Source organism: Bacillus rossius, chromosome 3, assembly GCF_032445375.1.
Source record: "Bacillus rossius redtenbacheri isolate Brsri chromosome 3, Brsri_v3, whole genome shotgun sequence".
Taxonomy (NCBI): Eukaryota; Metazoa; Arthropoda; class Insecta; order Phasmatodea; family Bacillidae; genus Bacillus; species Bacillus rossius.
The window spans coordinates 40,171,856-40,316,034 of NC_086332.1; the positions used below are offsets into that span (position 1 = coordinate 40,171,856).

General features: G+C 41.5%; 2 protein-coding genes across 2 annotated transcripts; one reads left to right on the forward strand and one right to left on the reverse strand.

Moving 5' to 3' along the window:
• Positions 1-537: 537 nt before the first annotated feature.
• On the forward strand, positions 538-110,137 carry LOC134530553 (atrial natriuretic peptide-converting enzyme-like). The gene is made up of 13 exons (XM_063365479.1): positions 538-877; positions 71,208-71,391; positions 73,127-73,340; positions 74,759-74,925; positions 76,890-77,091; positions 78,764-79,005; positions 79,955-80,161; positions 82,787-82,988; positions 92,322-92,467; positions 97,344-97,515; positions 98,826-99,076; positions 102,141-102,259; positions 108,560-110,137. Exons 1-13 carry the CDS (start codon positions 785-787, stop codon positions 108,740-108,742), a joined length of 2,382 nt encoding a protein of 793 aa, XP_063221549.1. The 5' UTR covers positions 538-784; the 3' UTR covers positions 108,743-110,137.
• An 8,126-nt stretch (positions 110,138-118,263) lies between these two features.
• LOC134530552 (uncharacterized) lies at positions 118,264-139,568 on the reverse strand. Its single transcript, XM_063365478.1, has 2 exons — positions 139,144-139,568; positions 118,264-127,599 (listed from the first exon to the last, which is right to left on the reverse strand). Exon 2 carries the CDS (start codon positions 127,373-127,375, stop codon positions 124,268-124,270), a length of 3,108 nt encoding a protein of 1,035 aa, XP_063221548.1. The 5' UTR covers positions 127,376-127,599; positions 139,144-139,568; the 3' UTR covers positions 118,264-124,267.
• Positions 139,569-144,179: the final 4,611 nt, after the last annotated feature.

Genomic DNA, 144,179 nt, shown 5'->3' on the forward strand with positions numbered 1-144,179 from the left:
GTCGCGGTTTGTGTCGCAATTTTTTCTGGCGTGGCCGCCCCCAACCGTCGAGTAAGACGTTCATCAAATTCACGTCAAAAAGTAAAGCAACATCCATTTTTTAAAATTATTTTATTTGTTTAATGCACAACATTCCCGTTCAGTGCGATGGAAATTCATGAAACAAACCCTTGGCGGCTGTAGTCCAAAATTCAGCCTAACCAGAATTGTTTTTATTTAAGTTATTTTATTTTTAAAATGTCTATGTATCCCTCATAATGAAAACTTAATTTTTGAAGTTGGCATTTCTCAATCGCACAGTGTTTTAGTGGCTACATCCCGCCTGCGCAGTTGCGCCCCCTGGCCGGAGTCGCGCGGGAGGCAGGAAGGCAGAGCCGCGGCAGGAACAAGGGCTTCCCGTCGGGCAGGGCGCAAGAGAAAGTGAAGTCGCCGGCGCAGGGCGGGTACCGTTCCCCGGGGGCAGCTGGTTCGGGGGACGGGCGACGGAGTGGGGGGGGGGGGGGGGGGGGCTCCCGGACCCCGCCTGGCGCGGCCCCAGCAGTCGCCTGGTCGCCGCGGAGCACGCCGGTCCTCGCGCGAGTCCACAGTCGTCTCCTCGACCCGGGTATCCACCCTGAGGGTGCGCCGGTACTCGGTTCATTTCCCGGCGAGCCTCCGCGAGGGAGGATGTCGACACCGGCCGTGTCCGGCAGCGCGCTGGGGGTTCCCCTCACGTCGTGAGCGACGGGGCCGAGTGCTAGGACCTGGTGCCTGTCGCTGACAACTGACCACGCACGCGTCCCCGATGGCGAAGGGAGGCAAAGTGAACAAGAAGCCAGAGGCGATCACCGTCTCCATGGACCACAAAGACAAGCGGAACGGGTCGTGGGACTCCAAGGTGAGTCTCTTAACAACGACGTTTTGTCTGTTCAACTCTATCGCGTTGATAAGTCAGCTGTGGTAAGATAATTTCGTCTTCACAGGCGTACTTTTGAGCCAATACCCATCCTTATTGGCACTACACATTATAAGCTGGTACGTATTTATATTTACAAGTTTGAACAATTCTAACATCCGTGCCTTTCCCGGGATTCGAAACAAAGAACCTCTTGCATCGCGCTCCAATCTACCGCACCTCGGTGGTTAGTTACAGTTTTCTTTGCAAAACAAATTTGGTAGACAGTAATTTACTATTCTAAAATTAGTCCTATCTAATTATGGCATAATGTCAAAGCCATCTATTGTCTTTCGGTATGGTATAGGTACTGGCCAGCATACCTGGTTCTTACCCAGAAGACTCAGTTTAGATTCCTCGTACCGGACCAATGACATATAATTTGTTGACGTGACAACGTCTAATAAATCGATGAACGCCGGCTGCACGCACGAAAGTGTCTCGTTACGCACATTGTCCCGTTACGCTTTGTCCCGTTACGCTCATTGTACGCTTGCGCCGCATCTATCTCTCTTCCACTCGATTGGAACAACCATCGATTTGACTTTTTCGAGGCACATTAAACTTGAAACACTCCCATTCGTTTCCTACTTTTCCTATCATCGTCCTATCCTTAACAGAATAACACATATTGGAAGAATTTAAATAGCAAACATGTATAAAAGTTATAGTTAAAATAATCTCTTCGTTAAAGTAATAAACATATTTGAATTAATGAGTGCGAATAAAAGTAAATTTATCATTTAAATTGTAGATTTCATTTCACTCCTTTGTATCCATACAAAATAGTGATAATTCAATAAAAATGATTCAATTTTATTCATAAAAGTATGAAATCATTTCATCAATGTTTTGTTAAGACGTTGTCACGTTAAACTATCGTCCGTAAACCGACTTTACAGACAACCAATTTTTTTACTATTGTACTGTTCTTTGTAAACTTGGTTGTGTTTAAATACAATTAAAAGCCGGGTATTAGATTTACATAGAAGACATCCCAACGATTCGGTTTACGGTAATGCATGTTGTACACATATATGCATACCTATACACATATATACACACATTCCTTTAAAACAAACTACTACGCAACAACAAAAAAACACTAGTATTCCTAATGAGTCGCTAACATCTCAATAATTTCATAGAACTACGTACTGAAATTATATTTCTGGCTTAACTGTATTCATTTCACAAGCCATTATCTCCGGACAAAAGGAAAGAAAACGTAATAATAAAAAAATTAAAAGCCGAAGAAAAAAAGAATCAAATTAAAAAAAAAAGCAGGAGCGTGGCCTCCCCGTGAGTTAAAATTAAAACTTCACAGTTAAATAATCCATTTGGGCAATAAAACATTAATATTTAATTTTCCACTTGAACAATGAAACTATGCCGTAGAGTACACAATAACATGCTATACGTCATCATGTCTAGGAAATGAGCAGCTTGGCGGCTCGAAGAGCGGTGGTCAGCAGCACGAGTGTGTCGGCAGCGTAACGAAAAATGCAGCGCTGTAGCGTCGCTTCAATAAGGCTTGCCCTAGAGTGAGGAGTGGGGCACTCAACATTTAGCCCGCTTAGCGGAGTTAACTAAAAGAACCCTCACAATGACACATACGTACAGAGCCGAAATGACAAATAGTAGGATCTTTATTTATTATTTATTATTTATAAATTACATTTGGGGCCTTTTTAATTTTATTTTTATATTACAAAAGTTTATATCCTCCTAAGTGTCCACCTCGGCGTCTATCCAACCTCAGTATTAGCAGTATCCCGGGCTCCCGCACCATTTCCGTCATCGAGTGCCCCAATCATAAGCTTCGTACTTTTTCTTACAGTGAATTCATGGAATTTACAAAGAACAGAACACCACAAACAATCGGAGGTTTTATCTTAGTTGAAGATGACTAGATCTTCGTATACAAACTAATATTGATTCCGATTTCCGAATTCTGTATTCTGTTTCAAACAGGGTACACTTCAAGATGATTGCTGTGAGTTTGAAATGGAAATACGTAGGGGCATGCATATTTCGCGAAAAGATTTTGAGACTAGCTGAAAGTCAAAACAATGTAGCACCGTCTGTGTTCCGTGATTGGGTGGGTTTTTTTCAGGTACACGTCGATTGTCACAACACCAATCACATGAAGTCAGTGCGGAATTAAACGAGTCCTGAGTGGCTCGGTAAAACAAGGCGACGACTTCTCTCGCAGACGGCCGCCAATTACAAGGAAGAAACCGCTGGTGCTGGAATACCTTGTTGCAGTCTAGTAGACGTTCAGGTTTTTTCGCGAAAAATGCCTGCCCCTAGAAATACGTTACTTCAATATTCCCTTAAATGTGCAAAGATTTTCTTAAATTCACTAAGATCCCTGGATAATTTCCAAATTTAACGTCAACATTTTTAACAGCGTATGGTCTGTTCAGCGGTGTACGACATCCCTATAGAGGAACGTGTCAAATGACTTCGCAGGCCGATGACAATAGTTACTTATTTCGTTAGTGAATGTGTGAGGTCGGTCTGGTAAGACCCGGTGTCGGGCTGGCTGGACGCCTGGAAGGTAGTCCAGTCTTCACACGCCGTCGCTGGCGCCGTCGCCGCCGGAGACGGCGAGGGACTCGCGGCGCGCAGTGACGGATCCTGACAGCTGAAGCAAGGACAAGGGACAGCTCCCCTCCACCCCCTTCTTGTTCCCCGGGTGTTCGCATCGCCGGCACCAGCCACAAGCTGCGGCGCGAATCTGACGGTTCCCAGGGAAGCCCGGGCGACCCGAGAGACATCTCTGGATACGGTGCACGTATGTTGTATTGTATACTGCCCTAATTCTGATCTGTGTGCATGCAATAAGCACACAACAATTTTTAAATATATAGAATGTTTCCTATAAAATATAGTTTTCACATTGTTATGTTTATCACAGTTTGCAAGCGGGCCAGCACCTCCCCCCCCCCTCCCTATCGAGGGTATAGCCCATATGCCTACAATGATACGTAGTACATTGCTCCAACTCGCAAGTACCATACTTATGCAACACAATATTGTATCTGTTACAGATCATCTTAGCTCTTCAAGGCCGTTACAGTATACTTAGTACGTTGTATAGGGACATGTAGATACATTTGGAGAATCATATTCACATGACATGAAATGGATAAACCAAACGCATTCTTTGTTTTCTTTGAAAATCCTCCAGAATAATTTATCTTTGAATACTGGACAAACTAATTACGTTTTCAAGATGAAACCATTTCACTAAAAATCAGTAAGTATAATTTATCACAGCGTAAAGATAAAGAAGTGTATTAATCGTTTTCTTCTACATACGAGAACATACGCTATTATTAGTTATGGCAAGGATTCTATATAAAACCTATCGTCGAGGCATATTTGTTATTTAAGATATAATATTAGATTCGACTACGCCATGACTATTGGGAGTAGGTTTATACGGTCCCCGCTGATTTCTATAACTTTACTTGGGTTGAACGTTTACACTCATGGCTAATTCATTTGTGATTTGATTACTGCCGACGCTTCTATACTGTCAGACCATATAAATAGCTCTTTTTGTAACATATGTGGGGATTTGCCTACTGAGATGCATGTATCGAAGCAGCTCCCAGCTAGACGCCTGCAGTGTTTACAGACGGACAAAGCGTTACATCAAGTTACGTGTTCACGACAGCAGAGGTACAGTTATACGCTAAACCCCGACTCCAGGGAGTGGCGAGGCAAGGCTGGGAAAATGTCAAGGTGAATCCAGTAGTCCTTGCGTCACGAGACAGGTTGTTGCTTTGAGCACGCAGCGGAAAGCGTTTGTCCAGCTACAATACCGACGTTCAGCTGTTCGTTGAAATACGTCACACCAAGGCACTTTTTCTCGTCAAACAAACTGGAAAGTAACGTCAGCTTCATTTGGTTTGTTATTTTCTTTAAAAATAATCATAAAATCATTTTTTTTGTAAGTTTTATATGTTAGTTGGCTCCTTTCTTCGCTCGTGGTACAGATAGACTCGAAATTACGCTTGAAATTTTTAAAACCATAAACATAATTGTAAATACATCTGCACACTTACAAAATATCTTGAAATAGTTAATATATTGGGACTATTTTAACCTATCTGACAAAAGAATTAAAAAAAAATTGAAAGGGAATTTTTGTTCCAGATTCAAATGAGTTTTACACTAAATGAATAAAAAACTTTATTTCTTTTAACTGGAACACTTTTACTGATTCTTCGACCACTAAGTCAAGGAAACACACACACACAAGTCTAGGAACTGAGGATCCATTTCAGAAGTTATCTGCAGAGATTTCAGGAATAACCTGGAAACCAAATTTCAGAATGGTAAACCGGAATTTTAAGGAAATTGTTAACCATTTATAAATTATAGAGGTCTATGCAGTATTTCACATCTGCTCCTGTTGTATCAAAAATAGATCGAATCCGAAACTGAAACAAAGCAATTCCTTCAAATAATTATTTTAAATTGTTTGATTCAAGACGCTACGTTTAACTCAAGTCAAATAAATATTTTACTTTCAAGTCAGTGTTATATTAGTTCGTAAAATACGTGTTGATATTAATTATGTATGCCGTAGACGTAGAAATTAAATATAATTTTCACCTCCTGTATCTGCTCGGATATCTTTTGTGCACAGGAAGAGGCTTAAGGAAATTCCTGTGTCATTACGGTGCTGTTTCTGGTCACAACTGAGTAGCATATATATAGTATACGATAGGTGGTAATTTTTTTTAGCTCTTCTTTATTTTTATTTACAAGCAAAAACTTCTGAGAGATATTTTAATTTTTATACAAAAAAAATGGTTGTCTGTAAAGTCGGTTTACGGACGATAGTTTAACGTGACAACGTCATAACAAAACATTGATGAAATGATTGATCCAGAAGAAAAGGAAATATCATATTCGGCCTTAGACTGAACCGTAATTGGTTTTTGCAACCAAACCATTAAGGCATTTAAAATGTTATATTTTTTGAGGAAGATTTTTTTATTTTAATTTTTTTATCTTTTGTATGATAAAATCTACCTCTGCATATATTTATGAATAAAATCGAATCATTTTTATTGAATTATCACTATTTTGTATGGATACAAAGGAGTGAGATGAAATGTAAAATTTAATTAATAAATTTACTTTTATTTGCATTCATTAATTCAAATATATTTATTACTTTTGAAATGTTGCGTACGTCGTATTTATTTATACAAGAAAAAATAAATAAAATTCACAGCTGCCGGGATATGAACCGAAAACCTTCAGATCAGAAATTAGCCAGGCTAACCACAAGACCACGAGGCCAATTTTGACACTTGCTATTTTCAGATGGCATATACGCGTAATAAAAAATTTGTTCACGGTAGGGGAATAATATTATTTCGTTTTTATAACACGATTTCATAACAAATACGCATCCCAAATACACCAAACTTATTTATAATGTGTTACAATATTTTTTAAAACATTGTGCAAAAGATCCAGGGTGTAATTTGAATTATTATGTGTAACTGTAACACACCATTGTTGGTTCAAAACGTATTTGAATATTCAACATTACTTTTAAATAACCGTACCGATTGTGCTGAAAATCGGTGGACGATCGTTAAATTACGTAATATTAATAATTCAAACGACGAAAATATGATTGAAAAGTCAAATCGATGATTGTTCCAATCGAGTGGAAGAGAGATGCCACGCATGCGTACAATGAGCATGAAGAGAGATGCCACGCATGCATACAATGAGCAAACAGGGCACATCCGTAGTGGGACATCCGTAGTGGGACACTTTCGTGCGTTCAGCCGGCGTTCATCGATTTATTAGACGTTGTCACGTCAAAAAATATATAGTTCTACAATAATTACTGTCGACCGCTAAACACCCATTTTGAAAACTTTTAAATTTATTTTCGTTAGGTTAATGACTTTTTTTAAGCAGTTCAACTCCAGAAAGTCTGAAAGTGTTACGGTACTTTGTTATCGTCCAACATGTTTCAAAGCACATTCTAAATTTTGTGTTGCTTAACTAACAACAATGCAGAGCCTAGACATCAGCTCCAACTAAAATTCACAGAAACGATTTCGAATGAAGTAAACATAATTGAATGATTTAAAAGTTTCTAATTTATTTACATATGAAACTTAAGGTAGGTAACCTAGCTGGATGCAATAAAACCATCCGTATAATTAATTAGAGGTTTTTTTTAAATACCCGTAACAATACTCTTAGGATTGCATTATTATTACCGTTTTAATTTCCACTATTTGAAATGAGGAACATCTTTCAAAAACCGGACCAACCATGATAAAATTAAAAAAATAACGTTGTTTAAAACGTGTTTAAAAATATCTTTTAAGCAGGAGTATCTCAAATTTGTTTATCTGTTGCTTGAGCGACAGCAGTCTGAATTTTCTTTTAAAAAATATTACATGCAAATATTCGTGGGATGGGATTTATATAACATAAATTGTTGTATGGGAAAGTGATCGCCATTAATATATCATCCAGAAACAGATTCAAGTGGACAATTTGTTTATGAACGTCGCGTCGTCATAAAACGTGTTAGGGCCTGCGCGCATAGTGTTAGCCGTACGCTTGTGTTGTTCGCGACAAACGTCGCTTTCCAAGTAAAGCGATGTCAATGTTTGAATACAAATGATACCAGAACATATTCTACTCGAAACTATTTTTAATATTGTATTTTATGGAAGCTTAAGAAAATAGACATAACATTCCAAAGCGCTATACGATTCCAGCGTGACCTCTCTCGTCGGCGCAGTGGTGTACATAGGTACAGCCCCATTGCTGCCACACTCGGCGGGGTTCACTGCGGCACAGTTCCAGCTTGCTGATTCCGGTAAACCATTTTCAGGCGTAGAAGCCAGTAGGGGTCCACCTCCTGGTTTACATTTCAAATGTTATTTAAAAATTAATAATCCCTATATGCAATTGATTTTGTCACATCGGTAGAGACTGGGGAAAAATTCGCTGTTTCGACATCCAGGATAGACTCCACGATCCTCCATGCACTGGGGCAAATTACACTAGCTCATTGACTCGTGACAACTGTTAACTGGGGTGCTTTTAATTCGATACTTCTTTTGTTGAGTGTTTTTAATTGTAGCCCAATCACTGTCGTGGCGAAAAGGTAAACAAACGTATTTGGATTCCAGTCCATCGCAAAGTGAAACCGCGAATTTTTCCTGTGTCTACACATCGGCAATCGCAATCGAAATAAAGCTGATAAAAATTGGTGTTCGCCGTCGTGAGCTTTCCTTCCAATTGCAGAGCTGTGAAGTAAGGAATACGTAGATCCGGAATACAGGCCACGGCAGGGCAATCCCGTGGGCGAGAAGCCAGCTCCAGATGCGTGTAGATACGGTAGTTCGTAGCGCTTTCCGCCGTCAGCTTTCTCTTCGACGCCGTAGTCATATTTCGTAGGCCATAGATGGCATTTTCTCTCGTGAAGGACTTGCGACAGAGCACAACAAGAAAAATAAATCATCGCCAGCTTTCTAAAGTTATTCAGGAACCAGGGCGATAAGAAATGAAAGGCGACCAAGTTGTAAAGACAAGAAGGAAAAAAAAAAAACAGCCCTATACTAGCTCCTCAGTAAAGTTGGACTTGCACCGCTGCGAGCTCTGCCGATGCCACCCAGTTCTCCCGAAAGGGGTGAGGGGGGATGGCACAGCTGGGCGGAAGAGTTTGGTTGAAACTGAAATAATCATGTAAAATCACAGATATTTGTAAATTTGAACATATACAAGAAAACAATTGCAAAGCAAAAAAAAAAAAAAAAAGATTCGCACTAATACTGGGTGTTGTCCCAGCACCTACCTTAGTTTAAGTTATTTGTAAACCGTTCCCTGAATAGTTTTACAGTATTAACTACGCACATTAATAAGCATGATAAAACCAAATAAATTAAAATCATCGATTAAACAATTATATATCCCATAGTCTAAAACATTTACTCTTCTATAAAACAGCAATCAAAATATAAAATTATGCTTCAATTTTCGTAAACGCGACAATAAATATTCAGTACCTATTGTTTCCAAAATCGTATTTCACATTTGCAAAAAATTACCCTAGCAACGTGCTGCACAATTTCAAATATTTTTCGTGTAAATATTCTTGCCAACTGGTTTCCAAAGGAATATTTTGTAAAAGTATAAAAAAAAAGTTGAATGTGTAAAGCGAGGGTTATAAAATTATATCGTGTCTGTCATCTGTCCACTTAGAAAAAGGGGTGGGGAGGAGAGACAATTTTTTTCCACTTATCTTTCAGCTGCTCTCAAAATCACTATATCTATAAATCGATGTTCTGTAAGTGCTGCTGAAGAAATACAAATCAAAGTGAGAGGACTTAGCCACACAGGATTATATAGCCTCTTTGACATGTAATTTTTACATGATAAAAGGAGTATTGAAAACAATGGTTTATTAAAGAAGATACACTTTATTTTATTTATTCTTGGGGACCTCTCGTTTTCCGGAATGATTATTTCTCTTTCTTAGCTCAGTATAAACAGTATTTTTTTGAACTTTTAGAAGTGGCATTCACTAGGTTATCAGTAAAACATAGCACGTATTTTTTGATGAAGTGAATTTGTTTAGTGTTTTATCGGATGATTTTTGTAGAATCTTTCGGTTTAGAAACAGTTCGTTTGCTAGTGATTCATCCCATAAAACTTTATATGCACGGGTTTAAATGCGATTATGTGTATTCCGTGACCAACATAGGTCTCTCTCTCTCTCTTTTTTTTTTTTTTTTTTTTAACGCTTGTATCTGTTGCTGTTCCATTCGTACACTAAAACGTTATGCAAGATATGCCATCCGTTGTTAGCAATATCACGGAAGAAATTTGAAACAAAAAAAAATTGGCCTTTAATTTTTACGAGGACAACCTTCATATTAAATTACATCTAATTCTGAGGTGGTCAAGTAATTTTTTTTGTGTGTTGATTTTATACGGAATGATCCAATTATTTAGCTAGTAATTCGGAAATTATCCCAAAATTCATTAATAAAGTCACTTATTATAATAATGATAGATTAGATCGATATCAGTAAAAACCTATAAGAAATATTTTTTTTTACGAAATACAAAAGGTAAATAATTCCCCTTGTATAAACGCATTTGGCATTGTTTACATCGGCTAATTGGTGCAGTTCTGCTGGCAAATGATGAGCAAATGACGACGCTATGCGCACAAAGCAAACATCTATCTACACGATCGCTAGTCTATGGCCGGCGGCTGCGCGGTGAGCGACGCCTGTACTACGTGTCGGGAGGGCGGCCAGTCGCGCCAAGTGGGTCACTGGGCGAGCCGTTATGCGGCGCTGCGGGCCAGCGGGGCGCGTCGCTACTGCGCATGCGCGCCTCTCCCGGCCCGCCATCGCGCATCCGCCCCACGCCGGGAGGTTAGGTCTCCACCACGGTCATACAGACAAATATTGTATTGTATTTTACACTACACGCCGCTAGGTGCCACTATTCTCACGCACTTAAAACACATTGTAAAAAAAAAACCTAGTTTAACTCCACGCCGCTAGGTTCGCTGACTTCACTTGTCTCGCGTATTTTATACGAGTTTCCTATATTGTCCCTATTACAATATTTGATGTAGATAAAATGGGTGGCCACGAGTGCATTATAACGTGCTTCGTGTGCGAAGTGGTTTTTTCTCTTCAAATCATTGTTGCACCATTTTGACGCCCAAAACATTGGCTTTTGCACCGTGTAAACAGTTTTAAATTATTATTTTTATGAAAGTAAATGTTTTTAACGACGGAGATGGAGATTCTAATTCATACGTACTAACTAACTATCATCTGTCGTTATCAAGCACGTTTTCCGCAATGTTTTGGGCGGGACAATATAATGATGGCGAGGTTAAAAAGTGATTTCAACTACGTCACAGCATGCAGTCTCCTGACAATTCTTAAGTCCATAGGCCTGGCAACTTCCTATGTCTCATCGACTTAAGTGAAGCTCGCGGTGGCTTGCGAACTAACGGCGCTAGTTGTAGTGGAACCCATTATTTACATTTTGTTAAATGGAGTATAGTATAAAAGTCTCTGCTTTCGTGTCATTGTAGAACGGGCATAATGTTCTTGTCTTGTGTTTGGCGTATGACTTGCCAGTAGAACTGTGAAAATAAACTGATCAAATCATGAATATTGGTTCGAGTACAATAAACACAGTAGTACGCCAACAGTTAGACACTTTTGTAGAAATCATTTAATTTAAAGGTGTATTTTGACGCACTTATTAAGTTAATGCACTCATCTCAAACTATCAAATATTTACTGCGTTGTAACTCGGATATGCGATTGCAGAGTGCCATGAGATTTTATAACCTAAACAAAGCGTGAGCTTCATTTGGTAAGGACTTCTCAAATTCGTCCAAAGTTCCCCTCATATCCTGCGAGACAATAGCAGAAGCAGAGTTAATATATAAGTATTTGAACTTCAGCCTATTGACAGCGCTGTCTCGGTTTGAAATAAAATCAAGTCTGTGTGGATTCATAACATGAAGCTCCTTAGCAAAATAATACTTTTAAGCACTGGTCGCGAAATTCACATTTACTGGTTACTAAACCCCAGCGAATTGTTCTGAATTTTAAGCCGGCTTTTACTCGCCTTAACGACCCAGCTCGTTTTCTGCTTGCGACTCGCCCAGCCGCCGTCGAGGAACTCATAGTGGAGTCGTCCCCCTGCTCGTGCAGTCATGTCCGAGGGAACCCGCTGTCTCGGACTGCCGGTGACCGTCGACGGGTCGCTCGCCTTCTCACACTCGCCCCGCGAGTGGCTCGGACGAGCGGCACGGCGTCACTCGCTCCCTGCTCGTTGAACTCGGTGGACAACTCGCTTGGCGAGTAGCTGACGCGCGCGCTGGACGTAACCGTCAGGGTCAGCAGGACACGTCGCCGATGGTCAAACTTGGCTGGCAGACCCGGATCCAACAGCCTTCATTCTTGAAATCCAGACTCGAACCAGCGACCCCCTGTTAGTACCATGCCCGCTAAAACACGTGCTGGCTTGCGTGGAAAACTTTCCGAGGGGCTGACGTCATCGTGCAATGACGTGTTCTACGAATGACAACGAGTAATGGTGACTTCTTCTGCAACCGACTACCGAAAGTCGAAGGTCTGTCGTGGGCAAACTCTAATATACCCGCCCGGCGAGTAACCACAACCTTCTGGAAGCAACTCCACTCTCTGGGAAGCTTCTTTATAATTCTTCCGGCCACGTGGCAAGCCGAATGCCGCCTTCACATGGCCAGACTCAGTGACGTGTCCAATCAGCGTGCAGCGCGTGCTCTCAAGAGTCCATTCATTGACTCGCATTACGGAGCTCGCTCGGCGAGTCCGCGCGCCATGTTTGCGGGCTCAAAATGCCCCCGCGACAGATTGATTGAAATCATTGTTTTGGATACATGCCATTGCGAGTTTTCACTGTATGTCATAGTGAAATATATATGTGATAATCGCATTTAATCATATATAATCATATAATCTATATAAATAATTGTAAATAATATATAATGGAATTACGCCCTTAAACCAAAATAAAAGAATTAAAGAGAAAGTAGTGGTTAAAAATGTTATACAGAACGAAAAAATTTGGAAAAGAAAATTCCTTCTTGCATACCCCTCGGGGTTTATCTCAAGAGGATAAAAGTTAAAATTAACACCTATAAAGAATAGGATTAGTAGTGTATGTCATAGTGAAAACCCGAATAACGGACAAAGAAAGGTGAATACACAAACACCCAGATGTCTCGTCGTTGTCAGCCCTCTCTCTATGTTCGTTTGTTCTGGTGAATGCCTTCCACGGATCTCTCCGTGCTGTCCACAAATTTAACGTTTGACATCGGCTGCTTTTGGCTTTTTTTCTGTGTTTGTGTGTCTTTGTCCGTTCTTCGGTTTTTCTCTGTGAAATACAGAGCAAACCAGCAACGTCGTATGTTCTCGAAATAAAGCGGAGCTACTCGTGCAGCGGTGCCGTGCGCGAGAGGGCGCGTGGCCTTGTGTTCGAGGCGCGAGCAGAGTCGCTTCAGTTCCCAGGGCATTGTTCGCCCCGAACACAGCACAATGCGCAGCCGTGCAGCTCGAACTGCAATCAACACGCAGGAAGTTCCTCGCTACGCGGCGAAGCTTCTGTGCTTCCGCAGAGAGATCCACCCCGCTCGCCTAAAACTTGGGTTGGTATGTGCTACGAAAAGAGACCGGAAGAGTACGCGGATTAATTGGTGCTAGGCTAAAATTGAAGGGAAAAAAAAATTGTTGCGTACACTTATGTACGCGCGTTATAAGTTATACCTAGTTTGCGTAATAAGACACTAACTTTAATTTTGCATGCAAATAATTAATAGAAATATAATAAAATAACTGTTATGATATTATAAATATGGATGGTAAGGTATAAATTTAATCGTATTAAAATTTTGAATAACTACTCAGTATTAAATATTAATATAAACCCGTGTATAAAATTATTTAATTTGCTAAAATAATCGACATCAATTTTAACTAAAAATAAATATCAATAAATGTTATTAATTTTTATTATAATTTTAAAATTTCGAATTATTTATTAAATAAAAATGAAAAATTTATAATGTATAGTGCAAATAAATTATACATACGGGAACATAACCTCACAAACACTTCCATGAAAACGTCCAGAAGACTACCAAACTTTCCATAAACACTCCCTGCCAGTGACAATGGAAGCTTACAAGCAACCTGACATCGTTATACGTACGGAAACATAACCTCACGTAAATACACTTGAAAATACACATTAAAAAGTTTATAAACCCAATTTCTATCACTAATATTCACAATAAATAAATGTTTTTAATCATATGCAATATCAGTAACATATATAATTTAAAAGTACATACATAAATATCTATTTGTATGTAACGTTTTTTTCGTCTTGTGAAAATCTCGTTGTATGGTAGGTACTTTGAGACCCTTAATCAAAGAAGTATCGAATCACAAGTTACCCAGTTTAGACGCCTCACAAGTCAGCAGCCAATGAACAGGCGACGTTAGCCCGAGTATGCAGAGCATTGTGGAGTCTATCCTGGAGGTCATTGACCTCACGAATTTTTCCAGGACCTATGTATGAACTGTTTTAAAATATACACTACTGTACTAGCAATAACATTAATAATTAATTGTGTAGTTTTTAATATATATTTTTTTAGTTCATATGTTTTTCACTGCATAAACGCAATGGCAGGATGTCAAACAGTGGTAGGCTGATCGCTATAGTCTGTGTCCTGTAACTTGTCTCAAATTCAATAGTTCCCAAAAATAATTTCAATGGAATTTCATTGTTGTTCTGTCAACAACATCATGGGTTGTCTGTGGTCGCAAGTTTATTCTTTATATGTAGAGCTTAAACATATTGCACTAATCTGCCATATTAGAATTTAACAAGTAGAGGCAATTCTCTACAAGTATTTTCAGTAGGTGGTAGATTGTGATTAATTCTAATGAACTTGTTATGTGGGATCTGAAAAAATTGTTTGCCGTAGAGATGATAATCTTTCTCAAATAATTATAATGAATTTTATTATGATAAATATTATTGATGTTGCTATTTATTGTTTAATTATTGATATAATTATTGTTGGTATTATCTCTACTAATATTTTTAATGCGAAAGTGTGTTTGTTTTTCTTTCTTTCAAGCAGCAACGGAGCAACGGTTCAATATGATTTTTTTGCAAATATATAGTTTTTGCTGGAAAGTGATATAGACTACATATAATTATGTAATTACATCCCTCAGGGAGTGAAAAAGGGGCGAATTAGTATTATAATAGAAAATCACAGGAGGTAGGTCATATATACACAACAGTGAGTTGTGTCATATCTCTATGTCCGCCACACGGTCATATAGTAAGGTCTGGCAACTTCCTATCCTTCTCCTTGGCGAAACCCATCCGCTTAATGAAGCTCGCGGCTGTTAGCGAACTAAAGACACTAATAGCAGTTTCGTATAGAACTTCGTCAATAGATGGCGTTGTCTTGAATTTGTAACGCGCTATCGATTGGTGCGTCCATCATCTCTTGCCTAGGCGTTAACTGCTTCCCACAAAATCAAGCTGGGTATTGGCGTCCCGGTTTTGCTAATGCGTAGCCTTTGATGCACCGAGATTGTGCAACCAATAGGACTTTAAACACAAAATTTCCCGTTTTCAAGTGTATGTCATACAGACTTATATTATGATGTTTTTAGCCCGGGCAACGTCGGGTACTTCAGCTAGAAGTAATAATAATGCTATTTCAATGTCAAAAATGAGGAAAATTACTGCAATGAAAAATAATTTTAATGACAAGGGGATTCGGGGTGATTATTTAGGGTCGAAGCCACGTTAGAAAATTTTCGATATCATGTAATTGTTCACACGATGCGGTTAGGGAAGCGGGCACTTACTGCTTGTGAGACCCGTCAGGCTGCGGACACGGTGTAAACACGGTTGCGTCACGCGGCTCTGGCGACAACCCCCCCCCCCCCCCCCTGCTACTTCCCCTAGCTGACCCCTCAGCGGCGGGCAAAGGTCGGCGCTCATGGTCCGTGGCTTCCTGGCCGTGCCGGCTCGGCGACAGCCTACGCCTCCAACAATGGCCCGGTGTTACAACACACTTAAATAACGGTTTAGGTGTCGAACATGCTACATCTGTATCCTAAACATGTTCACAGTTCACGATAGGACACGGCCAGTCCCTCATTTTTAGGCAACGGATTTTTGATGTCCTATCTGTTGCCGTCCTGTCGCCGAAATTACGCGCATGCGCAAAGCTCACTTTTTCGCTGATTTCGTTCAGATGGCTGAATCGCATCTGGCGCCATTAACTCGTATATATTCATATTTAAGATCATGGGGGGACCTACCAAGCGTGTTTGTGTGCCAAATGAAACTTTATTTTTGCGAAACTATTCTGGAATTACATTTTGAACACTTTATTAGTCATAACAAGAAATAATCGCAACTTTTAAAGTACTTGAGAAAATTTAAATTACACAATTTAATTCGCACGATTGTGCTGCTATCTGTAAAATATTTGGCGCATCAAAGGTATCGATGTTTGCCAAACGTCTGCTAGAATGAATTGAAATAAGTTTCTAGCCTCGTGGAGGGCACATTTTATTGAAACGATTTCTCTTTCGTTACCTAGCAGAGATTAGGTTTGGACACTTTATGGCCCGCGAGTTAGGTTATAGTTGTATCCCAACAAGACAGTGCTTATTAGCTACCTTACCCGAACGTCTTGGAATACCGCCATAGTGTGATTAGCATCTCATTCCAAATTATTTTTCACCAATTAGTCATTCTAATGGCAACACGCAGTAATACATACTTAAGTCAAAATATTTGATAACTATTTTTGAAGGCAACACGATAGGAGTTTGAATTTATAAATCGTATCTACAATGATATTAAATCGATATTCTTAAAAAATCCAAACCACGATTATGCAAAATTTTCCTTTAATTATTACGGAAATTAGATTCCCTCTTAGTTTAAGTGTACTCAGTAACATGTCACTGTTCATCATTTACAATAAACCTTATGTAAATTATGTAGCTACAATTGAGTGTTTCTCTCGTATTTCATTATCTGAGTTCGTTGTGCATATACCATATCGTTTGATTTTTTCCCCTCCTTTTTTCTCGTGTGTATTTTAAGGAGAAAAAAAAACCTCTACATTGTCATATTAACCACAACACAATTGCCACATAACTCTAAAGAGGATATTACATAGATGAATAATGTTAATATGTACTTCCAGGATATTAAAAAATGGCACAAACCACTTTCTTTTCTCCACTGGTAAAGTTGTGCATCACGCTTCTTCACAAGCCTCTTCACGAATACAAACTGTTCGCTACTTCCAATAGCCAACACTTGAGCTGTGCCTAACAGCACACTGACTTTCTAAGTACACGAAACACTTTTCTTGTTCACGACGTGGTGGGTGGTTCGAGTATGGTCTTGTACTTTTTTTCTTTCCTTTTGGCTATGTCTCACAGCCACAGGAGTATTTGAGCCAGTAACTTTCTGCGAGTAAATTATTAATAGACAACTAGTCTCTTAATGTGTAAATTTGGATGCATGGGTTTTCTGTGTATACATTAAAGAACCAGTTTTATGCCTGAATGTTCATAGGGATGAGCGGCTAGCATATTAAATACAATTAATCTTACTCCTAAAACCATCACACATTTGAATTTGAAAAGGGTAGGGTAGCTACAACATTTCTTATCGTAGATTTATTTTAATCTTATTATTTTCAAAATATATTGACGTCCTTTCCTTATGCCGAAGACCATAGCGGGTATCGACCTACAATCTAACAACTCCTGCAATCACCCTTGGCCTAGTTGGAAGTTAGATACGTTTACTAAACCACCGAGGGAGGCTAGCATATGTCGTAGAGCTCTATGTACCTGAGTTTCAAACTGCTAGGGAAGGGAAGAATTAAGTGCGATGGAAAACGTCACACACGTACACTGTTAAATATTTATCCTTAAATTTACGAAGAACACCGGTTACAATTTATCCAAGGATCTTAGTAAACTCACGGATATCTTCGTAAATTTACAAGTACTGAAGTTACTTACATTAAACATCACTTCACAATAATCATACGTTAGTAGCTTTATCAAAACGCTCAAAATCTCGTGCTCACAAATCAATATTATTCATTTGTGGTTCTTTAAATGATTCATGCAATGGGGAATTTTGGTTTAATACGTTTTTTGGACATACGCCATTGTAGTTTTGCACTGTTTGTCATGAAAAATCATACAACCCACAGAGTACAATCATAAATCAGCTGATGCCGAACAGATGGACCTGTTTAGGTTCATTGGGTTCATCTGTTCGGCATCATTTGGTTTAGGCTTGTTCTCTGTGGGTTTATGTTATCAATTAAATTTCTTATTTTGAATTATTGAGTGTTTTTTCATGACAAACAGTGAAAAACTGCAATGGCGTATGTTCAAAAAAATATTTTTAATTAAATTCATTTTTAGTGCTCGCAACCCTGTTCACTGCAGAACACGGGATTCGGAAGTCAGAATAGTCGTTGTTTCTATAAATACCCAGTTGTTATCTGGAACTACGAAGACGCCTTAGGTTATTTGAAGTGCATTCTTGTAGGAAAAGTCCGTCAATTTACCGTAATTTCTAACAGTGCAGTTTGAAGAGGTTTTTGAGGAGTGGATTAGAGCGGTTCGCAGCGTTGTGAAAGTTGGTCAAAGCTGGGTTGTCGGGAAAGGAAAAAAAAAATATTTTTTTTTCTGCTGCTCACGGGACTGCAACAAGGGACAGCAGTGTCGCTGGTCGGCCAGTGACCATCACGAGTTACGGTTCTCCTGTTCTCCTGTTCTCCTGCCGGCTGCGGCGTGAGGCGGTGACCCGGTTCTCTGCTGCTATTCTCGCGCACAACCCCAGCAGGTAGCGCCGCCTTTCTCTGACAGCTGACTGGCAAGCGCCGCTCGCTCACTGCTACGTCACCGCCGCCGATAAGTCATTGGTAGAGACCGGGAAAATTCGCGGATTCATTTCGAGATATGTTAACGTTCGAAAAATGATACCATTGTGCTGCTTCTGTCATTGGTTCACTTTTAATCTGGAGGACTGTGGACCAATAATAGACCCCTCAATCATAGAAGAATCGAATCACAGGCTACCCAGTCGAGACGACTCGCAACTCCGCAGCCAATGAACAGGTGGCATTTGCCAGAGTAAGTACGGGATTGTGGAGACCATCGTAGAGGTCATGCAATCCCCCAATTTTTCCGGTCTCTAGTCATTGGTCATCCGGGGCATTAAGTTGTGAGCGATTCCAGAAACAGAGGTTCCTATAGCTCGCAATGTGCATTTAATTTCATACTAGCTGCAGTACCCGGCGTCGCCCTGGCTGAACGCAGGGCGATATGTTTATGTCCGCCAGTTGAAGCAAAATTGACAGCGCTATATGACAGTGTAGTGGACATAGAGAGAGAACATACAATTGCTGTTTGTATGACTATGAAATATGATTTTCTGTTTACCCATGGCGATCGCTTGAACGGTTTATAAGTTGATGCGCTGCAGCGCCATCTAGCGGCGAGTTATGGCAAAATGGATATCCTGAAAATATTCTCCGTGTTCAAATATCCATGTATACCAAATTTCATGGCGATCGGTCAAACAGAATCGGATGTTATCAACGTCATTCATACGAACATCCTATTTTATGTATGTATATAGATGCATCCCGCAAATTTGTTCAAATCACTTGGATGAACGGGCAGGGCGCGTGCTTCTGTGGGATAAGTTAGGCACACGGGACTATGTAAGTGCTGCAATTTTGTGTAATGCTAGAATAAAGTTACTTTTTCGTTTCATCGACGGGGGTGGGAAGTTCCCCAACAGTTAAATCGGCTCTAACTGGCGTGATACAGTGCCGTGTTGGTGTGCATCAGAAGCCTGTAGGTGTGCTGAAATTTAATATGCCCTAATTAATCTCGGGTGTGGCGTGTAGTGTAAAGCTATACGAGCCGCTCCAACAAAACCCTCTAGACACATGCATGGGTAGCTAGTCCATATGTGTATGTCGCAGGTAAGTAAGGCATATTATCGCGTGTTGATGTGGAGAGAAATTTACAAGGTACCGAAACTACGGAGTGCTTCGTCACTTTGGCGAACAAGCGCTTTTATTTGCGCATCTCTACTGTCAGTACGTTCTCCACGTGACAATATGCACGTGCGTATTTCCGCCCTAAAGGTGCTCGCTTGCTATCCTAATCGCATATCTGTTTAGCCCGACTTCCTGTTTCGTATGCGATCGTCGGTTAGTTGTATCCGCCTCCCTCTCTGTTCTCCGACCTAGTTAAAGTCAATTAATAATCTATTTCTACTTACAATTTACTTGCAGAAGTTTTAATAATTTCTTATTTAGATTGTGTCATCTTTGCTTCGAATACTATTTAAGAAACGTTAAACACGAGTGTGTGTGTGTGGCAGTTTCTTTATCGCTCACTGCAGCGTATCTTTGTGAGATTAAAAATTGTTTAATTAATATGTAGGATTTCTAAACATAATAATAAATTAGATACATACAAAATAATATAGAGTAAAAGTTTGTGGTTTTTCCAGCACTTTGTGGAAGAAAAAAGTGTTTTTTTTTTTTGCATGGCGGTCTTAGTCAATTTTTAAAATATATAAATATAAATATAAATATAAATATAAATATAAATATTTAAATACTAAGTTTAATCGTGTGGGTTCATGTTCAAAGTAAGTGAACTTTGAACCTGTAAATTTATGAAGATAACTATAAATTTATGAAGTTCCCTGATAATTTGTAACCATCGTTCTTCTTAAGTTTAAGGTGAAAATTCGTAACAGTGTGAAGGAATGTGTGGTCCTTCTCCGCGTCAGCGACATGACTGCGAGCATAGAGTAAGTAAAGGGAGAGGCGCCACTCCCATAGTAATGATCGTTTGCTTAAATTTGTAAACAAAACCCTTGCGATCATACCATTTCTTTGCAACTTGACAACGAAAAAATTACAGCCAGATACAACCTGAGAAAAGTTTAGCGTGTGATAGTTGGCACCTTTGTAGTCGTCATATTTTATATTTTTTTGATAAAGGCTACTGATATTGTAAAATTGCTTTATGTTAGTCCTTATAATGGGACGTTAAACTATTTCCGCAATAGAAAAAAAAAGTTTTGAACTATGGTAGATTCGAACTCTCACTTGTCAGTTTCGAGCTAAGACGCCTTTACCCACAAGACCACCAGTCTATCTTGAAATTAGTTCAACAAGTGTATGTACTTATATTATATTTTTCTGCACTAGTAAAGTCCAAATTAATTATACAGCCAGATTGAAACTGATGATCGTTTAGTAATTAATTTTATTTCTGTTTATTATATTTATTTTCCATTCCATTTTTAATTTTTTTTTTTTTTAATTTTCAACTTCAAAAACTACAGTAGCAGCCCTAGCAGGTAATATGGAGAACGACAGGCCAACGTGCTCTAATTTTCGTTTTCGGCAATATGCCACGCATCATCTATTTTTCAGTGACATTTAAAAAATATATACTTTTACTTTCAAATCCCATTATTCCCACGAGACAATACAAAGATGGCCGTATGTAATTATAATAACTGGATATGTAATAAACTAAAGAGATCAAAACTTGTAATTTTTTTTTTCCGATGTTGGTGAAACATGGTATGATCTCATTTTTAAGGATTCAGTTTGTCCTATCTACTGTCACTGCGAGGTATGGTGTGCGCCAGGCTAGCCCCTGCCACCTCCGCGGACCTGGTGTTAGCACGCCCAGTGCTGCCACCTCGCTGCCACCCGCTCGGGCAGTCGCGGCAGAAAAACCTTTCATTACGGTCGCGCACCCATTGACCTGGATAGCGGGCGAGAGGTGAGCGTGGGCCCTGCCGATTTGGGACACTGGGGCACCCCGTCAAGAGTTGGAGATGCATGACTGCAGCATTGCCGGTATTATAAATACTGTCTGATACACCTGCGCTTCGCCACTGCCGCGAAAATGATGGTGTGGTGCTCTTCTTGCGTGCCATTTCACAGCCGTCTACAAAGCCCTTCAAGATGACTTCGTCATGACATGCCAAAACGACGTGCGTACCATAATTTTCATTAAAGTGGCTTCAACTCAGAGGTGTCGGTATGTGAGGCCACGAAAGCTTAATATCTTAATTAAAGTAAAAAAAAAGGGGGTGGTTGTCTGTAAAGTCGGTTTACGGACGATAATTTAACGTGATAACGTCATAAGAAAACAATGATGAAAAATTACATACTTTTTAATTTTCAAATATTATTTACAGTTTTTGCAGATTTAGTTTAAATAATTTGTTTAAATATAATCACGAACAATTAGTTAAAAAGCCCGCCTTAACCTGTTTGATATTATAGAAGATTTTCTCGCACGGTGGTTGGTCGGTTCTTGCACGCTCGGCTCAGGCGGAACGTGACAATGAGTCATGCTTTTTCGTGCGTGTAGCCGGCGTTCATCGATTTATAAGACGTTATCACGTCAACAATGTCACAGGTAATTGCGATTTTGAAAGAGAATAAGAACATTCAGGCAAATCAGTCATATCTCTCGAAACAAATGAGGCCGCAAAAAAAAAAAAGCTATACAGATTGCAGTAATATTACGAAAGCTATACAGAAAAACAGCTTCTAAGAACCAGTCATTAAAAATTAAAAACAAATTATAATGAAGCAAATGTTAGATAAGTATACGCTGGATATTTGTTTTTGTTCATGGCACGTATGAGCGAATGATTAGTTGCATTATAAACTATAAGCATGCGCTTATCCAAGCATGTTGCGCAAGGCACGATCTAACCAGCAAACGGCAGAGCGTAGAGCGTTCTCGTTTAGACGAACTTGTTCTATGTTGTAAAAATATTTAGACACTTATTAAAAGAAAAGAGTACCAAAGGACTGGACAGACAGTAATCATAGACAGCCGTGTGCAGCTATGCAAAGCAACAGCGCGGATATATTATTTTTATATGTTTATGCCTGGTTTATATATTAACTAGCTGCAGTACTTGGCGTTGTCTGGCCATTTATTGATGAAGTTCAAAACGGAACTAGCCGCCGCGAGTTCCACTAAGCGATCGTGTCTTGTCAAGGAGAAGGATAGGATGTTGCCAAACCTTACTATCATACCGTGGGGCGGACATAGAGTAATGACACACACTCACTGTTATTATATCTATGATCTATGAATATCTGTTATGAAAATTAATGTACCCACGGCGATCGGTTGAACGATATGGAAGTTGATGCGCTGCAGCTCCATCTAGTGGAGAGTTACAAAATAATGGATGATATAAAAACCTTCTCCATGAACAAACACTTCGATGTGCCAACTTGCATTGTAATCGTAAAACGGTGTCGGTGTTTATCAAAGGCATATATACAAACACACATAATTTCCCGTAAATCACAAAGAGAATACAAAAAAAAATATTTTCAATATGCTTGTTACAACTTAATTATAGCCTATGTATTGATGCTTATTTTTTACCTAACCCAATTCGATTTCAATTTTTAGTAATTTCCAAACCTAACACTTCTCTTTAAATACAATATATTTTTTTAATACATAGTTGCATGCTTGGCTGAATGTAGAGCAAACAACGTGTAAGTTAAGTTAAATTATAAGTATTCATGGAGATGACTTTCGTTTAAGTTAGATAAGTATCCGATGGTCTTTAAACGCCGCTGCCTGCGCGTAATAACAGATAATGGTCAGACCTGTAGCAGGAATGCGCGCGCAGCACCTGTGTTCCGTTACATGCACCGAGGCGCCTACAAGCACACCCGCGAACACAATCCGCTTCTTATGAGCGAGCGTGCCGAGCTACTGGGTTCTCGTGATGTCTTCTTCTGAGCGAGTGAGCTCACAAGAGTGGCCGAGCTACTACGTTCTCGTGATGGCTTCTTCTGGGCATGTGTGCTCACAAGAGTGACCGAGTTACTGGGTTCTCGTGATGGTGTCTTGTGAGCGAGTGTGCTCACAACAGTGGTCGAGCTTCTGGGTGCTAGTGATGGTGTTTTTTAAGTAGTGTGCTCACAACAGTGGCAGAGCTACTGGGTTAACTTGATGGTGTCTTCTGAGTTTGTGTTCTCACAACAGTGGCCGAGCTACTGGGTTATCGTGATGGTGTCTTCTGAGTGAGTGTGCACACAATACTGAAGAGGTACTGGATTCTCGTGAATGTGTCTTCTGAGTGAATGTAATCACAACAGTGGCCGAGCTACTGGGTTCTCGTGATGGCTTCTTCTGAGCGAGTGTGCTCACAACAGTGGCAGAGCTACTGGGTTCTAGTGATGGCTTCTTCTGAGTGAGTGTGATCACAACAGTGGCCGAGCTACTGAGTTATCGTGATTGTGTCTTCTGAGTGAGTGTGCTCACATGAGTGCCGAGCTACTGGGTTCTCGTGATGGCTTCTTCTGAGTGAGTGTGCTCTAAACAGTGGTAGAGCTACTGGGTTCTTGTGATGGCTTCTTCTGAGCGAGTGTTATCACAACAGTGGCATATTTACTGCGTTTCTCGTGATGTATTCTGAAAGAGTGTGATCACAAGAGTGGCGAGATACTGGTTTCTCGTGATTGTGTCTTCTGAGTGAGTGTGCTTACAAGAGTGCTGAGCTACTGGGTTCTCGTGATGGTTTTTTCTAAGTGGGTGTGCACACAACAGTGGTTTTTGAGAACAGTTGTGTATTTACATCTGCAATGATTTTGCGTATCCAGTTGTTATATGATAGTGCCCAATGTCTTATTGTGATGCATTGTTTAAATGTTTAAAACCTCACGCCCTAACGATTATTTTGACACCTGTAAAAGATTTCCGAGCCAATGGTAGGCATGATCGGTGAGCCGCGATTCGCCGAATAATAAAACACAGCTGAAACAGTACTTGGTTTGACACTCAGGACTCAGCTAGTGCGGTGCCAATGATGTTCGAGTGAGCATTTGACTTATAAGCTTACCCTGACCAAAATTAATCCACTATGGTGATTAGTATCCGCTAGTGCTGAAATCAAATTGTACTTAGGTGTAAGGTATCTAATTTTCCTTCAAGGTTCAAACGATTATGAATCCACTCTGTGGAAACTTTCGGAATTGATCCCAATCATAGAGCGAATAACGGTAGAGCGCGCGCGTGAACTGTCCGCTAACAAATTGGTGAGTCCAACCATTGAACACAGTTGGTATATCGTGAGGTTACAAAAATTTCATGACGTCATAACACTTTGTATTTTGTGTTCCAGTTTGGAAATTCTTTGGTGGAATGTTAATAGTACATTTTAACATGCACAGTGTCGAATAATAAATGTATGTACTCCGATGCCCGAGTGTTCACCAGCAGGTGCACTGGGGGATCACAAAGCAAGGATGAGAAAGAGTCGTAACTCAATGATATAACTAACGCTCTTATTTTCTTAGGAAATCAGCGAACTGTGGGATATTTATATGCAACCTAACAATCTAAAAGTCGTTAAATTTTTGAAAATAAATGTTGGTAACCTTGATTTTTTTTTGTGGTCGTTCGTTGCTGGGAATATTCACCATATATGTTTGAGATTATCCATTTTGCAATACGGGACAGGAAAACACTATGTTAAAAAGCTTTATCTTTTGTTTTAAAAATTTAAAAAAAAACTGCATAGCAGTAAAGTATGAGTGTTGGAAAACGTAACCTTAGTTTCAATTGCAAAAAATACACTCGGGCACACGCCTGCACAGGTGCACATGGCAGCCATGCTTATTTCATTGCTACCAAGATAAATCAACATTGTCAAAAATCATTCAAAATTATAATATTTTGCAACCATACTCAATACGCCACTCCGTTAATACATCATTCTTTAAATTCTGATCTAACAATGTCTTTAAAATTACTTTTTTATTTAAGTTATTATGTTTAAGAAAATTCTATTTTTTTCTTTATATTTAAAACTTTATTTTATGATGTTGGCATTTCTTAACCGCACAGTATTTCTTCAGTGGCCGTATTCCGCTTGTACAGTCGCGCCCCGCTGTGGTGGACACCATGCTCAGTACCGCAGTCTCCCTCGACATCGCTCCATGCTCCGTGGTATCGCCCGCCGGAGGTCGGCTGCAGCGACGACCTCCCCAGAAGTAACGGCGCCTGTTCGAAGGTGGCCAAGTCACGCCCGCGGTCACGTGGTGCTGGCAGGCCACGCCCCTCCCTCGGGCAGGAGCCGCGCTGGTTCATACCTGTTGTCCTTACCGTCGCTCAACACTTGGGGTCTACCGCGGGAACATCTCATTGGCGCAAGCTTGTTCGTGTCTGTAGCATTTATCTCACTAACCATCATCGGTAGTCACAATCGGTTCGTGGAAACATCCTCGGATTCGTTTCGCGATAGTCTAAAATTCAAATACACGCACATTTAAGCTGCTTTTGCTATTTTCTCACTGTTCACCTGGATGACTCTGGACCATTGAGAAAACCTCAACCAAAGAAGTATCGAATCACAGGCAAACCAGGTGAGACAATTCAGCAGCCAATTAACTGATGTTATTTTCCAGAGTATACAGAGGACTGTATAGACTGTCCTGAAGTTAATCGAAACCGCGAATTTTTTTTCAGTCCCTGTTCATGGATTCATTGGTAGAAAATTAGACTTGAAGCACATATACATATGCTACACGTTGATGATTGGATTACAGTCCCTTTACGAACCCGAGCCAGTCATAAACAAGCAGAGTGGTCACCCATTCTCGTGTAACCCGCCGAAGGATGTGACCTTGTTATCTACCAATAAGCACTCTAAAAAGACTTGATCATAGTCAAGTTGAGTCAAGCTTGGATTGAAATGAATCCGCGACTGTGGCTGTAATTATTGGTTATGACTGATGAAATAAGCTTTTTGAGTTAAATAAGTACTTAGAGTTTACGATAAACACAGTATTAATTATATTATAACTATAGATGTAAGATAGGTGGAGACGGCTTAGTTTGTAGTTTGAATTCGATTCATTTTGGTATATGTGGATGTATTTTATTTACATTTGTATCTTTTCAAATTATTTAGGTTATTTCACATTAATATGTGCAGTAAGGAAACATTATTCCACACGTTTCAGTTCTTTCCATCGATTTATTTCGTTACAATTCAAGCATTTAAGTACGTATAAGTACTATTTTTCCACTTGTGCATTGAATGACGAATGATGAACGCGCGATCAATTACGAGGTGTGGTATAAAAATACGGTGAATAATTTTACTATGGAAAAGAAAAAAGCTTACATCAAATTAGAACTAATCTCTTCCAAAATACTCTCTTTGGCTAACGATGCGCTCTCGTCCCAATTTCCTGATTGAAAGCATTTCTGGAAGGCCGTCAGCTGCTCCGTTATGGTCCTCTCGATGTCGGGAATGGCGTCAAAACAATTTCCTCCAATCACGACCCATTTTTATGGTCTCCGTTTCGCAAACAAAACTTAATCTGAATGCGACTGTCAAGTTACGACTTGTTCAAACTTGACACTGACGATCTCAACGTACCAGGATATCGAACTTATTCCTTCAAATAGATGTAGCGTCAGCAGCTGCTGCTATAAAAATTAATTCACAGTATTTTTTGATTACACCTGGTATGTGAGAATAAAATAATATTTTCAAAGAACTTTTTTTTGGTATTAGATTGAATTTGTGGTTTAATTCCTGCAATTATTGACGTCTCTGCAGAAGCATGGTTGCATCAGCGTGGCTACGAAGGTGCAGACAAAGGTCGCAAGCCGGTAGAGCAGGCTGTGAAAACACGTCAAGGTTAACAGAAAAATACCGCGAGATCTTGCCAAGGTAATATAGCTAAGTAAGTTTTTTTTTCTTTCGGAAAACTGGATATGTTCTGAAAACGTTTATTTTCTTTTGAAAAGTAGTTTCTGTATAAAATATTAATTTTTAGTAAATGTTTATTTGCTTATGTTTCTGCCTGTTGGACACGCATATAGTTAAATTGATGTAAATAAACAAATGGCTAGTTTTCATACTCAGTGACCGTTCACACTACAGTCCTGGAATGAAATACCAGGGAAAATATAACTGCAGTAGCAGGTGGTGGCTCTGTAATGCACTGGGCAACGTCGCGAATAAAACAGGCAACTGCCTAGGCTTCAAAAATTTCATGTTCGAGTCACGGGAGCCAGGAAGTATAAAATACATTTTAAACGCGATTCCGCAAAAATAAATACCAATGTTACAGTGTTATCAATCCTATCAATCGCTTATATTTTTTTTTTGCTGTAAACAACAAATATGTCAGAAGGTAAAATGGGAAATTAGCCAATGGACAGAAATCACCGAGTGACTATTTCTGCAGAATCTTGAGGTCTATCAGTCGAAGTCAAATCACGAGAGACCGGAAAAATTCGCGAATTCATTTCGAAATAAGGCTAGACTCCAAACTCGATCACCTTTATTCTGCTTCAGTGATTGGACTACAGTTTACCTGAAACAGCGAATATTTCAGACCCACGTAGCCATAGCCAACTGGGTAGAATAAAACAGTTTTCAGTAGCAAACCATCCTGTGGGAAAGAACGCGTGGGTAAAGTACATATATAACTTATAGTTTTAACATAACACGAAAATAATTCGCGATAATTCAGGTCTTTAGCGATGGCCGTGGAAATTACATCTGTTTGCGGAATTTTTTGATGACGTCACAATCCTACTCACATTCGAGGAACGTTAGTAGTTCATGGACTGTCACAACCACGCGGAATGAGTGCCTAGCCGAGATTTAACCGTTCTAAGTGGCTCAGTGATTCTAGGGCGGATCGAATCACTCGAGGAGATGAAATGCACATTTGTTTGAAGACCAGCCTGGTGATAACTAGGAAATGGAAAAATTCGCGGGTTCAGTGGCCTCCGGGATGGACTCCACGTCGCCTGTTCATTGGCTGCTGACTTGTGAGGCGTCTAAACTGGGTAACTAGTGACTCGATACTTCATTTATTGGTGGTCTCTAATTGCGCAAAGGTCATACAGATCAACAGTGAAACAGCAGCAGTAGCAGCACTGAAGTATATTGATTTGAATTTTAGCATATCGCTGAATGAATCCTCCATTTTTTTTGGTCTCTAGTGATAAGTGACAGGTAGAGCCACTATTATTTTGCGGTTACATTTCGCTCCAGGCTAGGTCCAACTTGCCCATAGGTATACATAATCACGTGTTTCAGAGTGCTCTTAGGCCTATAACAAGGTCACCTTCCTTGGCAGGTTGCACGTGATATTTAGTAACCACTTCTTGTTTACAACTGGCTCAGGGTCGTCAAGGTGTGCCAGGAGCTCTGAAGTCGAGTCACCGAGATGAAGTGAATGCTTAAGTGCTTTGAAGCTGCATACAAGTATTGATGTATTTGTCCTATAACACTTAGGTATGTATGGGAGTGCTCACACTGATCTGACTTGCAGTGTCAACATGTGTTATTGCATTGCGTTATGTGATGCCGAGCGCGTCATAACACGTAGTAACACGCGTCAGGCGAAGTTCTGAACTTCAAATATTTTCATCAGACGCGCGCGACTAGCAGTGGAGGAACAAGTGATTGACTTAGAAGATTTTGTACGACATTTAAAGCAAGGACTACAGGAACCAGCAGGCGAGGGGCGAAGTTTGAGAATCAATCTTAGTAGAGAAATTGGAAAGGCATTTTTTTTTACATTTATGACCTATATTACGGCTGCAGCACACTCTTCCTCTTCATCAAGTTCTTCTAGAAGTACAACACTTTCGTAATTTCAACTATCTCACAAAACGATGCACCCTGCAAAATCTGACGACACAAGGAAACATCAGAACAATGTGAACACTGCCGGAGTCTGGACGTGGCATTTTAAAAAGAAACAAAAGCTGACAGCATAGATTGTATGCAGCTTGAGCCTACTCCGCTGTCTAATGAATACGTGCAATAATCGAGGCTCTGATCATAGTGCTTCTATCAACGGGTGTTTGGTTAACACGTTTTCGGGACTCAGCTCCGCCACGCCGGAGAGGCGGGCAGTCCCTGACCGCCCACACCGGCGGGGTCAGTGGGTCAGGATGATGACAGTCCTCCTCCCGGACAGGATCGTGTGCTCCTGGCCCCTGGAGGCCGCAGGGGTCGGCGCGTGGGAGCACAGCTCTAGCAGTGCGTTCAAATTCCGTATCTCTAAGGGCATGCATTTTTCGCAAAAGATTTCTAGAAGATCTGAGAGTTGAAACTTTGTTGCATGTCTGTGCTTCGTGATTAGTTATTTTTTCCTCCAGGATATGTCAGGACCTCGATCACTAGGGATATCTGTATTTCGCGAATACATTTCGTGTCAAGGTACTTCACAAAACACTGTAGCTTTTTCTTAGTCATGGCTAGAGACCGAAAAAATTCGCGGATTCATTTCGAGATAGGCTAGAATCCAAACTAGTTTATTTTCATGCTGCTTCAGTGATTTGACCACATTTTACCTCAAGGACTCTGAGCCAATGGAAGACCCTCAGAAAAAGAAGTATCGAATCACAAGCATCCCAGTTAACGAGGTGTCACGAGTCAGTAGCCAATGAGCAGACTTAATTTGTCCGAGTTCATAGAGGATCGTGGAGTCTATCCTAGAGGTCATTGAAACCACGAATTTTTCCAGTCCCTAGTTATGGCGAATTGTGGGCGTGCATAAGTACGATACCCACATTCTCATTGGCCCCGTCGAGTGAGGGAGAACACCTCTCTCCCACCACAGCCAATAGCTAGGGGGCAGACATTTTCCCCAGAAAAAAAAAACCTGGACGCCTATTAGACTGCAACAAGGTAAACCCGCAGCAACGGTTTCTTCCTTGTTATTAGAGGCCGTCTGCGAGAGAAGCTGCCACTGCACGCACGTTTAGTACTCCTGGACTGTGAGTTCCGAGCCGTGATCAGACTTATTTATGCACAGGGGAAAAAATATTTCGGCCAAGCCACAAATTATTTTTGACAGTAGCGACCCAACCAAATATTTAATGGTAACAGAAAAATAATTTTGCGGTTTCAACAAAACATTCATACGCTATTAAAGCCCATTACTGGAGATACGGAAATTTCGCTCATTCATTTAGTCGTCCAAGTGCTCGCGTCAAATTTCGGGAAGGTCCTTTCGGCAAAATGAAATTGCGAAAGAATGTGATTTCGTCAAATGGCGAAACCAGGCCTGCAAGTCTGGCAGAGAGTTTGCGGTTATTTTGCTGCTGCGCAGTATATAACATTTGCAAAAAAAAATCGCAAAAAAATATTTTCGGCAACTAGATTTTTTAAAATCTTTTAATTTAGTTTTTAAAGAATTGAAAATAAAACAATCCCAGACTTTTTTGTCTGTTATAAAATATGGTAGTTGTTTAATTCCGCTCAATCCGTCTGGCGATTTGCAAGTATTATTAAAATAACTCAATAAATATGTGAATAAAATTCCAGATTGCCAAATTAATATTTTTTTTTGGGAATTTTCATAAAATATATTTAAATGGGTCTGGTAATATTTTATAACCGACAAAAAAGTCTGGGATTGTTTTATTTTTAATTCTTTAAAAACAAAATTAAAAGGTAAAAAAAATCTAGTTGCCGAAAAAATATTTTTTGAGATTTTTTTTTGAAAATGTTATATGCAGCGCAGTAGCAAAATAACCGCAAACTCTCTGCCAGACTTGCAGGCCTGGTTTCGCCAATTGACGAAATTACATTTTTTCGCAATTTTTATTTTGCCGAAAGGACCTTCCCGAAATTTGTCGCAAGCTCTCCGACTATTAAGTTAGAATGCAAACCTTCACACTCTCGCATTGTGTTCATGATTGGGACCGCAGTTATTTGGACACGCCCTTCTACGACCGTGAGCCAACGATGTCCAGCTAGGAGAGGAGTAAGCGAATCAGGTGGTGCCAAATAACAAGGATAAAAATTTTCTCGCTAAGAAATCAACCGGTGGGAAAGAAAACATGTGTTGAGCACACCTATTGACTTTGAATTCTACCCTGAAGCCAGTCGAATCCGCATAATTTCCGGGTATAAAGCCATTAGTTATTTGTCTCTCTCTCCCAAGTGTTGGTCCAGGATGGTAGTTCTGGCTCGTGGCTCGCGGTTCAGCTGTGGAGCGTGGTTGTTCTGTGGCGTGGTTCACGCAGCATGACTCGCTTTTATTTCACTCGGAGAAGACGAGTGCTCCGCTCGCTCCCTGCCGCGACGTGGTAGGAAGCGAGGAATTATTGTTTTATCTCAGGGAAGTGAAAGCTCTGTCGAGCCCAGCATTTCTCGCCACGGCTGCGGTTCGCGTGGTTGCTGGAGACGAGTCACCGGCGACGTTCTTCTGTCGCCTCGAGTCGTGTCGCCCCGCCGCCGTTCCCCGGGTGTCGCTTCCGTGCTTTCTCCGTGCTCATTGGCTCTCAGCCACGAGAGCTTCTTGAATAGTCCGTACACTGTCGCCGACACATTACTTACGGCGTCAAAGAAAATATTGCGTGTACCGGACGTAATTTGGTGTCTTATCGTTCCAGATAAATGTATTTCACGAAGACGTTTCGGCTCACGATATTTCTCAAAGTACAGTAGCTTTTTCTCACTGTTGTCGCTATTTACAGGCGAGTTAAGGCGTGCATTGGCTCAGGACGGTGCGAAGAAGAATCTCTCACAGAACACAGCCATTAATAAAAGAAAATCGTAAAAATATGCACACTTTGTCGAATCCCACCGAACAGATGTTTCTGAAGCATTTATTCATGTATTTACATATACATACATACACACATAATATTTCTTCCAACTACCAATATCCAACCCAATATTGGTAAAACTAGGGGTATTATTAGCTTTATCTTTAAACTTTGTTAACTCTATGGTCTTGGGCTTTTTTTGAATTAAAAACTAGTTTCCTGAGGCTTATATTTCTTTTCGATATTAGGAAATTCATGCAGTATCCTGACTCTTACTTTCTTGATTTCATTGTTGCCAACAAAATAACACAATTTCCTTCTAGAATAAATTATTCCCGCGAAACACAGTCGTGTATACAATCAAAACCGGATTTTTTGCAAGCGTGAAATGTAGCGGACGTTGCTGCGCACCAGTAGGTTCCGGAATACTCTATCTAACTCCCCCCTCCCCCTCCCGGTCCCCGCAGACACTTCATCATCTCGCAGTTTCAACCTTCATCTGCCTCTGAGGACCCCGATGTCGACAAGACTTCAAGACTTCCCCGGTCAACATCAAGTCAAGACTTCAAGACTTTAAATCCTAACTTGTTCATTCATTCTCGTTACGTAAACTCAGGTCGAGAGGTATTGGTTCATGGAATGCTGACGTATGGTTATTCCAAAATGTACTGCACATGATAAGGTTTCTTTTGTTCATAGAATTACAATTTGTCCTCGGTATTTCCGCGCGTGAAAATTCATTTATATATAGTACACTTGCGATCCAAACACAACGTTAAGCATTGATTTTTTTTACAACAAAGATCCTGGGTAAAGTGACGTAAAGTTGGTCCTACTGTATACCTGTATTCTTCTCGGCGGAGACTAGCCGCGCGCTCCTGCTCACGTGGGCGCGACCAAGGAGGTCGGAAACTAGCGGCGTGGCGACCTCCTTGGGCGGGACCGGAGGCTCGTCCTTGGCCGCTCTGGAACATTCCCGTCGCCCGCCCAGCGCTGGCATTTCGTGCCGGCAGGTGGGTCGCCCACCGCGCGGCTTGCGACACAGACTCCTCGCGAGTGGCCCCTCCGGCTTGGCTCCCACGGGGCAGACGCCTCTGACGGGGCTCGTGGCAGCTCGCGACGGGGCAGACGCCTCTGATGAAATTCGTGGCAGCTCGCGACATGTCAGACGCCTCTGACGGAGCTAACGGAAGCTCGCGACGGGGCAGACGCCTCTGATGAAACTCGTGGCAGCTCGCGACGGGAGACACCTTTGACGGGGCTCGTGTCAGCTCACGACGGGGCAGACGCCTCTGACAGAGCTAACGGAAGCTCGCGACGGGGCAGACGCCTCTGATGAAACTCGTGGCAGCTCGCGACGGGAGACACCTTTGACGGGGCTCGTGTCAGCTCACGACGGGGCAGACGCCTCTGACAGAGCTAACGGAAGCTCGCGACGGGGCAGACGCCTCTGATGAAACTCGTGGCAGCTCGCGACGGGAGACACCTTTGACGGGGCTCGTGTCAGCTCACGACGGGGCAGACGCCTCTGACAGAGCTAACGGAAGCTCGCGACGGGGCAGACGCCTCTGATGAAACTCGTGGCAGCTCGCGACGGGAGACACCTCTGACGGAGCTCGTGGCAGCTCGCGACGGGGCAAACGTCTCTGACGGAGCTCGTGGCAGCTCGCGACGGGGGAGACGCCTCTGATGAAACTCGTGGCAGCTCGCGACGGGAGACACCTCTGACGGAGTTCGTGAGGCCCACCAGCGACAAACGATATCTACTCCCCTCTCTGTAAGCACGCGATACATCTAGTTGTAGTTCTTAGTGGAGGATCGCGGTGGCTGATGACGTCAGAGTGCTCGCATCCCGCGAAGCAAGGCCTCCACTTTGGATTCCCGGCGGAGTCTAACCCCAGCTTCTCGTAAGTGAGAAACGTGGCAGTGGATTTTCTCGGGGATCACCCATTTTCCCCACGCATCCTCATCTCATCACCCCTCACCATCTTCTCCGCGAACCCTAATTTCAACGAGACCTAACGCCCGTATTCATTCGCTTATTTATCGGGAAACAAATAGTCCTGAAACTTATAGGTTAATTCTTACAACAATAGTTTTTTTTTAAATATTTATACAATAAATTTGGATTTAACCGATATTCTTTGATTTAAGTTCATCCCGGAAAAGTAATTTGAAAATAAATACGACTTATGTTATAGAGTGTTTCCAAAGCCAGGTATACGCCTTTGAAGTTGAAGCTGATCTACTTGTGTATTCCAAATGTCAGAGAAGTTATTTAAGATGGCTCACTGGGAATGAGGATGATTTTTAAGTGAACAAATTTCTACATAAAACACAAAACATTTTGCGGCCGTAAAATATCATCGAAATAATTGGGGGTAACACTTTTATTTGTATGATTTTTCTGATATTTTAACCCCCCCCCCCCCCCCTCCCCAACAATATTTGCAATATAAAAACTTTTTTTCAGCTTCCACTGCAAGGAAGGATAATATCCTTGAAAAACATTTTAGACCATAATCAAGGCCATTGAATATAAATATTCAATGTCAAGGCCAAGTATTTTTTCGCGAAAAAAATCTGAACGCTCATTAGACTGTGATAAATTATTCCCGTTATTACAGCGGTTTCTTCCTTGTGATTGGTGATCGTCCGCAAGAGATGTATTCCCCTTATTCGGCCGGGACACTCAGGACGCCCTTGCTTCCGCTCTGAATAATAACAACATAATTAATTTTATTTCCTCTTTCTTTTTACACTTTGACTACAGTTCACCAAATTAAACAGGAAAATTTAACTCACAAAAGCAAGCAAGTGTGTGACTGCATCTAGTCACTTTAATCTATGTACGGTATTTTGACTTATGTAAACATTTTAAAAATCGTAATAATTAAAACATTATTAAATATAAATAACTTACGAAATCTTACATAAGTTTTCATAACGTTTAAATTCAAAAAGAGTAATTTATTTAAATACAAGAATAAGTGTAACATTTTTGTTTCAGAATAAATCTATATTATTAAAAGACAAAAAATATTTTTCATAGTAAAAGTGCAAGTATATGCATCACTATAGTATATAAAACCTTACTTAAATATTACAGATTCTTCGTGTACTAGCAGTAAACATGAATGAATCTCCATCAATCACGAAACCAGTCTCGAATTTTTTAGGTGAAAAATACATGCCACTAACCATAAGTTGTATGTTTTAAACTCATATTTTTGGTGACGAACCTGCAGCATTGCAATTGTGACAGGGCCTGTATTTGACATTCAAGCCCCGGGACCTCTGAGCCCCGCCTCCTTCGTGGCCAGGGGTTGGTGGAAAGGGAGATCTCCGTTTACGCCCTGGTGTCCCAGGGTTACAGCCAGGGGGGAGGTCCAAATCACAGCTAATTAGCTACACAAGTTTAAAGAGAGCTTTATTTGGAAGGATAATTGTAATCCTTATAAGTGAGCTATAATAAATGCATTTCCTCCCACATCTGGCCCAACATGCCTCATACACAGAAGCGGCAGGGATTGTTTGCAAAAAGGCTATGCTTAGTGCCCGTTTGCACACTTTTTTAGTTGTAAGCATGTCTTTCATACTTCAGCGACAAGTGTGTTTCATGTAATATATACATGTATTTATGATTTGTTTAAACGAAAACATCAAACAATTGTACTATGAAAAAAAAACTACTAAAAAAATTAAATAAAAACTAAAATATACAATTTTCAGCATTTTTTTCTCAAGTCAAATCATTACCTAAATTTCTACGTGTAATTGTTGGACTATTACCCGTGGTTTTAGGTAACAGTTGTATTTTGAAACTCATTAAAATAACACGTACCCCTTAAAGAAATGATATAACGGTTGTAGTGGACGCCCTCCTTTTACAAACTCCTGGCCACGGCCCCGGTGACCGGGCCGCCGAGTGTGGACTGTCGGCGGAGGGGAGAGGCGCCGCGCGCAGCTCCCGGCGTCCACGGGACCGTGACAGGAGATGCGCGCGTGTGCTCGTTCTGGCTGGCGAGCGGCTGGAACCGGCCGTAACGCCTGACGCAACGCATCATGGGAAAGGCTCCCGCGAGTGAGACGCGTCAACACAGACACACACGCGCGCGCGCGCGCAGCATTGCCAACCATGAGGAAATTTATCTCCCGAGCAGACGGCATGACCAACCACACCAGAGACTTACACCGGACAACTAACCTGGCGCTTTTGTCACGTCAGTCCGATGGATGGCAGACGTTGTGCCTACTACGAACAATGTTTATATTTAATACAAGTACCAACATTATTACAACGATACTAACTTTATTTTCTCCAAGGAAAAAATTTAAAAACCACTATACAGTGTAACCCGCCCTTCTCGGAGAATGACGTCACTGGAACTAGTTTGTCCTTGCTTCGGCTTTGCTTAGGGTAAAATCACAAGACTGTTTTTGCGAGATCAGAAATAAATAAAACAACCGTTGAATTAAATGATCCAGAAATTTATGCTAGCCCGTGTTTAGTAGATCTACGTTTTAGCACAGGTAATAAATAATATCTGTTTTCTATCGGTATCCATTTGTTTTGTGTTTGTTTTCCTATTAAACTAGCGTATACTTACCATTTATGATGCACATAATGTTATGCCTAGAATTGTTACAGCTTATGATATAAATGTATATAATATACTAAGGTTGGTCCCTGTTAACCTACATACAACTCCACAAATTTTTGATATTTATAGTACCCGCGGGAAAGTTCACATGTTGTTGTCAGCAGCTTGTGACGACTTAAGCCCGATTCGTTTCTTCAGGCCAACGAGAACGCCGTATTACAAAACGTATGTTATTCGTCCGCAAATGACGTAAGTCAAGGTACATATTTCGTTCAACCGTAAGAGTACCTACGAAACAAATTTCAGCGGTTTGTAAACTGCCGTAGTCGTAACGAGCATTCGCGATATCTCAGACGTTTCGCAATGCGCGTGGAAGCTGCAACGACGGCTGCGCTACGAAGCCGTCTTCAGAGCTCCGGGTCTGGCGGCGCTGACAAAAGGCAGAGCTGCGGCCGTTACCTCGTCGGCGCGGGTGAAAGCGCCCGCCCAGGAATGCCAATTGCACCGCCGAACAATCGAACCTGCCCGCAAAATAATGATTTCGTGACCGAGCGGCGCAACCGCAGTTGTTTTGGTGATTGAAACGTTGCGTTGCTGCTGAGATCGTTAGGAGGAGGTTCTGTGCAAATAGATAAACGCCTCGGTTTCTCCAACCGGCAGGCGCACACGTGTAGTAAAATATATACCTATGCAGTACTTTCTAAAAACCTCCTATAAAGACGAGACAAAAAGTTAAACTTCTTGAGCTATAAGCCTCATGAGTCATGAGTAGAGGTAGCCATTAATTCGCGAAATAATTCTACGCCCATTAGTCTGCAATAAAGTACGTTCGAGCCAGCTGTATCTTGCTTGTGAATGGCGACCGTCATTGAATTTTAAAAGAATATTGATTTTTTCACTAAAATCTCATGTAATAGATTACTATTAGAACTGCAATGTTTAGACATAGAACTTTGAGTAATTTTTTTTCTTGAGAATAAAAAAGTGAATATATTATATTTTAGTTTTTGTTTAATTATTTTAAAAACGTTCTTAAGTCAATTGTTTGCTGATTTCGTTATAGAAAGTCATAAATACATACGTGTGTGTGTGTGTGTGTATATATATATATATATATATATATATATATATAATCAAATACAGGTTAAGTTTTTATGAAAGACATGTTTTCATTAAAACGTCTGTAAACCGGAATTAAATACTTATAGAATACTGCAAATCACTGTTCTTGCCGCTTAAGTGTATGAGGTATGTGGGGTTATATTGGAGAGGAAATACATTATTGTAGCCCACTAAGGATTACAGTATCATTCCAAAATAATATCTCTGTAACCTTATGTAACACAGTTGCTATAATTTTCTTATTCTGTCTTTGTTTGTTTTTCCCTTCTTTTAAACCTGGAAGGAAGGGGTAAAGACCCCACGAATCTCGGAACCCCCCCCCCCCCCCCCCCCCCACCCCTTTTTTCTCTCTCTTCAGTATTTACGTCCCTGCCGTTTGCCAAAGAACCATTGCCTTATCTGACCAGGCCATTCAGGACACGTTCGCTTTCCGCGCTTAAGAGTGGTATATAGAGAAGCGGCTACTCAGAATCCGGCGCGAGCAGCACAAAATACTTCTAGCCTGGGCGGAGTTTAGCCTTGGAGGAGTGGCCTACTAGGAGCGCGTCCTGGCGAAATGATGTCGGTGGAGGGGATAGACTCGGTTTACCCTCCCTCACTCCGTGGTCATTCCCTCCTCATGACGGCGCGGTACGGGTCGGGATGTCTCGACAGCATTGCTACCTGCCTGCCTGCCTTCCCCGTACGAGCGGAGCGCCGCGCGAGCTAGCAGTTGCTACACACAACGTTTCATTCAACTCAAATGTCAAATAACGCGAAAAGTATGTTTGTCGTAATGGTAGAATTTTTTTACGCGTGTTTAGTAGTTCATAAGTAAAAAAAAAAAAAGATAAAATGGATTACTATGTTTTTGCTAAAAACACAAACTTTTACATGAAGTGGGAAAAGTGATATTACATCGTAATTTTCGAAGTCACGTGGATATTAAACGTTACATATCCTCCAAGGAACATGAAATTACCTTATTCTGCAAACAAATCTTGCCGAAGTTAAATATATTTTCCGAATCGATGTTATGTATTTTTTATAACTCGCATCTGTCAATGATAGTTGTAAAAGCTTTTCGAAATACATACATATTATGTACTATTTTTTTAAAAAAAGTGTTCGTGTTTTTATAACATGGAATAATCTCATTTGTAATTGTTTCACTTGTGTCATGGCAATGAGTTATCATGCAGGTAGCATATATTTTATTTGGACGTGGTATAAAAAGGCACTATACAAAAAATCGTTACATAATTCCACATTATAAAACATGTATTTATTTCACACGTAATTCATACATTTTGTTTCACACCAATATACAATGTTCATTATGTTATAAAAGACAAATAAATTTAAAAAGAGCACTATAAATTAAACCAACGTGGGCACGAGTTACTTCCAAGAAAGACAAATTTAAAAAAAAAACTGTACGGTATAATAGACATTTTAAACACAAATATTTTTACATCACAAAAACCTTTTTCAAAACAGTTTGCAGAAAAGTCCAACAATCTTAAAAGTATGTAGATGGCCTTTAGAGAGGTATTTAAGAGAAACAAATGCTTAAATAGAAATAATTTTACAAATCCGATACAGTAAACGACAACAGATTATTTAAACAAGTTTAGTAGAATTACACACAAATTGGTTTTTACCTGTGACGCACAAAAAATGTACATAAGCTTTATATTTTTAACTAGACAGGCATTTATACTATTCGATTTAATGCACACACACTTTTAAAACAACAAAACACAGAATTTAATTCAGCTTACCACTGAAGCAAAATATTTTTATGGTCGCTATTATACATTTATTTCGTTTCTCCTTTTTGTTAGGACTTACCAGACAAGAAGTTTATGCATACCGAACACTCTTTTTATGAAATTCTCTTGTTTCTAATTTAAAAATTTTACAAAATTTCTCAATTGGCTGCCAAATGAATTAATTTCCTTCAAAAGTAACAGTTACGAACACCTCAGTATTTATTCACCTAAACAAGCAATGTCTTCTATAATTTTAAACACCATTGCTCACTTGAGCATTTAACCATTCTGGAAAGCTTAACTCAGCTTTAAAATTTACATTATAGGTAAGACATTTTATTTTTTTACATATCCAAAATAATTACGGTAATGATTCTCTAGGTAGCCACTGAACGTGACCACACGGGCTATACTTTCTTATGCACACGTAGGTGCTGGCATACTAAAAATGAAGGTTCATGAAAATGCTTGGCATGGTTAAACGTTCTAGAAACAATGAGCAAGAATAATTTCCAGTATGAAAGGTGATAGTTTATGAAGCAAAGTGAGCAGGCGACTTAGATTGATAAATCAAACAGGTCACTATAAAAATTAGTTTGAATGATTATCCAAGACCAACATTTTCTTGAAAGTTCTGCAAAAGCTTGAAAAATGTTCACGTTTAATGTAACCAGGGTGTAATATTCGGTTTTGTTTTGGACGATCTTCGTTTTCCCATGCATTTTATCTTATGACTTCTGATAGCCTCTGTTATGTGCGGCGGATCCCGAATTTCCATATTTCTTGTGTGTCTAGGATCAACTAATTCCGGAAGAACGCATTGTGTGTAAAATAAAACGAGTTTTGGTTCCATTTTTTTCTTTCCAGAATGTGTCGCCTCTGAAAATTTCCAATAGGTACTTTTAATTTATTTTGGCTCGAAGTCCAGATGCCAAACAAGCAAATATCCCTTCTGGTTATGTGAAGTTGACCCTGGACTTGGTAGAAATATTCAGGATCTTTTTTAAATGAAATGACAGTAGGACTTTCTTCAGAATATTTCAAATACTTTATTTTGCCTTCTCGCATGGCTTCATTTATGTCCATTCCATATGCCGAAGCAGGACACTATTTCTACGAGACGACCTTCGCCAACAAGGCCATCGGGTGTTGCGGCAAGAAATGGGTGTTCTTGGTCAATAAAAAGACCAGCTTTACTTATATTAATTTTTTCCTGGTCTTCTAGCTGTTTGATGACTATTTCTTCGGACTGCCTGCCATGTTGTACTGCTGGAACATTAAGTATGTCATGAGAGTATATTATGGCTCTTACTAGGTTCTAGCAGGTTGTTGTTGGCTTCAAATAGGTTCAAACGTTTTATTACAAAAATTCTAAATCAGCAATAAATGTTTGTTCTAAATACCTTTCTTTCCTGTTGAACACTGCTCATTTCATACGCCATTTTATTAAGTTTTCAACGATGTTAATGTTTTCTATGATGATGGTGTCAGACACTTCCGTGGACCAATGAAAAACACCGCCTTCCGTTTCCAGCAGTTGGATTGGTGGCTGAAGTTTGGCGTACGATTTGGTGACTGTCCTGCAAAGATTAAAACAAAATATATTTGTGACATGTTGAGTATCAAAATTCCAAAAGTAACGAAATTTCCTATTTTGGCTCTTATATTTGAGTACAATTTTATAGTTGTGTGTTCCGCTCAAAATGTTGATGAATTACTCTTTAAAGGTAGTGAAATATTCAGTTAATTCTATAATCCTGCCTATAAACTCTACCACTGTTCGCAAACTAATCAGTAAATGTGGGATATGATGTAAGAGAGTTTTATTGTACACTAATATGACAAGTCTAATTCCAGAATGTAGGTACAGCACGAGATACGGGCATACACATGCATGCACGTACAAACTTGCATACAAAGAAGTAACATTCAAAAAAAAGGAAAGGCTACGTGGAATAATAATAATTTATGTCATCATATATTTACTGAATGTTTTTTGTTTGCAGGAGAGCCATATTGTATATCGTCCTTTACTAGAAAGCCTACGAGGCGAAAATTTTTCGCACTCAATATATTTTATAAGGAAACATGGACAATCACCCAATGACGCACTTGAATATTGCAACATACAGCAGTAAGGATTCCTGGCGTTTTTCCAGCTAGCGGCTACCACAAGTAACACAATAATTTGTTGATAGTCGAACGCATTTGTAAACTGAGACACGCTCAAACAAGGGAAATGAGGTGGGGGATGAAGAAACTGTCTTTTGGAACCGAACACAGTGAGTTATCAATAGCTTGCCTTCCATTCTCGCAATTATTCCCCCACCCTCATAACTTCACCCATACTGATTAATTTAATTATCTTTCGGCTTGTTTTATAATAGCACTAGTATTTTTCACGTCACATGGACTTTTCTTGGACTGAATAAATGCCCTATTAGTTCACTTTTTAAAATTACTAATTGAAATTGATAATCGATGACGTATGTATGGTCGTCAAGCCATAATAACTTTCTATGACTTGCATACAACAGTAATACCGAGTATCTAACTTTTCTTTAATCTGTCCGTAACACTAGGCATATATATATTTTTTTCCAAGAACAAATCCATAGAAGTTAAATTACTGAACTGAAAATTATTTATATGAAAAATTTAAGCCTTTCATTAGACTCTGAACGTAATAAAATGCTAATTATAAATGTTATCGTTAAATACAGTTCGCAGTTTGTGTAGTATAAAACACTGGCTACTTACTCCTCATCAGGATTCAGAACCATATTTTCATTCCCTGCGTTGCTTGATCCTGGTAAAGAAAAATGAGCCGTCAAGTTAGCTGTTTGGGGATCAGTTATTGTGCTGTTGACTTCCTCTTGAACTGCACCATATTCTTCAACTCTTCGGATTTTTCTAAAAAATTAAATTCATTGTACAAACTTAGTTGTAAAATATGTTTCTTAAAATAGTTTTTAGCCGGTTTTGGAATTCTCCGGTGTTCTTTTACATTGATAAAAGAAAAATTAATATCATATCGGTATCGCTATATCTTACCTTTGTTTCTGGTACTCAATCAGATCCGTTGGTCTTCTTTTCTTCCGTTTCGCACTTAAATAAAGTCGCCCTAACTTACCGATTAATTTGTCTTGCTTTTTTTCCATGCGTACCGACTAACAGATAATTGCGTCTTTTTTATATTATGCGAAAGCTCACAAACAGCATTAACGAACCATTGAACGAATCAGCAGACTTAAAAATCTTTTACAATGTAGTTTGCTACCGAGTGAAGATTCTTTTCAAGCTACTCGCCAAGGAAATCTTCTGTCCCATGATAGTCCAGGAAAGATATGAAAAAAACATGGACAAATTGCAAGAAAAGGTTTTTTTTACATCAAAATTCGCAGAAAAATTCGTAGAATAACATATCCAAAATCCACCGAAATCCACTTTCTTTTGGTAACTTTTTTCCGGGTTTTGTCCCGGAAAAAACACGAAATAAAATAATAACTCAAAAACGGTGCATGTGACGACAAAACCTGTAGAGGCAAAAATTAAAGAAGATTAACTTTTCCATAACATATCCAAAGTTCAAGAAAATCAGCTTATAAATTCTGCTTCGTTTTCCGGGATTAGTCCCGGAAAAAATATTAAAAATGAAATAAATCGCAAATTGTGCACTTTACAGCATAATGGTTTAGGAAAAAGATAAAGTAAACAATGTTTATCATAATATATGAGAATTTAACACAGATCAACATTTAATTTTTTTTTTGTTTTTCAGGAAATGTCCCGGTAAAAAGTTATCGAAAGCAAAAAAAACGGAAATCGTGCACTGTACTTCAAAATAAATCGTGAATTAAATTATGGGCAAAAAAATTGCATTATATAATTGACCTTTATTAAATTGTGCTTAAAATTTGTGTACTATTTTCCTGGCTGGTATATGTAGTTACTATTTATACGATTGAATTCCCATTCCCTTGTACTGAGTGATTTTATGTATCCATGTGTTATAACTCTGCAAACGATAAAATATATAAAATTAAATTAAATATGTCATTGACGGAGGATATTTACTTCATCAGTTACCTTGGCCCCATACTGCAACATACAACGAGATCGCTCAGCTGTACGTGAGTTTCATCTTGAAAAATTATGGATTAGCAACTACTGTATTTGATGGATATGGGAAAACTCACAGTACTAAAGACACAGCACATATGAGAAGAACAAGAGGTAATGCATCACCCGTAGTTGAATTCACAGGAGAAATGCATCTATCACTCCGTAAAGATATGTTTCTTTTGAACGAGCGAAATAAAGGACAATTTGTAAGGTTATTAGCAATACATTTACGCGAAGCAGAATGTCCTGTTGTTGAAGCACCAGGTGATGCAGATATTTACATTGTCCAAGAAGCTTTAAAATGTGCAAAATAACAGTTGACAATAGTTATAGGAACAGACACAGATTTACTTGTCCTTTTACTCTACTACTTTGGCTCACAAACACATAACTGTTTGTGTTTAAAAAGTGAACAAAGGCAGAAGAAAACATATCACATTAAGGAGCTAAAGCTGAAGCTCGGTGATGAAATTTGTAGTAATATTCTTTTCTGTCATGCATTCATGGGATGTGACACATCACACATCTATGGTATAGGAAAGGGGAAAACATTGGATCTGCTCCAGAATGACAGTGCCTTCAGGCAACTTGCGAAAGTATTTCAGATAGTATTCCCAGTGTGTCAAAAGAAGACACTGTAAAATCGGCAAAACAGCTGTAGTACGCCTGTACAATGGGTCAAGAAGTGACACACTCGACACTTTGCGTTGTAAAGTGTTTAGTGAGAATGCAGCTACTAGTTCCAAATGTGTACAACCAGAACAATTACCTCCAACTAGTGCTTCAGCTCGTTTCCATTTCTTAAGGGTTTTCTATCAGATACAAGAATGGAAGGGAATTAAGATGAATCCAGAAGAATGGGGATGGAGAAAATGTGGCTACCTTCTCTTGCCAATTTCGACAGACAAGCCAACAGTTCCGGAATGCCTTTTTAAGGTAATCAGGTGCACTTGCAAGGAATATGGTTGCGGTGCATCCAACTGCAGTTCTAGGAAACACGGCATCTCATGTTCTTCGGCTTGTGGAAACTGTCATGGATCAACCTGTAAAAACCGTGAATTACCTCCCGAGGACTGCAATTACTGTGACGGCTTTTAAGGTAGGGTGTTCCTACATATCCATGCAAATTAGCCAGTTTTCCTAACCAAATACACAGATATTTAATGCTGTGACCTTTTAATATACCATTTTGTTCAGAAAAATATAATCTTTTCCAATATAGTTACACATTTTCATTTTTCTCATCGAATAACTAGAAATTCGTCAATGAATTGCTTGTTTTTACCATTTTTTTAAATACATTTTGCGTCACGATTTCCAAAATATAAAACTATATTGGAAAAACTGCATTACTTTTCTCGTCAGATTAATACTCTGGAAGCTGTAGCTATCATAATTCTCGAGAAAATAGGCTAGTAGTGGACGCATGTATAACTGGTTTTAAAAAGGGGTATATACCACTCTTAAACAGGATGATTCTGTTAAATAACATTTAGAGCTTATATGTTGGTAATTTTCCGAATTGTTGGATCAGTTTGTTAACATTAATAGAAATATAAAATCACGTTAATGTTTGTTTAGGTAACCTATATTTTAAATTAAAGTACTTATGTATGTTACCTAATGCATGTTTATTCAGTATTGTGTGTTAGAGTGCATCCCAATGTGTGTATATTTTTCTATTTCTTCTCGATACAGGTCACTGGAAATCTTGTGTAAATTTAATTGTATGGTATGTTTTGTGAGAATGGACGTGTCGAATTTTTCTTTCAAACGATAAGCAGTTGAAATGAGTCTGATTTTGTTTTCTGGAATATAATTTTGGTAGATTTCAAAAACGTTTTAACACATCACTAACTGAAAAAAGGAATATAATTTAAGTGACTTTAGATATATATTATGGAAAATGAATATAGTTCGGATCTGACAATTTGACATGGGATACAATGCTTTCTGTTATTTTGCCTACATATTCAATACTTTTTCCGTGGCCGATCACAAAATAAAATCTATTTACCAGATTTCAGTGAATTTAGGATCTGGTAAAGGAAATCTTGTGTGCTTCTGTTTGTCCCACCGAAACTTTTTCAATACGATGTTCCGTTTTCGTTTTATTGAATTTTTAAAGATTTTCCAGGACGAGTCACAAAAAAAACTATACATATAAAAATATATACATTTATATATATGAGCAGATTTTGGTGAAATTAAATTATATTTAATACAAAAAAAAGTCTTTAATTTTAGTCACGACTTTCTTTGACGTACGATACGTTTTCGATTTGTCCTTTTTTTTCCAGGAAATTTTCTGGAAAACCAAAAACCTATTTTGTGTTGATTTTTGTTAATTTGTAATATATTATGAAAATCGTTGTGTACTTTAACTTTGTCCTGAAACATTTTGCTGTAAAATGCGCTATTTTCAATTTATTTCAATATTTTAGGTTTTTCCGTGACGAATTCCAGAAAACAAAATAGTAGTTATTAGTGTATTTTTGTAAATTTTTTGTATGTTATGGTAAATTTGGCTCTCTTTAATTTTAGTGTCTCTACCTTTCTTCGTAGAACGCACCGTTTTCCAGTTATTAATTTATTCCGCATTTTTCCGGGACAAATCCCGGAAAAAACGTTACCAAAATAAAGTGGATTTCGGTGGATTTTGGATATGTTATTCTACAAATTTTTCTGCAAATTTTGATATAATAAAACCTTTTCTTGCAATTTGTCCGTAAATCGACCCCTTTTTCTCATAAAATGCCTGGACTATGAATCCTTCAGAGAAACGGTGTTGCTGTGTAGCGGGAGGAGGTTGAAGGGAGGAGGGAGGTTTATCACCGTTACAGATCAGCACTTCCCCTACAGCGGGCGACGTTGAGGCGTGTCAGTGTCATCCCCATCCTGCTCGTCTTCCCGGAGCTTGGCATCAACTTTCACGTCGAGCAGCACAAGGCAGACACTAAAAATGCCAAATTAGCCAGTTTTCCTAACCAAATAAACTGATATTCAATGCGGTGACCTTATACTTTTAATATACCATTTTGTTCAGAAAAATATAATCTTTTCCAATATAGATTCAAATTTTAATTTTTCTCATCGAATAACTAGAAATTCGTCAACGAATTGCTTGTTTTTACCATTTTTTTAAATATATTTTGCGTCACGATTTCCAAAATATAAAACTATATTGGAAAAACTGCATTACTTTTCTCGTCAGATTAATACTCTGGAAGCTGTAGCTATCATAATTCTCGAGAAAATAGGCTAGTAGTGGACGCATGTATAACTGGTTTTAAAAAGGGGTATATACCACTCTTAATTTGTTCGATTCGTGTGCCAACAATGGATGTCACTGAACCAGCCAATGTTTCCGATCCCTAAACATCTACTGTAGCTTCGGTAGCAAAGGCGAACATCCCCGTGACTAGGTGGAACCTTCTCTGTCGTCACGACCCGACAGAGTTCATTTGTGCAGCAGTTGAGGTGATGTATTCCCACAAACGCGTAAATCCAGGAGGAGAAGGCAGTGGGCAGGTACATGAACTTAAGATCCCGAGACGAGCTGAGAGTTAAAGCACTGTAGCATCGTCTGGTGTTTCGTGATCTGTAGGGGCATGCATTTTTCGCGAAAAGATTTCGACACTAGTTGAAATTCAAAACACTGTAGTGTCGTCTGTTTTTTCGTGATTGAATGTGTTTCTTTCAGTTTCGTATCTACTGTCAGAACACCAATCACAGTAGTTCAGTGCGTAAGCGTTCCGAGTGTCTCGGTAAAATAAGGCAACGGTTTTTTCTCTCAGACAGCCGCCAATCACAAGGAAGAAACCGCTGTTGTGGGTATAATTTGTTGCAGTCTAATGGGTATTAAGATCTTTTCGCGAAAAATGCCTGCCCCTAGTGATCTGTCGAGTTTCTTTCAGGCACATGTCTAGTGTCAGAACACCAATCACAATAATTCAGCGCGGAAGCAAACGCGTCGTGAATGACCCGGTCGAATTAGACAGTGGCTTCTCTCGCAGACGAGCACCCATTACAAGAAAGAAACCGCTGTCGCGGGCATACCTTGTTGCAGTCTAATGGGTGTTCAGAGATCTTCGCGAAAAAATGACTGCGCCTAGTAATTGGGGTAGCTGCTTTTCACTTTCTGAAGTGAAAAAAATAATTGGAATGTAAAAAAGAAAATTGGCGCGTGTAATTATGTACGCGCGTTGGAAGTTATACTTACTTGACGTAAAAAAACTAACTTTAATTTTGCATGCATGCGTGAGTGTGTACTTCACTCGCAGTTCGGACAGAGCTGGCGCAGTGAAGCCCGCGAACAAGCATCTACGAGTTGTTGATGAGCAGGGGAAGAGGGGGGGGGGGGGGGGGCGACGGGGCCAGGCGAGCAGTGTGTCAGGAAGCAGGCGGCGCGGATAACGGTCTCTGCGCGCGCCGAAGCCAAGGCCGCGCGCCGGTGAAGGGCCCTCCATCATCGCACGCCACTGCCGCTTCCCCCTCCTCACCCCGTCCCCTGCCTACTCCCGCGCGCACCAGTGTTGCCAACTGCTCGCAGTTATTAACACGAGATCACGTTCGCGACTACACTTATTAACGAAACTTTTCTTCAAACCACTTACTTCATCAAATATTTTAATCACTATTTTTGTTGCCAACTTGAAATATTACGTATTTTTTTTACGAAGACTCATTTAAGAAACGTGTAAATGAAAGTAGATTATTCAAATGGTTATTATATATATATATAATTTAAATATGTTTGCACATTTGCCCTTTAGCTCTGGGGTTGAATGTGACATTTTGGACACTCGACTAGAAGCATCTAATAGGTAAAAAAATATACATGACCTGAAAAATATTATTTTTTAAGTTTGTTGTTCCGGTCGATATCTGTCATCCAAAAAAAACAATCATAAACAGCAGTAAAAGGTTACAAAGGAGGGTAGAGAAGAAAACAGTAAAATTCTTTATATGCAACGTTTCTTTACTCACACACGAGTAATTTTAGTTTTAGTTTTGATCAATTTACAAGGAGAAACACAAATTTTCTCATTGATTCACTTTTTCCTCGACATTTTGTTGGATCTTATTACTATATTCAAGCGATTTTGAAATTAGAAATTGGCAATACATTCGATATCAGCTTAGCAAGGACTTGGCTACTCCGTGAAATTGAAACGTTCGACGGTGACATAATCGTTCACCGTGCCGTAATGAAATAAGGCTCATAAACGTAAGCCATAGCTAGAGGCATGTATTTTTCGCGAAAATATCTAAACGCAATAAGGTATGCCTGCGCTAGTGATTGTTCCCTTGTAAAATAAGGCCATACCGCTTCTTGGAGACGGCAACCAATCACAAGGAAGAAACAATTGGCGCGGGAATACCTTATTGCAGTCTAATTCAGATGTTTTCGAGGAGAATGTCTGCTCTAACCGCAGGGAGGGGGAGGGGGGAGTTGCACGTGACTGGTATGTCCTGTAGGTAGTTGTCGCGTTTTCAATTTCCTCTTCGATAGACTCCACAGTCCTTAGTATGCCCGGGAAAATGTCATCTCTTCATTGTTTGCCGACTGATGATACATCTCATTTTGGTGACCTTTGATTCGATCATTCATTTTATGAGGGTTTCTCATAGGCAAAGAGTATTCCCTATAAGTAGGGGCAGGCATTTTGAGGGGGAAAATCTGAAAGCCTTTTAGACTGCTATAAGGTACACGCAGCAGTGGTTTCTTCCTTGTGATTGGTGGTCGTCTGCGAGAGAAGTCGTTGCCTTGTTTGAACGAGACACTCAGGACGCGTTTGCTTCCGCACTGGATTACTGTGATTGTTGTTGCAACCATCGACACGTGCCTGAAAAAATCTCACCCAATCACGAAACACTTGACGCTTATACAGTGTTGTGACTTTCATCTAGTCTTGGAATCTTTAAGCTAAATATGCGTGCCCTTAACTATAAGTAGAGACCGGAAAAATTCGCGGGTTCAATGACCTTCAGGATAGACTCCAATATCCTCTAGACACTCGGGCAAATGCCACCTGTTCATTGGCTGCTGACTTGTGAGACGTCTCGACTGGGTGTTCTGCGAAATTCACGGGTCTCTACATATAAGTAGGGACCGAAAAAATTCGCGGATTTAATGACCTCTAGGATAGCCTCCATTATCCTCTGCACTTCTCAAGTAAACACGCGTGTTCATTAGTTACTTAATTGCGAATCGTCTCCACTGGGTAGCTTGTGATTCGACGCTTCTTTGGTCGATAGTCTCTCATTGGCCCAGAGAGCTCCAGTTGAACCGCGAACCAATAGCAGAACCAGCAGAATTATACACATGTTTGAATTTCAGCCTATCACGAAATGAATCCGCTAATTTTTCCGGTCTCTACATATAAGCTATGCGCCAATAGCGGAAGCAGCTTGGAGTTATTCATGTTGGGATTTTATCCCATCGCGAAAAGAACCGGCGAATGTCTCCTGTCTCTACCTGGCGGTGACTCGCGGTACCACAGGGCGGGCTGTGCTGCGTGTCTGCGGCAGTTTCACACGGCCCCGCGCCGGGAGGGATACGCCCGCCGGAGAAAATAAAACGGATAACAACCTCGCGCGGAAACCGGGGGCCGTGGTTAGTTGTGCAACGTAAACGGACTTTCACACGTGCCCGCGGGACCCGGAGATCTCGGCGCGGCGAGTCCGGCCGACTGTTGCCGAACCTCGCCGACGGCCGCGGCGGGGCGGGCGTGGCGCGCCGGGTGTTCGGTACCGCAACTGATTTCCAGCATTGGAAATTACGGCACCAGTCTTCCACGGAACCTACAATTTCCGGCACTTTCTCTATCTACTAGGTAGTTTTATTTTACTAACCGTGAAGCAATCGGTGATTGAAGTAGTAATAAGTAGAGACCGGAAAAATTCGCGATTTCAAATACCTATAGGATAGACTCCATGATCCTCTATGCACTCGTGCAAATTACTCTGCTCATTGGTAGAGATCGGAAAAATTCGCGCTTTCGAATTCCTCTAGGATAGACTCCACAATTTTCTACGTACTCAGGCAAATGCCACTTGCTCATTGGCTATTCATTCGTGACACTTGTCAACTGGGACGCTTGCGATTCGATACTTTTTTGGTTGAAGGTTCCCATTGGCTTAAAGTCATTTAGATAAACTGTAAGCCAATCACAGAAGCAATATAAATGTACAGTTGTTTGGATTCGAGCATATCGTGAAATGAATCCACGAATTTTTCCTGTCTCTACTCATTGGTTACCAACTCGTAACACCTGTTGACTGGGATGATCGTGATTCGCTAATTCTTCTGTTAAAGATTTTTCATTGGCCCAGAGTCCTTCAGATAAACTGTAGCCCAATCACTGAAGCAAAATAATGTCAAAAGTATTTAGACTCTATCCTATCGCGAAATGAATCCGCGAATTTTTCAGGTCTCTAGTAATAAGTAGTTAGTTCTGAACGATTAAACAAGTTTTGGTAACCAAAAGTAAAAACGTATCTGCTGACGTGAACAAATCACTTTATTCTCAGCCTTATTCTTAATATTTAACTTTGGAAGAAAAAAAAACATTCGTAGATATAATCGTTTTGACGCATGCAAAATCACAGAATTATTAACTTAAAATAACATTTATTCTTTTCATAACAAACCTAAAGGAAACAACATCGTTGTTAAAGAGTACTGGCTGGACAGACACCGGCACACAGCAGTCCGCACACCGCCTGGCGACTGAGAAGTGCTCGCATGATCGCCTCGCCAGAAGAGAGCATCAAGTGAGAGTAACCTTAGCGCGCAATAAAAACTAAATTATATGCTGTCGATGTTGAGTACCAAAAGTACCGAAAGAACCGAGAATCAATTTTAAATTCCCGATTCTTTCACTATATCAAAAATACCGGGAATTCCCGGTACTTTCGGGACCGGGATTTCCCGGGTGTGAACCTTATTGGGGCGAGGCCGGAGTGCGTTGCGTGGATTGGTCGCACCAGGTTTTTCCAAAACAACACTGAAGATGTCTCAGAGTCACTGAAACGAGACAAGACTGCCCCTCCACTCAGAACACGACGTTGGACAGAACTACTGTCTTGGAAGTTGCAGATCGCGAATATCTACGCAGTCCAGACTGGAAACAATAATAGTGAAAGGTAATATGTAATTTGGCATTCTGTGGTTCGCCGAATTCTGTAACCCGCAAAGCGCCGCTCGCGTTCAGGTTTCTGGAGTGGATTGCTGCTGTTTACGTCCCACGCTTCGTCGCGCAGATTTTTTTTTTCTTACGGTTTTCAGTTAGGTTCAGCGTTACCTGTTCTAATGGGTTTCATTTCACATTTAAAGTGTACATTTGCGTACACAGAAAAAAAAACCTTCTGCACTTTTACTACAGATTTCTTTGTAAACCAGTTGCCGAGAAATAGTTTGTAATACAACAAGAAATATATTGTGACTAAAAAAACAACAGGGATATGATTTTATATATATACACAGTAGGTATATATATGAATTACTTTTTATCAAGAAAATATTGAATATTACTTACGAAAATTTGTGAATAATTTCATTTTTTAATGATGTTTCACTCAAGCATATTTTTTAAATCACGGAAAACATAATAAAATTTTTCATTAATTTGAATTTATTTTGTTTTTAATGCTTATAATGTGCGCAGTTTATACTAGAACGCTATTCAGGGAACAGTTTACAAATAACTTGAAACTACTAGAGGTACTGGGACAACACAATCCATAAACAACCGGGTAATAATCGGAACCTAGTATTACTGCGAACACTATTTTGTAGTGATACATTTGTATTATTCATGTAAATGTACAAATTTACAAACATATGTAATTTTAAACGAATATTTATGTTCCACTTATAAAAAAATATACAGAGTTACAATTTAAAGAAGACCAACACCCATTTGTATTTTTGTTCTTTCTATAGAACAGCGTATTATTACAACTTGTTATAAGATGCTGAATATTAATATTTGTTAAATAGTCTTGGAAATGTTTCGTTCCATTTATGCATTGCAAAAGAGCAACTACCGTAAACAGTGAGTGGCTGGTGTGTTCTTGGATCGCGGCGCTGGGTCAGTCAGACGCGACTGAACAGGCAGGATGTGGCCACTAACAAACTGCGCGGTTTAGAAATGCCAACGTCAAAAAATAAGTACAAATTAATATGAGGAAAGCATTTAATTTCTTAAACATAATAACATAAATAAAAACGGAATATTTACGAACATTTTTGGTTCAGAATTTGTGGATTGGTGTGTTGACGGAGTGACGTATTGATAATAATGGCAAAATATACTTTGGAATATTTTTTGCTAGTGTATTATTATTTTGGTAGCAATGAAATAATCATGGGTTCAAGGAAATATGTTGTGTGTGCTTTACTCGTGTGTGTGTGTGTGTTTTTTTACAATAGAATAGTTATGATTTTCGGCTCTGAATCTTTGCGGCTATACAGTTTTTAATGTTTGAAACAAAAGATTAAGCATTTTAACACAGTTTCTTGGTTGTTACTTAATGAAAAATAAATCATCTGAAACGTAATACGGTTAATATACCTAGCAACGAACGACCACAAAAAAAATCAATGTTGCCAACACTTACTTTCCAAAAGTTAACGAATTTCAGGTTGTTAGGTTGCCTCTAAATCCCGTACAATTCTCGGATTCCCAAAGAACATAAGAGCGTCAGTTACAGCATTGAGTTGCCTCTCTCTATCTTCCTTGCCCTGTGGGTAGAGACCGGAAAAATTCGCGGATTCATTTCGAGATAGGCTAGAATCCAAACTAGTTTACTTTCATGCTGCTTCAGTGATTGGACCACATTTTACCTCAAGGACTCTGAGCCAATGGAACACCCTCAAAAAAAGAAGTATCGAATCACAAGCATCCCAGTTAACGAAGTGTCACGAGTCAGTAGCCAATGAGCAGACGTAATTTGCCCAAGTTCATAGAGGATCGTGGAGTGGAGTCTATCCTAGAGGTAATTGAAACCACGAATTTTTCCAGTCCCTACCTGTGGGTGCAGCAGTGGAGGGAAAGGTCGGCAATACACTGCACCTAAGACACGCGAACACAGCCTCGTAGGCCACTTTTCCTCCGTGAAGTGGCCCGTGTGAGTGACGCAAGACGCGGCGGTCCTGAAAGTTCACACGCCCCCAGATCGCGGGAGCTTGTCTGCTGGCGTGCGCAGCGCACGAGCTGTTCCCTTACATCACTCTGGCGCCTCTCGTGCTGGAGCAGGTGGCCTTCTACCTCTTCTCGCGGCTACCCTCTCCTAGAGTCCACTACCGCATTCCAACTCTCCTTGCAGGTCGCAGTTGTCAAAGTACAGAAATATTAAATTTGGTATTTAAATAAAGTTAAATAAATTCAACCGACAGAAGCTCGAAAAAATATCAAAAGGAAGCGAGAGTATAGCTGAAAGTTCAAACACTGTAGCATCGTCTGTGTTTCGTGATTTGGTGAGTTTCTTTCAGGTGCATGTTCAGTGTTACAACACCAATCAGAGTAATTCAGTGCGGAAGCAAACGCGTGCTGAGTGGCTCGGTCAAATAAGGCAACGACTTCTCTCGCAGATGGCAGCCAATCACAAGGAATTAACCGCTGTTGCGGGTTTACCTTGTTGCAGTCTAATAGGCGTTCAGATTTTTTTTTTCCGCGAAAAATGCCTGCCCCTAGTAATTTGTAGCATTTTGATATAAAAATGTTTACTTTTCTTAACAATTGTACCTTAATCTACTTTTCTATATAATTTCCACCAATATTAAGCCATCGTATCGCACAACCAGCTTTTGAATCCCATGCGCTTAGAAATCTGCCGCCTTATTTGACAACCACTGCAGCACGTCTTACAACCACGCAATCGTAAAACGTCTGTTCAATTTTTCGCCAACTTTCCGCATCAGATCTTCTGTAATGACAGAAGTTCCTCATCACGAACCTCTCTAAAATTTGTAACTATTTCCGTACCATTCCATCGGTCGTAATGTTTTCTCCGTGCACTTCATTGAACTAGCGATGAATTTCAGACGCTCTCGCGCCTTTAGCACTAAGGAAACGAATCGCAGCGCGTTTTTTTCACAGTCGGCGGGATTCTCAATCGGCGGAGGCATTTTAAACACTCGCAAACAAACGTAAACTAGGCCGATTGTTCCCGTAATGGCGTCTGTGGCTTGCCGACAGATGAAGGCGCGCGGAACGCTGACCGGGCCGAATTCCAAAAAGGTGCTAACTTAAAAAAAAAAAAAAAAACACCTCGTAGTATATTTGTTCTGTGCGACATTTGAATATCCTCGCGTGAAAAATAAAGTAACGCGATCGAGCGAAGTAAACGCAACGTTGTTTTCTTAGTGTTGAAGCCAAACAGCGCCGTGTAAGCCGGGCTCCCGTGTGTGTCACGTGACCCGGGCGGCGCCTCGCGACTGGTGGACCGAGCCCGTCACGTGACGGACTCTGAGGGCCGCGCGTCCGTGTACTCGCCACGCACGAGCTCTGTATCGTGAACCAGAACAACCACTATGCACGGAGCTTGTGTGCGTGGAGTCCACGCGCGACACAAGTACATCTTATTGCTAGAGACCGGAAAAATTCGCGATTTCAAATCCCTAAAGGATAGACTCCATGATCCTCTATGCACTCGTGCAAATTACATCTGCTGATTGGTTACCGTCTCGTAACACCTGTTGACTGGAATGATCGTGATTCGCTAATTCTTCCGTTAAAGATTTTTCATTGGCCCAGAGTCATTCAGATAAACTGTGGCCCAATCACTGAAGCAAAATAATGTCAAAAGTGTTTGGAATCTATCCTATCGCAAAATGAATCCGCGAATTTTACAGGTCTCTACTTATTGCTGGAGACAGGAAAAATTCGCGGATTTATTTCGCGTCATGGTAGAATCCAAACACTTTTACGTTCATACTGGTTCAGTGATTGGATCGCGATTCAACTGAATGACTCTGTGCCAATGAAAAACCTTCAGCAATACAATAATCTAATGATCAGCACTTTAGTTATCAGGTCTCACCAGTCAGCAGCCAATGAGCAGGTGGCTATTGCCCGAGTACATAGGGGATTGTGGAGTCTATCCTAGAGGGTATTGTAACCGCGAATTTTTCCGGTTCCTACTTATTATATTATTAGGTATATGAAACAATTCTATTTGGCTGAGGTCTCAGATAAAAAAAAATTATATGCTAGTATTGAGCGCTAAATAATGCTATTGCGCAGGTATGCAAGTGTGCACGTATAAAGTCTACGAGAGTGTAAGTATGCAAGTGTGCAAGCATGCATGTGTGCATGTATGGAAGCATGCAAGTGTGCAATTATGCTGCATCATTTCTACCTCTCCCGTACTGTCTTCTCCTCTACCGCCCCCCCCCCCCCCAAAAAAAAAAATCTAACGAAAATTTTAGCCCCCTCAGCAAATAAGAATCACTTCAAAAACCTAAACAGTTTAGAACTGACATCTGACGGTAATTAATTTCTGCTGCAAACGAGAGCCCATAATTTCAACTTCGGCATTCATAGCCTGTCTAACACTTGTTCCGGTTCTGAGTTAACACCTCCTTCTCCCGCAGATGGCATTCTCATGCCTTTATTCGCCAGATGTATGCTTCCTTCAATCTGTTGTTTATAAAGAATTTTGTCTAATTGTTATAGACCTGCAAAATTCGCGGATTCATTCGGTGATAGGCTAGAATTCAAACACATATACCTCTTAGATAATTTTGCTATTGGCTTACTGTTCATCTGGACGAATCTCAACCAGTTATAAACCCTCAACCAAAGAAGGATCGAATCACAGACAAACCATCTGAGACGACTTACAAGTCGGCAGCCAATGAACTTGCTTTATTTGCCCGAGTGTACAGGGGTATGTGCTGTCTATCCTGAAGGGCATCGAAACCGCGAATTTTGCAGGTCTCTACTAATTGTGTCGTGGCCGCTCACTACAAGTTTATTTATTCAATAATTCGTTTCCACAGCTCTATAACTAGGGACACCTGTATTTCGCCAATACATTTCGTGTCAAGGTATTCCACAAAATACTGTAGCTTTTCTCCTGTGGTTATTGGCTGAGGTCGGTGAGAGGTGTCGTCCCGCTCTTGACGGGGCTAATGAGAATGTGGTCACCGTACTGCTGCACCCTCACAATTTGCCACGACTCTTAGAAAAAGCTACAGTATTTTGTGAAATACCTTGACACGAAATGTATTCGCGAAATACAGGGGTCCCTATCTATAACTCATAAAAAAAATCTACTACAACCTTATTTTAACACGTTTCTACATGAAAATTTGAAATGAGCAAAAAAAAAGTGATGGTTGAGTTGTGAGTATGTAAGCGAACACTGCAGGAGTTCAGAAGTGTCAGGATGAGGTGGGAAGCACTATAGCCTGTACTCCTGGGACGTGGGCCGCTATCTCCAACTCACTCCTCGTGCATGCTGCTTCGCTGCTGTGTGCAAGTGACCTTGCCCCGGGTTTGTAAGGGGGGGGGGGGGGTTTAGCCGCGTCTCGGGGCGACCTCACTACCTCCTTCGAGTGCTCAGGTCTCAGGTTCAGAGGTCATTCCGCATGAAGGATCGAGGCTTTCACTTGGCCGCCTTCCCCTCATCCCATTTACTCCGCAAATATGTGGTTGTTTTCCTCGCCACGAAATAAGCACTTTTGAAATCAACTTTTACAAATATCTCTGGTAAATAGTGTATGTGGTTAGGGGCGAGGGACCCCACAACGGCCTTTTCCTTAATATTTTCTTTTTGTTAGCCATTTCTATTTAAAAAAATAAATATGGACGTTAATGGTGAAAAAGAGATTTATATTATATATATATGCACACACACATATATATAAATTATCTTACAAATAGACCCTTTCAGTCAAATTTGCAAATACAATTTCATGATATTATGTGTTCCGCAACTACTCTTTAATATTTAATAAATAATATTCCAACTGTAATCAGAATTGATCAAGAAAAGATGCAGATGAAATATATATATATATATATATATAATTGGGAAATATGTTAATATGTTTGTGAAACTATTCAGCAAGATATTTCAGCTGTCCAGATCTGATTTTCAAGTTAACAAACTTCTCTGAATTACGATAGCATTTATTGTATAACTTTACGAAAGAAAAAAAAAACAATTCAATTAATTAGAATTATTACATAGTAAATAATGACATTAACCGTGGTGTCCCCTTTTAAGACCTTCGAATTGTATTGGATGCCAAGCTTTTTTCTCAACAACATGTAGATAATAAATACTATTAGCAACACATGAAGATCTTTAAGTCTTATTAAACTTATAACTTTCTCTGCATCAACTAATTTTAATTAGAATAGAATTGAAAATTTCAGGCATTTAAATTATTTTGAATATGCTACATTTCTATAAAATAAACTATTTGCATTTTCTATTTATTAGACGTTCAATCAGTGATGCACTTTTTAGTATATACATTTTATTACCATTTTTTGTTGGTTAATACATAATATCTCGGTTTGTATTAAGAAATTCAACTTGCAATTACATAATTATTGACACTTAAAACCATTAGTTACTATAAAATGTGTAAAATATTATAATTATTTTTGAATAATATAGAAACATTCATTGGTAAAAAAACTTAAGCAAAAAGTTATTTTTAACTTTTGTAATCTACATATTTATTTTGTATACACCATTTTAGTTTCTGTTTAAGATTTTCGTGAAAACCAAAGTAACCAATTAGTTAACATGAACTTTAACAATCTTTATCTATCTGTGTGTTGTGTTGTATCGTTTTCTGTCGCAAAGTTTTGGATATTTATCAGTGTATGTCCTATGTTAATGTGTTTTTGTTGTTATTTTATGTATCATAATTCGTTTATAGGTGCTGTAACATTTTTTATATCCTAATATATAAAATATTTAAATTTTAGTAGAGTTTATTTTTGAAAGACTGCAAGCCTGAGCCAAGCCCACCGACATTCGATGCAGGAGCCTGTGTCTACCTTAGAGCGCCAGTGCTGCTTGACCTGTGCCTTCTACACTACACAAAAATACTTTCCTCGCATTTCAGCATCTTAAAAATATATTTTGTTGACTTTAAATAATTTAATATTGATATTAAAAACCTTAATATATGAGTTTTTTGTGTTCTATCACCCTAATAATGAAAACATTATATAAGTAAAACCCTTAATTATTTGCGTTGGATTTGAACTCATTAAATAATGATCTACAATTAGGTATTTTAATTATTCCAGTCTATGAAGCTAGTTACAGGCCGTTTTCCTCATTCCGTAGAATGTATAAGAAATTTTGGCAGAATTCCCCCGTGCCCTTTTTTTTTTTACAAATCGTCGTAATAAGAATACACTCCTGCTCCCAATAAATTTTTTTGGTAACATTTGTTTCTACTAGTGAGCGATCTATGCGGTGATTTGTGATTGCAACTATGACAGCTTTAAAGTTAACCTGAGAAACAGCTAGAGGGTTGACAGCGCTACCTACCGAGGTTTCTATACACTACTTCAAGAACAATGCTGCTGTACATATTACATGGGGTGTATAAGAAAATATGGCAGAATTCCGTCTCGCTATGGCAGTTTTCCGTTATGGTACTTTTTCGCCTTTTTCGAAGAGGCCAGGCGGAATTTTTTCATTATGGTAGTTTTTCAGTATGGCAGTATTCCGCGCCCCCCACAGGGCAAGAGGGTGAGTAGGCAGCCAGCCAGTAGGGATGAAGCACGGTTAGAGAGAGGGGTGTCCAGCAATTACAATCACAGATTGCGAAGAGTCAGAATGGAAGAGACAAACGTGGTATGGGAGTGGCTATGTGCTCGCCATTCAAGCGTGTATCATTGAAACTACAAAATATAGTAAGTCTAGCAAACATGCAAAATATTTTCAAACTGTAAGCACTGCTTACAGTGCTTACACAGAATATTCGCCCTCCCTCCCAAACTGGTTTAATTTTTTTTTTTTTTTTAATGTTCACCCTAGAAAGGCAAGTCCCATGGCTGGTGAACTTGACCGAGAGAGGCCTAGTTACCTCGCTGACCACAGCGGCGCGGCAGTCGCCGAGCATGGCCGCGCTTCTGGCAGTGTGGCCAACTTGCTCGGTGCGGTGGCACGCCAGTCGTACCACTTCTGCAGCCCGGAATGTGGGCCGCCAGCAGCCTGGTGATCTGCTGAAAGTTGGCCACAAAATTTTAAGCTGTGACAAAAACTTGCATACGAAAGTGGGAAAAGTGCGTAAAAGTAACTGCATGTTTTATGTTCTACGTCACACTACCAATTTTCTTCACCCACCAATTTATTTGATAACAAAGTAATATTAGACGAAATATTGCTTTTAATATTCTCCTTCAAATTAAGTTGGGCAGATAACTTCAAACACGTGTTTAATCCTCTCATTAAATGAAAGTTTATTATTGGAGTGAGCTAGTTCAAACCTTTTCAGTTTCAATTTTATATATATTGTTACGATTTACCGCGGGTTCGTAAAGGATAGCCCAATTAAAGATTTTTATCACACACACAGTTTTATTTATTGCCACTACTTATGTCACTTCCAAATAATCTAAGATGGCAAATAATCAATTGCACTTAAAAATGTTGCTTCCCCAGTCACTCGTTTTCACACACCGCACACCTCGCTGCGCTGCACCTCTGGCACAACTCTCGCCGCAGCACCTCTCGTGGGTCTCTGCCGCGGGACTCCGTCGCCGCACTCCGCCGCCACCGACGCACTTGCCTTCGCCGAGAATTCGCTCGACGCCTCGCTCGGAACTTCGCTCGGGACTCCGTCGCGCCCGCGACACTATTGCCCGGAAACTTCGCCGCGGGAAAACTCCCGCCTGAACTCTCACTGACTCTCTGAACTCTCCCGCTCAGGCTGACATCCTCTTTTTATATATCAGCCACCATTTCTGGAACTCACGAGCGCGGCCGGGGCTAGTCGCGTCATTCCGCGCCGAAACGACGGCAGAAATCTCTCGAAACATGTGTCGGCGGTTCGCGTAACTCCGCAGCTGTCAAGTTTCAGTTGTGTCAAAGGCAGGGCGCCGCGCGGGAAGTAGTAGCGACAATCCTTGTTATCTTCCAGGCACGCGCGGCGCATATCATGTTGCGGCAGCCGCCAGCCAGCTCTGCACCTGCACGTGTCCCGGCTTGCTCACGTTCGTAACAATATAATGCATTTCAGTTCTGGGTGGAAAATTAAAACATATGATTTTCAAGTATTTGTTACATTGAAAAAATTGTATTTTTAAATCACATAAATGCTTGTTTCTAAAAAATTATTGCTTTTGATCTTTAAAATTTATAGACACATCATTTGATTTTCCAGATAAATAGCCTTACAGAAGACATTAATGCATGTAAACATTATTTTATCTTTACAGCATCTTTCTTCTCCCACATGTCCTTCGAAAACATCCACCAATTACATTTTACGATTCTGATTGGTTGATTTCGTCAAACCTTTAACAAATATTATAATTGTCCAGTATTGAGAAATCTTACATGACAACTCAAGTCTTCCAACTTTACAAACAAATGTGACTTTCTAGTAACATTTCGATGACCATATAAACTTCCGAAAATTGTTTGACCAACTGAATTGGAAAGAGCAGGTAGCAAAATTTTGACAGTGGGACAGGACCTAAGTTTTTGACGTGACGTCTAATAAATCGATGAACGCCGTCTGCACGCGAAAAAGTGTCCCGTTACGCACATTGTCCCGTTTCGCTGTATCCCGTTACGCTCATTTTATATTGCTCTTTGCTAACCTGAACCTCCTAGCATTGCGACCGAGTCCGTGGCGTAATTCTGTTTTCATGCATTTCAATGTAACATTTTCATTGCTCTTTGCTAACCCGTTCCTCCTAGCATAGCTGCAGAGTCCGTGGCGCAAATATATTATTTTTGACTGCATCTTGGTGTTGGGTAAGCTATTTTCCTTCACATCATCCTTGAAACACTCCTATTCGTTTCCTCATTTTCCTACCATCGTCCTATCCTTAACAGAATAACACAGATTGGAAGAAGTTAAATAGCAAACATGTATAAAAGTTATAGTTGAAATAATACCTTCGTTAAAGTAATAAAAATATTTGAATTAATGGGTGCAAATAAAAGTAAATTTATCAATTAAATTGTAGATTTCATTTCACTCCTTCTTTGTATCCATACAAAATAGTGATAATTAAAAAAAAGATTCAATTTTATTTATAAAAGTATGCAATATTTTCATCAATGTTTTGTTATGACGTTGTCATGTTAAACTATCGTCCGTAAACCGACTTTACAAACAACCAAATTTTTTGTTTTAATATTTAAAAATTTAAATTAACTTTTCCTTACTTCTTCTATAAAAATGTTCTTCGCTTTGAAATGCACAGCGTGGTTTGCGCTTGAAAGCGATATCGTGAACGCTCGCCAAATCAACACATGACGTGAATCAGGATCGTAACCAGCGAGAATGGAATTGTTACTGTTTCACCGAGTCTTTACAATAGTGAAGGACGTATGGGAAAACAAAGAGCTTGAAAAGGTCAAATAACTCTCACGTAAATGTCAACTCTAAAACAATTTATCTGAAATAAAAGCAAGTGAGGTGTCTAAATTTTAAAGAATTTTCTTTATGTTTTTTGATATTTTACTAGTTACAATTTTAATGAAGAATTTTTTAATGAGTTAAAATAAGCAATTTAATACGTGTTACTCGTCAGAGAAACCAAAAATACTAACTTGTATTTTACTAAATAATGAAGCCAAAATTCTTCACCTGAAAGTTTGCGATCAAGCTTATCAACCGTAACCGAGGTTCGAGCGCTGAGATCTCAAGTCTCGAGGAGACTGTAGTTAACCCCCCCCCCCCCCCCCCAAATCATCTACTTCAAAACTATATTTAAATCTCAAATATATTGTAAAAATACCGTGATCAAAATTTCATCTAGGTAGTTCGTTCAAAACAGACTTCAGAAATAAAGTTCATGATTACATGATTATTTCTTTGATGCATTATAAACATTCTGTAGTATGAAAACACGTAACAGGAAATCAAACTATTTTTTCATGCAAAATAAATCTATAAACAGTCTTTGTCAACTATGCACCAAACATGTTTTGCTTCTAAGTCAGAGGAAAATTAATCGTACTAAACGAATTCCCTACATTATATGCCTTTTGGGTTTGTTTAGGTTGGCAAATCCTTCAATTCTGTTTTGGTCAAAAAACTTGATCCCCAATCTGGCAACACTGGCAACGCCGCAGTGGCGTGAGGCCGCGATGCTGTCAGGGGCAGGGGTTCGGGTAGTGGCGTGCACGGCTGAAGCGAGAGGGGGAGGGGGGTTGTCTCGGGTGTGGACCAGTTGCGGTGACACGCGGTATCCGGTTTCCGCTGCTCCCCCTCCACAAGTACCCCCCGTGACCCGTAACCCCGATGCTCCCAGCACGAGTTGCTGCGGTCCACGGTACTGTTATAGTCTCCTGTTACACAGCTCTCTCTCTCCCCCTAAAAAAAAAGAAACGTTTCTTTATATTATTTCTGAAAATAACTTTGTTTTTATTCGTACATACTAGTATTGCATATATGTTTTTGATATCGATATTTTTTCCGATAATATGAAATTTGAATAAAATAATTTTTTAAGGTAAAATAAACAATTTTATTAAAAGTGTAATATTATTTACATAAATATGGCAGACAAAATAAGAAAAATGTGACCAAAGGCTTCGTAAAGAACAAATTTTTTTTAAAAATGAGGTTAATATGGGAAATATTGGAGTTGACAGTAGGGAATTTCATAGATTGGTTAGTTGAAGCTTTGCAATGCAGTGACAGATCAACTGTTGGGCAAGGGCAGTACAAATTAAATATAATAATAAAAATTAGCTATATTCACTTTTTGTGGAAAGAACTGAATTTGTGTTAAGATATTCCTTTGTATAAGCTTAGATGTATCAAGAACTCGATATAGCATATACCTAAATAATAATTTTACACTAAGTAAAGAATGAGTAAAGGTTTGTGTGTTATAATAGACCGACATATCAAAAATATCGATATATTCAGGCCAATATTTTATCGGTACCGATATCATTCAAGCACCTTTCGCCAGTTTGGCGAACAAGTACGAATATGTGTATGTTTTAAACAGATACTATTCCTATTCCTGTATCCGCAACATCTTATGACGTAGAAATAAACACAAGGCGAGTATTTTAAAAGAGGCCCCGTTATATGCCTGGTACAACCAACTCTGGCAACCTCTTTCTCCAGGTTTATTGCACCATGATTTCATCTTGAGTGGAGCTCTGGAGGGACCTCACACACTTGAAGCATTCCAGAAGAACACTATTGCAGTTGTCCAGGCCGTCTCCCAAGATGTATTCGCCAGCCCTTTTCAGAACACGTGGTATCGTCTGCACAGTGCTTCGAGGTCAACGCAGGATATTTGCAGAACCTCCTCTAGGTAGTTTCTTGTCACACTCTACTGTATTTTCACACATGTTCTACGGGGCCTCTTTTAAAAGACTAACTTTGTTTAGAGATGTTGGCAAAGTTAGTTTTTTTTTTCTTTCAAGATTCTGTGCTACAATTTCCAAAAACTTTTTAATGTTTTTTTTTTTCCAGAGATAAGACGCGAGAACACGGCTAACATTTAAACCTTAAAATTTATCTTTACTTATTAATTCTTTGAAACGGATGGAACTCAAGATATATCACGCAAGTTTTTAAATCGCTCTCGTCCTTCTGAAGCTCTGCACCCCGCCTGGCTTACACGAGCACTTCATTACGAGACATTATTAACATTGAACTATTCGCCCGAGCGTGCTGTTGGCTGGAACGTGTGCAACGGGCCACGTGCACAAGCTATAGTCTGTTTCACGCTTGGATTTCAGTACAGAGCAAATGGCGAGCACTGTTGCCAAATTGATACTACCCGGATTGTTAAAAATAAAAGTCTTATATTGTATACCGTTGTTAACCATAATAAGTTTTATTACATTTTCAATTATACTATTTCTTGATTTTTATAAGACCATAAATTAGTGTCAACTACGGTATTATTACAGTTGTAGTCATTCTGACCAAAAAAATTAAATGCTACTAAACACTAATTATTATTTCACAGGAGAAACTATTTGTAACAGTCAGTCACTATTGAACATTATAATATAAACAAAATGTGAAAAAATAAACTATTAGCGATTTTAGGAGCCAAAGATGGTTATGAATTGTGAAACAACTAGGTTAACCTAACATTCTTTAAGACCATCAGCGAATAAAACCGTAACTGTCTAATAAAATCTTATGAATATACTTAAAAAATTTTTAATGAATATCAATACACGGAAATACAAAACAGCCGATATTTTATTTAAATGTATATTTATTAAAACGTATAAATGTATTGATTAGATTTAGATCGAAAAATTCTGAAAGAGACCTAGAACCCGATGATGTCATTCGGGAGAAAATTAAATTTATTTTGTTTTATGCTGTGTGGTTGGTCGTGTCAGATTAGTTAGTAACCAATTTCAGAGGGAAAAAAATGAATCTTGTTTAACATTAGGATGGAATCTCTGTTTACTTGATACTCCTTGGACGAGGTTATCGCAGCTGTGTTAGTTCGGCCAGCGTCTCGCAGAGGGCAGCACGCGTGTGGTGGCCGGCAGGATGGGAAACTACAAGGACCGTTACGGCATCGTGGCTCCGACACGTATTCTCCATTCCGACGAGTGCGCCCCCCCCCCCCCCCCCCCAACACACACACACACCCCTCTCTCTATCTTCTTGTCTAGTCTACGTGAGCAGGAACACGCCGACGTAAAGTCCTCGAGACAACGAACAAACCGTTGGGCCGGAGGATTTACCCGAGCTGTTCCCATTCGCTGCATACGGTTGGTTATCACGGCGACGCTCACAGAGTCCGACGCGTCGACACAGTGGTGCCAACCTCCGCCGAGCATTCGGGGCACGCCGGCTCCCGGTGCGAGGGGTTTGGGTTCGAGCACTGCGTAATAATGCATGGGCGTGAATTCGTATCGTTTGAAATAGCCAAAAAATATTTTCAAATTCAATGAAACTGTCGAAAAAAAAACTGTCAAAACTTTAAACAACAATGTGGACGTAGAAAGGTTCAGAATTCAATTCACGGCCAGGGAACTTTTTCTTTTTTAAGAAATTATTTTTTCCCTATACGGAGCACATGCTCAGTTTCACTCGCGAAAAAAACTTCCTTCCCGGTTTGAGAACTGGAGACTGCGTTGTCCCTTCACCTCCAGGCCGATCACCAACTCGTAATCATTCATGGGCAACCAGACATGCGCAGCTGTCCCGACCAAACATTCTGTTTTAAAGCAAAAACCGTTGACGAATAAACAACTTAAACAAACGCAGATGCAAATAATTTCACCAGCACAGTCCTGCCCCGTGACTACTTAGGGACACCTGTGTTTCGCGAATACATTTCGCGTCAAGGTATTTCAGGAAACACTAGATTTTTCTTCGATTGAAGCGAATTGTGGGCTTGCATAAGTACGGTTATCATTGGCCCCTTCGAGTGCGGGAGAACACCTCTCTCCGACCACAGCCAATACCTAGGGGCGGCCATTTTTCCAGAAAAAAAAACTGAAACCTGTGATTGGCGGCCGTCTGCGAGAGAAGTCGTTGCTTTACATATTGGACCGAGTCACTTACGACGCGTTTGCTTCCGCACCGAATTACTGTGATGGTGTTGTAACAATCGACATGCACCTGAAAGAAACTCACCTCACTCACGAAACACAGACAATGCTACAGTTTTTTAACTCTCATCCAGTCTCGGAATCATTTCGCGAAATATGGTGTCAATACTACAAGAAAAAGCTACAGTGTTTTGTGAAATACCTTGTGATTCGCGTCTAGAAACCCAATTTTCCGTATATGTATCACGCTCGGCATTATTATTATTATAGAATTATACGTTAAATTTTGTGTCTGAGTTTCATATTATACGTGTATATTGCAACATGAGAACACATGAATTTGCTCATAACCGTGGTTAGACGTTACACATTTCTGGTTTTTGTTCACACTGTCATTAGCTCGAGCTGAGAAACTGCCGTTAGCTGTGTCTGCGATGACGATGATGATGATGATGATGATGGCGAGTCCTTGACACTCGTGTCCAAACACGGCTGCCCGAGGGGACGCCGCAGCGGTTTCCACGCAGGATGATCCTGCTGTGGTTTGCAGTCGCCCTCCGCAGCGTGGATGTGAAGGGCCAACACACCACACAGTTCCCACGAGTGGATAGTTCCAGACTCGGGCGAGAATCGCGCCTGGGACCTCGAGGTCACCCGCCACAGACACTGCACACTGTCGGTCGTGTGCAACCAGCAATCAAACAATTCAATGCTGTGACATCACGCGGTTTCCTTTAGAATTTTATGTTCATATTGATCAACCTTTACGTTCCAGTACTTTTCCTGGAAACTGTAAATCATCTGTAAATAGAAAAATGAAAATTTGAATTTTAGACGTGATTTTGTGAATGTAATTGTGTGTCTTAAACAATAAGCATAGTCCTAAAAAACATTAACAAAAAAAATCCTTCAGCCACATGAGTGTCCTAAACAATTCAATGCTGTGACATCACGCGGTTTCCTTTATAATTTTATGTTCATATTGATCAACCTTTACGTTCCAGTACTTTTCCTGGAAACTGTAAATCATCTGTAAATAGAAAAATGAAAATTTGAATTTTAGACGTGATTTTGTGAATGTAATTGTGTGTCTTAAACAATAAGCATAGTCCTAAAAAACATTAACAAAAAAAAATCCTTCAGCCACATGAGTGTCCTATCTGTGTATAGATATAGTAATATATATATATATATATATATATATATATATATATATATATAGTTCCTTAATGTATCCGCACTAAAATGGGTATTAATTGAAACGATACAGTTTGGTGATGGTAGGGTCTGAGAGAACAGAGCGGTTTTCATCTAGTGCAGGGGTCGGCAAACTTTCGAGTGAGATGAGCCAGATATTAGGTGAACAGATTCTCTAAATTTTTTTTAGAGAGCCGCAACGTGTTTTTTTCTCTGTATCTACATGAAATTTTAAAACGATAAAAAAACCGTGATAAAATCAAAATATTTTATTCACAATTTCAACATGAAGTCTTAAAAATAAAGGCTACTTAGGAAAAAAAAACACGTAAATGTAAAAACCGATATGGTAGTCATTAGCGCAGTGAGTTGCAGAGCCGTAACATGCTGTGGAAAGAGCCGCGGTCTCCCGACTCCTGGCCTAGATATAGGAACTGGGCGCGCCTGTGGATAGGCAAGCCGCACAACCCCGACGCCAGAAGGGCAGCGTGACTAGCAGGGAAGACGGACGGCTGGCTAAACGTCACTGCTGGCAATTCACTTGTAATTAATTTATACGCAACAGGTAACAGCGGCCGGACGAACGTCGCCAGTTGTTGCGAAACGAAGCACGGCAATGCGTGAGCTCGGCTCGCAGCGAGCGCCCGATCTGAGTCCTTTTCCACAGTAAATGACTAATTACAAGTTACAACATACTGGTACTAATGGTTTCTATTCCACAATAACTTGACTAACACTTGCGTCTTTTTTTTACTTTTACACCGAATAAATTACAAACTGTCAGCTAATGGAATTTGAAAAGGCAACAAAGAGATTACAGTATTTTTATTTTTTTAAGTATGGTAACAAGATGAGCAGAGGAAGTAAAAACCATCTAATCCCAAGGTAATAAATAAAATTAAATAGATTATATAAGAGCTACAAATGAAAGATAAAACTTGTCTTTAAATGAATTTAACACGCCTCAGAAATAGCCCTATTTTCAAAATCGACGAGATTTGTTGTGTTAAAAACCGCATGACAGTGGTCGAAGTCTAGAAACGCTTTATTGTTCGTGGTTTAGGTTACCTTAAAAATTCCAAGAACATAAAAATAGGTTTCTTAATATAATAATTGTTTAAAAATAAACACCCAAAGAACAAAGTAGCATTAACTTACAAGTTTTCTGCCCACCTGTAAATTATTGAACTTGTATTTTTATACCACTTAAAAAAATTATAGTTTACAAGAAGACATAGTGGAACACGAACTTGTATGTTATATATGAACACCACATGTATTTTCAACCCAATTAGTATTAAATTAGGTAATTTTCTCTAAGTACCGGTACTGTGGAACAAATTTCCTACACGTTACAAGTTCCAGCAAGAGGAAGAACAAAGCAGAAGCGAGGACTCGTAAAAGTCGGCCATGAAAAGTCGTGTCCCCACACACACACTCACCCAAGGTGTCGTGACTTTCTCCCCTCCTGACACGACATAACCGGACTGTCCGCCCGGTGACTCACGCCGGCCCTCCAATCACTTTCATCCGCCGCGCCGACAAGACACGTGTGCTGACGGCCGCCGAGCGAGGCAGATGTCGTCTTCAAGCAACTGTACGACGTTATCACACGAGATTAAACAAAAAAATTAATGATGTTTTGTAATGCCACCATATTTACACATAGATAAGTTAAAATGCATAATGTGGACATTTTTACAATAGTATGTAAAAGCTGTACAGTGTCTTTATGTAAGTATGTGAGCGTGAGTGGTGCAGAACAGCAGTCCGCAGGTTCGCGTGAGAGGAACGGTACATAATTGTAGATAATCATATACAGTTTGTCCACGAAACAATGTTCCAGTTAAAAAAATTCAATTAGTATCAACTGAAAGCGTTGTAGAGTATTGGTTAAAGGTCACAATTGAAGAGTAACTCAAACAGTTTTATAGATAAGCGCATGCGCGAGTACTGCTTTGTTGTTTTCTCGCTTTAAGCTCTTTCCTCAGTCAGTAGAGGGTGAACCTGTTAACTTTATCTGGCCACCGTATGGAGCCCTGGAACTTAAGCAGAGATACGTAGTTTGTTCAAACTATTGCGTGTAAACTATTTATTTAAGTATAACATATTTAATTTCACTAGTAAATTAATATCAAACATATTATACAATGGAAAGTACACATGTGCAGTGCTATTAGATGTAATAACTTCAAAGATCGCCCCAGCTGCGTTCTGTTGGTAAATAATGTAAAACTAGATGAACTGAAAAAACAGGGCGAATCTTTACATACAAATTTCTTCAATCAAAATCCTACACAAACACTACAAAACATAGAAGTTTTAATTAAATGATTTCTAATACCTGTAGAATATTCGAGGAAACTATAATTGTTTGTAATTGCTCTTATCACCCCTTTTTTAACGGTATCGCGTACAGTGATAGCCTTAAAAAAATATTCTACTGCACAGCTTGGGCACGCGGTCCATATCCATATTTAGTAGACTATATGATCCGCATTTATGACACTGCATACAGAAACGTATGCAGATTTTATTTCATGGCTGGTTAGGGGGGAAGGGGTTAGAATTACTTTATCCGCTGTTTACTTTCATTTTCTTTCCTTTTGTTTGTGAAAATGATAGACTTTTTAGGATCCCCCATCCTTTCTCCCCACACACGCTCTTACCTGAGCCCATCTAACTAGTTATAGTCCAGAGTTAAGAAAAGGAAGTTAGTCATGTCATCAATCGCCTCCATGGCTGGCCAATCCCCGATTAAAGCACACGATGGATGCTACACTCACTGCATGGTTGAAACCCCGCATGATAAAGGCGTATAGGCTTTGGCCTGAGACGCACTAGTCTCTTCCCTAACCCGGACTCCTCCCAACACAATACACTTAGAATAAGTTTGGTTAGGGGAAAAAAAGCTGCAGATACTCCTTTCCGTGATTCACGTTATCAGCGTACGTGATCCGTATTCTCCACTTGGGCGAAATTATAGAACGGACCTTAACTTCTCTGCTGAATGCAACTGTATGCGGCTATGACGGAAAGTGTCAGCTAATGGTCGGCATCCTCCACTAGTCCTCCCAAATGTGCACCCTTTAAGGGTTGATTGGGAGTCGGCTTACAGATCCATTTTTTTTACATTCCAGAGCAAGTAATATTAAGACAGAGCTGTCAATGGAATACTCCTCCCTTTGATCAGGAAGGTGTTAGAGCCTCAGCTTGACCAGGCTAGGGCAACCCAGCACAGTCATTACCTTAGCTCCTTGCCTCACTCAGCTAACCAGACAGTTGGCTGTGTCCTCAGCCCTGCTGGCGCCTACCCCGATCTCCCACATCACACTGGGACCCCGTCTGCGGCCATGACGGAAAGCGCGCCAGCCCGTGCACCGAGTGGCGGGCGGGAGAGCAGGTGTGATGATTGAGCGCGTCGTTTTGTTTCTTTTTGCCGCAGCTGTCGTCGAGCACCGCCAGCACGCGCCACCTGGCGCGCTCCGACACGCCGTCCTCCATCTTGTCGTGCGACAGCGACATCCGCTTCACCCGCAAGCTGGGCGGCCAGTACCGCTGCGGCTGCTACATCGTCACCGCCTTCCTCATGTTCCTGCTGGTCTCCGCCACCGGCATCTACCTCGGCTGTGAGTCCGCCCGGCTCCTTGCGACTCGCCTGTCGAACTGACAAGATCAAATATTGTAATAGGATAATATGGGAAACTGACAAAAAAAAATGCGAGACATGTTGTTCAGCGAACCTGGCGGCGTGGACTGAACCTACGCTTTGGAAACGGCGGTAAAAGGTATTGTAGTGTGTTTGGTGCTATAAGATGATGGTTCTATTTGCGAATAAATAAACACATTATTATGTGAACAGTAATTCAGAATGGCCGGAAATATTTGTGTGGTGTTTGGCTGCAAAAATTACAACGTTACTAACTGCTCAAAGTCTTTTTTTTTCAGATTTCCAGCGGACCCAACGCAGTGTTTCGCGTTTCGCGCATTCACAATTTTAACCTCTTTGTTTTATATTTTTGTCTCTTATTATAAAGTAATTATTTATTATAATTCCTTACTATTCTTGTAACATGATTTGTTTGAAGCAGTTTCTCCCGGTTTAATTAAGGATTTTTATTTAAAATGCAGTCACATTTTCAGGTGAGAAATTAATTTCATACATACAATTTACTTCCGTTACTAAAACTAGTTGTTCTTGTTTCCTTAAAAATAAAACAGCTGGAAAACCAATTAGATACTACATAGGCCTACTACTTGTTCAGTTATTTTGATAGATTATATTTTGCACATAATTACATATCTATCTTTGACACATACCTTTAAATAAAGCCTGAGAACAGTTCTGTATGAATAATATCATTAAATGTGTTTGAATTTCTAGTTTTGGTAAAAACAGCACTTAATTGTGTAAACATGTTGCCTTTAATATGCACGTAAAATTGAATTACGCGGGGCTTTCTTCAGTCCACGCCGCTAGAATGCGCTGCAGTCTGGTGTCTCGCGCTTCGCCAATGCTAATTGGCCGGAGTTTCCCATATTATCCTATTACAATATTTGACAAGATTCACTCTCGTGTAAACAACGGCGTGTGGGTTTATTTACAATTACAAACTGTACATCGATAGTCACATGTTTTCCTTGAAATAGTTAAATGATAAGCTGGGACGTAACTAGAGGGGGCAGACGGGGCTTGTGTCCCGGGCACCAAATTAGTTGGAGGGGGGGGGGGAGGGTGGCTAAACTGGCTGTAATTTTTATAATAGATAGTACTGGCTAATGCCCGGCATGCGTTGCTATGCCTCTTCATTTTTTTTTTTGTAATTTATTTGAAGTAGGTATACATATACAATGTATTTCTCTATATCTATATATCTGTCCATATCTCTCCACATCACTCTCTATATCTCTCTACGTATCTGTTTCTATCTATCTCCCTATCTATATCTCTCTGTACCTCTCGGTTCAACTATGTCTGTATCTTCCTATCTATATATTTACCTTTACAAAACAGAAGACGAACTCAGACATTCATATATATATATATATATATATATATATGTGTGTGTGTGTGTGTGTGTGTATATATTTATCTATCTTTTTTACCTGTAACAGGTGTGACATAGCTATATACACCCACGTATTCCAATGCAAACTATGCGTTAAAATTGCAAAGCAATCGGTGAAGAACTTTCGGAGATTTAAGATTTCGAACGAATATTTCCATTTTTACTTATGGATACTTATTTCGGCGCTCTGTTATTTACTGCGCTGTGGTGACTACTTTAGTCGGACCGCGCCGACGCAGTTGCAGACAGGGATGTTGTCCCTGCTGACTCACAGGAGCGTCGCGTGTGTCGGCAGACTCGTTCCTGGCGGCGGAGGCGCCGGCGGGGCAGGTGTTCCAGGCCGTGCTGCGCGTGCTCGAGGGGGACAGCTTCCAGCTGCGTCTCGCCGACCCCTCGACGCAGCAGTTCCGGCGGCGCGCGCGCGACTACCGCGAGCGGCTCAACCTGCTGTTCCGGCGCAGCGACCTGCGCGTGGCCTTCGACCGCGCCGAGGTGCTGGCGCTCGACGGGTCAGTCTGCAACCCCGGCGCCACTGGCGGCTGGGTCACGAACTAGCGTCACGAGCGCGGGCCTCTCGAATCATGTCGCTCGATGTTGTATTGGCGTTTTGAATCGCCAATCTTGATATTCCAATTTCCGGCAGTTAGATAAAGGGATTTTAAGCTTGTGGCATTTTCCTATACCAGCAACCAGTGGCGTAGCCGGGGGGGGGGGGATTAGGGGTTCAAACCCCCCTTCCTAGCACCAAATATTTAATCAATTTTTTATTCATCACTCAAACAATTTTTATATTAAAATATTAAATTAATACAATTTTTACCATTACAATATTTAAATTTACAAACCGAAAACTGCTAAAATAGCACTATTTTACACATTAAAATCCTAATTTTCCCGGGGGAGGACCCCTGGACCCCCCGCATTAATACGACGGGGGGGGGGGGGGGCATGCTTCTCAACACCCCCCCATACACAAATCCTGGCTACGCCACTGCCAGCAACAAATTTTTTTTATAAATAAAAAAAAATATATTAATATTAAACTAAACTATTCACTAACATTTAAAATTTTTTTTGAGAATAATATTTATTATGCTGGAATTAGACACGCCCCTCTGATACCTGGCCTTCAGCCTCCCACCCAGGGGGCGCAACTGAATAGGCCGAATATGGCTACTAAACAAAATGTGCTTTTGAGATGCCAACATCAAAAATTAAGTTTCAAATATGAGGAAAACATTTAAATTTCTTAAACGTAATAACTTAAATTTAAAAAAAAAGTCAATTTCACAAACATTATTCGTTTATAATTTATTGGATGGTTATTAACGAAGTGGCGTATTGATTATAATGGAAAATATAATACTTTGGGATTATTTTTGGCGGCATTTAATTATCTTGGTAGCAAGCTGGAAATATTCACCATAAATGTTTCATATTATCTATTTTCCAACTACGGAACAACCAAAACACTATGAAAGTGCATTATATTTTGTTTCAGAAAATAAAAACTGCATAGCTGCGAAGTATAAGTGTTGAAAATTGTAACTTCAGTTTCAATTTAAAAAAAAAATACACACGGGCACGCGCCTGCACAAGTGCACATGGCAGCCATGCTTATTCAATTGCTACCAAATAATTGAACACGGTCAACAATTTTTATTTTTTATTTATTTTTTTAAATTATAATAGTTTACACCTTTCCATAAATTTCTGACTAATAATGTCTGTAATATTACTTTTTTATTTAAGTCATTATGTTTAAGTTTCTATGTTAATTTTTGAGTTGGCATTTCTCAACCACACATATTCTTTAGTGGGCATATACGGCCTACAGTTTGCACCCCGCTGGGTCGTGGCAGGAGGAGGGAGCTCCCTTTGTACCGCGGAGAGCCGCGCGTGACGCGAACTGTGGTGGTCGGTGCAGCGTGGAGGGGAAACACCTGGTGGTCCACTTCAACCTGCACTTCAACCCCTACTGGTACGAGATACAGCCGAGCCACATCGCCAGCATCCTGCTGCGGGAGGCGACCGCCGAGTCGCCGGTCTACTTCGCCAACCTCACCATCGACCCGGACAGCATCGACGTCAGAGGTAAGGCCGGGTCCGTTTCTCAGGGGGCTCAACTCGCACAACCTGGAACTTTAGGGCTTCCATTTTAGTGCCATAAGGCTTGATAGGCAAACATGAATTTAGAAATAGTTCTACTGACACGAGAAAAAGAGGCATAATTTTTATTTCAAAGCACCAATATTTTTTTTCCAGCTGGGTACGTATTTATTTTCTCACACTGTATGTTGTTACCTTTGATTTAATATCGCTATTTATTAAAGACTATAACAATCGGTTACCGTTTCACCGTTTCTTCAAATTGAATAATTTTTTTGTGAGTGCTGGCCAAAGTAAATTACCAATTTCCGTCCTTGTAAATAAAAAAAAATTGTATTTAGTCAAGATTCGACACCATAAGCACGCCTGCTTATATCTAGGTGCCATTATGCATTTCAAGGTAAAATGTTACTGCTCATTACAGTTTTATTTAAACACTATGTTCATGTTAGCTGTGTCTGGTGAGAGAAACTTATTCTGCTCTTCACTGGGTCAATAGGAATATGTTAACTATAAGACTGGACATCGGTGACTCGACTAAAATAAACTGCCCTCTGGTTGAAGATAATGCCACCAAACCAGGAGGAAGAAGAAACCACAGTGCTTTGAGGAATTTTTAGGTACCGGAACGGAATGGCCTCCACAGTAATACCTACATGGTTGGGTAAAACATCAATTGCTTAATTGAGAGCCGTCTCAACTGGGTTATCTGTGATTTCATACTTCAATGAGTGTTTTTCATTGGCTCAGAATTCTCCATGTAAACTGTGGGTCAATCGCAAAAGCAGCTCAAAAAAAGTGTTTGAGTTTTAGCCTATCACGAATAGATAAAACAGGACTCACGTACACTCAGTACACGTGATAGAAGTGAAACTTCCTTGGCGATTTATTTAAAACACAACTATATAAATCTTCGGCCAAGTACATGTGCTTTGGCCTTTTCGCGTCAAAAACTTTTCCAACAATGTTTCACGAAAACGTTGCATTAAAATTCGGCCTTGAAATTTTATTCTCATCGCACCCAAAGAAGTTTTACTTCAATAAAAACAATAAATTAATATTCGACGCACTAGATTTTTTAGAAATTTTGAAAACTAGCATAATTTTAGTTGGACTTAACATATTTACACAGTCGTGGGCTCATGATTATAATACGGCATTTGATTCTTTAATCAAATAATAATTCGTGACAAATAATTGAATGAAAAGAATTATACCAGCAAAAAAATATATATAGTTATTGAGCTCAAACAATACCCATATGACACTGCTTTACAATACTGATTTACACAAGCAATTACAATATAAGTACTTGAAAGAACGCCATTTTCTTGTGAATATAGCCCGTGGCGTAGTGCACAACAATAAGCTCAAACCCCATTGTGTTGCCCTCTGTAAACACTCCCTTACTAGATGCCAGCAAGTCGGGGTGGCGTCAGGCGCAGGCGGGTCCCTACCGCCGCGACCTGCCTATCCCTGCAGCATGGCAGGGTTCAACCTGAGCCGCACGCCGCCACGTGGAGCTCGCATTCCCGACTTGTTTTCTGCACCGTCAGCAACCTATATTCTCCGTCATTTTCGCGTGAGATAGGAAAAAAAAAAAATGTGTCCAGTAATTTTCTCGCTTGCATTAATGCATGACTAATTGATCCCCACATGACCCGGCCAGGGTTTCCCCTGTGTCTATGCAGGTTTTACCTGGGTCATTTTAGTTAGCTTTAGGCTAGGCAACCGAAGGGGCGCCAATTGCAGCCACGGCGGGCCAATAAACCCTAATATTAGCACACGATGCACGCGCCCTTGTTCTGCACGGTTAAAACCCCGCAGGGTAGAGTGTATAGGCTTCGCCTGAGACACACTTAGGTCCTCCCCTAACCTGGACACACACCCCACACACACACCTAGATGAACATTGTGAAGGACCGCAGCGACGCGAGCGTGCTCCGCAGAGAGCACCGCGGAGGTGACGACGGCGGCGGCGACCTCGGAGGCCACCACGCCGGGGCTGACCACGGCGTCCCCGCCCCCCAGGAGGTGCGGGCCCCTGCAGCTGGAGTACTGCTCGCGGCTGGCCTACAACACCACCTCCTACCCCAACAAGCTGGGCCACCGCTCCGTGCAGGAGGTGCGCGACGACGTCATCGCGTTCAGGTGGGTGCCTGGCCCGCACTCTGCTCGGGACAAGGCGTTCAGCTGTTCACGCTCGCGTGTGGCGTTTTCAGTTTCCTCTACGACGGACTCCACAGTCCTTTGATATGCTCGGGCCAGTGGCGTAGCCAGGATTTGTGTATGGGGGGTGTTAAGAAGCATGCCCCCCCCCCCCCTCCGTATTAAAGCGGGGCGTCCGGGGGTCCTCCCCCGGGAAAAATTTGGATTTTAAGGTGTAAAATAGTGCTATTTTAGCAGTTTTCGGTACTTAAATTTAAATATTGTAATGGTAAAAATTTTATTAATTTTAATATGAATTTTGTTTGAGTGATGAATAAGAAATTAATTAATGATTTGGTGCTAAGGGGGGGGGGGGGTTGAACCCCTAAACCCCCCCCCCCCCCGGTTACGCCCCTGGCTCGGGCAAATGTCATCTCTTCATTGGTTGCCGACTGATGATACATATTATTTTGGCGGCCTGTAATTCAATAATTCTTTTTATGAGAGTTTCTCATAAGCTTAGTGTGTTCCCTATAAGCTACACGCCAATAGCAAAAACAGCTTAGAGGTGTGTGTGTATATATATATATATATATATATATATATATATATATATATATATATATATATATATAAGGATTTTATCCTATCGCGAAATGAACCCGTGAATTTTTCCTGTCTCTATGCATAAGTTAATCTTTCAATTTCAAATCTATTGTTCGATGTTATGATATTTTTGCTTTTATTCATAAGCAGTGGCAGTTGGTTAACACGCTGATGTGTTTCCCCATTGTTCCCATGGTTTTTATGCAGTGTGTGTGCTACAGGATATGCTCATAAAAACACCTACTCCTGTATTTCACCGACCAACTTCAGCTGAAGGTTCACCACGACAAAATAAGTTGAAAACATCCATACGACTTGCGGTTTTAAATGCTTCCCTAGCCTGGTATACGTCTTCGAAGTTGGGGGCCTAACAATATATATTTTTTATTGTAAATAATATAGAAAGTACTTGAGATAAAACAAGAGAGCGTCAAAATTATTTAAAAGAACGAAGTTCTACAACTACTAAAGCGACAAAATTCGCGGTGGTTGTAGAACTGCTATCGATTAAACGTAACACAGATGCTCAGTGTTCTATCATTTCTTCATCTCCGACTTCACATGACCTGTGTCCTACGCACACGTTTTGAATCAGAAGGTTGGAAAACACGGCGGTCGAATCTTGTGCGCACGCAGGGCCGGTGCAAGGTAAATTGGTGCCCTAGGCGAAAAAAGCTTAATACCCCCCCCCCCCCCCCCCGGCAACCCAAAAAAAATTGCCTTGCCTCAAAATACATCACGTAAGCCTAAGATTTTGTCAACAATCAAATGTAAGCAGGGTTGTGTTTTTTTTTACTTTTTTAACTTATTACAAATTATAAACAGGTAACCGTGGACTTTAAATAATTACTTATATCAATATAAACATTCCAAACTGTTACAAAAATCCATTTTCATCTAGTTTCAATAATCGTTTAACATATGATATGAGCTGTTATGTGTCGTGCTGCGCCGCCCCCAGCTACTTGGCGCCCTAGGCGGTTGCCTAGTTCGCCTGTATGGACGCGCCGGCCCTGTGCGCACGACCTACTGGAGTCGCGCGCCCGGCTGAACTGCAGCTGTCCCGCAGGGAGCTGGTGGACGCGGAGTGCTACCGGCTGGCCTACGAGTTCGTGTGCCAGCTGCTGCAGCCCGGGTGCGTGGCGCGCGGAGCGGGGGAGGCGGGGGACCGCGCCGTGCTGCCATGCCGCGAGTTCTGCCGGGAGTTCCACCGCGGCTGCGGCGGCCGCCTGCCCGAGCGCTTCCGGGCGCCGCTGGACTGCGACTCCTTCCCGCGCTACTCGGGCCCCGGCTCGTGCAGCCCCAAGCCAGGCGAGTACCCCTCCCCTCCTCGCCGTAACCCTGCGATCTGCTTGTGCTGACTGGGCCTCGGCCACAAAAAAAAAATTGGTTGTGTGTAAAGTCGGTTTACGGACGATAGTTTAACGTGACGTCATAACAAAACATTGATGAAATAATTGCCTACTTTTATGAATAAAATTGAATAATTTTTATTGAATTATCACTATTTTGTATGGATACAAAGAAGGAGTGAAATGAAATCTACAATTTAATTGATAAATGTACTTTTATTTGCATTCATTAATTCAAATATGTTTATTACTTTAACGAACAGATTATTTTATAACTATACAACTACTAAACGTATACTACGTTATATACGTATAACTATAACGTTTATACATGTTTGCTATTTAACTTCTTCCAATCTGTGTTATTATGTTAAGGATAGGACGATGATAGGAAAAGTAGGAAACGAATGGGAGTGTTTCAAGTTTAATGTGCCTCGAAAAAGTCAAATCGATGGTTGTTCCAATCGAGTGGAAGAGAGATAGATGCGGCGCAAGCGTACAATGAGCGTAACGGGACAATGAGTCATCCTTTTTCGTGCGTGCAGCCGGCGTTCATCGATTTATTAGACGTAGTCACGTCAAAAAATGGAAAATTGAGTTAAGCATGAAATTCACGTGTTATAGGATAGCTTCAACTATCTATGCTAAAAGGGATTGAGTCACACGCGCGGGTTTGTTAATATTCGCTAGGGAAATTCTTAACGTACGCTAAAAGGGTTGCTTAGAAACATTCATTCGTTTCCCCCCCCCCCCCCTACCTTAAAACTGGGTTGCTTGGACTGAGGCCCTTTCAGCATGTGCCGAATCATTTAGCGTTTGCTTTATTCTGGAACCTAGATGTTAAATCACTACTTCGGGTCTCTCCGTGAGGCACGACGTGCAAGTGAGGGTCAGGCGTGGGTGCGCAGGCTGCGTGCGGGACCTGCAGGACAGGGGCCTGTCGCCGCGAGTGTGCGACGGCGTGGTGGACTGCCCCGACCTCTCGGACGAGACCGGCTGCTCGTACTGCGCGCCCGGACACCTGCACTGCGGCGCGGGGCGCGCCTGCGTGGCGCCCGAGAGGCGCTGCGACGGCCGGCCCGACTGCCCCGACGCCAGCGACGAGCGTCACTGCCGTGAGTGCCCCCTCCCTTCCTTACAATCATCATTTAAACCGCTATGCAGGTTTTACCCGGGGCCGAACTTGTCTAGTTTTAGTCATGGCACCAATCCCCCTCCTAGCACATGATGCATGCTACCCCTCTTGCATGGCTAACACCCTGAATGATTAGAGCGCAGTAGCGGATCCAGAGGGGGGGCTCAAGACCCCTCCAAAAGCATCTGGGTCCACTATTGTTTTAGTGTTTGCCTTGATAAAGCCTAGCCTCAGCTGGGTCAAGCCCCTCCCAAACCAAAATCCTGGATCCGCCACTGTTAGAGCGTATAAGCTTCGGCCTGAGATGCACTTAAGTCTCCCTCCCTAAGCCGGAACCCTCCGAAACACATTTAGTTTTTAGTTAGGTTAGGAAAAAAAGAAGAATCTAGTCAAGGCTGTATTTGTTTAGTGATGCTCGCTGTTTTTTTTCCGGCGTGGTGTCGCCTCTGAGCAGTCTCATCATCTTGCATAGGACAACAATGAGATTTGAGCGGTGATCATGTAACATTACGTTGTGGAGAAATGGTGTGGTTTCAAGAATCTATACCAAGCATTTCATATCTGAAAATTATTCTGAAATTTTTTTATTTTTTTTATAGCCATTTTCACTTTTTTAAAAATACAGTTTAAAAACGAAATATGGAAACAGACCTCATCCTACCTAGTGCATTCCTAAATTCTTTTTGTAAACAGACACCAAGTGTTATTGTTTATCAAATTGTGTGGTTTCTTCTGAAGCTCCACACACTGTAAGTGCCCAGGTAGGGTTAGTAAATTATGCAAAAAAAAAAAAGGTTCTTTCCCATAGTAATTTAAAAATATAAAATATTCTGGTCCCTGTATTTCTCAAAAACATTTCTCTGTGTCACTGTAGTAAAAGCATTATGTCCCTGGAGAACAGAACCTTGGATACAATACACCTACATTCTCGTTTTTTTACATTTTTGTATTTTCTCTTAGTTTCAATCTTTCCTTGTAATTTTTATTTTCCATTCATGTCCTATTATGTTCAAGATTTCAGCATATTTTGCAATACCTAACTAATATTACCTATATATTTTTTGATAATGCTTTTGTAATTTGGCATACATCATACCATACTGTCAAAACAATCAAGTCATGATTTTCAAAACTTCTGTGACTGACGAGGGTGGGGGGGTTTCATTTGCCCACGATTTTTTGAAAGTTGGGAAAATTGAAGTATATTTGTTTTGAAGTGTTTGTGAGACCTTCGGGCCTTAACGGACCCTGTGGGGTAGAGGGTCAATGGCCCCCAAATTTTTTGGGTCTTTGAAAATTGAATTTGTGGTACATTTCGAGGAATTTATAAAATATGTTTTTCAATGTGAACTAAAAAGTAGAAATAATCTTTAAATTATAGTAATGCGTTCAATAGCAATAGAATGAACTACAGCTCTATATAACGTAATTTTTTTAATAAGCTTTAAAATAAGAATCAAGTAATAGTAAATTTTAATTTAAAAAAAGCATGAAGTGCTTGATATCAGTTTACTTAAATTTTCTATCACTATTGACTATTGGTTAGAATAAGAGCACTATAAAAATTAAAAAAAAGAGCAACCCTGGTTTATTTTTATTAAAATTAATATTTTTGTTTGTTACTTGAGTCTTATTTTAAGCTTATTATATAAAAATTACATCATACAAGGTTGTAGTTCATTCTAGCACTATTGAACAAATTACTTACATTTAAAGATTAATTGATATTTTAGTTCATAACCAATAAAAGCATTTTTTTTAGTTTTTTAAAAAAACTATAATTTTATTTATTAGGTATGCCAAGTAAGTATAACTTCTAATACGCGCACATACTTACACACACCCTTTTTTTTAATTGATCTTATTAACATCCAATTATTAAGCAGATAGGGTAACAAAAGGGTTGCTTCGGTGGTGACAGGAAGGGGTACAGGTGGTGCAAGGTGACACTTTGGCCAGAATCTGTAACAGCGGAATTACAATAGCCTGTCGCCTCTGTCCGTCATCCGTCCGTCTGTCACCATACCTCAAATAAAATGTATTAAATATTTCAATTCTAATGTAGTAGTACTAACATCGTCTTAGAAAATGTAATTCTGCCCTCTCCTGACGAATATTCTGGATCCACCCTTGCTTGGCTTACAACTTTTGTATTTAAAACATGATTTATCACTGTAACTGTATCATTTTTAGGGACTGAGAAAAGACTTTATATTAGAGTTTTTTTTATTAACGGTTTTTATTAATGATGTTTCACTGTACATTGTTATAATAGAACATGGTTGATTCCTTCCAAAATTTGTGTGTGTAGTCATCACCATTCAATAAGACCTAAAGGGAGAATAATAAAAATCAGTAAATACTAACAAGTGATTACCAAGAAAGCAACTGTGACGAATCACAGGCCAGTGTTGGAGACGTGTGTTGTGTCCTTTCGTAAGTTGGCAGCAGTGGGACATGTAGTAAACAAAAGGTGATTATGGCGGGACGCGGCAGGTCGTGTGTTGTGTGTGAACAACGAGGTGCAATACGAGGACCATGAATGCTGCTCTGTGCGGCGTTAGTGTCATCAACCTAACAACGTGCTTGTGTCTGATTGCCTCAGTGGTGCTGTCGCCCAGCCTGGGGGCGGTGACGGCCGCCCCGTACGTGTCGCGCCACTCCTCGGAGGGCTACGTGGTGTTCAACGAGCACGGCCACTCGGGCAAGGTGTGCACGGAGACTCTGAACAGGACGGTGCCGGCCCCCAGCCACGAGGCGACCCTCGCCACCATCGCGACCTCGCTCTGCTCGCTGCTCAGCTTCCAGTGAGTTTCCTGCGTCGACCCCACAACACTTCTCAGCCTCGGGTGCAACTGCAACTGTCTCAGCATTTCGCTAGCTATTCCTGTAACATAGACTGTCCTTCAACTTACCCATCGGGTATTTAACACCTCGACTAAGAAATAAACATCCAGGAATTGAAGTATTCAGATAAGCTAAATTGACCTATACTTGCCACTTATGCCTCGTAATGAATTAAATATGTTGTTACATACACTTCTGACTGAATAATACATCTATCTTTGTCCATGCAGGGTGAATTTTGCTCATAAACTTCGGACCTCCATCTGTGTTATTGTGCCTTAAAACCAAACATATTCCCCCTTCCCTACCACAAGGTGGTTAAGTTGTAAGTGTGAGTGTCCATATATGATCAGTAGGGACAAAATTATATGGAGAATTGTGAAAAAGCTGAAATAACACTGAAACACATGCCAAAACACCATATAACACCAAAATGAATGCTTGTACACCATAAAGCACTGAAATGCAACAAAAATAAAATTAATAAGCATATTAAGTCAAAACTCAACTTAAATTACAACAACCTAATTGTTTAATACTGAGGGCTGAACGCGCATTGCCGGTGATTTCGAGATGTTAACTATGGGCGCCACCACGTGGAAGGGCACGTGGACCCGGCGGAGTCTCTCGCTCAGGGCGTGACGTAGCCCAAGTGGGGACGAGTTACCAGCCCTTTCTATCCTAGCTACCCAGACCTGGCCCGCTCTAGGCGTCGGGCACGCCACACTCCTAGACTCACTCACCACGTGATTAAATAAGTACTCACTTTATATTTATTCTCCAGATTTAATTTCACTAACACGTCTCTCTACACGCCCGTTATACGTTACACATTACACGGTTAAAAAGCCTGAGGCACGAATCGGTTTAGGTGAAGGCATGGTCCACACACGTGGCCATGCTGCAAAGTTTACTTATTACACGGTGATGAAAGAAACTCGACTGAGACAATTAATTAATTAAACAGTCCGCTGACCGAGAGCTGCCCCGAGGATGACGAGCGAAAGAGATTCAGAAATACTTAACGAGACAGAATTACTTGGTCAGTGCAGAACAAAGGTTGAAGTCCCCGGGGTGCTGGCGCGTCTGCTCTCGGTCAGTGATGAAGATCGACTGGGCTGAGCTCATCGCTCGCAGGTGGCAACATGGCGCCCTTCGCGCCAACACAATTACCGTTACTGTATTCTACGACTCCGTGCCCCGGCGAAAGTTGAGTAAATTACAGATAAACATTAAAAATATATAAAAATTACTGACAATGGAAAGTTTGTTACTATTTACTTATTTAATGATAATTCATATAAAAGCATTCCTATCCTCGTCCAAGTCCGTGCCTGTTCGGGTCCGCCCGGGCAACGTCTATAGTTATTTAAGGTAACTTATTTAAATTAAAGAAACACAAGTAAACTACACAGCACTGGGGCGAAGATGGATGAAAACAACAAAAAGGCTTACAATTAATATTAACATAGCAATTTTAGGGATCGCCGCACTGCTTCTAAGCGCCCTCTTGTGGTAGTTCGTGGCGCGCAATTCAAACACACGACTACGTACATGGCGGTACAAATGCCGGGGAAGGGGAGAGGAATGTTGAGGAAACGGAGACTGACTAGGCTCATGGGGCGTAGCCCCGGCTGACGTCAATTGCCCCCCCCTCGAATAGCCGGTCATGTCGACGTTTCCGCTGGGTCGCCTGTGGGCGTGGTCGCCCCCTTATCAACAACAGCTGTGCTTCCTCGCGATCCCTCGGGGTCGTAGCGTGTATCGCGGAGCCGGAACTGGGTCTTGTGACGCCCGGTCTCCCCTCTCTTCCCGCGGTGTTTCGTCTTCCTGCGGTTCGGTTACTGTCACCCTGAACGTGGAGTCTGCCAACGAGTAATGCAGCGGCCATAATGGCTCGTCCGGCGAACCCGGCCTACTCTCTACTTCCTCCGGCCACCTTATCAGTGGTTGGGATGTCGACTGGCCCTCCGTCACTCCGGGCGTGTCCCTGAGAAATCCCCTGAAAGGCGAGACGTCACTCCCCGAGTCTTCGAACAGCCGCCTCGGCCGGACATCTGTGACTGCGAGGGGCGTCGCCTGTCCCGCCCCCAGGTCCGGGAAGCCTCTGAACCCGCCCCCGTCTGTTGGGGTGGACGTGACCAGCTGTGCGGCCGCCCTCCCGTCTGTCTCGTCCGCCGCCTCCGTCTCTCTCTGCCGCGTCCCTGCTCCGTCACGTCTCGTTTCCGTCTCTTCCGCCCCGTCCGCCGCCTCCGTCTCTTCCTGCCCCGTCTCCGCCTCGTCCGCCGCCTCCGTCTCCGCCTCGTCCGCCGCCTCCGTCTCTTCCTGTGCCAAGCGCACATCGTCCCGGTGATATTTCGCGGCCCGGCCTGAGGGTAACTTTATCACGACCGCCGTGGGCCCCGCCTTGACCACCGCCACCGGGCCAAACCACTTTGGCGCCAGGCCGGCGCAGAAGTTGCGTCGGCCGGAGGAGAGGGGGTGGAGCCTCGCGTAAACCAGCTGGCCTGGTTTCAGTTCAGGGGGCGGGCGGGTCGTCTCGGGTGTGCGTTGTGCTTGGTAAGCTGCCTGGTTACGTCGCGCCCTATCGTGCGTCTCGGCCAATCGCCTCAGGCGTCCTTCGGGGCTCTCTACGTCCGGGTCCGTTTGTTGTTGCCGCACGTGATATTCCCCGGGGAGGGTGAGGTTCCGCCCCTGGACCATGGTGGCTGGTGTTTCGCCGGTTGCCGCGTTCACCCGTCGCCGGATGCAGTACAGAACGTCCGGGATGTGCGTGTCCCATTGGGCGTGGTCATCCGCGAGCCTCAACCGCAGTTGAACCTTCACCTCTTGGTTGCGTCGTTCCGTGGGGTTCGCGCGGGGGTGGTACACGGGGGTGGTGTGTAGGATTACCCGCCATTTTCTCCCCAGCTGCGCCCACCGGCGCCCGACAAATTGGGTGGCATTGTCCGACAACAGGACCCGGGGGTACCCCCACCTAGGAAAAAACTCCGTTTCCAGGCTGCGTGCAATGGTGCCGGCGCGGATGTTCGCCAGGGGGTAGGCCTCCACCCAACGCGTGTAGCAGTCTGTCACCACCAACAAAAATCTTTTTCCTCGGGGCGTGCGGGGATATGGTCCCATTAGGTCTATGGCGACTGTATGGAATGGCTCGGTGGGCTGCCTGGGTACCTGCTGGGCTGTCCCGTCGGTGCGGCGCGCCTTGTGCCTCTGGCAATGTTTACATCTCCTCACGCAGTCCCGTACAAACTTGTTTACCCCTGGCCAATAGAACTGTTCCCGCAGATCGCGTCGCGTCTGGTCTGCGCCGGGGTGTCCGGCTAGCCTGTTCACGTGATACATGTCAAACACCTCCCAGCGGGTGGCGGCTGGCGCGAACGTCCGCCATTGGCCAGCTGTCCCCTTAGGTCGCGCCTGCAGTGTCCCGTCCAATACACGGTAGCCTTCACATTCTCCGCTCCCGCAACGGCGCACGATCTCCTGTGTGTCTGTGTCCGTGAGTTGGGCCGCTCGCACGTAGGCGTCTAAGTCATCAAGCTCCGCGCCTGGCGGTAATGTCGGTGTGACGTTAAGGTTTAGGGCACACAATGCGGCTTGGGTTGTCGGGGTGCGCGGGGTCCTGGGTATGCGCCCGCTGGGTGGTGGCAAAAGCTCCTCCCACTCCGCATCGTCACAGGCTGTGACGGTGACGTCCGGATCTCGCGACAGCTCGTCCGCTAGTTCGTTCTGTTTTCCCGGTACGTGCTCGACTTCGAAATCTAAGGCCTGTAGAAGCATGGCCCAACGCGTCAGCTTCGAACGTCGCCCCTGCATCGTGGCCAGCCATTTGAGACATTGGCTGTCAGTTCTCAGTACGAATTTCTGCCCCTCCAGGTGTGGGCGGTAGCGTCTGAGGGCCCAAACTACGCCTAGACACTCACGCTCGTTCACGCTATACCGCTGCTCGACGTCGCCGAACTTGGCGCTTGCATATTCAATCACCCGAGGCTCGCCGTCGTCGCCGAGTTGTAACAGGATGGCCCCGATGCCCTTCTCGCTCGCGTCTGTTTGTACGATCAGGGGTCTGCCTGGGTCCAGCCGCGCGAGTAAGTGGCACTGTTGAAATCTGCGTTTTAGCTCGTCAAAAGCGTTCTGGGCTTCCACGGTCCACCTGAACGGACGTTTGGGTGACAGCTGTTCTGTCATCGGCGCCGCTACTACCGAGAACTCTGGGACGAAGGCTCGCAGCCAGTTAGCTAGCCCCAAGAACTTTTGCAGTTGCTTGCGCGTGCGTGGGGGCTCCTTGTTGATAATTACACTCAGCTGTTTTTCCGTGGGTCGGTTTCCGTCCGCGTTAACCACTAAGCCCAGGAAATCTAGTTCTGTGGTCCCCAGGTGGCATTTTTCGCGATTGCATGTCAGACCATGGCTCGCCAGGCGTTCCAAGACTAATGCTAAATGATGCGCATGTTCTTCCCACGTCTGAGACCAAACAATTATGTCGTCCAGATACGCGGCCGCAAACTTGCCCGAGTAGTTGTCTAAGACCCGTGTCATCATCCCTTGGAAGGTAGCGGGGGCGTCCTGTAGGCCGAATGGCATCGCGCAAAACTGAAATCTCCGCCCGTCTGGGGCTGTGAACGCCGTCTTGGGTCGGTCCGCCGGACGTATCGGCACCTGCCAATACCCAGATTTTAGGTCGAGGGAAGAAAATATCTTGGCGTTACCCAGGCCTGAAAGTGTGTCGGCCATGTTCAGCAGGGGGGGTGGGGCATTAATTGTCACTCTATTGATAGGTTTGAAATTGACACAGAAGCGTAGTTTCCCGTCTTTTTTTTCTGCCAACACGACCTGGAAATTATACGGACTTTCGCTAGGCTCAATTATCCCGTCATGCAACATGTCCTGAACCTGGTCTAGGATGGTCTGTTTACCAACGTGGCCGTAGCTACCGGGTGGGATAAACATTGGCTCGTGAGGATGGGTCGGGATGGCATGCTCAGCTATGGTGGTACGTTTCAGCGGGTCCGCGGACGCAAACACATTACACTGATGATCGAGGACCTGCTGGATGGTAGCACGAAACTCGGGGGGAACTCCGTGCTGGAACTCGTCGAGACTGACCTGGTTTACTGCTGGTGGAGTAGGCTTACCCAGCCCGTGGATGGTCCGCCGCCCCTGGGTGCCGACGTGGACGCAGCCGGCCCGGATGTCGATGGCTGCGTGCTGCTCGTAGAGCCAGGGTAGCCCCAGAATGACGTCATCACGTAACTGCTCCACCACCAGCGCCGTCGTGACGGACCGTTGGTCCCGCACGTCCACCTCCAGCGTCGCGACGCCCTGGGTGTAGCAGGCGTCCCCCGTGGTAGCCAGCTGGAGTTGGCCCGGGTGGTACTCGAAGTTGTCACGGCCAATCACGCGTACCGCCACACAGTTGTGGCTGGCGGCGGTGTCAACAAGCGCGTGGACTGCGCGCCCGTTGACAACCACCGGAATGCGCAACAGGTCGGCCTCCGCCGCTCCCACGTGACCCAGGAGAGGCCCCGCCGCCGTAGGTCTGTTGTTGTTAGGTGAGGCGGGGGAGGTGGGCTGTCTTAGCGCGCCGCCCCCTGCCGTCCGTTTCCCGACGGCTGCTGCGCCGCGAAGTCAGGCCGGAACTTGTTCCTCACCGGGCAGTTCTCGTGCCAATGGAACGTGCCTGGTGGACACGTGTGGCACTGAGGTGGTGGGCTGCCGCCGGTAGTCCGTCTCCGCCATGTCAGCTGCGCGTGGCCGCTCGGTCCGGGTTCGTCGCGCCTAGCTTGGTCTCGGGTGGGCGCCGTGTAGGGCACCAGCGCCTTGGTGTCGGCGGGCGTCGTGTCTTCCTGCTTGGTGCTCAGGGTGGCGTGGATCCTGGTCGGTCTGACAGCTCGTAGGTCCTGCTCTAAGACGCGCGCCTGTTGGACGAACTCCTCTGCCGGACGCCGCGTCATCGGGCGTAAATACGGGCGAAATTCCGGGCGCATCAGCTCAACTACCCGCTCCAGCACTCCGGTAGGTTCTTCTCCGGGAAACAGCCGCTTGTACAGACGTATTTTTTTCATGATAAACGCCTCCGCCGCCTCCGTCGCGCCTTGCTCGAGACAATACAGCTCCGTCCGCACTCTCATCTCTGTCTTCACGTCCGCGAATCTGGCCTCGAACAATCTCGCGAACTCGGTCCACGGCATGTCATACTCCTGGACGATCTGCCACCACGTCTTGGCGTCGCCTTTGAGCGCGGTGCTCACCCTGTTCGCCCACTCACACTCCGGCACTCCGTAGCGATTCAGGCGTTCCCGACACGCGTGTACAAATCTCCGCGGATCGTCGCTGGTTCTGCCCGCAAATTCCGGTAGCTCCACGTGTCCTATGAGAGGTACCCTGCTCCGTGGTGTGTCGGCGGCGTCTCTCACCGGGCTGCGGCCTGACGGGCCCGCTATTCTCACGTGGTGGCACCACTGGCACGTGTACCACCCGTCTTGAAAGGAGATTATTTCGGACTTCGCGAAACACGCCGTGTGCTTGAACGCGCGACAGTTCCGGCACCAGCCTCCCTCCCGCGTCTTGCCCTCACACTCCGCATCCGTGCACTTCCCGTGTCCCGCCTCAAACTGATCCGCCCGTTCTGCCTGCTCGTGGTTCGGCTGCGCTTCATACTGTCCTACGCACACGCACGTGTCCGTCCACGAAGAAATCGCCGTCCCGCTCACCTGGCGCGGTCGCGCGCACATAACACAATATAAGCTATTCTTTTGAAACAACTCACTTGCCTTAATCGCGCCCGGATTTTTGTCAAGTCCGTGGTTGTCCGACATGGTCGTGTGGTGGTGAGGCCGGTCGATTGCCCCTCTTCCCTTCGCTACGCGACGCGACGCGGATGGCGGTACACACACACACTGACCTGGCCCGGCTGCTGTTGTCGCGAGGAATGCGGCCACCTGGCTGCTCGCAGCGAATTCCTGGAAGCGCGCGCCCGGCTGGTCACGTGGCCGGCGCGCCAGAGTCCCGCTATGCGCTCCGCGCGAACAATAGTTCCAGCGCGAACTTTAGTTCCGCGCGCTCCGCGTAACAACCGCCTATCTCACACGCTCGTACAGGTCTGGTTTTCGCGGAAGATGTAACTCGCCCCACGTTGGGCGCCATTTGAGGGCTGAATGCGCATTGCCGGTGATTTTCGAGATGTTAACTATGGGCGCCACCACGTGGAAGGGCACGTGGACCCGGCGGAGTCTCTCGCTCAGGGCGTGACGTAGCCCAAGTGGGGACGAGTTACCAGCCCTTTCTATCCTAGCTACCCAGACCTGGCCCGCTCTAGGCGTCGGGCACGCCACACTCCTAGACTCACTCACCACGTGATTAAATAAGTACTCACTTTATATTTATTCTCCAGATTTAATTTCACTAACACGTCTCTCTACACGCCCGTTACACGTTACACATTACACGGTTAAAAAGCCTGAGGCACGAATCGGTTTAGGTGAAGGCATGGTCCACACACGTGGCCATGCTGCAAAGTTTACTTATTACACGGTGATGAAAGAAACTCGACTGAGACAATTAATTAATTAAACAGTCCGCTGACCGAGAGCTGCCCCGAGGATGACGAGCGAAAGAGATTCAGAAATACTTAACGAGACAGAATTACTTGGTCAGTGCAGAACAAAGGTTGAAGTCCCCGGGGTGCTGGCGCGTCTGCTCTCGGTCAGTGATGAAGATCGACTGGGCTGAGCTCATCGCTCGCAGGTGGCAACATGGCGCCCTTCGCGCCAACACAATTACCGTTACTGTATTCTACGACTCCGTGCCCCGGCGAAAGTTGAGTAAATTACAGATAAACATTAAAAATATATAAAAATTACTGACAATGGAAAGTTTGTTACTATTTACTTATTTAATGATAATTCATATAAAAGCATTCCTATCCTCGTCCAAGTCCGTGCCTGTTCGGGTCCGCCCGGGCAACGTCTATAGTTATTTAAGGTAACTTATTTAAATTAAAGAAACACAAGTAAACTACACAGCACTGGGGCGAAGATGGATGAAAACAACAAAAAGGCTTACAATTAATATTAACATAGCAATTTTAGGGATCGCCGCACTGCTTCTAAGCGCCCTCTTGTGGTAGTTCGTGGCGCGCAATTCAAACACACGACTACGTACATGGCGGTACAAATGCCGGGGAAGGGGAGAGGAATGTTGAGGAAACGGAGACTGACTAGGCTCATGGGGCGTAGCCCCGGCTGACGTCAATACATTAAATTCATTGAATGTAAATTATTTAACATGGTGTTGGTACCAAAATGTATGTACTAAATAGAGTGAAAAAACTTGCTTTTTCTGATATTCCAACTGTTATTAGTAACTAATTTTTACATTAAGACATTAGAACATTTTACAAATGATTTATTTGTACTTTCCCCAGTAATTTGACATGCTTATTACAAATTATTGTATTGTAAAAAGAACATCAAGTATCAGTCAAAATGTCACTGCTTTGTTGAAGTAAGCATCACTGAACAAATAAGTGTCGTATTTGTTGAAAATTGTGCTATCTTTATGAATGAACAGAGTTCCTAAAAAAAAAAAAGGGGGGGGGGGGGGGTGGGTTGTCTGTAAAGCCGGTTTACGGACGATAATTTTACGTGATGTCATAAGAAAACATTGATGAAAATTTGCATACTTGTTAATTTTAAAACATTATTTACAGTTTTTGCAAATTTTATTTAAATAATTTGTTTAAATATAGTCACGAACAATTATTTAAAAAGCCCGTCTTAACCTGTTTGATATTATAGAAGATTTTCTCACACGATTTATAAGACGTTATCACGTCAAAATATAACACCAAAATCTCTTGTTTTAAAAAATAAATTGGTCTAAAAATTAAACTATAAAACTTGTCTCCAATAATATATAATCAGGTGTTAAACAGCACAAACATAATATTATTTAACCAGCTACATGCAAGTCCATTTACTTTTTGTTGAACGAAAAACTGAACATGAGAAAAATAAAATTGCATTCCAAGAAATCAATTTAATTTAGTTACGCGCTGAATGGCTGTAATTATAGCTTTTAAGCAACAGAACTTGTAACCAAATGAAGTGAATTAGATTTTAAATTATATCTGGTGCTAGTGCGTGAAAGGACGTGTGTCCGTCTGCCAGGAACGTGACTGTGGTGAAGGTGCGCAAGGAAAGTGCGTGAAAGGACGTGTGTCTGTCTGCCAGGAACGTGACTGTGGTGAAGGTGCGTAAGGAAAGTGCGAGAAAGGACGTGTGTCTGTCTGCCAGGAACGTGACTGTGGTGAAGGTGCGTAAGGACCCAGAGGACGACGTGAAGTACGTGCACATGGAGGACCCCATGGCGGCCTACATCACCTTCGTCAGGGGCCAGTGCCCCTCCAAGGAGGTGCTCTACATTGGCTGCTCTGACCTGCGTGAGTACCTGTTGAACTGAAAAACCTGTCGCCCAATCCTTAAAATAACAAACTTCAGTAGAACCCGTCATAACATTCCTGCTTATTAACATCATATTTTTTAAGTGCCAACATTTCCTCCATAAGAACAATGTATTTTCCTCCCGTGTATAACATTTCACAAATGGTGCGCTTCCTGCTTATAATGTTTACTTTCTTTAAATTCAATAAATAATAAATGCAAAAAAAAAAGTTTTTCATAACCCAACTATTGGAAGACTTATCACATCTGAGAAGTTTAAAATGTTAAACAGTTTTTGTTACAATTTACATAAGTTTTTTTTTTTACAATCACTGTTATACCATAGATGTAGATTGTTCAAAGAGGATTGTATGCAAAAAAAAAATGTAAGTATGCGAGAACACTAGTGCTACACGTTAGTGCTGGTTAATGCTGTATTCGATATATCGAAGGTACGTGTCTGTTGACACCCTTCTGTTGGTTGCCATCTAGTGTGTTTTCAATTTGCCAAATATTCCGTGTTGGCAGAAAAAAAACGAAGTGTTTTATTTTGCTGATAGAATTGAATTTACATATTTAATTCATGGCTGAAATTCCAAAACATACACGTGGCAAAGGAATTGGACAGTCATTTCCACACTAAACATCGTCATGAATCGTGAGACCATTTTACATAAATATAGTAGTGAGTCTTTAGACCAATAAAATATAACCTGGAAGAATGACAAATTTGAAGGAAAATTTTCGCTTGGTTAAGCAACATAGAGCATGAAGTGTACGCATTGTGATTTTAACATTAAAATTGTTTACAAAGTTTGATGAGTCGATTGGTAAAAATTTCAAACACTGATAGGTGCTAAATTGATACTTTCTGCTAAAGATTTTTTTTCTTTCTGCTCTCTTTTACTATACTATATTTTAAATATTGTGGTAGCTGAGGATATAGGCTATCACACTCCATACCACCTCTATTAGCTCAAAATTCATCCTGGAGTGGACATACATTTTTCATTAACACTTGCGTATATAAATTTGGCGCTGAAAATTATTTAAGTTCAGGCAAAAAAAATCATTGTCTATTAGTTACTGAAATAATCTCTCATACACCAAACTGATATAAACGTATTTTTATTAATACTCGGAAGAAAATTCACAGTAACGTGGCAACCATCTTGTTACCACAAAAAAAAAAAAAAACATGCAGAGTATACAAATTTTTGCACATAACCTCTTCTCTGACTACCAAAAACAAACATGTCAACTGATCACAGGTACCGAAGGATGAATATTAAAATGCTGTTCGCAATTATGTCCTGTGGTTGCACACAAACTCATAGTACAAGCCCAAAGACTATGTCCTCAGAGCAAAGACCAAGTTCACTCTATCCTTGTGTGGACTAAAAACCTGCGACTGTGGTCAGAAAATTCTAGTTAAATAGTTCCAAAAACGAAAAAAAGGTTGATTAGATCACATAGCGCCTGGACCACAGGCACTAAATTCTCTATAAACTCACATAATTATATAATTTGTGAGCAAACGACCGACCCATGACCTATCGGTACCTCGTTCAGACTCTGACTAAACGAGGCTACGTGCATCTGCGTACCGCCTGGAGGAAATAGCAGGTGCACTACCTCTCCAGCCAATCACAGCACAGCCCTAATAAAACTATAGAAGTATACAATTTCATGCACCCTGCACCGAGGCTTTTTTTTTTTTTTACAGAGATTACACCAAGAAAAAATCAGAGAAACCAGTGACATTATTTTCATAATAAATCATTAATTGAAACATTTAACAAGTGGAAAAGGCAGGAACCTGGGTCGCTACAAGGTATTTTTTTGTGTATTTGTTACATTGCTTAGCAAAAACTGAATTTCTACCATGAAAGAATTATTAAGTTCTCATGTCTGTCAGAATAAAGTTGAATTTCTTATTTATTAATAGTTGATTTACATTTTGAAAATTAGCATAACTGTTGTCAACAGGTATTTTAATGAATATAAAAATTATCATCAAACTTAATGCAAAAATGTTTTTCAAGTAGTTACTGCTAGCCAAAACTTAGATAAAATATGGATATTGTTTTGCAAGAAACGTTCATTGGTGTATACCAGTCTGGCAATAATGGAAAAACATTTGAAGTTAGGAAATAAATTACACACTTAAAAATTTGAATTCTAAATTCACTATACGGTCTAAATAACTGTGAAAGCAACACTTGTGTATTTCAAAATTAGAATAATTAGTGTTAAAAATATCAAATAAAAAATAAAAAATTGTTCTGAAGAAGAAGCAAACATTACCACTAATTGACATCAAAGTTGATGTTAGGTCTTATGATGTAGTTTTTACTACCATCTTTGAATATAGGTAGGCAGTTGATGTTTTGATGTGAACATTCAGATACAATTGAAATTATTCAGGTCCAAAAACTTGCAAATACCTTTAGCTTTATATGGGAGCCTAGGAAATGTACAGTTTCACTCTGAATCATAGCCAGGATGGGGGGGGGGGGGGGGGGGGGGGGGGGGGGGGGGGCATTACGTCACTCGTATTTTATCGTAATCGAATTTTAAAAGAAAATTGATTGTCACACTTAAATCTCAGGGAATAGTACACTTTTAGAACTCCAATGTATACACTTACAGTTTTAAGAAATGATTTCGCTAAAGAGAATAAAACAGAACAATTAATATTTTGGTTTTTATTTAACTGTTTTTAACACTTTGTTTTCATGTCAAATAGTTGATTATTTTGTTAAACGAAGTAATGTGTGTGTGTGTATATATATAAGTATGAAAGACACGTGTGCAAACCGACATTAAATATAAAATACTTGGAAACAAGAATTCCTGCCGTTTCTGTGTACGAGGCATGTCGGGCTATAGTGGGGAGGAAAAAAATTATTTTAACCCACAAATAAGTATTGCAATAATAACAAAATAATCTCTCTCTACCCTTATGTAGCATATGATGCTGTGATTTTCTTATTGTCTTAACTTTAATTTTTTAAATTTTATTTTAAATCATAGAAGGGAGGGGTCCTTGCTCCCCCGGCTTCGTCCCTGCTGTTCAAAGCTAAGTACGTTGACGACAGTCGTCGTGCCCTCCTAGATGTAGAGGCCGTACCTGTCCACCGACGTGGGCCTAAGGGAGGTATGTTCCCCTAGTGCACCGTCAGTGAAGTGTTTACGATCAGGGACGCACCTGCGTGCGCCCTAGCACGTCTGTAGACAAACATGTGTTTGTAAATATTTATACTTTTTATCTGGTAATTGTAGTGTCATCATGTACATGTTAATTAATCACGAGCATCCACGATTGTATATAATTTGTAACTTAACAGAACTCTCAAGTCCTAAACATGTCTAAGATTGTACGAATACTTAACTTGTCATTTAATTCTTAACTAATTAATTAATTTGTGTTTACATTTTATCATTTACCGTTCAATTACTTGTAATGTCGTTTCTTCAATAATTATGTAATTTCTTTTGAGTGCTATGCTTAGTAATGTAAACCGCAACCTGGCCCGCCGCGAGTCGAGTCTCTCTCCCACGCCGGCCTATTTCACCTTCCCCTCCTCCGTGGCCCGCGAGCTCCGGCGCGCGGACGGGCGGAGGAGGGCAGTGGCTAGCCAGACTCGGGGACGAGCAGACGTGCGCTCGCTCCGCTCCGCTCGGGACGCGTGTAGCACGGCATCGTTGTTCGCTACCAGTATAATTCGTTACGGGACTGCCACCCCAGTCGTGTCGAGCCGTGTCAGGATTCGTTGTACTGCTGAACTTTCTTAGTCAGTACGTTTCGTCACAGAACTATCTCCGCAGACGTAACAGGCCGCGTATGCACTACTTGGCGCTGCTGAACTTTCGTAACCGGTACGATTCGTCACGGGACTGCATCCACGGTCACACCGAGCCGCGTTTTGTTGTCAAGAGTGTATTTCCGGGAGTCCGGGTCGCGGCGAGGGAGTACGCTCGTTCTGCAACGTGCCGGCCAGGCTGCGATAGGGCTTTTTACACGGAATAAAGGAGCTCGTGAAAACGGACAGCAACATCTTCTCCTTGCTGCCATCTACCATTCCTTCTACCTAGGGATCGTCCATTAATCACGTGAGGCTCGAAAAGGGGGGTGGAGGGGGGGGGGTGTCTGGAAAAATCATGAAATATCACTATGGGGGAGGGGGGGTTGTAGAGAGATATCACATGTATTAATTTTTTCGCCCAATTTCTTCTAAACCAAAAAGCGACGCGTGACCTTGACTCGCCGTAGCCAGGCAACAATATGCCCGCCTGCCGCAACATGAACCACCCGGCTCGGCTTGCCAGTCGCCAGTAAGACTGATTTTGGCGCCGAATACATGCGTAAATCACATATAAGCCTTTCCTTTATTATTTTTATGCCAGTGAGAATAAACCTGCAACCTTAATGTGTGTCTGGACATTTTTATCAGTGTGCTTAATTTTCCAGAATTAAATTAGATTATACCTATATTTAAAGATAATATTCCGAAATTTTTAAAAATATTTTGCACCAAAAAAATACATATGATTTATTGGGGGGGGGGGGGGGGGAGTCTAAAACCTCACCACAAATCACTAGGGGGAGGGGGGGTTTAAAATTTGCTAAAAAAACATCACGTGATTAATGGACGACCCCCTATGTAAATTTCCCTCCTGGTCCCATGTTCCACGGTCCCGGCCACGTTGGCCTGAACTCCACTCTCTCTCCGACTGGAGCTACACGGGAAAATCAGGGCGAGTCTCAGGACAATTCGCAGCAGGGACTTAGGGACCACAGGCCGAGTGACGTCAACGTGCTCGTGCTCGAGCTGCGCGACACTGTTTGTGCAAGGTGACGTGCGGTTGCAGGGTGCGGCCTGCAGTCAGCCAGGGTCGGCTCGGGCGTGCAAGGGCTGGGCAAGGCAGCCGTGCACGGCGACTGGCCGTGGCACGCGGCCCTACTCAAGGACGACGTGCACGTCTGCGACGCCACTTTGGTTGCCCCTCAGTGGCTCATCACCACCGCGTCCTGCTTCCAGGGGTGGGTGGCTGCACTCTGTCCAGGCGTCTCTTGGAACTTACTTTCTAGACTTAACACTTGTTATGGCATTCAACACAGATATTCCACACTTTTAGATATTCTAGTATCCGAACAGACAAAGTAACAACCATAATATCTGGTGCATGCAGTCATACCTATGTCTCTTCAATAACTAGAAGTGAAACAGGATGGAAACAAGGCAGAAGTTACAGGTAATTTAATTAATATCCTGTTCAACTATGTATTATAATATTGATGTTAAATATCTTATAACTTAAGTTTTGATTGTCCATCACACTAATAAATGAAATTTTTGGCATTCATACATAACTTCTACTATACAAGAAGGTAATAAAAAAAAGATACTAATAAATAATAAATAATTAATAATTACTAAAGATTATTATTTATATTATAATTTATTCGTAAAATTTTTTTAAGAATGAATCATAGGATTCGTAATTACAATTATATATAAACCAATATATTTGGAATTGGAAATGAAATCAGGATTAAATGGATAATCAAGTGAATTTGGCCAACATATTCTCTTGTTATAACGTAGTTAGGCATTCACTAATTAATAAAATTATAAATTTTTTTTGGTCCAATTGTATTGTAACATATATGCACCAATGGGGATAAGTGGTATTCAAACCATGTTAAGGGGAATGAGGCTCCCACATATTGGTTTATCAGATACTAACTCACATTTTGCAGTGCAGCTTTGATCCTAGTTTTGCACTTGTTGATTCCAATATTTGTAGAGAGGTGTAGTAACCATGACAATTGCAATTTTATGATTGCTCCCTTAAAAAAATTGGTAATTTTCTTTCTGCATTTAAAGACTGTAGCCTTTTAATAAATACCAGGCTCTAACAAGATATAAAATCCTGGAGGCAGTGGCGTAGCCAGGATTTGTGTATGGGGGGTGTTAAGAAGCATGCAACACCCCCCCCCCCCCCCGGCCCGTATTAAAGCGGGGGTCCGGGGGTCCTCCCCCGGGAAAATTTGGATTTTAAGGTGTAAAATAGTGCTATTTTAGCGGTTTTCGGTACTTAAATTTAAATATTGTAATGGTAAAATTTTTATTAAATTTAATATGAAATTTGTTTGAGTGATTAATAAGAAATTAATTAAATATTTGGTGCTAAGGGGGGGGTTTGAACCCCTAAAACCCCCCCCTGGCTACGCCCCTGCCTGGAGGGATATCATTTATGCCATGTCATGTAGAACGTAACTTAAAATCGGGAGGGGCCTGATGGGGATCGGAGGACGATGCGGAGTGTGAGTGAGCGGTGTCGGTGCAGGCAGCCGAAGGCACGCTGGGTGGCGCGCCTCGGCATGGTGCGGCTGGCGGGCGGTGCTCCCTGGCAGCAGGAGCGTGCCGTGGTCGGCATGGTCAAGTCGCCCGTCGAAGGCAGCACCGTCGCCATGGTGAAGCTGGAGGGCCCCGTCGCGCCGTCCGACTTCGTGAGGCCGGTGTGCCTCCCCCAGGAGACAGAGTCGCTGCCCCCGCCCCACGCCGCCCTCTGCAACACTCTCAGCTGGGCCCGCAACAGTTGAGTGGCGACGGTTCCTCCTGCCGTCCCGCTCTTGCCTTACCTTAAACTTTTCTGCAGTCAGACTGCTTGCATCTCACTAATAATTAATTTACTATTAACTATTATCTATTAATTAACCACCGTAGCCTTTCTAACATTGCAAATATATTTGTCCAACCAACTTATTCAGAGAAGAAAAAATGATTCTAAAATAAATGAGGGAAAACTTTATGTATTTTGCTAAGACAGTCCTAGCATTTATCGTTTGGCAAGATTTATACTAATAAATTATATAAGATGTTAAAAAGATGTGCATATATAGTGTATGTCAAATGTCTTGCAAGTTAAGCAACATACTTTGATGGAAACATATTGCTCGGAACGGACCGACAGTGCCTAATAATTACGTGGAACCCTACGGAACTTGGCACGGCCCGGTTACACCTCAACCGTTCTAAAAGCATGTATCATCCATATGCACGTACAACATGGTCAATATATATATTTGAACTGATAATTGCGGCATCCAAGGAGATTTTTCATCGCCCTTAGCCGCACTCCACTGATATGTGTTCCCTTCCCCCACTTCATACATTTCACTCTACTTGTTCCTGCGCTGACAGCTTGCAAGATGCTCTGCTGGTACTACAGATGCAAATACACATTCATATAAAAAGCAAAAATCCAAAGTGAATTTATATTTACAAAAATTAGTTATTGAGAAATCTAAAATAAAATAACTTCACAGACACTTAAACACAGTACATTCATCCAATATTTACGAAATCACAAAACGCTAATGCCAAGTTTAGTCCGGTGCCACTCCCCTGAGGAGGGGACAATGTACCTTGTCTTCCCCACCTTAGCACATTGCTAAGCTACCTGCTGGTCACATTCACCAAGGCATCATGCTCCTGAGGCGAGGCCGTTGTGCCAGCCACAGCTCTGTTCTCTATCACGGCTTACATTACACGACTGCCCCCATCACCTTGGAGTCCCGTCATCGTGGAACTCCATTTCTTTGCATGACCGTACAGCATGATTGCCTTTCCAAGTGTAAGCTCTTCAACCAGCTTACAGCTGTGCACGTGTTGCGAGGGTGAACTTTTCGCTCACTGTATTCATTAAGGCTAGTTGTGTTTGCACATTAAATATATAGAAAAATTGCCTTTTTTTTTCAATTTGTATCCAAGCTAGTGACTAAAGATTCTGGCTGGTAAGATAAGGGTGTCGGGTTCAATTCTCGAAAGACTTGGAGAATTTTAATTGTGGATAGTTTTATTCCCAAGTGAGTTGTTAGTGTTAAGAGATGAGAACGTTCCTTCGAGCAATTTTGAACAAACCAACAGACAAACCTGAAATATGGTTCGTAATTTCAAAAATTGAAGTATTAAATAACAAAATAAAATATATTTTCTTCCTGTATAAGTGCACGATGGTGCAAGTTCTTCTGCAGAAGTCAGAGTGGCTGCAACTGGCAAAACATGTGCCTCCACCCTGTTCACACCAACTCGACACCGCACAACTCGTGATCAGTGGGCCTTAAGGCCCCGCCTACCCGGGCACACACACGGTGCGCAGAGCTTCAGGAAAAACAACACAATTTCAAAACTACTCAAGATATCCAAATAGGGTCTGCTTATGAAAAGCTTTTAAGAATTCGCTGAGGGCCGAAAAGTACTTTTGATTTAGGATTAAGTTTTTAAACTGTAATTTTAGTAGAGTTAAAATCACTGAAATGCATGATTTCAGAGTAATTTTTAGGCGTAAAACAACCAGTACAGATTCTTGAAAGCACTTAAGGGACTTGCATTAAACCTTTATCTTCATTTCTCCGCCATATAATATTACGGTCACCGCTCAAATTTCACAGTTATCCTGTGATAGACTGCGCGTCAGTTCAGAGCCTTGCGCTTAGAGGCGATACCACGCTGGAAATACCAGCGAGCGTCGCGCTTATCATCCCGCCTCACTAACACACATACACCCCTGACGAGGCGGGCCCCTTAAAGTAACAAGCTCAAAAATGAAATAATGCTCTCATGATAGCTTCGTAATATATATATACACACACACACACACACATATTAAGCCACATCTCCCAATTACAGTAATGGTAAATAAAAAAAAATTCAGTGAAAATTTATTAAAATGCTGTATAATGTACCGGAGAGAAAATGAATAGCACCGATGGTTTCCCGACTCGTGCACGCAACGTACAACTGATGTACCCGTACTTCGCTACGGCAGTCTACAGGCAGATCACTCTTGCGCCGCTCATTATACATGCCCCTCCTTGTGGGTACGCCACTGCCGCACGATGCCCGTTGCCATGGAGACGCAGAAGGCATGAACAATGCAAAATCCTGTTCTCATGCAGACAAAGTACCCACTGTTGCCTGGTTTTAACCACCCATGGGATCTAATTTTTGGAAAATGTCATCGTGCGTAATATAAGGAACATTACTGTGAAGTTTCAAGTCTGTAAAATATATATACTTGAAAAAAAGGGCAATAAAAAAACAAATTAAACACAGAGAGAGGAAAAAAAAACAATAGTTTAGGTTTGTGATTTAAAATGATAAAAAGTATTTAAATACTAATTGAACTCTTATGAGGGTACTGATTGCTTCGTTGTTAATATCACACGGGTATTTTTTACTTGTATGGGAAAATTAAGAATGATAAGGCATCTAGTGCGTGGCAACAATGTTAATAGGCAATAGGAAATAAACTTCTAGCGCCTGCGGCATTGTCAACACACACTTCGTACGTGTACTGCATGTTGTATCTAACCCCCTCCAACACATTTGATTCTAAATTGGACTTTTAGTAAGGATCCCTAATGTTATTGATAATATAATATAGCCTATAGCCTTCCTCGATAAATGTACTATCCAACACTGAAAGAATTTTTCATATCGGACCGGTGGTTCCTGAGATTAGCGCGTTCAAACAAACAAACAAACTCTTCAGCTTTATAATATTAGTATAGATTTGATGGTTTGTGTTTTGGAAGTGGTCTCACTAAACACAATGTCTCTAACATGCGGGACGTGCTGATCGCTCGGTTCTGTGCAGAGGAGCAGCTGCAGAGGATAGAACTGAAGCCCAGCTCCATGCAGAGCTGCGAGAACATCAGCATCCCCACCGTCAACAGCTTCTGCACCGAGCCGCCCTTCCCCAAGAACGACTGCAGCGTGAGTAGTCATCGCGTTCGCTTGTTGGGTGGCTAAACTTCAGGTCTACTGTGGCCTCCCACTCAGTCTCAAAATTCACATCGACTTGGGCCAACACTCGATCCCAGCAATGATCATGCGAAACTGTGAAATTTTGAGACACCTATGAGTGGTTTGTAGCTATTTAAATTCTAATTGGAATTCATAAAGACCAAAAAAAAAAACAATTTCATTGGCCACCAAATCAAACATCACATTTTAAATAAGATAATTTTACATGTAACTCTGTTTCTTATCTTGCCAGCAAGCTAACTAAATGCTTGTCAAGCAATGTTTCTTTTTATACGTTTGTTTAGTAGAGTGTGTACCAATAATTTAGCAATCAATTCTTGCATTTGTTGGCTCGATAATTACTTGCTGGAAATTTAAATATCTAGTGTAAAACAATAAAGAAATGTATTTATCATATTGGTTTTAATTTTAATTTTGATAGAGAAATTTGCTTGCATGGATGCATGGTCCATAGGCCAGGATGCCTGGCTCATGTGCCAAAGGTCTTCGGTTTGATTTTGAGCACAGTCCAACACTTCAGACTAAAACTTTTTCCCCAAAAATGGTCCATGGTGTTTTCCGCCAACCAAGGACACTAATGACAGATGAAAGATATCTGATCATTATCATACTGCTCCAACACCAGTTCTTATCTACTTAATTCTTAATGTGCTGTCAGCAATTCTGTGGGCACCTACGATCTGCCAGAAGATTGCATTGTGATAACTTGAATTTTTTTAAGAAAAGAGAGACTACAGTAGTAAAATCTGGGCCTCACATTCAAGAGTCCATAAATGTATTTTTCTTTTTTAAATTATTTCCCCATACCACTCCACGTAAAAGCTATGACGGTTCCTTATGGTAAGCCCTGCCCGATTAATTCCATAGTTTCTCTGACATAAACTTAACTTGAATTACCTTGTTATCCACAAGACATGAATCAAACATTGAGTTACTGAAATGATTAGTATTGTGTCCTTCCTGACATGCTGTTAGTGCTTCGCCCGCTGTTCAACATCTTCCTTGTTTCCTTCCACTCCTGAACCCAATATCAACACACTCAACCGAACGACTTCACAAACACCATCTAGCCGACCACAGCCGGGCCACCAACCTCTCCACCACACACGTCCTACACGACACTTCTCCCCTTAAGATCCCAACACGTAGTCTTGCAGCCTGCTGGGTACCTTCCTTGCCCTGCTCGAACTCAGAGTTGGCTGTGTATGTACCAGCTCCAAACGCAGCCCCTCCCGTTGCTCTCGTCCCTGGTCGTGAGGGTGCTCAAACCCCCTGAAAGGAAGGTTGCCGTGACCTGGCGTTGGTGCTCCCACTGGTGATAGTCCAGCCAGCTGCTTTGGTGCATACCCTTCTGCTCCAGATTCTCTGCCGGTTGTTTCTGCCTGGACACTGGTTCCTCGCTGGCTCCGTCGGAACAGTGAACCTGTGTGTGGTCACTGATACCTTTGCTAGCTCCCTCAGAACCGTTTCGTCGGTCTGGATAAGCTGGCGCGGGATGGCACCACCACGTCTGGCCCACACACTGCCATTGGTGCTTGTAGATGGAAATGCTTGGTGTGCTGAATGTGCTACATTGCTTCTCAGTAATTGGTCCACGTGACGTCTATATGTGTAGCCATTCTTGTATTGGGCAGTGTATGTCACCGGCCCTTGTTTAGCTACAATTTTTCCTGGTAGCCACTTACGAGTCCCCCTGTAATCTCGAAGAAGCACCCGCTGCCCCACTGAGAAATGCCTGCGCATTTGGCAGTTTGTGACTTCCTTTAAGGTCTCCTCTCGTTTCAAGGTGGGATTGGGATGTATCTGGTCCAACGCCATTCTCAATGAACGCCCCATTAGGAGTTCTGCTGGTGTCTTATGTGAGTCACCTAGTGGCGTTGTATGCAATGCCAACAACATTCGCGCAACTCATGTATGCCAATCGCTTCCTCCCATTTTCTGCAGTTTATTCTTCATCGTCTATACCATGCACTCTGCTTGACCGTTTGTGGCTGGGTGGAATGGAGGTGTTCGCTGCAGTGCCACCCCGTTCTTCTGCAGAAATTCTTCCATCTCTCGGGACACGAAACCTGTGCCATTGTCTGAAACCAGGTACTGAGGAATCCCATGGCAACTGAAGATCTCTCGCAGCGCCTGGATTACTGCACCTGACGACATGCTATGTATCCTCCTCACCTCCGGCCATTTGGAGTGTGCATCCACTACGAGGAAGACCTTTCCCTGGAAAGGACCCAGAAAGTCTATATGTAGCCTAATCCATGGCTCCTTCTCTATTGCCCATTTTACATCCTTCACTTTGGGTGGGTTGGCTCTCTGCTGCTGGCAATCTGGGCATTGCCCTACCATCTGCTCAATATCCCTGTCTATTCCTGGCCACCACATATAGCTTCGGGCGATCATCTTGGATTTTACGATACCATCATGTGCGGCATGGAGAACCATCAAAAGTTCCCTGCGGCGCGCTTCTGGGATAATCACTCTATTGCCCCACAGGAGACAGCCTTTGTGCAAGGATAACTCCTCTCGCCTATTCCAGTATGGTCGCAACTCCTCGGATTTCACATGTCTCCCCTGCCAACCTTGGCTTGTGAGTTGCTTGACTTGACAAAGGATGGGGTCCGTGGTCGTCAGCCGAGCCAGTGTATGTGCATCGATTGGCGGCTCTGGCATGGCCTGGAGCATGAGCACATCGCCTACTGTTGGTATATGCACGTTTCCTGTGGTCATAGGTAACCGGCTGAGGGCATCTGCATGAGGTATCTTGGTACCAGGCATGTAAATTATCTAAAACTCAAACATAGAGAGCCATAGACTCCACCACAAAAGACGTGGGGATAGTATGTCTGGGGTTTGCCGGTTGGGGTCCAGCAATCGCAGCAGTGTCTTGTGATCTGTCACAATTGTGAAATGACAGGCGGTTACATATTGCCAGAATTGTGTAACCCCAAACATCACGGCCAGTGCCTCCTTATCTAGCTGAGAATAGTTTCTCTCATGACGTGTGCACGATCCAAAAGCCACAGTCACTTCTTTTCCATCCTCTGTGACATGTGCTAACACTGCACCTACTCCATAGTTAGATACATCGCATGTAAGCGTGAGAGGCTTATTCAAGTCATAATGAGTCAACACTTGATCCGATTGCAACAGGTTCTTCGCCTTGCACAATGCCTCTGTATGCTCCGGCTTCCTAACCCACTCTGCTCCTGTGTCCAAGAGGCGATGTAAGGGCTCCAGGACCGTGGCCTTATTAGGCAGGAATCTTTCATAAAAATTCAAAATACCTAAAAATGCCTGCAGTTTCTTCTTGCTTGTGGGTATCGGCACCTCTCTGATGGCTTCCACCTTCGCATCTGTAGGATGCAATCCTGCGCTATCAATTTGGTACCCCAAGAATATAATTGACTCCGCAGCAAATACACACTTTTCCCTCTTGAGTCGCAACCCTGCTTTATCAATCCTAGCCAAAACCTCCTGTACCCTGTCCCAATGTTCCTGCATGTCTTTCCCAGAGACCAAAATGTCATTCAACATGACCACCACACCTGGAATCCCTGCTAGCAAGGTTTCCATAAGCCGCTGAAAGATAGCCGGGCACCCGCTTGCCCTGAAAGGTAGGCGCCTGACCTGAAACAACCCTATCATTGTATTTACAGTTAACATTGCTGCTGTTGTGTCATCCACCGCTACCTGCAGGTAGGCATCTGCTAAATCCAGCTTCATAAAAACTGCCCCTCCAGCTAAACTAGCGAAAGCTTCATTAGTTGTAGGTAATGGATAGATGTTGGCTTTGCATACTTTGTTCACTGTAATTTTATAGTCCCCACAGAGCCTGACCTTCCCATTTGCCTTACGAATGGGCACAATAGGTGTTGCCCAAGTGGAGAATTCCACCAGTTCATACACTCCTTGATCGACCAGTCTGTCAATCTCTATACTCACCAAGTCCCGCAATGCGAAAGGTACTCCCCGACTCTTCCGGAAAACTGGCATGGCTCCAGGTTCCAGCTCCATAGTCACTGGGGGCCCCACGTATTTTCCCAACTCCACACTGTCGAACACCCGTGCATGGTGCTGCACTGCATGTGGTATTTCTTGGTGTATTATTTGGAAAAATCCCTCCACTTTGATTCAAAGTGGTTCTAACCAATTCCTGCCCACGAGACTTGGTCCCTTGCCTTCAGCCACTAAAACTGGTAGTCTACATTGCCTAGTCTTTGTCTTTACCAATACTTCTCGGGTCCCCCTGATTCCCAATCTTTCCTGTGACCAAGTATGCAGGACTAAGTTTGCATCTGCTAGTGCTGGTAGGTCCGGCCACAATCTCTTGTAAGTTACGAAACTGATGATTGAGAAACTCGCTCCTGTGTCAATCTCCATGGGAAGTCTCTGACCATCTAGCCACACATTTAGGATAATCGGTGGTTCACTTGTACACCTACTAGCCGTAGTAGTAATGTCTGAAACACGCTGTAAACTGCTGATCCATCCTCTTCTCCAGTCGGGTTGGTTTTTCAAATTGTAGGTCCCAGCCGTGTCCGCAGCATGCTTCCCAGACTTGCCCATCTCCTTCCGGTCTTGCGCTCCGCTGTTCACTCCTGCATTCCTCTTCCTCTTCTTTGTAAAACACGCTCGTTCTAGGTGCCCTGTACGAGCACAAAAATTGCACACTGTCTGAGTGTGTCGGCAGTGGTTTGGGCTGTGGTCCCCGTTGCACCTCCAGCAAGCGCGCCTGTCAGCTGCAGGTTGTTGGTTCACCTGAACTGAGCTTTGCTTCTGGTCGTCCCTAACCTCTTTTTTGTCATACCTGATGTGCCCTACCTTTAGCACTGCCCCCGCAGTTGGGCTCAGCTGTGCTCGTAGATCATGGACATTGCGACCTGTGGCTTCCGCAGCTGTTGCCAACTCAACCGCCTCCTTAAACGTTAAGTTGTCTTTTGTCAGGAGTGTGTGTTGCACCTTTGTATCACGAGCACCACACACTACCTGGTATCGCAACATGCGATCTAAATCCGCAAAATTGCAGTGTGGATGCTAAGTTGTCGCAAGTCCGCCACGAATTCTGCCACAGATTCTCCTTCGTGCTGATTTCTGTTATGTAATTTGAATGATTCCATGATCTCACTTGGTTAAGGTTCGCAGTGTGGTGTGAGTACCGCCAAAATGTCGGGAAATGCAACTTCGGACGTTGGTTTCGGGGCCACTAATGAGGTCACAAGGTCATACAGCTCTGCTCCATAAATGGTAAAAAATATTGCCCTTTTTTCATTATTGTCTGTAATTTTGTTCGCCACAAAATAATATCCCAAAAGTTCCGAGTACGTGTGCCACGTGTCACGCCCTGGAACGAATTCCCCAAACGCGGGAAACATCACCATCAAAGTGTTTGTTTACTTTTTCCCCGCACGCACGCCCGGGTCGTAAAATAAAAATTCTCGTCGCCACTATTGTGTCCTTCCTGACATGCTGTTAGTGATTCGCCCGCTGTTCAACATTTTCCTTGTGTCCTTCCACTCCCGACCCAATATCAACACACTCAACCGAACGACTTCACAAACACCATCTAGCCGACCCCCGTAGGGCCACCAACCTCTCCACTACACACGTTGTATACCATCTTGCCGACCCCCGCAGGGCCACCAACCTATCCACCACACACATCCTACACGACAGTTAGAACCAGCTGCAAGTCATGTATCAATTAATATACTCATATTGTTTAGCACTGAACACCTTTGACACATTGTATCTCCTGTAATAAAGAGGGTGGAAATCCAAGGAAAATTAGGGAAAAGTGAGGGCAGTTGGAATCAGTCAGGGAAAGTCAAGGAATTTACTTGGAAACCTGAAAAAGTCATTGAAATTCCATAGTGATAGTAATTTGAGGAGAAAATGTAAATATCCAGGTCTGCCATCATGCAGAATGTGAACGCTTACTATAAAACAGAGTATAAGAGGTAACTATTGAAATGAAGAAAGTGGAGAGAGAATTAGGCAAGCTATGGGGATGGTAAAGGCTAATTTTTTTTCTTTAAAAAAAAAAATAAAAAAAAAATATATAAATAATTTTTTTTTGAAATTTGAAACTTTGGTCAGGAAATTGGATAGCCATCCTGAAAATTTATCTTAAAATATGTACAGACAGTAGCATTGATGTAATCTTGTAGGGTAGTCTGGTTCTGATGTAGCCTCTGGTCAATTTTAGAGAAGCCACGTAGTGTTGAACCTAGATAAATGCACTGCTTCCAGGAGGAGGAGTTTGCGGGCAGCCCAATGCTGTGCCTGCAGCCAGGTGGCCAATCATGGACGCTGGTGGGCATCAGCAACTGGAGGATCGCCTGCTCCAAGGCCGGCGTGGAGCGGCCCCGCATGTACGACAGGATCTCCTCCAACATGGACTGGATCCTCGACACCATCAGCGCCGTGTCCTAACTACTGAGGGCAGCCCAATGCTGTGCCTGCAGCCAGGCGGCCAATCATGGACGCTGGTGGGCATCAGCAACTGGAGGATCGCCTGCTCCAAGGCCGGCGTGGAGCGGCCCCGCATGTACGACAGGATCTCCTCCAACATGGACTGGATCCTCGACACCATCAGCGCCGTGTCCTAACTACTGAGTGCACCAGCAATTTTTTTTTTCATTGCTACTGAAGGATGCGGTTCAAGATAATGGGTTAATTTCCCAGTAACTGAAAGTGACAATGATTCAGAAACATATTTATATATCAACTCTTAAGTTCTCAGTAAAATTTTTGAACATCTAGTTTGTGAATGTTGAACCTCTCAAGTAGATGAATAACTAAAACTAATAACAGATCAATTATTTTCAGATATGTAAAGTGTGAAGATACCATATGCTCCTCAGACAAGCTTCTAGAGTTTTTTGTACCAATGTATGACCAGCAATGAATTGGTTACCAGGATGATGTGAAAATGAGTGCTGGACTCTTTTTATGTGGCACTAATATGTAAAAAAATATGAACATAAAGGTATGAAAAACAGTGATTCCATTAGAAATTGATTTTTTGATAGCATTCCTATGGATGGACAAGGAAATGACAAAGCATAATTAATTTTGCCTGGACAAAACTCATACAACGATGTACCTATGTATGTGATTCTTGTTTGTGCAACCTGACTGAGATAATAACTGTGATGCATGTACTTTTGTCACTGTGCTCATTTCGTGTTTTTTAAAGTGCAAGTGATATTCGGAATAGCTTTATATGCCTGAATCATATTTTTAATAATGTGTTACTTAAACACTATTTGCAGATTTGAATTATTTGCTGGAAAAAAATTAATTAAATAGGTACTAAGTTTTATTCATATAGTTCAACAACTAATATCTATAATGCCATTATTATTTTTTAGCAAATTATGACTGATCCATTGAAATTATTCTCCATCCCATGTTTCAAGAACTATTAATAAAAACTGTAGGCTTTGGGGTTGATTTTACATACTAGTGTTAATGTCCTCAGTTCATTTGTTTACAAAGGATTTAAAAAATCTATTGAGAGATTCCCCTATGCACTTTTTACTTGGTCACATGATTTGTTAGGCTGTATAATTTACATATGTAGTAGTATCAAATCTGATATGTAAATACTTTTTCTTAAACATTCATCACTGTTCCGAATAGCTATGGCTAGTTCGTTGTAATTTTCATGCTTCGCTTACAATAGTTGAATATGTAAAGTATTTGTTATGTTTACAAGTAAATGGCAACAGTAGGCCTACCAATTTTTTAATTATAGTTTTATACTTTGTTTTTTTTTACCATAATTTGTTGTTGACTTTTAATAAATATTAAATACTGTGGAAATTCAGCATATTTTTTGTACACAATATATTTGGTGAGTCACTACCTTGTTTCCGTGGCATGCAACATCTGTGTTAGTGTTCAACTTACAATCACCCACAGTTTTGCGGCTGAAACCCGGGGTGGAATTCACGGGTGTTGTTATTTGTCCGGGACGGTGCCAGGCTGGGTGGGTCGTCGACCCCAGTGAGGTCCATTAAGCTCGTAGGCTGCGACTGAACTATTGACTTACTAGCTGAGATGGTGTTGCACGCTCCCCTGATCAGTATCGTATGCTGATGCTTATCTAGAATGTCTTAGTGAAAATCAAAAAATTATTGAAAAATGTTTTGAGGGAAGAAAAAACATGGGTTTAATCACATGTTGCACCGTTGATACATAAATAGTTTACACTGGAGGCAGCCAGTCCTGTAAATGAATGATTAAAGAAAATGTAGAGCAGACTCCACATTGAAATTTGCTGGAAAAAGTTATGTCTGATGTCAACAGGCATATACGCAACTTTTAACTCAAAACGTCACCCAGGAGTCGGCCAATCCCGTACGTTATGAGTAGGGACCGGAAAAATTGGCGGGTTCAATGACCTGCAGGATGAACTCCATAGTTCTACGTACACTCGGTCAAATGCCACCCACTCATTGGCTGCTGTCTTGTGAGACGTTTCAACGTAGCAGCCTGTGATTCGATAAAGCTTTGGTTGGGTGTTTCTCATTGGCCCAGAGTCATCCAGGTGAGTTGTGAACCAATAGCAGAGGCAGCACTGAGGTATAACGATTTGTATTTTAGCCTATCGCGAAATAAATTCGCGAATTTTTCCGGTCTCTAGTTATGAGCCTCATCCTGTAGTCATGTGGCGAGGTGAAGTTTACGGTGGTCAGGATAGGCCCTGCACCACAGAATGGACCAGGGGCGTGAGGGAATGATTTAAAAGAGGTTCGGGTCGCAGAAACTATTTACCAGCATGAATAGTTCAGTGAAGCACTTTTGCCCTGGGCCATGACTGAAAGACTGCTGGAAGGGGGCGGACAGAGGGAGGGGAACAGTGCCACCTCACACCAAAACCCACAAAAACAAAAACTGAAAATATGTTTACGTAAAACTTACAAGCTATACATATTACAACTCCCTTGATTAAATCTCATAAGTGCAAATAAAATAAATGTCTTAAGGCTTAAAAATGCTGTTGTTAATTTTACAATAATTTAATGAGTTGAGGGCTGATCGCGCATTGCCGGTGATTTCGAGATGTTAACTATGGGCGCCACCACGTGGAAGGGCACGTGGACCCGGCGGAGTCTCTCACTCAGGGCGTGACGTAGCCCAAGTGGGGACGAGTTACCAGCCCTTTCTATCCTAGCTACCCAGACCTGGCCCGCTCTAGGCGTCGGGCACGCCACACTCCTAGACTCACTCACCACGTGATTAAATAAGTACTCACTTTATATTTATTCTCCAGATTTAATTTCACTAACACGTCTCTCTACACGCCCGTTACACGTTACACATTACACGGTTAAAAAAGCCTGAGGCACGAATCGGTTTAGGTGAAGGCATGGTCCACACACGTGGCCATGCTGCAAAGTTTACTTATTACACGGTGATGAAAGAAACTCGACTGAGACAATTAATTAATTAAACAGTCCGCTGACCGAGAGCTGCCCCGAGGATGACGAGCGAAAGAGATTCAGAAATACTTAACGAGACAGGATTACTTGGTCAGTGCAGAACAAAGGTTGAAGTCCCCGGGGTGCTGGCGCGTCTGCTCTCGGTCAGTGATGAAGATCGACTGGGGCTGAGCTCATCGCTCGCAGGTGGCAACATGGCGCCCTTCGCGCCAACACAATTACCGTTACTGTATTCTACGACTCCGTGCCCCGGCGAAAGTTGAGTAAATTACAGATAAACATTAAAAATATATAAAAATTACTGACAATGGAAAGTTTGTTACTATTTACTTATTTAATGATAATTCATATAAAAGCATTCCTATCCTCGTCCAAGTCCGTGCCTGTTCGGGTCCGCCCGGGCAACGTCTATAGTTATTTAAGGTAACTTATTTAAATTAAAGAAACACAAGTAAACTACACAGCACTGGGGCGAAGATGGATGAAAACAACAAAAAGGCTTACAATTAATATTAACATAGCAATTTTAGGGTTCGCCGCACTGCTTCTAAGCGCCCTCTTGTGGTAGTTCGTGGCGCGCAATTCAAACACACGACTACGTACATGGCGGTACAAATGCCGGGGAAGGGGAGAGGAATGTTGAGGAAACGGAGACTGACTAGGCTCATGGGGCGTAGCCCCGGCTGACGTCAATTGCCCCCCCCTCGAATAGCCGGTCATGTCGACGTTTCCGCTGGGTCGCCTGTGGGCGTGGTCGCCCCCTTATCAACAACAGCTGTGCTTCCTCGCGATCCCTCGGGGTCGTAGCGTGTATCGCGGAGCCGGAACTGGGTCTTGTGACGCCCGGTCTCCCCTCTCTTCCCGCGGTGTTTCGTCTTCCTGCGGTTCGGTTACTGTCACCCTGAACGTGGAGTCTGCCAACGAGTAATGCAGCGGCCATAATGGCTCGTCCGGCGAACCCGGCCTACTCTCTACTTCCTCCGGCCACCTTATCAGTGGTTGGGATGTCGACTGGCCCTCCGTCACTCCGGGCGTGTCCCTGAGAAATCCCCTGAAAGGCGAGACGTCACTCCCCGAGTCTTCGAACAGCCGCCTCGGCCGGACATCTGTGACTGCGAGGGGCGTCGCCTGTCCCGCCCCCAGGTCCGGGAAGCCTCTGAACCCGCCCCCGTCTGTTGGGGTGGACGTGACCAGCTGTGCGGCCGCCCTCCCGTCTGTCTCGTCCGCCGCCTCCGTCTCTCTCTGCCGCGTCCCTGCTCCGTCACGTCTCGTTCCCGTCTCTTCCGCCCCGCCCGCCGCCTCCGTCTCTTCCTGCCCCGTCTCCGCCTCGTCCGCCGCCTCCGTCTCTTCCTGCCGCGTCCCTGCTCCGTCACGTCTCGTTTCCGTCTCTTCCGCCCCGTCCGCCGCCTCCGTCTCTTCCTGCCCCGTCTCCGCCTCGTCCGCCGCCTCCGTCTCTTCCTGTGCCAAGCGCACATCGTCCCGGTGATATTTCGCGGCCCGGCCTGAGGGTAACTTTATCACGACCGCCGTGGGCCCCGCCTTGACCACCGCCACCGGGCCAAACCACTTTGGCGCCAGGCCGGCGCAGAAGTTGCGTCGGCCGGAGGAGAGGGGGTGGAGCCTCGCGTAAACCAGCTGGCCTGGTTTCAGTTCAGGGGGCGGGCGGGTCGTCTCGGGTGTGCGTTGTGCTTGGTAAGCTGCCTGGTTACGTCGCGCCCTATCGTGCGTCTCGGCCAATCGCCTCAGGCGTCCTTCGGGGCTCTCTACGTCCGGGTCCGTTTGTTGTTGCCGCACGTGATATTCCCCGGGGAGGGTGAGGTTCCGCCCCTGGACCATGGTGGCTGGTGTTTCGCCGGTTGCCGCGTTCACCCGTCGCCGGATGCAGTACAGAACGTCCGGGATGTGCGTGTCCCATTGGGCGTGGTCATCCGCGAGCCTCAACCGCAGTTGAACCTTCACCTCTTGGTTGCGTCGTTCCGTGGGGTTCGCGCGGGGGTGGTACACGGGGGTGGTGTGTAGGATTACCCGCCATTTTCTCCCCAGCTGCGCCCACCGGCGCCCGACAAATTGGGTGGCATTGTCCGACAACAGGACCCGGGGGTACCCCCACCTAGGAAAAAACTCCGTTTCCAGGCTGCGTGCAATGGTGCCGGCGCGGATGTTCGCCAGGGGGTAGGCCTCCACCCAACGCGTGTAGCAGTCTGTCACCACCAACAAAAATCTTTTCCCTCGGGGCGTGCGGGGATATGGTCCCATTAGGTCTATGGCGACTGTATGGAATGGCTCGGTGGGCTGCCTGGGTACCTGCTGGGCTGTCCCGTCGGTGCGGCGCGCCTTGTGCCTCTGGCAATGTTTACATCTCCTCACGCAGTCCCGTACAAACTTGTTTACCCCTGGCCAGTAGAACTGTTCCCGCAGATCGCGTCGCGTCTGGTCTGCGCCGGGGTGTCCGGCTAGCCTGTTCACGTGATACATGTCAAACACCTCCCGGCGGGTGGCGGCTGGCGCGAACGTCCGCCATTGGCCAGCTGTCCCCTTAGGTCGCGCCTGCAGTGTCCCGTCCAATACACGGTAGCCTTCACATTCTCCGCTCCCGCAACGGCGCACGATCTCCTGTGTGTCTGTGTCCGTGAGTTGGGCCGCTCGCACGTAGGCGTCTAAGTCATCAAGCTCCGCGCCTGGCGGTAATGTCGGTGTGACGTTAAGGTTTAGGGCACACAATGCGGCTTGGGTTGTCGGGGTGCGCGGGGTCCTGGGTATGCGCCCGCTGGGTGGTGGCAAAAGCTCCTCCCACTCCGCATCGTCACAGGCTGTGACGGTGACGTCCGGATCTCGCGACAGCTCGTCCGCTAGTTCGTTCTGTTTTCCCGGTACGTGCTCGACTTCGAAATCTAAGGCCTGTAGAAGCATGGCCCAACGCGTCAGCTTCGAACGTCGCCCCTGCATCGTGGCCAGCCATTTGAGACATTGGCTGTCAGTTCTCAGTACGAATTTCTGCCCCTCCAGGTGTGGGCGGTAGCGTCTGAGGGCCCAAACTACGCCTAGACACTCACGCTCGTTCACGCTATACCGCTGCTCGACGTCGCCGAACTTGGCGCTTGCATATTCAATCACCCGAGGCTCGCCGTCGTCGCCGAGTTGTAACAGGATGGCCCCGATGCCCTTCTCGCTCGCGTCTGTTTGTACGATCAGGGGTCTGCCTGGGTCCAGCCGCGCGAGTAAGTGGCACTGTTGAAATCTGCGTTTTAGCTCGTCAAAAGCGTTCTGGGCTTCCACGGTCCACCTGAACGGACGTTTGGGTGACAGCTGTTCTGTCATCGGCGCCGCTACTACCGAGAACTCTGGGACGAAGGCTCGCAGCCAGTTAGCTAGCCCCAAGAACTTTTGCAGTTGCTTGCGCGTGCGTGGGGGCTCCTTGTTGATAATTACACTCAGCTGTTTTTCCGTGGGTCGGTTTCCGTCCGCGTTAACCACTAAGCCCAGGAAATCTAGTTCTGTGGTCCCCAGGTGGCATTTTTCGCGATTGCATGTCAGACCATGGCTCGCCAGGCGTTCCAAGACTAATGCTAAATGATGCGCATGTTCTTCCCACGTCTGAGACCAAACAATTATGTCGTCCAGATACGCGGCCGCAAACTTGCCCGAGTAGTTGTCTAAGACCCGTGTCATCATCCCTTGGAAGGTAGCGGGGGCGTCCTGTAGGCCGAATGGCATCGCGCAAAACTGAAATCTCCGCCCGTCTGGGGCTGTGAACGCCGTCTTGGGTCGGTCCGCCGGACGTATCGGCACCTGCCAATACCCAGATTTTAGGTCGAGGGAAGAAAATATCTTGGCGTTACCCAGGCCTGAAAGTGTGTCGGCCATGTTCAGCAGGGGGGGTGGGGCATTAATTGTCACTCTATTGATAGGTTTGAAATTGACACAGAAGCGTAGTTTCCCGTCTTTTTTTTCTGCCAACACGACCTGGAAATTATACGGACTTTCGCTAGGCTCAATTATCCCGTCATGCAACATGTCCTGAACCTGGTCTAGGATGGTCTGTTTACCAACGTGGCCGTAGCTACCGGGTGGGATAAACATTGGCTCGTGAGGATGGGTCGGGATGGCATGCTCAGCTATGGTGGTACGTTTCAGCGGGTCCGCGGACGCAAACACATTACACTGATGATCGAGGACCTGCTGGATGGTAGCACGAAACTCGGGGGGAACTCCGTGCTGGAACTCGTCGAGACTGACCTGGTTTACTGCTGGTGGAGTAGGCTTACCCAGCCCGTGGATGGTCCGCCGCCCCTGGGTGCCGACGTGGACGCAGCCGGCCCGGATGTCGATGGCTGCGTGCTGCTCGTAGAGCCAGGGTAGCCCCAGAATGACGTCATCACGTAACTGCTCCACCACCAGCGCCGTCGTGACGGACCGTTGGTCCCGCACGTCCACCTCCAGCGTCGCGACGCCCTGGGTGTAGCAGGCGTCCCCCGTGGTAGCCAGCTGGAGTTGGCCCGGGTGGTACTCGAAGTTGTCACGGCCAATCACGCGTGCCGCCACACAGTTGTGGCTGGCGGCGGTGTCAACAAGCGCGTGGACTGCGCGCCCGTTGACAACCACCGGAATGCGCAACAGGTCGGCCTCCGCCGCTCCCACGTGACCCAGGAGAGGCCCCGCCGCCGTAGGTCTGTTGTTGTTAGGTGAGGCGGGGGAGGTGGGCTGTCTTAGCGCGCCGCCCCCTGCCGTCCGTTTCCCGACGGCTGCTGCGCCGCGAAGTCAGGCCGGAACTTGTTCCTCACCGGGCAGTTCTCGTGCCAATGGAACGTGCCTGGTGGACACGTGTGGCACTGAGGTGGTGGGCTGCCGCCGGTAGTCCGTCTCCGCCATGTCAGCTGCGCGTGGCCGCTCGGTCCGGGTTCGTCGCGCCTAGCTTGGTCTCGGGTGGGCGCCGTGTAGGGCACCAGCGCCTTGGTGTCGGCGGGCGTCGTGTCTTCCTGCTTGGTGCTCAGGGTGGCGTGGATCCTGGTCGGTCTGACAGCTCGTAGGTCCTGCTCTAAGACGCGCGCCTGTTGGACGAACTCCTCTGCCGGACGCCGCGTCATCGGGCGTAAATACGGGCGAAATTCCGGGCGCATCAGCTCAACTACCCGCTCCAGCACTCCGGTAGGTTCTTCTCCGGGAAACAGCCGCTTGTACAGACGTATTTTTTTCATGATAAACGCCTCCGCCGCCTCCGTCGCGCCTTGCTCGAGACAATACAGCTCCGTCCGCACTCTCATCTCTGTCTTCACGTCCGCGAATCTGGCCTCGAACAATCTCGCGAACTCGGTCCACGGCATGTCATACTCCTGGACGATCTGCCACCACGTCTTGGCGTCGCCTTTGAGCGCGGTGCTCACCCTGTTCGCCCACTCACACTCCGGCACTCCGTAGCGATTCAGGCGTTCCCGACACGCGTGTACAAATCTCCGCGGATCGTCGCTGGTTCTGCCCGCAAATTCCGGTAGCTCCACGTGTCCTATGAGAGGTACCCTGCTCCGTGGTGTGTCGGCGGCGTCTCTCACCGGGCTGCGGCCTGACGGGCCCGCTATTCTCACGTGGTGGCACCACTGGCACGTGTACCACCCGTCTTGAAAGGAGATTATTTCGGACTTCGCGAAACACGCCGTGTGCTTGAACGCGCGACAGTTCCGGCACCAGCCTCCCTCCCGCGTCTTGCCCTCACACTCCGCATCCGTGCACTTCCCGTGTCCCGCCTCAAACTGATCCGCCCGTTCTGCCTGCTCGTGGTTCGGCTGCGCTTCATACTGTCCTACGCACACGCACGTGTCCGTCCACGAAGAAATCGCCGTCCCGCTCACCTGGCGCGGTCGCGCGCACATAACACAATATAAGCTATTCTTTTGAAACAACTCACTTGCCTTAATCGCGCCCGGATTTTTGTCAAGTCCGTGGTTGTCCGACATGGTCGTGTGGTGGTGAGGCCGGTCGATTACCCCTCTTCCCTTCGCTACGCGACGCGACGCGGATGGCGGTACACACACACACTGACCTGGCCCGGCTGCTGTTGTCGCGAGGAATGCGGCCACCTGGCTGCTCGCAGCGAATTCCTGGAAGCGCGCGCCCGGCTGGTCACGTGGCCGGCGCGCCAGAGTCCCGCTATGCGCTCCGCGCGAACAATAGTTCCAGCGCGAACTTTAGTTCCGCGCGCTCCGCGTAACAACCGCCTATCTCACACGCTCGTACAGGTCTGGTTTTCGCGGAAGATGTAACTCGCCCCACGTTGGGCGCCATTTGAGGGCTGATCGCGCATTGCCGGTGATTTCGAGATGTTAACTATGGGCGCCACCACGTGGAAGGGCACGTGGACCCGGCGGAGTCTCTCACTCAGGGCGTGACGTAGCCCAAGTGGGGACGAGTTACCAGCCCTTTCTATCCTAGCTACCCAGACCTGGCCCGCTCTAGGCGTCGGGCACGCCACACTCCTAGACTCACTCACCACGTGATTAAATAAGTACTCACTTTATATTTATTCTCCAGATTTAATTTCACTAACACGTCTCTCTACACGCCCGTTACACGTTACACATTACACGGTTAAAAAAGCCTGAGGCACGAATCGGTTTAGGTGAAGGCATGGTCCTCACACGTGGCCATGCTGCAAAGTTTACTTATTACACGGTGATGAAAGAAACTCGACTGAGACAATTAATTAATTAAACAGTCCGCTGACCGAGAGCTGCCCCGAGGATGACGAGCGAAAGAGATTCAGAAATACTTAACGAGACAGGATTACTTGGTCAGTGCAGAACAAAGGTTGAAGTCCCCGGGGTGCTGGCGCGTCTGCTCTCGGTCAGTGATGAAGATCGACTGGGGCTGAGCTCATCGCTCGCAGGTGGCAACATGGCGCCCTTCGCGCCAACACAATTACCGTTACTGTATTCTACGACTCCGTGCCCCGGCGAAAGTTGAGTAAATTACAGATAAACATTAAAAATATATAAAAATTACTGACAGTGGAAAGTTTGTTACTATTTACTTATTTAATGATAATTCATATAAAAGCATTCCTATCCTCGTCCAAGTCCGTGCCTGTTCGGGTCCGCCCGGGCAACGTCTATAGTTATTTAAGGTAACTTATTTAAATTAAAGAAACACAAGTAAACTACACAGCACTGGGGCGAAGATGGATGAAAACAACAAAAAGGCTTACAATTAATATTAACATAGCAATTTTAGGGTTCGCCGCACTGCTTCTAAGCGCCCTCTTGTGGTAGTTCGTGGCGCGCAATTCAAACACACGACTACGTACATGGCGGTACAAATGCCGGGGAAGGGGAGAGGAATGTTGAGGAAACGGAGACTGACTAGGCTCATGGGGCGTAGCCCCGGCTGACGTCAGAGTAAAAATGAAGAATGTCTGTCACTTGCTGCGACTATTCCATGTAATACTACCCGGCGGTTTTGACATCAGTAGACATAATCTGTTGGCACTATGAATTAAAGGCTGCAAAATAAATTTGGGTTGTTCATTACTCTCGATGCCCTCAAGGGACACTTTCCTTTGTGGGTGTTATGGGGAGGAAATTACTTTACTTTAATTCCTATGAGAATTATTTACGAACACGTGACAACGGGACAATACACATGGCACTTATATTTTACTTGCATGTTGACACTATTGTCTCTTTGACTTGTGTGGGCTGGATGGGAGGGTGCATTCTGCCAGTGGGCGGGGTGAGGACCGGGCTTTACTATCACAAGAGGTACGGCGTCAAACTGTTACAAACACGTTGCAGCTCGTTATTGTGGCAAGAAGCACAGTCTATTTGCAGAAGACCTGCTGATTTTCACCAGTGTCAGCTCACAAGTATTTTAAAAGAATGTATTTTAATAGTGAGCCACTTCCTTTAAATTATTGCCACAAAGTGGAGCACATAGAAAAACCTGAGGTTGTTCTACTTCACTCATTAAAGCCTTTTACGTGAGCCAATTGCAGGTTGGAACTACATACAAAAATACCAACTTAAGTATGCAATAGTTATATGAATTTCATTAAATAATAAATAGCAATTTCTATAGATGATATATGTATGTTACTACAATGTCACACGCTGTTCTACACTATCATCTTTCAGAGACGTGCAGGGAAGGTTTCATAGTATGAAGGGAGCAGATAGAGGTACCAACAGACTTGAATCCAATAACAAAATTATAGATTTGATGATACGGTAATATCTTGAAACAAAATTATATGGTGAGTTGTGATAAAACTGAAATACCACCAAAATGAATGTCAAAACTTTTTATGACACTGAAATGCAAGTTAATACATCATTTAGCACAGAAATGTACCTAACTAAAAACATGAAATCAATCAGCAACGTGACAAAACTTATCTCAAATTACAAACATGTAATCTTTTACCATGATAATTTCAATGAAATTAATTAATTTAGGATGAAGAGCATACAAAAATAAAAAAAACTAAATTGCAAAAAAAAAATTATATTTTTTTTATCTTACAGCTCCTATTATTAGTTACACTTTTAACATGAATGATTAGACATTAATAGCCCATTTATTTTCATTTTTATGAGTAGTTCTGTCTTATTTCTTCTTATTACAAATTATTTTACTGTAAAAGTGCATCATCTATCAGTAAAAAAAACAGTTTTGTTAAAGAAAGTATTGAGAAATATTATGTTAATTAATAGTAAATTATTAATAGTTAATAGTATATTATAAATAGTACATTAATTATTAATTAATAGTATATTAATTTTCATATCGCTTGAACAATACACTATCTTAATGCATAAATACAATGTACAAAAATGAAAACAACACTGAAATATCTTTTTTTTTTTTTTAAAGACTAAATGAACCTAAAAAATAACACCATAAAATCTTCTCTCTAGTAATAGCTGTAGGTATCATGAATCAATAATAAAGTTTTATATTGTTGTACTGTAAATAATTTTTTTTAATATAAATTTTGTACAGCTCATAAAAAATTACTTTTCCCATGGAAATAGAACATAAAACATTCAGGAAAAAAAAACATTTCCTGTAAAAAATAATAAACAATTAAACATATATAATACCTTATACTATATGTAAGACATATACTATGTACCTATAATACATGGCAGTTTTATACAGCACCAACTGTTGAGAATGTATGTATCTCCATTAATGAGATCTTTGACCAGAATGGTTATACTTTTTTGGCTAGGTAATATAAGAAATAAGATGTATTTTGACATTTTGTGATTTTAACTCACAGCAAGTATTTTGTTTTCTTAATCCAATTCAAGTTAAACTACATATTAATTTATTTTGTCTCAAAAAACTTAATTACTGGCAGTATGATGGGATTTACAACAGCCAGCCACATAAAAAATAACACAATAACAGCAAACACACAAAAATGATAGAGAAACTGGTTCCCAAACAGTGCGGGCGCTATCTTCCATTAAAGAATAAATGGGACATAGACACAGGGAAATATTGTTCTATGTAACAGAGTGCACAAAAATTACATTCTAATCCATCAACAATGCTTGAATGAGAATGAATTTTGGACTAAAAGAAAGCTCTGAAAACCCCGGTTACTCTTTTTTTAATCATAATAGTTCTAAGTACTCAAAGCTTTCAAGAAAACAAAATGTACTTCCTACTTACATTACATTTACTTATTCCAATAAGCACTTAACATGAGCAAGATATCACAAGATATGGCATTTTTTATTTGTATTCAAACTAACAACATACAATATTTTTATAAACCTCTCGACCAATGCTCTCTCTATTAAGCATAAACAAGGTTATAATCTATTGTAAAAAATTATTCTAAGAAAAACAAGTACAGTAAAACCGCGTTCATCCGGCCCTCTATCTGGATCTTCAGATAATACAGATCAGATTTGTACACTTTTTTTTAGGTTCACATAAAAATGACTACTGCATTCTACATCTATGCAAACAAAGACGGTTAGCACACGATACTGTACCTGACATGATTTATCCAGATACTATACATGTTTGAAATACAAGAAAGTTGACATATTCTTTGTTAAGAAATTATGTGAAAAGTAATTTTTATATTTTTAATGACTTGTAAACAATATAGGGCATGTGTACTATGTAGTTTTGTTACATAACATAGATTTTTTTATCATAGTAAATGGTAAGTCTGCTTAGTTAACAATTTTGTTTTGCTTATTTCCCATATTGCCTAGACTATCTGGATTTTCGACTGTCCAGATAGCCTTTATGCCAATTAGACCGGATTGACGAGGTTTAACTGTATTATTTATGCCCATTACAAAAGTTAAACATGCATACACAACAATATTAAGTAACATAATTTAATGCAAATGTTATTGCAGCATTAACTGATTTGGAATGTATTGTAGTTTCACAAATATGATTTACAAATGTGAAGGCTAAACCCATTAAGACACAGCCCACTTTCTAAAGAGACTATGTACTACATTTTGAAAGAAAAAATACAAATCTGCTATTTCATTCAATAATAGTTCATTACTAATTCAATTACATATTCAGTGTCTTGCTTATTTATCAGTTAACAAACACTTTGGATTTATCAACAGCTAACAGCTCTGTCATTTTGACACAGGTTTAGTATGCATTATTTGCAGTGTTGGGGAGTAATTTATAACAAGTAATTCAATTACTGTTACCAACATTTTCATGAAATTAGGTATATAATTAATCATCACAATTTTAAAAATTCTACTTATTAATTGTAACCTTTTTGCAAATTAAAAGTTATATCTCAGTAATTTTTTTTTATGTGTAAACATCTTTGCTCTCTGTATACTGCATTTGGTAGGAATAATTTTGTGAAAATGGAATGGAAGTTGATGAACGGAAATGTGACACGAAGATGGCAGACCCACATGTAGACATAAATCCGTACAGTCACTTTTATAAACTTTAGGGTACGTACCAAACGTATGTGCCAAATTAAACTTTATGATAAACTACTCTGGAATATATATGGTAAACTAAGACAGTCATAGTTAAAAGTAATCCCAGGTAATAAGTAAGAAATTTGGCATTACAATGATTATAATACATATTCCATTATCTAACTACAATTGTTTTGATAGTGCAGTGGTATAACATGCTGTTGAACTCAAGGAGTAATTTTTGATGAGATTCAAACCTTGTTACTGGAAAACGTTTTTTTTTACCTTTTTAATAACCGATTATTGGATAATGCAAATTGTGCTTTAAGCAAATATATATGAATATATTTTATTTGTTGATCTTATTGCTATAATAATATTAAATCCATACCTCGGTCCATTGGACTGATTATTTCATACTAGGTAGACATATATCCTTTATTTTTACTTTAAGTACAATAAAATAAATTATGTTTATTAGGAAATGTTGATGATTTTGTATATGTAATAAAAATTAAAACTTTATAATATAGTAATACAACGATCCTTGAATTCTTTATGTTTAATTTATAATCGTCTACGTATGCAGAAACTTTATAGTATTAACTGTTTAGTGAATTTAACAAGATGGGCAGTATTTTTTAAAATAAAATTCCTTGTCGTAAATCATGTCCGAAGCCAAGGTTTTATCAGAGCTGTTTTTATGGTTTCAAATTTCGTTTTCTTTCGTGCTGCTTTTGATGGTGGCAAGCAACATTTACAATTCAAGCAGTGAATTCTAGCGGCAGGTGCAGAAAGTATGTGTGTAATTTGCATCCAGAAAGTTTGGTATTTGAAAAGCGACATTTTATTTATCGTTTTGTTTATTACGTTCTGCCTTATTGTAAAGAAGTCTACGTTAAATTTTGGGTCCTGTCTTTGTATTATGTTTATTTGCAACACGAACAACATGAGGAAACATAAGTTTGCTAGTTACCGAGGTTAGATGTTTACACATCATCATTCAAAAATATTTAGAAAGGATATTAGAGTTGTGAATAAGTAATTAAAACTTGTTATTTTACAAAACTACGAAAGAACCTATTATACTAAAGTCTAATTATAATTTTATACTTCTTTTCCCAAAAAAAATGATTACTTGGCATCTTCAGTTCCTTTATCACTAAATCACAGTAGGCTATGATATGCATTCGCAGTATATATTTTTAAAGTTACCTCATATTATTTGAGTCTCAAACATTATTAGGTACATAATTCTAAAAATAACACACATAAAGGTAATAATACATACTAAAATAATACAAAAGTAAAAAATTCTAACCTGAATAATAAATCCAAGCCTTTGGCATTTACTGTGCATGGAAAAACAAATAATTGAGCTTTGAATAGGATATTATGATTAGCATTTATGATAGTGACTTCTCGTTTTAAACTGTCAATACAGAATGTCAAATATTACATACTGTATAATTGGGAAACTTCCTTCTAATTCTTGGAGTTTGGAATTTGGTTATACGATATCCTCTACCACTACCATCAAGAAATCCACTCTTTGGACTTATCACCTGCACAATGAAAGGGCTACACTACCACAATGGTTCGTTTGCAGCCTTGTTTGCCTGATCAAGTGAGGTATTGCCTTCCTTATTCTTTACACTAGTGCCCGAGTTACCAAGTCTCTTCAAAACATTTATTGAATTTATTTTTCCACCTTTGACAGCCCACATGAAGGGAGTATCACCATCTCTATCTTGTGCACTGATGAAATCTTGTACAGCTTCTGGCTTGTTTTTACACGCTCTCTTTATATGAAGGATCACAAAGCTAACGATGGCAGAAACATCACTGAGCACAGCCTCGTGCAACACAGAAACTCCATTTCTTTTACAAAGTACATCAGCACCATTGTCTATCAGATGTTCAACCACATCCAGCCTGCCATTCTGAGCTGCCTGATGCAGAAGCAGGTTCTTCTCTAAATACGGCTCTGCACAGCTCTCGTCTATTAAGAATTTCAAAACTTTAGTCTTATTCTGTTCAGCAGCTATTTCTAATGTTTTCCAGTCTTCTTTATTTATCGTTTTAAAGTCTTGAACATGTTTTTCTATCAGGTATTTAATGACTTCCAAATTATCATTTTGCTGGTTAGCCCTGTACAGAGCTGTCATGCCAGTTCTATCCCTCTGATAGACGTCAAAATCACACTTTTCGATTAGGCATCTAACCATTTCCAATTGACTTAGTTGAGCAGCCTGATGGAGAGGGTACTGTAAAAGGTTATGATAACGAGTTATAAGTTTCCTGTACAAACCAGCATAATGCCAAATGTATTCAAACTGTTGTACAATCTCATATTCAAGGGTTTCTTCATGTTTGAGCTCCCTAAACAAATCCAGGGTTTTCTCCAGGACACATTCCTCAGTTTCTTTAAAAGTTTCACGTAAAACCTCTTGCACTAATTTGTGCATCATCAATAATGGCTCATCTGGTTTCTGACTGATAAGTGAATATCTCTTAAGTGTTTGAATTGCATATCTTACTTTTATTTCTTCTGCAAACTTTGAAAACAAGTGCTGAGAAATAATATCCGGATTCAAATAAGCCAAAATTTTCAAGAGGGCAACAGCTTCTGTATCACCTTGTTGTGAAATCTTATCCAGTGTTAATTGAAATGTAGTCAAAATAGTATTTTTATTATTGTCCATGCTGCTATCGGGAAACTTCAATTTAAGAATGTCTATTTTTTTTTGTTTATATTCTGCTATGAATTTACAAATAGTGATGTCCTGATCGTTAATGTAAGAAGATACTATTTTCAGTGCCAAAGGATAATGACCTAAAAGCTTGCCAATATCCAAAGCATCTTGCTCTTGGTATTTCTTTCCCAACAGTTCCTTCAGCAGTTCTAAAGTTTCCGTTTCTTCAAAAACCATCAAACTGATTCTTGGTATTGATGCATCCCAAGAAATCATGCAGGATGTGATTATTACATGAAACTCGTCGATAGTTCCACTTGGTAAAATGTCTCTGAGGCCTTCATCTGTTGTATCGTGGTTCCTGCATTTCTGAGCATCATCAAACACAAAAAGACATTTCCTACCTCGTAATTCATCATATATGTCGCTCACTATGTCAGTGATGATACGCTCAGTTGGTTCACCAAGTTTTTTAATTTCAGTTTTCACACCCAGTTTTTCCGCTAATCTAGCGAAAGATCGTTGCAAGGAGCTGGAACTTCCAGCATCAATCCACATGATGTGATCGTATTCCTTGCTGTGTTTGGTGGCGTACCTCCGAGCCAGTTCGCTCTTGCCCATGCCGCCGAGTCCGCAGATGACAACCCTCCTGTCCCCACCCTCCGCATGCAGCGATTCCTGAATTCTGCCCAAAACCGCTTTCCTGCCTGTGAATGGCTTGACATGCTCTTTGAAATTAAAAGTAACAAACTCACTTTTTCGGCCAGTTCTCATACTCTCGAACCCCTCAACTATGAGAGTCCTTGTCTGTTTGAATTCCTGCTCCATAGTTTGTAGCAGTTGGTGTCTATCCTTCACATAGGTGTCAAGATCTAGCTCTTTGATCCGCTTCATTACGTCTTCTAACTTTTCCTCGTCCTGTAGTGTATGGGTGTTATTATTTCTTATTTCCTCCACCATCTCATCCTGTAAGTCTTTTAAAACTTGTTTAAAGGTTTCTTCTGGCATGTATACATTTCTACAGCAGATCACAGCGATAAGTTCATCTAATATTTTGCTGCAATTTTCTGCATCAAAGATATGCTTATACTCATTTTTGAGTGGTCTTGGATCACTTTCATAATTATTGAAAAATTCAGGAGATAAAGCCTTTGAGTTGTCTGTCTCCCAATCAAACAAAAGACGGTACCCATACATATTCTCATTACTCTTTTCATTTTTCTTTCTGTAATACTTTTTATTTTCAAAATTCACAACACCAGCCTTTGTGAAAATGTCTTCTGAGGTGACCTTTGACTCCTGGAACTCCATAATTAGACCACGCTTCATTGGAATATAGGGATTCCGTTTCTTCGATTTTCCTAGCACAACACCTTTTGTTATCACATCCTCAGTGAACCTGTCAACATCCTCGTTAGCACAGAAGTTTATAACTCTGTGTGCAGCATCCTGGCCGAATTTATGGACGTAAACCTGCCAAGCCATTTTGCCGTTCAGACTAAAGATTTGACTCTCAAAGCTTCTAAAGACCTGTAAGCAACCTTTGATCAATACTGTCTTCTGCACTTTATTATTTTCGTGGTAGTAGTATATCAGCTTAGACAACTTCTTCCGTTTTATCCCATGACTAAGGTCACCTACTTTATCACCAACAAATTCTCCAACAACTCTCCCACCTGGAATTACAAAAAAACTTCCAAGAACAGTCCCTACAGCATTGCCAACTTCTCCGCCAATCAATTTGACTGTAGAACCTGGTTTCTTCCCATCCCCTCTTTCCCTATCTTCCAAGAGCGCATGGTACACGTTAAATTTATTATCAATTTCCATCACAAAACTGTCTGTGAAATTCTCACATCTCTGCTGCCACTCTGGTTTCTCTCGAGAGTTGGAAATATGTGGTCCAGAAGCTGTGTTTGAATCAAGGGAGGTATTTGGACAAGATGCAGTGCCAGGTTGACCAACACCGGACGGTGCATTAATTGGTTGTGAGAACATGCTTTGCAAAATGTGAACATTTGTATCGACTGAATTCACTAAAACTTTTATATTATTTACAGAGAGCTTAAATTACACAGCCTAATCTAAAAGTATATTTATGTGAAATTTTGTTTAAGAAAAATGTTAAAAAAATACAATACTGGTACCATCTGCTTCACACGTTGAAATATGAGAACAGAAGCTTTGAAGGGATGTTTCCAGTGGACAAAGCTTTTCTAAACCTGCAACAAACCCAAAAGTTGTATCTTTTTATAAAATAAATTAAAGCAATTTGATGTGGAAAACTGTAGTATAAAATTCACTTTATTCACAAGCACCATTATTTGGCCATGAAACAGAAAGAAAGGTTATAAGGGGTGAGTGTGAAATAAATTATAAAACTATTGGTTTCACAAGGAATCAAATAATATTAAACAAATGTACCTACTTACTGAGGAGACAAGATATCCTACATAGACATGTCACAAAAAAAAAGGGGGAGAATCTCTCAGTATTTACTCACCAGCAATGTGTAAATATCTAACCTCAGTAATGAGCAAATTCATGTGTTTTCATTTGTTCCAGTTGCAAACAAACTTATAATACGAAACTCTGAATTCTTTAAAATAATGCATAGCATAATAAATATAGCCTACAGATAAATAAAATATTTGCTTTTCAAATAACAAAATTTCTGGACCAAATCACATATATACTTTCTGCGCCCGCCGCTAGAATTAGCTGCCTGAATCGTAAACGTTGCTTACTACCATCATACGCACATAGCAATTAGCTGAAAAAGACTTCAAAAAATTCCTAAACCTCAGCTTTGGACCTGATTTTCAACAAGGAATTTTAATAAAATACTGCCCATCTAGTTAAAATTCATTAAACAATAATATTCTAAAGTTTTCGCACACGTTAGAAGTTATACATCTATGGCATTTCTAGAATATTAACGTGAAACATTTTTAACACATATTATAACACTAAGTATATGTTTGTATTTTTTTTTTTGCTTCAATGATTGAAATCAATCTGTAAATACTTCCCACGAACAAATACTAAGTTTATTGAGTTGATTCAACATAACTATTATATTATAATGTAATTAAAAATAAACAAAAAGGTTTTTCCAGTGACAACATTTGAACCATGTCCCTTGAGGTAAAAGAAAGAAGCATACACTTTACCTGTGCTACTAAATCTATTGGCTAGTAAGAAGGAGAATAAGTCTTACAATTAATGTAATGCCAGTTTTCTTATATATTTTAAAACGTAAAATTACTTTTGTACTATGACTATTTTAATTTACCAAATATATTTCCCGGTTGTTTCACTATCATAAAGTTACATTTAGCACAGCAATACATTTGGTATGGCCCCTAATATTAATGAAAAAAACTAGATAAAATTATACGGGTTTATTCTGCTACACGTGGGTTACGCCATCTTGTTTACACATTTCCGTTCATCGACTTCCGTTCAATCTTCACGAAATTACTACTACTATTTGCCGTATACAGAGAGCTAAGATGTTTACACATCAAAAAACAGTTATAACATTGGTTCTGGTGTGAATGCATGTTGCATGTCTGGGACAAAATATTTTGCACAAATATATACTGTAAGGTTTGTTGGCTTCTGTGTAGCCGTTATCTGAAATTTCTTGGCACCTGGGTTCTAGCAAAGTTAAGTAGAAGCAGTGTCTTTTTTTTTTAATTTTTCCTTTTTCTCCCTTCTTTCCGCAGGTAACCGGGTCCCATCAGCCTGATTTTTGGGGCTCTTAGATAATTTTAAGGGTTATTTTGTGTGTGGACCAAAATCCGTGTCAAGTTATTTGTTGTTCATGGACAGTTAACTACACGAGGTCATCGCCTTCCCAGGACAGAAGAGCGCGAAGCATGTAACTAAAGTAGGTAAATACCGAGAACACGCAAGCAACGTTGGACCGCACGACTGACCAGGGGTCGCGGGCTCTCGAGTGAGACGAGCCAAAAATTAAGCAAACAGGTTCTCCAGTTTTTTAGAGAGCCACAACATGTATTTTCTCTGTATCTACATAAAATTTTAAGACGATAAAAAATAAATAAAAAAAATTTATTCACAAATTCAACATATAATCTTTAAAATAAAGGCCACTTCGAAAAAAAAAATCTGTAAATGTAAAAAATATGATAGTCGTTAGTAGAGCTCTACTGTTGATAAAACAAGAAAATTTAAATTATTTTAATAAATTAATTATTGTAAAAAATATTTTTTTGCATCACTTTGGAAAGCTTAGCTATGTCTGTCAAGTAACTCCTTATTTTCAATTTTAGGCATGATTTTAAGTTGTTGTCGGTTAATTTACTTCTTAATTGTTTATTTTATTTCATTTACTGAAGAGAATATTCACATGAATAGGTAGAGCCAAAGATTGTTAGAATAGCAAAAGCTAGGATTTTTTTGTCGTATTTTTCAAGACTTTTCCACATATCAAATATGATAAGCTCTATTTTAGGCCTTTTCTTTTGCAGCCGTCCACTTATGGTGAGATATCAATTTTGATTTCTCTCCTTCGTACTCTTCCAAGCGGCTGATGAGATCTGTGAACTTGCTGCTCCACAGGTTGAGGACACGAGTTGTGATTGGGCCGTTTGATTTTGTTCGCCCCCCCCCCCCCCCCCCTCTTTTTTTTATGCTGTGGCAGCGCTGTGAGTTGTAGAGCCGCGACATCCCCATAAAGAGCCACGGTCTGCCGACCCCTGTTATAGACGAACAAAGTAGCAAAACACTTATTTGCACACTAATAACGGCAACACCGGCGAACACGCACATGAGGCTGCAACTCCTAACTTGATCACAGTGCAACGGTGTTACGTTTCGTACGAATACACAACTCCTGAACCATAATCGAAATATAGGTACCCATCTCGGCGCATTCGAAAGACGTTCTGGAATCAAATCGACGGTTGGCAAATATAATAAATCACGGTGGGGTTAGCGAATAAGTTTGGCCTTGAACCTTGAAGTTGTCTCGTCTAGACAACTTGCGTGTCCGTGCAAGTGCAATCTTGAGATAACCGGCGCTTATCGAGCTCAAACACCGACGAGTGGATTACTGTCGGGCCGCGCACACGACCAGTCGGAACTGAAACACGAACAGCGGGAACTGTCGTGTGTGAACGAGGACGGTGGACTGATCAGTTCGGTACTGATGGACTGACGAACTGATCAAATCGGACCGCGGGCTCGAGAGCCCTCGGTCCGAACTGCTGCGCGTGGGCACAGCGTCTCGCTAGTCCAAACAAGAAGTCCATCAGTCGTGGTAGACATCTTTGTTTATAATCTTTGGTTACTATTTTTTTCCCCCTTTATCAAACAAAAAAATGCAACTTCAATATTGTAACATCCAAAATTTCTCTTCCATGTTTTAAGATGAAACGATACATTCAACAGCAACAGCAACCACAAGCCGATCGTGTGTGGGGGAGGCTTCAATTAATGTTCGAACTAGGAGATGGACTGATCGTGTGCTGGGGGCTGGACACAATCACGTGCAATTGCCCCGGGAAGTGAAGAGCATCCACAATGGGTCGGCAGTCAAGTCACCCGCCTCCTTCCTTACACGGAAATCCGGGCTTAGTCTGAGGGCTCAAACCGGGATCTCACGAGCGGGAGACGTGGCGGACGTCTGCCCCGCCTGTCAATTCCGCCAACACTCCATTAACAAATACAACAGTCCGAACCTGTGGGTGGTCCGTGTCATCCTTAAGTGAATGACATCACATGTTCGCACGGAAAACTGACCTGTCTACAATTGCCATGTCCGATGTCCGAATCGGCTGATTTCCAAAGCAGTCACTAGAGCGCAGTAAATACAGAACGGCAAAATAGGTGTTTTTCGATTGTTTTTGTTTATTGTTTTCATGTATTGTTACTGAGTATGCATATTAGTTTTAATATTATTTAACTTGTGAAAGTTGTAAGAGTCCAATAATATTTAGTTATTCGGTAAGACAAAAGTAAATGCTAATAAATAAATTCTAATCACACTGCCAAAAATAAATCCGTCTGTCCGGCCTTTGAAAAGCGCCGGTCGCAAACGGACAGCCCTAATTAATGTTTCGTCTTGGTCTTCTTGGCTTCTTGTTCCTACTACATCGTTCGTTATTACCATGTTACCGTGTATTTATTAACTCGCTTTCTTGTATGTCTGTCCGGGTGGAATTTTGTAATTGATTTTAAACTAACTTCCCGATGAGCTAGATACTTGAAATTTGGACCTTAGCTCAGAAGTGGATGACAATGCATGAAAATGTGAAAAAAAAAAGAATAAAAACGAAAAGGAGATAAAGATGAAGAAAAGGAAAAAGACAAAAACAAAAAGAGAACAAAACAGCAGAAATAAAAAAATGAAGAAGAATTACGTTCACTATACGATTTAAATTTTTACCCGATACAATGTAGCTCTGACTCGCTTTTGTATTGATTTGTTTATTTTTACAATAAAAATTTTATAATCGATTTTTAAATAACTTCTCGATCAGCTATATACTTGAATATAGCTCAAATCTGACAGATGAACAGAATATATAGTTTTTTTTATTCTGTCTAAACGAACTATTCAAGAATCGAATGTATAAATAAATTATGTATTGTTCAATTAATCTTTCTTCAATTAATTTCATATATTACAGTTCATGAATTTAAGTTGGGTATCCATTTTTGCTGAGATTCAAGCGTATCGAGTGATATTTGCCAAAAACAAATGCTATCCTAATCATGTATTAAATTATCGTGCGAATTTGCTAAAGCCATACTTGCCACCGTAACTTGTTGTTAAAGTGATTTGCTTGTTTGTCATCGATGCAATATGCATTTGAAAAGCTCAAAGAGTCATGCTCCATCTAAGGCGTATTGGAATAACTTGCTTCCAGGTGATAGAAAAGTTTCTCTGATTTGAAGGAGACAGCCACCCAACGCAAGCGACGTCTAGAAAAGAGGAAGCAAAAACGACTAGCAAAGCTTCAACAGGAATCGGAAGCAGATCGGTGTGCAAGATTGGCCAAACGTCGTAAGCGAGCAACAGAAGTTCCTGAAAATCAGCGTAATGTCGAACGCCGTAATGATAAGGAACGTAAGGCTCATGCAAGATCTATCGAGAACTCGTGCGCACATTCTTCTCGACTTGCTAATGACGGACGACATGCTCAAGCACGAGCAAATGAAACAGTCGATCAGCGTATCTCTCGACTGGAATCTAATCTATTTAGAGTTTCCGAATCAAGAGCTATATAGATAAGTCCTGAGCATGAAGCAAGACTACGAGGTCTACGTGAGTCTTATGCTCAACGGTTAGCTGTTGAGTCAGATGAACAGATGGCAAATATCATAACACTTGTCGCAATACATAACCATAAAAAGCAAAACATAATACCTAATAAAATAATAATTTTTAATGTACCATATTTTATAACGGACTAAAAAGTATAAAATAATTTCTCTAATACTTATGAAGGATAAAACTATATACAGATTTCTAACTTTTTCTAAATTATCCTGAAAATTCATAGTTGACAACTTTTGATAGCTATGAAAATACTTGTAAGATTGGAAACGAAAAACATGAGGCACACGCAATACATAACTATAAAGAGTGTATAGAGTAGCTATCAATAAAAGAACTGAATTATCGGTTCACATTATTTGCGGTGCAATAAAATTGTTAGTTGAGCCATTAATGCATCACTTATCTGCTGCACACGCTCCATGTTTTTCGTTTTTAATCTTACAAGTATTTTAATAGCTATCAAAAGTTGCCAAGTATGAATTTTCAGGATAATTTAGAAAAAGTTAGAAATAAGTACGGTATATGGTTTTATCCTTCATAAGGATTAGAGAAATTAGCCTATTTTATAGTTTTCAGTCCGTTATAAACACATGGTACATTAAAAAAAATATATATATATTTATGTTTATCTCTTTGAAAAGAGAACAAGAAACAACAATTATCACGAATGTTCTTCTCACATGCTACCAAAGGACACAGATTGGGACAAGAAGTTCAAGTTGACCTACGTATTCGGACCAGGGAGGTTCGGACCATCGCACATACCTACCACCCATGACGTCAGAGGGTCACGTGGGCCAATCAGCGATCAGCGTGTGTCGGACACAATTTAGGACATCGCAATTGTAGACGAGCCTTTAACGTCTCTAAATAACCCCGATATCGACGTGACATTAACCCATCATCCATACATTAATATTTCTTTCTGGGAAATACGAACGACTATAGTGCTTTTTATTTGGCGTTATGTACTTACAAACAATATAAAAGCGTGCGCCCTTCCGCATATATACTGATTATGACATTGCGTCATTTTAACTGTAGAATTGTGATCTAGGATCGCTTATCTGGCGAAAGTAGTAAACTAGATTCCAACCCCCATCATGGCTCAATTTATGAGCACCGAGTGGTACTGAGGGAAAAGGGAGACGCTAGAACGTCAAGACCAGCTAAACTTGTTTGATTTGAAAATATAGGAATGGTTTTTGCAAGAACCTTTTTTTCTGCTATCCTCTCATAGTCACGTTTCCGCGCAATGCAGGCCGGACCGAAAGAAGCATGTGTGACACACGACGAGATAGACTTCCTCCACCACATCCCCACATTTCATTGCGATGCTATCTACGGAAAAACTACATCTGTGATTTGATGTTCCAGTCAATATCCAATTTATTGTCGGAGACCAGTATTTGTTGCAATTAACACTTTGACACAATATAGCTAAATACATTGTTAACCCCACCCAATCACCTTTACATGCCACCTGTTTAATGTATTTATAACCCCACCCATTTACCTTAACTTTCCACCTGTTTAATGTCGTTATAATCCCATCCATTCTCCTTTACTTTCCACCTGTGTAATGTCGTTATAACCCCAACCAATCACCTTTACTTGTCACCTGTTTAATGTCGTTATAACCCCACACAATCACCTTTACTTGCCACCTGTTTAATTTCATTTGGCTCCTAGCAATTCGTCATTTCACATCCATGTGTGTATTTGTTTTACTTGTAGAGTTTTTAAATTAATGTGATTTTTCATGCAATACGGATTCCCGTCACATACCTTTTGCATAATTAGCTGTCAAAGTTCCATTTTCAACATTCTGTCTGCGTAATGAAAATGATTAAATACAGGATTAATGTTATCCATGTTATTATCCATAGTTACCATATTATTAGTCAAATAAAACAATTTATATTTCTCGAAGAGACGTTTACGTAACTTTATTTTAGTCAAAATTCTTGAAATATTAGAGAATTTTAACCCCTTAGTAACATATAATTAATCATACTCACACTCATGTAATAGAGTAGCAAGTACCAACTACCACTAAGTTTCAGTCCTGTAATTAAGTTTGTTTTCCTCTTGGATATGCAACTAAAACGTTAAAATGGGATTAATAAGATTATAAGATTATTTTATTTCACTGCAATAACTTCCTTCTAAAGCCCCGTCTTAAAGCAATGTACCAAATTGTATACGAAGGACACTGATCGTTGATTTGATGTCATGGGTGGTGTGGGCGATGATCCGAATCTCCCTGGTGCGAATACATTGGTCAACTTGACGTTTTTGTCCTAATCTGTGTCCTTTAGTAGCATAGAAGAACACTCGTGATATTTGCGGTTTCCGGTTCCCTTTTCAAAAATAAACATTGTTGAATCCAATAACTTCCACAGGTTAAAAGAATATTCAAAACTTAGCTGCGTTTACAATTCTCGAAAACAATACACAAAAACAATTGAGGGGGAAAAAATCACTATTTCTGCGCCATATATTCCCTGCGCTCCGATGACTACTTTAGAAATGAGTAGATTCGAAAATCATATTTGTAAAACAGGGCAGTTAACGGTGTAGCAATGTGACGTCATTCACATTTGGATGACACAGATCGTCCTTGAAGTTTTCAAGTAGAGCAAGTTTAATGTTGCCTACATATTAAAAATAAGATATTAATGCCAAACAGAAGCACGTGGAACAATCCTTAAGAATTGTAAACGCAATCTTTTAAAATAGCTTATTCGCATTCCTACGTCACGTCTACTCGTGTGGACGAATATACTGCTCTATGACTATGGTTATTGGCCATTGGCCAGGGTTATTGGCAGAAGTAGAAAAGCAGTTCAGTGTAGTAATCACAAAATGTATCGTTCAACTACATGTGTGAGGATTAATGCACAAAAAATTATTAAAAACCACGATAATTTTAGTTGTTCTTAGCGTAGCTAAATACAAGTCAACATATAACGTTTCTGTCAGAAAAATAGCTCTTGCTAAAACTGTTTTATTGAATTTTATTATAAAAAATAATTAGTTAAAGAGAGATTATGTAAAAAAAAATAATAATAAAGACTAGTCATTTCTGTGACTGTGCCAATATCATAGCAAATATTGTCATGTCTTAGAAATCCATATTTTTTTAAAAAAATAATATATGTATACCTAAACCATACAATGTTCACTGATTTTAGACTTTTTTTTTAGCGGTGTTTGTTTACTATATGTATGTTTACACCTGCCAAGTAGTTGGAAGGATGACATTTGGTATTTACAAAATTACTAGGCTGAAGTTGGATTTATTCCAGCTTCCAGCTATATTTTCCTTCCCCTCATTTCCCCCACCCGGAGATGTGGGCGGATCCAAGCGGTACAGCACTTAAGATACAAAATACAACACGTTCTTGTGTACAGCACTACACATACAAAATGCAACACGGAAATAAAAGAAACTGTGCAACGGTACAGTACTACACATACATACATACACTATTAAGTACAGCACTACACATAAAAAGTGCAACAAGTGCTTGACTAGGTACCCATACAAAATGCAACAAACTGTACAACACTACACATACGAAATGCAACACGAAAGGCAATGCAAGTACATTACAGAACATATAAAGTGCAACACTGCGATTAAGTTAGCTCTATTCTAGTTGTAATTAAGTACAGTACTACCCAAACAAAATGCACATTGGAAGAAAAAACATGAATGCACAGCATAAACATTCCTGTACAGTATAGGTCAAACTTTTATAGAGGTATAATGGAGTACAGCACTACCCATACCAAATGCATCACAGGAAAAAAGGACAGCACTACCCATACTAAATGCAACACATTAAAAAGGTACAGCACTAAACACATGAAATACGATTCTAGTACAGCACTACCCATATAGAGTGCAACACTGTGCTGAAGTTAGCTCTATTCAAGATTTAACAGAGTACAACACTACCCATAATAAATTAAACACGGTATAAAATACATGTACAGGACTACACATGCAAAGTGCAACATAAAAATAAATATCTGTAGCTACTGTACAAAAAATTTAAACAAATAAAGCATCAGACATAACACCATTATGCAGTACTACAACATTAAAATATTTTTTAAGCTTTAACTAGAGTTTGCACAGATGGAGCTGATATGTCTTTCTCTTTAGCGTATTGTCTGCTTTACCAAGAAATTACAAAATGTGTGGTACCTGCCGTACAGCTTATCAAAATCGTCTAAACCAAAATGATAACACAACATTGAGCCGGGAAACATTTGTTTTATTTTTTACCCGTTATAAATCAAGGTTGAAACATTAGATCTGTTAAGCTCTTCTGTTGTGCGCATGGTCTGCTACATAAAAAAGTTATAATTTTGTGGTTCTCAGCTTACAGCACTTACAAAAAGGCATCTGAATTAAAAAAAACACCATTATGCAGTACTACAACATTCAAATATTTTTTTTTAAATTTAAGTTTACACCGATAGAGCTGATATGTCTTTCTCTTGTGCGTATTGTCTGCTTCACCAAGAAATTACAAAATGCGTGGTACCCTGCCGTACATCTCTATCAAAATCGTCTAAACCAAAATGATAACACAACTTTGAGTCAGGAAACATTTGTTTTATTTTTTTTTAAATTATAAATCAAGGTTACAACAATAGAGCTGTTAGGCTCTTCTGTTGTACGCATGGTTTTCTACATAAAAAAAAGTTATAATTATGTATTGTTGAACATTGATTTAAAACGGGAAAAAAAAATAAAACAAATGTTTTCCGGCTCAAAGTTGTGTTATCATTTTGGTTTAGACGATTTTGATAGAGCTGTACGGCAGGTAACACGCATTTTGTAATTTCTTGGTGAAGCAGACAATACGCACAACATAAAGACATATCAGCTCTATCGGTTTAATAAGAACTGAAAAAAAAAAAAAAATGTTTCCTGGCTCAACGTTGTGTTATCATTTTGGTTTAGACGATTTTGATAGAGCTGTACGGCAGGTACCACACATTTTGTAATTTCTTGGTGAAGCAGACAATACGCAAAAGAGAAAGACATATCAGCTCCATCTGTGCAAACTCTAGTTAAAGCTTAAAAAATATTTTAATGTTGTAGTACTGCATAATGGTGTTATGTCTGATGCTTTATTTGTTTAAATGTTTTGTACAGTAGCTACAGATATTTATTTTTATGTTGCACTTTGCATGTGTAGTCCTGTACATGTATTTTATACCGTGTTTCATTTATTATGGGTAGTGTTGTACTCTGTTAAATCTTGAATAGAGCTAACTTCAGCACAGTGTTGCACTCTATATGTGTAGTGCTGTACTAGAATTTTATTTCATGTGTTTAGTGCTGTACCTTTTTCATGTGTTGCATTTAGTATGGGTAGTGCTGTACTCCATTATATCTCTATATTTTGACCTGTACTGTACAGGAATGTTTATGCTGTACATTCATGTTTTTCCTTTCATGTTGCATTTTGTTTGTGTAGTGCTGTACTGTTAAATCTTGAACATAGCTAACTTCAGCCCAGTGTTGCACTCTATATGTGTAGTGCTGTCCTTTTTTCCTGTGATGCATTTGGTATGGGTAGTGCTGTACTCCATTATACCTCTATAAAAGTTTGACCTATACTGTACAGGAATGTTTATGCTGTGCATTCATGTTTTTTCTTCCAATGTGCATTTTGTTTGGGTAGTGCTGTACTTCATTACAACTAGAATAGAGCTAACTTAATCGCAGTGTTGCACTTTATATGTTCTCTAATGTACTTGCATTGCCTTTCGTGTTGCATTTCGTATGTGTAGTGTTGTACAGTTTGTGTCATTTTGTATAGGTACCTAGTCAAGCACTTGTTGCACTTTTTATGTGTAGTGCTGTACTTAAAAGTGTGTGTGTGTATGTATGTGTAGTACTGTACCGTTGCACAGTTTCTTTTATTTCCGTGTTGCATTTTGTATGTGTAGTGCTGTACAAAAGAACGTGTTGTATTTTGTATCTTCAATACTGTACCGCTTGGATCCGCCCACATCTCCGGGTGGGGGAAATGAGGGGAAGGAAAATATAGCTGGAAGCTGGAATAAATCGAACTTCAGCCTAGTACAAAATTGCCTTGTCATAATTCGAACCCAGCATTCAAAACAGTTACGTAAGCCGATGTGTTACTATAAAGGGCACACTAGTTTTATACATTTTATATTGTCTCAGCCAAAAGAATAACACAAATAATGTTTACATTGTTTGTATGACGAAATTTCTTTCTTTAGCTATCATGTCTACTGCTACTCGAAACCTTGTACAATAATAAAAGTTTACAGAAAACAAGCCATCAGTAATCTAACATCATACTAAAAATTATACATCATTCTAAAGAAATTATATAGCTAATAAGTATAGTACCTAGTGTTTGAGATATTTAACAATACTGTTGGAACTTACGTAGCTAACGAATGTCTGCTCTTTTCATCTGCATGTTGACATCTCCCAAGCAGCACCACTTATAGGATTCATTGCGGTAGAAAGGCATCTGCCAACGAGCATTAACGCATCTGCACAAGAATGGCGCTATTTGGCGGCTGCGTTCCGATGATATGTACACTTTGCTCGGTGCAGGCTGTGCGAACTGTGAAGCTGCAAGTAGTGTGAAGGAACAAAGGAAGCGTTCAGTTGGTAACCATGCGTATCAAGGTCCGTCGAGGCCTCGCATTCGCATAAGACAGAACGACGCCCATTGGACCGTGGACCACGGATGTCACGGAGCTGCGCTATTGGCGGACGCAACTGTTACAAACTTCCCAACCAACAATAACAAACCACAGCGCGTTTTTGCAGCTGTCGAGATAGTAACGACCTTGGAATGCGATGAGCGTACGATAAATACTGTGCGTGTACGAGTAATTTGGGATAAAGAACGATGTACGAGGGATAATACACCTTACAAACTTGTACGATTGTTATGGCTACGAGAGTAGTAGTAGCATGTGTTTCATTTTGTTGCTTGTTTTGTGATAATGTTAATGCTGATGTTTCTATGCATGAGAAGATTCCACATAATATTAGTACATTAATGGCCGATCTGTTTACCGAAACTTCTACGTTTCAAAACAGAATCGGTACAAGTTATGGCTAAGCGAATGTGAAGCTGTAGAGAATTTTCCGCAGTTGAAGATAATCAAACTTTCATTGAAAGCTGTAAAATAGTCATTGGCGGACCGGGCTCTTGTTTGGTAGGAGGGGGGAGGGGTGACATGAGTGTTTCGAATTGTACATATTACCGCCCGACTAAATTGCAAGTCCTAAATTTCGTTTTAAAATATCCCCTTAAAATGCTGTTTAAGCGCGTTCCCGACGTTTTAAAAATTCGTTATAAAAAAATTGTTTGTCTGTAAAGTCGGTTTACGGAAGATAGTTTAACGTGACAACGTCATAACAAAACATTGATGAAATGATTGCATACTTTTATGAATAAAATTGAATCATTTTTATTTTAATAATAAAAGAATAAATACTTGAAATTATACTAGTAATCAGATTTTTAAAATGCAAGAATAATTAACCTTTATTGCCGAAATTGTTATTGTAGTAAGCAATGAAAACCACATTAACTTTTCACTTCACTTTATAAACAGTCGACGAAACCGTTCACGTGTAGATGACTTGTAATTAATTTTAAAAACTGGCGTTTAGGTATAAAGTTTAAATATAATTATGAAAAAGTTTTCATATAAATAAATTGTTATCAAATATCTATCATCAATTATATAAATCACCATAATTTTTTAGTCAATTGTAACATTAACTATTATTACTGCACTCGCCGACAGCGTAACGGAACAATGAGCGTAACGGGACACAGCGCAACGGAACACAGCGTAACGGAACAATGTGCGTAACGGGACAATTTTTCGTGCGTGCAGCCGGCGTTCATCGATTTATTAGACGTGAACGTTTGTATTCTGTTAATTTGTGCGTTAGATGTGATAGTAAGAGCGAATATATCTGGCCGTTGCCTACGTTATTATTCATAGCCCAGGAATTTTAGTGTTTTACCTGAAAAAAATTAAAGTAGTTTTGAAATTTGGCACAAACGTTCCTTTTGGTGTTAAAAATTTATCCTAAAAAGTCCCCTTCTCTCAGATGCCGGCTTCATCCTTTTTTAAGGCAATAAGGGCGTAAGTGTTGAAATTTGCATATCACGACTGTTGCACGAAAAATATTCATTATAATATATCAAAATTTGGCCAAACTTTTAAAGTTAAGGGCCCTTAGTCCTTAATCATTCGTTTTTATTACTTTATACACTGCAAAAATTATCTTATAACCTAATTTATACTCAACTAATGGAAGTAAAAAGTATCACTGCTCTATACAATCACCCGTTACATCAAATCCACCACTGATAGGCATAAATATACCTTTATAAATGTTTTCCGTTATTTTATTAGCTTTAAATTGGTGGGTCAAACATGTGTATGCGATAATAATTGACTGACATATTAAGGATTACAAGGAACTACTGCACAACAATGGGTTTTTGAGGAATTTAGGTTAATATTGACTATGGCATTTTACCAGAAATAAAAATAATGTAGATTTTAAATTTGGCACAGACGTTCCTTTGGGTGTTAAAAATGTATCCTAAAAATTCCCCATCTCTAAGATGCCGGTTACATACCTTTTTAAGAAAATAAGGGCGTAAGTGCCGAAATATGCATATCACGACTGTTGCGCGAAAAATATTTATTCAGTTGTATCGTAACTTGTACATATAAGATGTGAAGTAAAAGGCACTTAGTTATTTAAAATCCATTATTGTTGCATAATACTTAGCAAAAAAATGAAACCTGATCTAAAATCAATTAATGGAAGTACACAATAAAAAAATAACTAGTCCATTAAAGGTCCTCTTCATCAGAACCATCATTGATAACAACATTAGTTCATGTTGCCCCACGACATGTGGGATACATAATACCACACTGCAGTCCAGCCCACACACACTCGCATTTGTAGCTGCATTCACTTTTACAGTTAGTGATATCAAATTCAGGAGCTGTTCTGGAGCTAGAGGAAGGGATGTTGTTATAGGAACAAGTGTGCCACTCACACTTTTCCATCCCCACTCAACAGAATCTAATGAATGGCCCAGCCACTCTTGCACCTGTAGGTAAACCCGAAGAGAATGCTGTTCTCATGCGGCACTGGTTGGTGAAAGAGAGGCTAGCTGGAAAGAAGCACTAACAGGCATCTTTGCTATCTTGCAAGTATACATATATACTCTCATTTCATCCAAAGTGGAATTGTTATCATGTCCTTGATACATTGCAATTGCAAACTTTTCTCCAGCTGCAATAACGATCTTCTTGTTCGCATGTGGACATGTAAAAACATGTACTGTTCTCCGAATGGAAACATCGTTCTTGATTATGTTCCATGCTTGCTTCTTTCCCTTACCGAAGTAAGCACGGGTTGTATCTGATCCGGTCATAGCATGACAAAACAAAATATAGTTTTTCATTTCACCAATGTCCTGCTGAATAGCTGATATACTACTGTAAATCTTTCGTGTTGTCTTGCTTGAGGGTGGATGGACAGTTTCAATGTGTGCATCTTCTTCTGACCTCGCAGTCAACATCGCAAGGATGTCTGTATCAGTAGCTATTACTTTTACACAACAGCTTGTTGAATACTGAAGAGCAATAGCTGCTATAGTGGTATCAGCATCTCCTGAGTACTGAATGGCGTGATGACCTGAAGCTCGAAAATAATAATATATATCCATATTTCGGCACTTACGCCCTTATTGCCTTAAAAAAGTATGAAGCCGGCATCTGAGAGATGGGGACTTTTTAGGATAAATTTTTAACACCCAAAGGAACGTCTGTGCCAAATTTCAAAACTACATTATTATTTTTTAGGTTTGCTCGATTTTCCCCCAAAAATGCCTGGGCTATCAAGGCCGGGAAGGAGAGGATGTAAAACGCGAGACGATTCAGTTCCAGAGATCGCCGCTAGGTAGCTCCAGGGTTGTTAGACGTACCATTTGCATGGTACTTATACCATAATTGGACCTAGTGTACCATGTACCATGGCGAGGTCGTCATGGTACGCAAATGTACCATATTCTGACTATCCATCAGGTTTCTGGCGATTTTTGTTGTATGTTATATTCGCCATATATCGGCTTCCTTGTAGATAAAATGTGCCCAGTGTATATTCTAATTTCGTACTGTCGCCTGTTCACACGCCTGCTTACTTATCTGTAATATAATACTCCAACTGGGCTGACGGGACTGTCAGATCAGGGGCGCAACAACAGGGGGGGGGGGGCAAGGGTATTTTGCCCCCCCCCCCCCCCTTTGAAACCTTGAAGTGGGGGCAAACGGGGGCAAAGAAAGTGCTGTGTAATCAATGTTTAGATAATAAAACTGCTTAAATAGCACCATTTTCCACCTTGAAATACAAATTTTCCCGGGGGAGGACCCCCGGACCCCCCGCTTCAATAGGGGGGATCGATGATTCTTTATAAAAAGGTATATTGCCCCCCCTTTGGAAATTTAGTTGTTGCGCCCCTGTGTCAGATCATATGACGGCAGTTCCCACGTTGCTCAAATCTTAAAGGGAAGGGGGAAGGAAACGCGGGAAAGCTTATCACACTGAACATGAAACGAATTCAGTACATTGTTGATTGTTTTCAGTAGTTAGTTACCTCGCCTCGCCGGTGGAGTGATATCTGTTCCGTAATAATATTTTATAAAGTCGGAATCATCGGAATTATACATCAAAAGTTTATATTGCTAGCTGCCTTTTTAGTGTTGTTTTTAGAGACTAGAGGTAGTGTGTGCTAACATAATGAGTTCATGTGGAGAAGATAGTGATGATCCTGGAGTACATTCTCCTGTTAAGAAAAAATGTGCTCTCAAAAGTGATAAAAAAAAGTGTTCAGAAATATCGTCGGGAATGGGAAAAATTGGATGACATGAAACTGTGGGTGAGTCCAGTCCTGGGAGACTGTTTTAAAGCGAAATGTAAAATTTGTAATGTTGAAATGAAAGCTGACATATCTGTGTTAAAACTGCATGGAAACTCGGGCAAACATTCAAAATCTATGAAGGATGCGAACATGAAATCAGTAAACTGTATGAGTTTTTTCTTAAACCAGAGTAAATCTGTTACACCTCATCAAAACCAGGTAAAAGAAGCAGAAATAAGGATTGCAGAATATTTTGCTGCTCACAATACTCATTTCTCTGCGATGGATCATTTAGTAGAAGTTATGAAACTGAATTTCCCTGACTCTAAAATAGCCCAAGGCATGCTCATGAAAAGAAATAAGGCTACTGCTGTTGTGAAAAATGTTATTGGTGCTACACATAAACACGAACTTTCAGAAAAGTTGAAGCTGGTAAAGTTTTCTATTTTGACAGACGAATCAACTGATATAGGTGCTACAAAAACTTCATGTGTTGTGGTGC

Bases quoted from the DNA above. Each gene is read 5' to 3' on its own strand.
- LOC134530553 (XM_063365479.1), top strand. From the start codon at position 785: ATGGCGAAGGGAGGCAAAGTGAACAAGAAGCCAGAGGCGATCACCGTC. The intron at 71,392-73,126 runs GTGAGTCCGCCC...GTGTGTCGGCAG, and splicing joins CACCGGCATCTACCTCGGCT to ACTCGTTCCTGGCGGCGGAG. The intron at 80,162-82,786 runs GTGAGTGCCCCC...TGATTGCCTCAG, and splicing joins CAGCGACGAGCGTCACTGCC to TGGTGCTGTCGCCCAGCCTG.
- LOC134530552 (XM_063365478.1), bottom strand. From the start codon at position 127,375: ATGTTCTCACAACCAATTAATGCACCGTCCGGTGTTGGTCAACCTGGC.